We start from the raw sequence: 144,179 nt of genomic DNA, 5'->3' as shown, positions 1-144,179 counted from the left end.
AACCAGGGTTTAGATTTAGCTGTTTAGTGTTGTTCAAATGTATACGTTGTGTATCTTTATTCTTTGTCTTTGTGTCTCCTCTCTTCCCTCACTTGACCAGAGCCTCACTCATCCGCAGCTACAACAACAATACCCTTCCTGCCCCATCTCTGGCTCACCAGAACTCCAAGTCTTCCGAGAGTGATCTGTCCAGTGGTGCCCTGCCTCTGCCGCAGCCCGAGGTAGGAGGTGCACCAGCGCCACCGGGTGCCCCCAGTGCCCAACGCCCAATTGTGCCCCCAACTGAGCTACCACCCTGTGGCTTCAATGGCTGCCCGGCCAGCAACCCCCCTCGGCCTGCCCCAGGCAACCTGGGATCGCCTGGGGCTGGCACAGGAGGTGAGCTTGTGCCTGTGGCCCTGGGGAGAAGCGAGGGAGGGGGCATGGGCTTCAGCGTGACAGCAGGCGGGCAGGGCGGGCAGTTGGCGCTGATCAAACGGGTGTGGGACCGGCGCCAGTGCCCGTCCCTGCAGCCGGGCGATGCCATCATTAAGATCAATGGCGCTGATGTACAGAGCCTCAGCTTCGCACAGGTAACTTGAGCCACGTGTTCAATTACAGTACATTTTTATTGTCATTGCATCACCATACACATGCCTTCATATATAATACTGAGGTGGACAATTATTTTATTTATTTGTTTGTTTGTTTACATCCACAGGTACAGAGAGTGCTGCAGGAGCATACTAGACAGGGTGAGGTGGTCTTACTGGTTTACAGAGGAGGTAAGCATGCAATATGTCTTATAATATAGAATATTTTGTACTGTATAGTGTACATATTCTACACATATGTTAAATTGCTACACTTACTCATGTTATCTTTAAAAGTGATATTACATGGATTGTATTCTTTATAATATAATACAACATAAAGGGAAGAGAGACAAGAACAAAAGTAGGAAATATTGACCTTATAATAGCACTCATTTAATGCTCTTTCTGAATAAACGTGCATGCTGTTAAATAATCAGTTTATTTTTATTTATTTACACTATTGGTGCACATTGTTATGCACTTAAAGAGTGTGTGGCACACTTACCTGTCCAGTCCAGCGTATGCATGAATAGAGTTGTTTTGTGCATTTATATATGACTAGATTTGTTTTGTGCCTCAGGATTATATCTTATTCAAATAAAAATGCAGGTATGAATCTGCCTGAAAGGCATTCAAATCTGATTTTAGTCTTATTACCCAAACCTCTTCAGAAGGTCTGACATGCCTTTTATCTGGATATTATACAATTAACAAGCCTTCATCTCTCTCTCTCCAAACCACATCTGACAAACAAAACCCCCAGTGACTGAAGTTGGAGTGTTTAAGGAAATTGAAAACGAAATGCTAAATCTTATTCTTTTTCTTTTCCGTTTTCTTTTTCAAAACAACGGCCAAAGAAGACCATCACAGGAAATTGGTGGTGAACTGCAATGAGTTGATTGTACATTATACGTTTGACTGTGGGTGTGAATGCTTGTTTGAATCATGGCATAAAACAATCCAGATACATAGCTTATATACATATATTACCATATGTAGGCAGGCTAAATACAGAATGTAGGTAGGTGCAGGGACTGTTCTAACAGAACTTTTGCTAGCATAATCAAATCGCTAATTAGCATTTCATGTTCTCATCTGTACTCTTCTATAGGAAACATCCCTTCTCCTGTCACCCCAAACTCGTACAACAGTGTTCCTCCACCACAGGGCCCTCCAGATTTGATGTCTCCATCCTCAGATGGCCCCACAAACAGCCAAAGCACCCTATCTCCCCAGTCGCCCTCCAGCGAGCTCCCTCCTTTGGTCCAGAGCACCAGCTTTCTGGACTCTGTGCCTGTTACGCTGACCATGGAGCCACGGGACTGGATGGGGGTTGAGGACATGGCCGTCCAGGGTCCCCGTCTGCCCTCCTCTAATGCTCTAGGAGCCGTGTCCAAAATGCAGCCCGAAGGGAGAGGAGCAGTGCCTAGCAAATCTTTGGAAGTGGAGCTGAGGAGAAGGCCTGGAGAGGGTTTTGGCTTTGTCATCGCCACACAGGACATGACAAATGGCTGTAAGTGCTGCCGGCTTTTATTACTGACTCATATTCACTTCCAGCTTCATGGATCATGTTTCTGTTTTACACTGCTTGCTGGGAGTTAATGTGGCAGTATAGCAGTGATTTTTACACAATACAAAAGCCAATGGCAAAACAAGGCAATACAAGTACAAGATTTCACATATAGTGAAAGTGTGAATTTGCATAAGTGTGTGTTTTTCAGCTTCACTGTGATGGCACCCTATCCAGGCATGTGTTGTGTGTTTTAATAGAAGCTGTCATGTCTAAAATGTGTGCGATTTTACACTGTCATGGGGTGGAACCACATACGGGGTATCCCTCAAGTTGTTCCCATGAGTCCCCTAAAATAGACTCACCACAACCCTGTAGGATAAGTGGAACAGAAAATGGATAAATGCATGAATTGGAATTGAAAAATCAGAATGATTTCTAATAACTGATTACATCTATATCTGTGTTATGGGTTATAGAAGTTCTCGTAGGTGCTAAAATTCCAAGAACACTTTGATTCATTTGTTTTAAGCTTAATACGTTTTGTTCATGTTCATCCTCTAAATCTTTTATCAGAACTCCAAATAGCAATCACAAAGGAATTTGCTGGATAGATTAGCCTAACATATTTTGAATAGAAATCTAGACAAGCCAGTGAGAAAATAGTCTTGTTTGAAGTTGTACCAGTTTAGTGCAGCACCACCCTAATCCTGCTTTATTTCACTCATGCAGTACAGGAGAAACCAACAAGCCAAACAAACAGTAAATCCACTCCTTTTACATTCTTTTGTTTTTAATAAAACACAGCTTATTATTTATTATTTTTTTCCAAACCTGCGAGTGTTATGATTCATAAATTAGTGCTATATGCATGCACCGAAATAGCTTAATTAGGGAACTAATCATGATTCATTCTGATTTGAAGCTTATGCATGTGAAGGGAGGACGTAGAGGAATCCTTGAGCGTTTTACCATGTTGTGCAAGCTGAGGTCATGTTTCGCAATGATTTAATAAAGTGCACCATCATGAGGAGGCATCAGCATATCTCTGGGGTTTTTGACAACATTTGGTTTGACCTCATTCCTGGAAAAGGTGAAGTTGTTATGAAGGTTATGCAGGGTGGTGCTCCAAGATATGTGCTGTGTATGTTGCAGAGGAATTATGTGTTTAATTTGTTACTTTGCTGTACAAAAGGTTCTGGGTTCAGAGCTCACTGCAACTGTAGGGCCTTCAAGAGTGGCATTTAATTCTCACCTGCTGATCTGTGTGTGTGTGTCAGTACAGTTGTATCATGTTCACATCACACATCTGAATTGGAAAAAGGTGTGATCTCTGGCATGGTTGTTACCATGGTACCAGGTAGGCTGGTTGAGTATTTTAGAAACTGTTGATCTCCTAGGATTCTCACACAGCAACACTCTCTAGAGTTTACACAGAATGGTGTGGAAAAAAACATCCTGTGTGCAAAGGCTAAAACACCTTGTGGTGAGAAAGATCAGAGGAGAAATTCTATAATAAGTAAAGTAATAACTCTTTGCAACAATGGAGAGCAGAAAAGCAGCTCAGAACACACTAAACCTTGATGTGGATGGGCAGCAACAGCAGAAGACCACACAACCACTTCTTCCTGCCAGCCAAGAACAGGAATCTGGGCACAAATTCACTGGTCATTTTCTTCTGACATCTCTTATCGACAAGGTGTTTCCACCTACATACCTGTTTTTTCGTTTTGTGCACCATTCTGTTTAAACTCTAGAGACAGTGGAAGTCCCCGGAGATCAGCACTTTCTAAATTTCTCAATCCCGCCCGTCTGGCACCAGCATCCATGCCACGTTAGTAATGTTTGATGTGAACATTAACTGAAGCTCTTGACCTGTATCTGCATGATTTTATATATCGTTCTGCTGCCACATTATATATAAGATTAGATTCTGCCTCAATCAATGTAGTTAAAAGCAGCTGTCTATTTTATTACAAATAGTAATAAAATTGCATAGATGAATTGGCATCTCCTTTAGGAATTTACCCGCATTATAGGCAATAGCAATTTATCTTGATTAGGTCATTATTTTTGTGCCAGATGGGCAGAACGCTCTGATATTATGACAGATGTGAAAGCAGATATGCGGTAAGAGGCATGGCTGCATTACTGTATCACTCCTATATCCTCATATATCATTTTATTTTACTTAGCGTGCTGTCACATTACTGTACCTGTTTTCTGCATTCTGTCACGCTCGATCTCTCTCCCTTCACCACACACTCGTACATACATAGACAGATATACAAACACACACTTCACTGTATCATTGCTTTTCTCTTTAAGTCCATCTTTTCTGGACAAGCCTGCTTATTGTTAAATCTCGCTCTCCTTTTTAAACCAAACACATAAATACCCCAAACTGTGCCTCTCCCTGCTGTCTACCTCTGTTCCTCCCACCCCTCGTCTCTCTCTCTCTCTCTCTCTCTCTCTCTCTCTCTCGCTCTTTCACTCCCTCCCTCCTTTCTCCCCCCTCCACACAGTTTGCACACTTTTACCCATTCCCCATCTCTCAGTTGCACTCGCACAGTGCAGGAGTGTGTACCGCCTCTGTCTCTGTCCGAAAAGAAATAGCCCTAGACGTTTCATTCTGCATTCTCCTTCTTGAACTTTAGGTAGCTTTAAACCTGAGTGGTTAGGACTCTTTGGATTTGAACTCTTTAATCATCTCATCAAAACACCATGTTGGAGCGACTGCAGTCTGCTATGAAATCTGTCAAGGACTCCAAACGTAAATACTCCACTAATGAATTCATCATTTTCTGACTAGGTTTTTATAGATGCATTTTATATAGAACTATAGATTTATAGATTTTTCTGACAAATCTTTACTCTGTGTTTTCTTGTACTTTTGCTCGTTTGTTCGTTGCTCCTGATTCAACATGCTGTGCATACATGTTGGCATGGGAACTTTCAGGATGTGCACACAACATAGATTTGCTTGTTGTGTGTGTGTGTGTGTGTGTGTGTGTGTAGAGAGAGAGAGAGAGAGAAAGCATTGTGCTGTACAAGTTGTGAGCCACCACCATTGTTACAGTGATCCGTGTCCCTTTGATTTCAGCCCAACTCTAATTGTGCAGCTTTGCTGAACCAGAACTGAATACCTGAAATATTTCCAGCTGCCTCTTATAGTCATGAATGGCCTAATTCTTTGCCTCTGCATTAGAGAGGGATTTAAGCTCTTTCATTAAACCATGCTGATTCCAGAATTTCTCGAAAACAGCCGGCCAGAGTTTCACGCGTAGGTCACTTTAATAGTTACCTCTTGACCAGGCTTCATGTAAAACTTGGCAGCGTACAAGCTTGTATGTCTCGTGTGTGTTTCGAAAGGTGAATCATTAACAGAAAAAGGTAAGAGTCTTATGATCCATTAGACATTTTAGCAGTCACGTTAACTTTAAATGGATTGATTTATGATGTTTAAGAATGGGTTCACCACTAATGGTTCACAGAGTTTTCACAGTGAACAATTCTCGAGCTCTTTTTCATGTCTTAAATTACAGTATCCACACATTTTTCAAGAGATGAGAGTTTCATGTAATACATACAGTACAAGATAGAAGTTTGAACAACTTATCATGTGCGTGCTCATGTGCTCATGATCTCATTTAAAGAGAATGTTCCCATGAACAGAACCCATGAAAAGAACATCTAATTTGGCTCTACCTGACATTGCATAAGCAGGGGAGTACTCTATTCACCTTAGTGTAATGGGCAGAACAGTTGCTGTATATCTTCATACACAAGAATCAGATGAGTCAGATGTTCACAGGTCAGAGACGTGTAGTATTTCATGTCTTAGGCTCTGTACTTGGAAGTGGAATTGTTGCATTTGGTGAAATATTATTCAGATAATTAAGTTTTCTGCCTCTGTTTCCCCAGGGGAAAGAAAGAAAGAGAGAGAATGTGTGTGTGTGTGTGTGGGAGAGAGAGAGAGAGAAAGAGAGAGAGAGAGAGCACTACTAGACCTAAACTAGACTGAATAATTAGGTTACACAGACAGGTATCCTCTTGAATAATTGTGTTATTCAGTTGCTTCTGTAATATACTCTAATATTCTGTAGCTTTATTTGTTGTGTTTGCAGTGAAGCTTGAGATGTTATCATGCTAAATATATTTACCATCTTTGAAAAGCAAAATTATTGTCTTATAGTTTGTTATATTGTCCAATAATTAAATCAATTACAGTGTTGGGGTCTTCAGAAAAAGATTTATATATATATATAAGATATATAATATTTATATGATTGAAAATTGTGGCCCACCAACATCTAATTCTACTTCTCTTTCACAAGCATTCAGACATTCTAGCCCAAGAAGCAGTGGTTTAGATTTAGAACATCTATTTAAAAGGTGTGATATTCTGAGTTTACCTGAGTTTACAGAATCACTGACTACACTTTAATGCAAATAAATAGACACACAGACAAGGAAGACCATCCCCTGTGCATTTAAATGCCCTGTGGCTCTGTAGTCACTCATTACAATTTGAGCATTTGACCACCGGATCTGCATTACACAGACATGGCCTCAGAACAGAGGATGAACTTATGGGGATTTATAGTGACTATCTATTATCAGTGAAGACCCAAGAATGTACATTACAGATCTGGTATAATGCAAACAGTACAGGGGAACGCATACTCAAACATACACATTTACACACACACATCTCCCTTTCATTTACATTCACATTTCTGGCATTTGGCAGACGCCCTTATCCAGAGTGACTTACAGATTATATAATTTTTATACAACTGAGCAATTGTGGCTTCAGGGCCTTGCTCCGGAGCCCAGCAGTGGCAGCTTGGTGGACCTGGAATTCGAACTCACAACCTTCCAATCACCTATCAATACACACTGAAAAACATTAAATGTAAGTCTCAGCCCGTATAAGTGCATGCCTCAGAACATATAAGTGCATGCCATCACTGGAAGAATATTAACACATAAAGGATGCACTACATCGATATTCCCATATTGCAGGTTCTGCAGTTTATACCTGCGTATGTGGGTCTACATCAATCACTGTTCATTATCCATGTCAGACAACAGCATAATGTTCATTCTGCTTTAAATGCCACCATGAGGAAACACTTCTTCACTGTACTTGTGTAACTTGTCTCCAGCACACACACAGGCACAAACTGATAACTCTGGAACTTTTGTAGCACGTGTAAAGCTATGCTACAACACACTTCTACACGGTTAGACTCTGTCAGCTCCGTCAGAGGAAACCTAGCCAAGCCTCCAGGCACATAAACAGGTTGAATGCCCCGAATAATAATAAAAAATCTTCACTGTAGACATGCAACAAATTTTAAGGCTGTTTGAGGAAATGCCAGGAAAAACATCAGAACACTGTTGCGGAAAAGCTTTGAAATTTCACTCTATTGTTTCTCAGATCTGCAGGAGTTTCTGATTGTTTAGTTTTGCTGATATTTTAGGCTTCGGAAGTTTGTTTGAACTTTTGTTTGAGCTGGAGCATGTGGGTGTGCTTATTAGGAGTCCTAGAAGATCGTAGTGTTTAAGAATATTTTATGAAAAGTATTCGTTTCTTATGGTAAACTGGTGAGAAAATTTTACTGGTTGTAAAATAAAGGAGATTTGGCACATTGCCTACCCAAAAGTAAAGAGGTTTTTCTTGTACCATGCACCAGCGACACCCATCTTGTAAAAAGAAGGCTGAAACACAACTCCACATATGTACAAATACTCCTTCCACTTTACACCATAGCAAGGTCTCTGACCTAAATCTCAGACCTGTAACTGTAATACCTCGGTAGATGTCTTTTGGGGTAAAGGGAGCAGTGCTTTATAAAGCTGCACAGCTCGGTACAAGCTGGGACAGGCTAATTTTAGACAATGGGTTCTTTTCGATACTCTAATTATTGCCTCCTCAATTTGTCCATCTTACATCCGGTCATACTTCTGTGCCTGATTGAGCTAGAGACGGAAATGTTATATGTAGTATAGAGCTGAATAACTGCTATGCTTGATTTAGATTACTTAAAGGTAAACTAGCTACTGTTACAATAAAGGGCAGTGATGTGGTTTTTAGGTACTTTGTGAAATAGCTAGCAAGCTGCATTTCACGCTTCTCTAAAACGGGCCAGCCTTCACTCCCCACGTGCATCAGTGAGCCTTGGTCACCCATAACCCTGTCACCGGTTCTCCACTGTTCCTTCCTTGGACCAGTTTTGATAGATACTGACCACTGCAGACCGGGAACAACCCACAAGAGCTACAGTTTTGGAAATGCTCTGATCCAGTCGTCTAGCCATCACAATTTGGTCCTTGTCAAACTCACTCAAATCCTTACGCTTGCCCATTTTTCCTGCTTCTAACACATCAACTTTGAGGACAAAATGTTCACTTGCTGCATAATATATCCCACCCACTAACAGGTGCCATGATGAGGAGATAATCAGTCTTATTCACTTCACCTCTCAGTGCTCATAATGTTATGGCTGATCGGTGTAACTAGATTGCTGAACTTTATGTGTTCCTAAAAAGGCTTTTTGATGTGGCCCACCACAATCACAACCAATAAATATCGTCTTTGAGCTAACTCCTCAAAAATTATTTCCATATTATTAGTTTTAAATGCATTTTTGGCTGTTTGTAATAATGAATGTAAATCTGTACACCTCATTCAAAGTAAGCCAAACCTTTGAGTGGTACTGTACAAGCCCTTAATGAATAATGAACTCAACATAGGAATTTAACATAAATAATATATGAATATTATCAATAATAGACAGCATGATGAATAATGTAGATTTTGGTCAGAGTGTAGATAGAAGCATGCGACTTTCCCAACTTTTTTAAATGATCAAGCTCTTTCTTATGTCATGACAAGCCTCTGATTGTCAATACCTAAATAAACACGCTATTTCTTATATCTTTGCAATCACAAATAAGGAGATGTAGCTGCTTCTTCAGCAGGAGTTAGTAGGTGTCATGTAACACTACTATGTTTTAGTCCATGAAATGATCACCATCTGGCAGTTTCATTAGGTTGCATATATGCAATGTATAATAGAACAAAGACAGATGGCTTTTTATACGTGGGATTTTTTACATAGTGTCCAGTCCTAGCATGCAAGTGCTTACATTTAATGAGTTTCAATTTATTACTTCCCAAAATAGATAGTTAAATCCGACTAGGGCTATTTTTGTTAACGTAATGCTCTATAGCTGTAATAAAGTAAGGCACCCATCTGTGCTTGTATTTTTTATTTGGGAGAGATGTGTTTCTTCTGTAGAGCATGCCTTTCTTTAACGTCATGCTATTTATTGGCAGCATGCATGGACTTCTCTGGAGCATAAGCATGCCTGCAGTTTGAGTATTGTTTGGAGCTGTTCAACACGAATGATTGAAAAGGCTGTGATCTAGCTTACTGTAAGCAATAAGTTATGTTATAGCATTTTGGAATTTGGGGCAATTCTCACGGTATATTGCAGGTGATGGTATAATAAATAAATAATAAATCTGAACATGAGCTTTTGCTGTTAGAAATCAGAGGCACAACAATTGATGTGTCTGATAATTAAAAATAAAATTAACATTTTCCACTTCCAAAATTCCACTTCTAAAATAATAATCCGTATCAATAAATACCACACTGTGAAATCAGTGATATTGTCTAGTGCTATGAAGCACTAATTATTATGCTTAAACTAAAGGTCTTTAGTGATGTAATACTACTTAGTTATATCTGCTGAGAAGCCACATAACACAAACTGTCCTGTATTGCTGTTGTGTTGTGTTGTGTCGGTTAACGTAGTGCGTACAGCATATGTAAAAACACTGTCCACATTATTGTTATTGTGCATTTAAATTTGGACATTTATTCTTGTGTTCAACAGCCAGCTCTTGTGTGAACCACGTGAACTGCTTAACATGTTAGTTAGAGCAATATCAATATTTTTTACTGGGTTACATACATTTAATTTAAACATAGGAAAATTGTTGTCATACTTTCATCTCTTTTAGTCCCATGCACTGACCACTGTAGACAGGGTAACATGCCATTTGTGCAAAAACTTCTTTGCTAAAATTTCAAATAGCACTGATTCCTAATTAAATCAGTTGAAGGTTGTGGTCTCTCTTGGCCTCACTTGGCTGCAGGCAGGAATTGTCTATGCACAAGCAGGTCAATCAAACCAAATCAATTAATCATTCAGCCTTGCAGCCGGGACTCATTCTGCTGGTTATGGGATACAACATATGCCACATGAGATTCAAGATGTATTCAAGATTCAAGATTCAAGAAGCTTTTATTGTCATTTCAACCACATACAGCTGGCGCAGTACATAGTGAAATGAAACAACGTTTCTCCAGGACCTGGTGCTACATAAACATACAACAACAAGTTCAACACAAAACAACAAACAACACCACAGAGCTAGGACAGAAGTTTGTCTTAGCCACGTAAAGTGCACAGTGTGCAGCTAGGTGCAAACAGAGCATAGACAAGACAGTGCAAAAAGACAATAAATACAATAAAGACAACACAAAAGTACACAGGACACTTAGCGCTGAAAAGAAATAAAAGAACGTGTACTGGAATGTAAGTGAAATAAAATAGATAAAGTGAAATGATGTAAAAGAAAAGTATTGTGCAAAAATATTGTGCAAAAATACACAGCAGCGGTTGAGGTAGTGCAAATAGAATAAACATAAATATAACTTTAGCAGCGGATGACAGGTAGAGGTAGTGCAGTAAGTAATGAACAGTATAAATTGTGTGTGTGTGAGAGCACTGGGACAAAATAAGTACCTGAGTTTTTTTGCAGATGGCAGCAGTGAAAGAAAATCATTATATTTGTTTGAGTCCTCGCTGTTTGGTCATATTCTTATATTCTATAATGATCCGCTTCTTGGGATTTGGACCCTTGCAGTTTTGTGCTTGTGGTAACCAAGGTGTCAGTTTTAACTATCAAAGTGTGTTGCTGGTTCTTTGTAACCTTTGAGTGATTAGTGGCAATGAAGGTTAGCAGGTCAGGACAAAGATTAGAGAGAGCATAGCTCTTCGTTGAAGGGCATTAGTCATGATGCTTTTTAGATAGTGGATGTAATGGGCTAGGGAGCATGGGTAAATTTAAATCACATTAACATAGAATATGAATATTTTTAGGGAGTTCATGTTCATCCCTGAGTACATCATTAAGAATGGCCTGGAAGGCAGAGAGAGTATCGGTCTCTCTTTAGGTACTGTATTTTGGTTCAGGCCTCAATAATCTATGCAGAGACAAAGGCTCCCTTACATCTTGTGTATAAAGACGAACCTTACAGATGCAGCAAGGTGCTGTAGCCTTACTAAAAGCCAGAGCGATATATTGTTCCATGGCTTTGTGTAGTGGGCAGAGAGATTCGTGATCAGAATGCTATGGGGCAGTGGAGGTGGGATGCATTCCATCCTGGGATTGTCATTTCTTGGATATTTTCTAGACTCTATAGAGGTGTGGTACCTAAATGAATTGATTGTTGTAGGACACTAGCAGTTCTCAGTAAGGGGACCAGTCTGTTATTTCTTATTCAGTCCAAAAGATTCTTGGGTTGTGATACTGAGACTAGGCTAAATCAAAGCACTCTAGGTTTATAAAGGGGATACTGTGACCAATGGACCATGTTGCAAAACATATGAAGCAGACAGACAGACTCAAGTGGAGGTGTTTGGTTTGTCTGACACTTTGCTTTTAGCAAAACCAGAACTGCTAGACAATACTCAAAAATGTAAGCCAGACACATAGTCAGACGAACAGCAAGAAGGTGTAAACTAAACCTGACCAAATCAGCAGTATGGAATCAGGTTATGGTTACATACACAGCGCTGGAGCAATGAGAGTCCTGGTTATTTAAAGGGAGTAGTGTGATTGCAAGTATTTGAGTTCAATTCGTAATCGGGTGACTTTATAGTGCAAGAGAAACTTAACTGGAGGTCATATGTAGATTTTGTAGCCCCGGGAGCACAGGAGCTTAAACTTCAGGAGTTAACTTTAGTTAAATAATTGCCGTTTTGAATCCGGGGATATGATTACTTGCTGGATTTGTTATTTAGGGTCTTGTTTTAAAATGGATTTAATGATATGTACATGCACACTGGTGTCTGAAAGTCTGAGTCTATAACCAAGAACTGATAAATATATCAAAAAAAACAATTTTAAATTACTAACTCATTAACATTTGGGTGATTACTAACTCATTAAAATTACTAAATTTGGGTGCTTTAAATTTGGGGACATTTCTTTGTACTGGACTTTTGGGCTCCTTCTGTATGTCTTCAGACTAAACAGAGTTGTTAATGTTTGTTTGTGGGAATGCTTGTGTTTCTATTTTATTTTCATACAGCTTTTCACTGGCAGCTTGCATTTGTTGGACTCAAACAGGAAAAGTGAGAACTGATTGAACGATACACTGCATTGTGCCAACACCTGTCTGAAATACTGTATTTCAGACAGGTGTATACACTATCACACCTATCACTTGTTCCTTCTCAAAAGGAGGATTGAATGGCTTATTCGGATCAAGTTCTCACCACCTTCACATTCTCACTGCAGTGACACCAACTTACAAATTTGGCAAAAATACAACCTACAGGACAACAGACTCTTTATGCACATCATCCATAATAAATTTGTGTCTGAAGAAGTTAAATATCCAGTTGTGTTGTGTTCCGGTTCAAGCTTCACTTCATGACATTATCAGACACGCAGCCTGCATTCTATTATTAAATCTTTCATCAATTATTAGCGGTGCTGTCACTGTGTGTGGCCTCTTTGGTGGTTGATGAAAGTATTTTGGACCACCCTTGCCGAATATTGATTATGTATGCATGTCCTCATAGAAGGAAAGAAGCAGACTGCAGATCCTTTAACCCTTATGTTCCAGACTCTGATTAGTGGTGCATGTCCCACTGAGCCAGGTCAAGAGTGCAGACAATGTCAACTTTTTGTTTGAGCTTGTTACACTCAGGCTAAAATAAACTGAACCCTTGTACTAACAATACAAGTTTATGTGTATATAACGTTTCATAGTGCAAAAATTAGTTATTATATTAACCTTTTTTAGCACTCACTGGTAAAAATAAAAAAATGGGTTAGTTTGACCCCAACAGAATATACTAGTTTATACCTGAGCACAGGTTTGTATTGAAGAATTTTCTTTTGCCATTTAATTATTGGCAGTCATCATGGTGGAATACATGACTGGAATACGTGAATAACACTGTATATCTCCTCATCATGGCACCTGTTAGTGAACATTTTGTCCTCAAAGTTGTTAGAAGCAGGAAAAATGGCCAAGCGTAAGGATTTCAGTGAGTTTGACAAGGACCAAATTGTGATGGCTAGACGACTGGATCAGAGAGCATCTCCTAAACTGCAGCTCTTGTGGGGTGTTCCCGGTCTGCAGTGGTCAGTATCTATCAAAAGAGGCCCAAGGAAGGAACAGTGGTGAACCGGCGACAGGGTCATGGGCGGCCAAGGCTCACTGATGCACGTCAATGAAGGGAGTGAAGGCTGGCCCGTGTGATGCGATCCAACAGATGAGCTACTGTTGATCTGAATTGCTGAAGAAGTTAATGCTGGTTCTGATAGAAAGGTGACAGAATACACAGTGCAGCACAATTTGTTGTCTTTTGGCAGCAAAAGGGGGACCAACACAATATTGGGCAGGAGGTCATAATGTTATGCCTGGTTGGGGTATGTAATGTGTGTGTGTGTGCGTGTGTATTTATTGCAGATTTGTTAAAGTGCAATAATACATTTACAGATGCTCTAAAAAGAAAACAACACAAAATTCTGTTAAATGTTTAATAGCATGAGGTCAATGACTTTTTGTCAGTTTATCTCTTATTTAAAGGGCTTTTAGAATTCCCACTGATTACAGTTTCCTTTAAAAGCATGTTAAAAGTGGCATTTCATGGAAGTCAAGGTATATATACTGAGCAGTTTGACGCATGAACACTAATTAAGGATTCTCTCTCTCTCTCTCTCTCTGTCTCTCCCCAGCATCGTCACTGTTCTCTCACAGGTTTGTGACCGTGCGGAGGGGCAGTCCAGCAGCACGCAGCGGTCAGATCCAGCAGGGTGATCATCTGGAGGCAGTGGAGGGCCGCTCTGTGCTCACACTGCCTCATAGAGACCTGGCGCAGATCCTGCGGCGAGCAGGAAACACACTCCGCCTCACCATCATCCCACGTGCCAACAACAGTATGCTTATACTTCTTGTCCAGTTCGATACTCGATCAATACTGTACAGTGCTCTCGGAAACAGGGTCTCTTCTGATTAGCAGCGAACTTATCGGTTTAACAGCTTATCTTTGTTTGGTGGAAGTTTAAGCTTGATTTATTTTGAAGTAGATACACAAAGAGTGGGATTAGAATCGCTTTCTGTATTTACAAAAAGTCTGTTCTTTTTAATATTTGCATTCCATTGTGGCTTTCAGGGAAAAACAACCCAATTGGTGAAAAATATATTTAAACATGTTCATTAGGGAAATTATAGAGTACCTCCTGTGTCTGGAAACAGTTCTTCCCGCTGTGCTTTGTGTCGAATTTGAACTTTAAAATGGGTCATCTTGTCCCAAAAAGAACAGAAGAGAAACCCTGAACAACAACTAATGGTTTCTCAGTGGCAAAGTTTGCCCTGTTACAGCTAATATTTGTACTCCAGTTTACCTTTTTTATCATTTCTATGACTCAGGGCAGCTTTTTGTAGAACAGTGTGTCCTCCAGAGGGCACCAGTGCGTCATTTGTTAATGGATTTTTTTTTTCTTGTGACATTTCTCTTTTTCTTTCTCTCTTAGATGCCTCCAACCTGACAGAGTACACAGACTTTGATGCAGAAAGCAAGTTAAGAAAAGGGCACATAACCAGACAAAAGGTGACTTTCATATGAGCTTAATATAAACCATGGTATCATAAATAAATTCTTTCATAACAGTGGGTGAATGTCATTTCAGTCAGCGAGCTACCTAGCAACCATTATTTCTCAGAGACCAGAGAGGGAAAAAAAACTGTAATCACATTTTTTAGATTTTAGAACACATATTGGGGTTAGAGGCTATATATGACAGATTAATTAACAAGAGGCCTGCCTTTTATAACATGCAGATATCTCGTCAGTATAATCAACTACACCTAACGCCAACCCCCAGCAAATTACATGACCTGGTCACATGCCTCACTGATTACTCACATGTTTTGTGTTTCATTATTTAGTAACACTGTTAAAGTTCCTCTTTCTGTGTTTAGTGTCAAGCTTTTATCATGTATCACCTTTATTGTGCCAAATATCCTGTATGTTTTGTATCCCATTGCTCATGCCCTTGTTTTTGCTTTTGTTTGTTTCCATGACAGGATTCTTGTTGCTATTTTTGTTTGTGGTATTTGTATTTTCTTTAATAAATAGACCCTACGCTTGCATCTGCCTCCTGTCTCGGACAGCAGATATCTAGAACGACTGCTGAAGATTGCAACTACCTTGTTGTAGTGAAGCTGTTTTGCTAATTCCTGTTTGCTTTTATATTAGCTTTGGTAAAATATATAAAATGGGTTAGTTTGACCCCAACAGAATATACTAGTTTATACCTGAGCACAGGGTGTGTATCGAATCATTTTCTTTTGGCATTTAATTATTGGCATTAATCATGGTGGAATACATCGATCAGGCATAACATTATGAGCACTGAGAGGTGAAGTGAATAACATTGATTATCTCCTCATCATGGCACCTGTTAGTGGGAGGGAAGCAAGTGAACATTTTGTCCTCAAAGTTGATGTGTTAGAAGCAGGAAAAATGGGCAAGCGTAAGGATTTGAGTGAGTTTGACAAAGGGCCAAATTGTGATGGCTGGACGACTGGATCAGAGCATCTCCAAAACTGCAGCTCTTGTGGGGTGTTCCCGGTCTGCAGTGGTCAGTATCTATCAAAAGTGGTCCAAGGGAGAAACAGTGGTGAACCGGCGACAGGGTCATGGGAGGCCAAGGCTCACTGATGCACAGGTGGGAGCAAAGGCTGGCCCTTGTGATCCGATCCAACAGACGAGCTACTGTTGCTCAAATTGCTGAAGAAGTTAATGCTGGTTCTGATAGAAAGGTGTCAGAATACACAGTGCATGACAGTTTGTTGTGTTTTGGCAGCAAAAGGGGGTTAATAAGTTATGTTAATATAGAATGCTGTTTTGACTCCATGCACAATTATGGACAAAAGTTTGTAAACACCTGAACATCACACCTATATAGGAGTCTTCCCCCAAAATGTTATATTCTGTGTCATTACAATTTCCTCTCACTGGGACTTAGAGACCTGAACCTCTTCCGGAATGACAATGTCACTGTTCACTAAGAGAGGCCCATAAAGAATGGTTAGAGTCAAGGGTCCGGCACAGAGCACTGACCTCAACCCCACTGAAAACCGTTGGGAGCTGGAACGTAGATTACACCCCAGGCAATCTACACCTGGCATCAGTGTCTGACCTCACTAATGCTCTTGTCACTGAATGAGCAAATCCCCACAGCCACACTAAAATATATCTAATGGACGATTAGAGGAGAGGAGGTTATTATAACAGCAATGAGGGCAGTATCTGGAATGGAATTTAAAAAAAAAAAACACTGTTATCTTGTTCACATTTTCTTTCCAACTCTCTCTCGCTCTCTCACTCTCTCCCCATTTCTTTCAGCAGGACCCTCGCTATTACAGTGTGGATCTGGAGAGAGGCCCGACTGGTTTTGGCTTCAGTTTGAGAGGGGGCAGTGAGTACAACATGGGATTGTATGTGTTGGGGCTGATGGAAGGAGGACCAGCATCTCGCAGCCAAAAAATACAGGTATACATGCACACACATGACACGTACTGTACGCATCATTATATACCTCATCCTTAACACAACCTGGAACACTTCTAATTACAGTAAATTCTCCCAGTATAATTCAGCACAGTATAGCATGGGTTACCTTCTTGGTAGGTGGCGTTTGCTCTCTAATTTGCTCAGTAAATTGTTCAGTAAGGCCTGTCTTATTGTTTTAGGTGAGTGATCAGCTGGTGGAGATTAACGGGGACAGCACAGCAGGCATGACGCATAGCCAAGCCGTGGAACAGATCCGCAAAGGAGGACACCGCATCCACCTGGTCCTGAAGAGAGGAAATGGATATGTACCAGACTACGGTAAGGAGAAAGGGACATGTAGGCATTGCCCTTGGTATTTCAGTACTCTTCTTTTGGTCTTAGCTTGTGTGGAGGGAATCTCTCTGTTCACTTCCAGCACGATGGGCAACTTTCTGTTCACCTTTTCCTAACTATGCTTTGGGTTTTTTCTTCTTTGTCTTGTCTGTTTTTCCCCCCCTTATTTTTTTCTATCGGTCTTCCATGCGGCTGTCATCCCCCCTCCCCTTTCTCTCTCCCTCTTTTTCTTTCTCTCTCTATCCCTCAGTGGAGCTTTCCAGCTTATCGCTCTGCATGACCAACTCCAAACAGGGCGAGCCTTGCTTCTATGTCATCGGCCGGACAGAAAACACACGGTTGGTAGCTGTTCCTATTAGCTTTGCCTGTTTGTTTTTTTTTTTAGGTTCCCTTAGTTTCACACCGGGGTTTTTGGCTTTCTTTTCATTTTCTCCCTGCTTATTGTCTATAAGTGACTGCTAGAGATGACCTGTCACCTTCATCTTGTCCATTCTGTACACTCCTTGACACCACTCACTTAACAGTAGACAGATTTGGGTTGTTTTTACTTAAATCCATCATTGCTTTCTAATGAAGTTAATGTTAGTCCAGTGAAAGTGCAATCTGCATATACAGGGTTCGAATACTGTACCTTCATTTCAAGTGGGTTTTTATTGTCATTCCTCTATATAGTTTGTATACATTGGAACAAAATGCCATTTTTTCAAGCCCATGGGGAATAATGTGGCATAAACTGTGAAATACTGCAGTGTAACAGCAACGAGTATAACGAGTTAACAGCAACGAGTTAAAGTTAAAGGAGGTTAATCCAGTTTGACAGTTCAATTCATAGCATTTCTTTTTACTCATTTGTCTGTTCACCTCACATTCATTCCAGTCTACTATGCCAGTTTGTTATAGCATGAGCTCTCATATGGGTAACTGAGTGTGTCTTATCAAATACACCTCTCTATCTCTCTCAGGCCATGAAGGTGGAGCAGCCTCCCCCTCCTCCTTCCGCTCTGAGGAACCGGGTGAGTGTGGAGTGGCTTTCTCCCTGCCGAGGAGCATTGAGAAAGGCGTGGACAAAGAGGAAGAGAGACGAAAGGGGCGGAAGAAAGGAGGCAGCAGCCGAGGAGGAGCAGAGGAGGAGAGGAGAGGCACTCCTGAGATTGAGCGGGCTTTGGGCGACTTGGTTAGCAACACAGCGAGCTCCCACTCAGGGAGGAAGAGAGAGAGAGAGAAACCAAGGCAGAGTACAACCAAAAAGTCTCCAAGAAGTACAGAGGGGGTGGAAGAGGACATGCAGCGAACAGAGAGGAGGGAGAGGGAGAAGGAGAAGAGGAGGAGTTCTGGAGGCAGGAGGAGCAGAGTGAAAACTGGAACTCAAGAGATAGAAGAGAGAGAACAGGAAGAGGAAAGGGAGCGGTCAGATTCAAGAGGGAGGCGGAGGAAAGATGAAAAGAAGGAGGGAAAAAAGCAAGGAAATATAGAAAACAACAACAATGATGTCTCTGAGGGCACAGAAGAGGTCACTGGGGTCACACAGAAAGCACCCTTCTCCTTCCTCATGTCTTTGGATGACGAAGGCAATCTTTCTGACGCTGACTCTGCACTCAGCATTTCGGAAGTCAGTGTGTCTGCAGCTAGCATCTCGTTCGCAGGGGCGCACTGGCCCCTTGACCCCAGAGACCTCAGCAACCCCCAGGAGATCTCCACTTCCCCAAACCTTACCCCGGGCCCATGGCTAGTCCCCAGTCCCTATAAACTCTCTCAGGTCTTAGAAGGTAACAGGTTGAGCCAGCATTCAGGAGGCCTGTGGTTCTGAAAAGCTTACTCTCTCTGAACTCTCTCTCTCTCATACACACACAGACACACACACACGCATGTCATTTGGAGACCAGCACACCACCGTCATCCCACCAGCCCTCCTCCATCTCAAAAAAACAAACAGCATCTGCGTTCACATTTTTAAGACGAGCCGCTTAAATTGCAACCAGCGCCCGTGTCTGCGGTCCAGGCGAACTGAAATGACCATCACCTAAAGGCCAGTGAAACAAAAGGAGAGAGCATGCTGCCATCATGGGATGGTTCTGATTGGTTGCTACACTGCAAGGCAAATCCATATGCGTGTATGTATTCATAATGTTCATAGCATGTACAAGTTCTTTTTTCTTTTTTTTTAAATCTTATGTCATTTTGACATTTTTTTTTTAATTTTGATATTTTTATTTTCTTATGAATGCATTAAGATTCTATTACCGAAAAAAAAGAGGAAGATTTATTTAAGATCTGTATTAGCTGCTTGCTTTTCCGTGACCAGACTGTAACCCTCTCCCCCACCGAGTGTGTCAATCTAGCTGTCCGTGCTGGGGAAAGGACGGGGAAAGAACTGTTTTATTATGAGGCTAGCGAGCCATCTCAGACTTCTCCAGGTGCCTTCTGCTTCTTTAGCTGGTGTTTACCAAAAAAAAAAAAAAAGAAGAAGAATCTATATAATATAATAAAAAAAATTTATCAGATAAAAAAAAAAAGATTAAATGAAGTAGCAAAGTAGAGAGTGTGCAATTAAGCATTCTTCTGCCTCTTGAACTATAAACCTTTGCAAGACTCAGTACACAAGACAGAGGAAAAAAAAAATATAAAAAATACTGCACACATTCTGCAACCGGTCAGCGAGTCATTACAAGTGCCTCATGTGATATTCCTTTACGTGAAACACTAGACTTCTGTTTTAGACGTCTGTGTTGAATTCAGGATCCCGGAGCTTTCGTTTCTCATGTTTCTCATGTTGTGTTAAGAATCGGCGTTTCAGAGCCGTTCCAGATTCCCCAGCGCATTTCAGAATCACAGAAAAAGAAACCAACCCGAAGGCCAATAAGATCCCCTTTGCTCAGCCCTCCTCCAGTCTGCATCAAGACTGCTGTTGCCACATCTGCCACTCACTCTCTTAGCTTCACGCGTCCATCCCTCGTTTCAGGAGATAAAAAAAGGGCATTTTGATACTGGTCTTCTATGCATTTTGTAAGACTTACTGATCAAAATGGCGGAGGCGTTTTTTTCGTTTTTCTACTGAGGCCTAGATTGGGAATATTGTGTACTATCGAAGCGCAGGTAGTTTGCTGGGATGTGACTGGTATGGAACATAAGGGAAGACTTTCTGAGGTCATCTAGTGTCAGACGTACTGCAGCACCAGCTTATATGCATCTCTCTCTTTACCTCTGACTGTCTAAGCAATAAGAGGCCATCTCCCTGTATCCTGTTTCAGAATACACGCCGTAACTTTACACCCACCCCCCCACCCCCAACAAAATTCACTACACCGCAGTATTCAAATAAGTCGATTAAAAAAAAAAAAAAAAAAAAGGACAAGTATTTCTTATTTAAGATTTATAACACAGGTAGATGCGTATGCGGGATATGTCACGTTATTCATGCTGTATGTAATAGCATGTCATGAGCATTTCCAAGGAGTCCAAATGTATTCTAAGAGTATAAGTGAAGTTTGATGAGCTATTTAAGTTCACTGATCTAATGGAGACTTCAACCAGCCTAAGTGTTCACTTTGTATTTGATTCCTAAAAAAAGGGCAAAACTGCATCGTCGTGTTTGTATTGAATTGGGATGACGTTTGGTAACTTTTTTTCACGTCAGAGAGACAGTACTGTAGCATATGCTTCTTGTAAAGCAAGACTATTGTACATAAAGACAAATCCCAGAAAACTTATAGGCTTTACACCAGAACAATATTATCAACCCTAGTCTGATTTATCAGCTACAAACATATCAGAAATACTATATGTAGCACAGATTATAATATCCTTCAAGCTATGTTTACAATAACTTATTATACCCTGGCACAGGAAAACAGGCAAAACGTGCCATCTTCTTCCATGATGTAACATGATGTTCGAAACCTATTGAAAATATTTCAAAGTTGCATGACTGTTAGATGTACTCTACGAGCATCACCCTATAGAAATATTTGTTTTTGTTGTCCTGACCCCCTCTTTTGACACTTTGTCCTAATGTAACGTGGTGAAATGTGCAATGCTTTTTAGTGAACCCCCTTGAAAAGAAATCTTAGCATGGTCAGACCCTAGTGCTTATTTTTTGTAACAAACAATTAAACAGGCTCCTTGCTTTAGATCCCTCCTTCACTTTAAAAACTAAGGCAAATAGTCACCCACAGTGCCAGTGTATAAGTATGCGGTTATAAACAGCATGCCCAATAATCACCACGTCGAAGGCGTCTCGTCCACCCATCGATTTACTTACAGCTAGTAGCCCCTTAGACGGTCAAGTGTAGGTTGAAAACAAAAAAATACCCTGAGGTTGTCTTACAAGAAGGAGCCATAATATGAGCCAATCATTGTATTTAACAAACGGTGCCATGTTTTGATACTATAACTTCTGAGGTCAATCTACTCGGCAGTGCTACTGCGCTAGTGAAATGCTAATTAACGATGTCATCCTCGTTCCCTTTGCAGAAAGGAATAAGGCCTTTGTTCTTGTATGTTTTTTGTAAGTGTCGACAGTCGAAAATGTCAAAATGTGAAAGTTAAGGTTCAGCTTTGAATTTCAACTTGAATTTATTACATTAGCCTTGTTAAGGAATCAGCCATTGTACAGAACAAATGAAAAAACATTGCTTTTCGCCCACTAGACTCTATATTCTGTAGACAGTAGTTAGAGAAGTAGCAGGAGCAGCTGGACAGCTAGGAGAAAGATGACTGAAGGAGAGGGCACAGCCGGCAAAGCAGCACATTTCTGCAACACTTTTGTTTAGTTTTGTTTTTTACACACTGGAAAACCGTTGCAGGAGTGTACATGCTTTTGTACATGCTTCAGTGGCATGCTGCTTGCAGCCAAATTAGACATATATTGCGCCCTGATGTGCGCATGACTGCTGCCGCGCCGCTTGCCGTGTGTAGCTGGTTTAAAAACGCTACAATGATTAATGCTTCTGGCTTGAAATAAGGATGTAACCACACTATCATGGGTTGTATGGTAAGAAACAAATTTGTCAGTGTAAACGAGCTTTCGGGGTTACAAACATACCATCGCAAAGTAGGGATGCACCGAGATTTCCACCACCACCTGTAAATGAATGGTGCTGACAATTTTTGACTGAAAGAAAAAAAAAATCCTCACTTTTAAGACTGAATACAACAGATTATTTACCAAAAAAAAAAAACTATTGTAGCTAATGTCAAGAATCTAATAATACACCACTGACATTCATGTAGTGAATTGCCAGATTAAGCTGGATCCCCCACATGGGGATTTTTTTTTTGGACTCAATTCAGTGGATCCAGTCTGGAAACCCTGTATCTGTTTTACATCATTTGCGTGCACCATGACACACACACACACTCTGTTCCGTTTTCTAGCACTACCCGTACTGCACATGCCAATGATGGACACTTATTTGTATTTGCATGTGTTTTTTGCAGTGCTGGATTTTTTTTTTAAATGCTACCTGCTATGCAAATGATCAGTGATGTTATTTCATCACCATGTACTGCTTGGGTTAATTATTTGAACTTATTCCAAAGCATAAATAAAAAGGTGAATTCTTTAAAGCAGTTCCTACAATGGTTTAAGAAAGTAAACGGATTTTTTTAAAGAAAAAAAAAACATATATCTATATCTGACTTGTTCAGTCCAATGTGTCCTAAATTCTGGTCTCAGACTGGACATTTTTTTTCGGTGCATCACTACCTCTAAGATGTAAAAGGCTTGATTAGACTAAAATACTTGCATGCTTGATATAGCACACTGCTCCTGGTTATATCCTAAACCACAGTCATTACTTTTAAACCTAGCCAGAAATATATTAATATTATTCCTCCACAACTACTGCCCTCTCCTTTGTTTTCTTTCTTCTGCTTCAGTTATACAGGAAGAAGATGTAGGCAGATTTCTTTTCTTATTTTATTTGTTAACCAGGTCTCGGATTCCCTCCTCCTGACTTGAAGCTGAACAAGTAGCCACTGTTCCCGAGCTGCGGGTTGTGCAGCAGGAACTTTGACTATTACCTGAGGGTGTGTACATAGCAGTCCACACGACACTTAATAGTACAGATGTACAGGTTTTTATTCGTTGCTCTTGATATGTATGAAGATAATTGTATTGTTTTTGAATGCATCAACAGGGAGTTTTGAATTATGAACAATGAAATAATGACATGCAGTTACCACAATAAAGTGATTAAACTGAATGGTGTGCTCGTGTTCACTGATTCATCCTGGCGTGTTTGCTGAACACGATTGTTTTTGCTAAACTACTTCCGAAAGAACGGCTCTGAATAATGCAGTGCCGCTTTTGCATAGACGTGTGAGGATTTACTCCGTTCAGTCTGTTTTTTATTTTGATCTGGCATGCAGTTATATTTCAACTCAAAAATGAATTATCAATCACGTTATCCTTAGTACATTCCTACGTGTTTTATATGGTAATATTAGAAGAAAATGTCTCGGGAAGCAAACCCAGCACCAGATTTTATATAAACATTATCATGAACATGAGTAGTGTGTGCTTTCTCAATTTCACCACTCTGTAATTTCATTCATAGGTTGAATCTGTTTAATTTCATACTCGTACACACAAACAGACAGCTTGGGAGATGTTTAACTCCCACACAAAGTAATATACAGTCTCCCTCCTACACATCAGTCGTGTTACTGCAGGGAGATATCAGATTCTTCTCTTTCGCAAGGAATGCTTGTGAGTCCTTTTTTTTTCCACACACACTTAATGATAGGAACAATCGTGAATGTGTTTGCACTATATGACACGTTTCATTAATTCTATCGCAATAAAGGATCACATAAGACAAGTTTTATATTTTTTTACACACATACATACAATTATCACAATATGAGCTCATAGTAATTAGTTATTGTTATTTAAGTAAGCCATATTTTGGTTGCCAGAAATTTCCTGGACCAGGCTAAAAAATGCTAGCTTTTTTAATAAATATGCTAGCTAGGTAAGCTAGTTAACTAAAGTGCATTAAGAAGACACAAATGAGTAATTTCTGCATAGAGATTGACTTCTACATAGTTATCCTTATGCTAATAAAGTGTCTGAAATAGCACTTTTTGTCTCCGCCCTTGACAAAATATCTGCATGTTGTTGGCCGAAGTTGTTGGTGGCTGCATGCAGTAAGCAGGAACGCTATTATTTTGCTCAATTTTAACAGTAATTGTTCATACATACATTTATACACCGGTGTTTCCAATTCTGGAAAGGTTGTATGCCATCTACATACCCTGATTTATCCACTGAGTAACGCTGCTGTGTGTCGAGCAGCACACTCTATAGTTCCATCAGTAAGGAGCATCACACTACTGTGAATCACTTTGTGTGTAAATATACACTACATACCAGATTAAAACTTTAACACTAAACAGAGTTTTGGGAGTTTTTTTTCCCTCTGGTTGTTGAACAGAATCATTTGTGAGTCATTTATCACTTTAACCAGTGTTTAGTATTCAGTACTGTGATGAAAATCCTAAATCCTGACTAAAAGATAAGTATTCTGATGTAAGTATGAACAAGGCTCTTGGAGATTAAAGGGAGATTTGATATTGGTCTTTAGTTAGGCAACAGGGGTGAGGGCCTCCATGGATCGGACTTGTTTGTCCAGCTCATCCCAAAGACGCTCGATTGGATTGAGATCTGAGCAAGGCCGAGTCAACACCTCAAACTCATTGGTGTGTTTATCAAACAATGTCTGAACCATTTTTGTTTTGTGCCACGGCGCATTATCCTGTCGAAAGAGGCTACAGCTGTAAGGGAATAACGTTTCCATGAAAGTGTGTACATGGTCTGCAACAATGCATTGGTGGGAGGTGTCAAAGTAACATCTTCATGGATGGCAGGACCCAAGGTTTCCCAGCAGAACATTACCCAAACCATGCTGGCTTACCTTCTTCCCATAGTGCATCCTGATGCCATGTGCTCCCCAGGTAAGCAACACACATGCACCCGGCCATACACGTGATGTAAAAGAAAATGCCACTCACCAGGCCACCTTCTTTCATTGCCCCAATGTCCAGTTCTGATGCTCACATGCCCATTGTTGGTGCTTTTGGCATTGCACAGGGGTCAGCATGAGCACCCTGACTGGTCTGAGGCTATGCAGCCCCAAACTGTGATGCACTGTGTATGCTTGGATCGGATCACACGGGCCAGCTTTCGCTCTCAATGTGCAAAAGAGAGCTTCGGCTGCCCATGACCCTGTTGCTGGTCCATTACTGTTCCTTCCTTGGACCATTTTTGATAGATACTGACCACTGCAGACTGGGAACACCCCACAAGAGCTGCAGTTTTGGAGATGCTCTGATCCAGTCGTCTAGCCATCACAATTTGGGCCCTTGTCAAACTCGCTCAAATCCTTACGCTTGCCCATTTTTCCTGCTTCTAACACATCAACTTTGAGGACAAAATGTTCACTTGCTGCCTAATATATCCCACCCACTAACAGGTGCCATGAGGAGATAATCAGTGTTATTCACTTCACCTGGCACTGCTCATAATGTTATGCCTGATCTGTATATACACCCTATGTATACATATATGCCCCTTCTAACAAACCCCTTCCTTTTTTACTCTTGGGAATAGCACTGACAGTGTAATGGCTTGTGCAACCCAGTGGTTGGGTTGGTTCCCTGCCCTGGAATAGAACCCAGGCCATGGCAGTAAGAACGCAGGATAAATGCAATTCATTTAATTTGCTTCTGAGCAAATGGAGTGAAACACGAGTGAATTGCCTGTAACACACACACACAAAAACAACTTCTGCGAATTGTTCTAATACACTCAAACTCTGCCCAGGACACATCAGCATTTTTGGGAGATGATGAAGGGCCTTTATTATATTATATTATATTATATTATATTATATTATATTATATTATATTATATTATATTATATTATATTATATTATATTATATTATATTATATTATATTATATTATATTATATTAAAATCAATGCATTCCTTTTGTTTAATTTTTTTGGATACAAGCTGATGAGAAATGGAATTTGTTTCTGTTTGAAAGCTCCTATGCAGATGGCTATATATTATAAGCACAGATACATGGAAGTGAAAGCTGGTAAAGTAGCTGCTGGTGTTTACTACAGTAGAAAGCTCAGGATTTATAACACAATGTGTAATTTTCACCTATTATTCATGTTATTTGAATCGTTTCCAGTGGAAGCTAAAGGTATTTTATGGCAATATGTAAAGATTGTTTTTGATAAACCGTCCTTTAATGACTAAATAATAAATTCATATAAATTACAAATGACCTTCAGATATTTTGAAAAGCTGAAAAAAGGCAACCGCTCATTAGAATTAGTTAAGCATGTACAGCACAGTATAATAGCAGTCGCTAAACCCTACATCTGATATTCTGGATTGTGTGAAAAAATTGAACAGGAGTTGTTGTGATTGACACGTCCTAATATCTTTCTGTCATTTTTATTCAACACAATTTTCATACAACTTTGGCTTTGTTTCTGTTTGCTATTCAATGTAAGCAAATGCATGCACAACATTAAATAAAGCTAGAATCAGTGAAGTTAACATGAGATATATAGGATTTCACTATACTTCTTTTTTAAGGCTCAGAATACAACTGACAAGTCATTTTTTTTGTTGCAATCTCTGTGTTCTATAATAAGGTATGCCGGAAGCTCATTTCTACAACTCTTAAAAACAAACACTTAATTACTTCATTTAAAAAATAAATAAATAAAACCGTCATTACAAAATTCAGAATGCTGAATGAAATACGTCCCTGTGCTCTAATGTTGGCTTATTCCTATAAGCCTCTTAATAACTCTTTGTCTCTCTGTAAACTTTAGAATGCTCGCTTCCCACACACACACTCCCAACAGCCCTTCCAGCATCACATCCCTAAGCACAGACATTAGCATACATCAAAACACATTTGTACCACTGATGATCACACTTAAGCTACACATTGTCAGCTGTGTCTGTGGGCTCCTCTGGGGAATCGTGAACAGTCTCTTAATTGCGCTCGCTAATTACACTCTCCATGCTCTGCTATGCTAACTCTGAAATAAGGGGGCGGACAAAATGGACGGGGAGTGTTCTGGAAAATTTCACCCTTGTCTGCGGCCTCTCAGAACCTGATTAGAAGGAATTGAGAGCTGAAAATCTGCATTGGCAAATTTGTGAGGTTTTAAGGTTAAGCTTATTGAGATGCTAAATTCTTTTTAACCAAAACCTTTTACATTTTAAGTGATCTCCATCCATGGATCTTTCCCCATTTTCCCCACCAGTTTGGACAGCCAGCTCTCCCATATCACATGCCGACTACCAGTTGGGGAACATGACAGCTAACATGTACTTCAATCGAAACATGTGACACCTACAGCAATACCATATTTTCAAACTGCTGCTCTTGCTGCACCACATGGCAGTGTAACATGTGCAGAAAACTATTATCTGCCCTCTGTGGCTAACGTTAATTTGATCGGTTACAGTAATTGTACATACCTCCATTAATACAGTGTTCCAATTTCTAGAAAGTTTGTTTTAAATCAACGCAGTGTAACATGCAGAGAAACATTATCTATCTGCCCTCGTCACGCATAGACACACATGATTCACTAGTTTTGCTTCCATAGCTCCCAGCCATGTATGTCTCTGGCGTTATCAGGATTAGTTCAGCTGTTTTAAACATCTGGTTGAGAGGAAAACACATCGATCTTTACAATAGTCTCAGTGTCACTAACCACAAACCAGCCTCAAAGTATCAATGGTCCTCCACCATATATTATAATGGGTATGAGATACATCTCCTTTTATGCTATCCTTACTTATTTGACAAATAATGTGATGATGTCCATGGCCAAAAGGTTGATTGATTTTGGTTTCATCTGACCGCAACACATGGCTCCAGTTATAGATCCATTGGAGCTTAACATTCTCCTTCATTAGCCTTACAATGGATTATATTCAGGTTTACAAAGCATGCAGGAAACATTCCTCCGGTTCAGAGTAAAAGTTGATTTCTGGGACATGCTGTTCAGCTGTGTGGTTTACACCTTCAACATGGCCAGATTTTACTTGATTTTAAATCATCTGAGATTAGTTTTCAGTATGTTAGAGCCACCAACTTTAATCACTTGCCTTTAAGCCTGAAAAAATTAAAGCTGTCGTATTGAATATGAAGAAGCAGATTTCTCTGATATCGACTGCAACAAGCTAAGCAAAAGTAAACAAATAAAAAGGATGCCTAATAATATGATATATGAATGGGTAAAATATAATAGGAGTCTTGTATATTGGCAATTTTCTTTATTGCTGCATGAATAATCTTAGTAGTACTTATCGTATTAATCACTGGAAATTTCATTTAACAATATGGCTTCCACACTTATTATTATTCAGCAACTTAAAAATAGCACCTCATTACACTGCCCTGTACTGCAGCATGAGCAGCAGTGAAAAGATGCACCCTTACTGCCGTATCATAGGGGAGAACTGGATGTTGGGTAGAAATTTCCATGTAACCAAGTTGAATCTTAATTTCAGGTTTCTAACCTGCCCCTGAATGTGAAATAGTGTGCATAGTGTGGAATACCATTTGTGTATTCCTGTCACACACCCAGTGTTCCTGGGATAGTCTCTGGAACCAGTGACCCGGAAATCCTGCAAGTCGTTAATGAATGAATGAATATATTAACATTTCTGTTCCAACAATCTTTCAGACAATGGCACTGGACTGCTGAAGCCCATATGAAGAGTCATAATTCTTTATGACCACTCTGTTTTTCAGAAAACTCCCCCTAGGCATGCAAGTGCATAAGTCTGTAGTTACAGGTCTAAGTATGCACATGATGTGCACAATTTCAGTATTAAGTTGTCACTACAAATTGAGTTGTGGTTGTGTTAACTCAAAGGTTTTGCTTGTGATTTTCATCATGGTCATAAGTGTATGTTGATGAATACCAGTAGCATGTAAATGTGCTCACAGCTGATCTGCATTTCCTCACAGCCACCAAATGCCATAAAAGTGAACAGACTCTACACATTAATGCCAAAATGACAGAAAAGCTGCAAAAGAGCTCTGTCCTAGTGCACTGTGTGCTAAATCATTCAGTAATGTTGCTCAGACATTGCAAAGCATCTGTTAACACAGACACACTCTTCCGCCTGTTATAAACCAGCATTTCTCTTGTCCTAATTGAATAAACGGTCTTGTTTTTCTTAATTTATGGATTGCTTATTGAGTTTCACAAAACTTGTGTGTGTAACTGAAATAAACTAAGCATTATAAAATTGATGTAGAGGTTAATAAGTATACAACCAATATGGTATAATTGATTCTAGTATGATAATACTATTAGCAAACTGTAATATTCATGCTCCCTGTGTGCCCTGGTCTTCATATTCACATCTCACGGATGCTGAGCAATTTGGTATCCTTAAATGTAGGTCCTGTTCTAAAGTCTGCAATGTAATTATCTTCTTTAATTATCTCATTTAAGCGTAGCATTCGGCCCATTGTAGGTGTGCTCACTTTCCTGTCGAATATTGGCAAGGTACGCAGTGGGAGTCAAGCAGTAGGGAAATGTCATGTTGACCTTTTGATTCACAGCACTGGTGGATGCTCAAGACAAAATAAGGAGGGCCCGTGTCACTCAATCACACTGTAATCAGCTCCAGGCTATGCCACTGCCACCATTATGTATTATTATAACATCTGTAATCCTTTCGTATGATAGAAGTGTGCTCTCTGTGGCCACATACCAAGGTCACATAATCATGTTTTTTACAGGTTCATAATGTTTTTTTGTGTCACCATGTACTTGCCTTTAATCAGGTACTGCAAAAGTATTGGAATGACAAGGCCACTTCTTTTGATTTACACTAAAGACATTTGGGTTTGAGGTATTAAAAAAAAAAAAAAAAGCGAGATCAGAATTTTAGCTTTCATTTATCAATATTTATATCTAGATGTATTTAAACGCAAACTGGTGATCAAAACTATTGGAACATGTGACTGCTGGGTGATTCTTTTTGCCTGGTCTGGCAAGTACTCTAGGTTGGAGCTCTGGGTTTCCCCCAGATTAAGATAAATAAAGACCAGAGACCTGTCTATTGGAGAAAAGCAAGCCATTTTATAGCTTTATAATCTATCAGAGCCATTGTACAAGCAATGGACATAACTAATTTTGAAGGTCCGAAAAAAAAAAAAACACTAGTGTATTAACAACCAGACATGGAACAGGTCAACCAAAAAACCCACAACAGCACTTGATGACAGAAACATTGTGAAACCTGTGAAGAAACAACAGTGACATCACCAGTTATCTCCACAAGCGCAGTGTGAAGGTATCACAATCCAACATTTAAAGAGGACCCGAAGAGCAGACATATAGAGCTCATACCACATAACCCCTATCAAAGTGATGGAAATGCCAAACTGTGGACAAAGAGAGCTACAAGCTCGACAGTTAAGCATAGTGGAGGCAGTGGCACTGATTTGAGCTTGCATGCCTGCTTCTTCAATGGGATCACTAGTAATCATATAACCTCCTTATGGGAGCAGCACAATGAATTCAGAAGTCTACAGAAATTTTAACACATCTGATAAAATATATAAAGTAAATACCAAGAAATAATTTTTGTGTATGAGATCTATTGTCTCATATACATCTTTTTATCTCAAAGCCAAAAACAAAAGAATTCACCTCGCTGTTCAGAGGGGACTGTGTGTATGCAAGCACACAAATCCTGGGATTTTAGAGGATTAATTCTGTTGTCCATCCCACAACTTAAAACCAAAGATCTTTTTAAAGTCTAATCTTATTTAATTGATTGCAGCTATTCACATACTGGACTCAGTTGTTCAATTTAACAGCTACTAATAGATTCCTCTTCTTCTCTCCTTTGATTTTTTTTCTCTACATACACAAGACACATTAAAAAACCAAATGACTGACTGTACAATGTTAAGCAAATGTGGAGCGCTTGAAGAATTTGAGAATGATATCAAATGTTAATATATCTCCTTATGAATTTATACATAAAGGCATGGAAGTCGGATACATAAAAGCTAGGAAGGCGCATAGAAGTGATAGAACAATCGAGGGGTGCTGGTTAAATATTGGAGTAAAGATTTTAACAGTGACCCTTGATGTAGAGAAAGACAGGCTGACTGCCAGAAGGACAGACAGATGAACAAACACAGGAAAAGCACATTAAAGCGAATGATCGAAATTCCTCTTTTGCTGCAGCTGAATAATTAAGGCCATTGTGTGGGTGTATCAGAAATGTATTGCTCTCTTCATCACTCTCTCGTTCTCACTCTCACCATTCTGTCCGTATTCACACTGTTACATAAACACACATTGGATATCATTATTCTCAGTGTAACGGCAAACGAAACACAATTTGTTTCTTCATTTGAATGCACAAACACTTATTTGTCATTAGTTTTGAGGAAAGGGAAAGCAGGCAGTTCTGCCCAGAGACAGAAAACGGTGAAGATTAATACGAGCTGTTCGTCCTAAATGATATAATCACACAGTAAACCTTAACGTAAGCCAATGCAGACACAAGATGTGATGCAGGAGCAGCTTAACTTAGTATATCTCAGCACTTATCCTTAGGTCCTTATATATGTCAATGTAGTTACGTAGTAATTAATGAATTTAAGTCTTCAAGGAGGTATTCAGACTCACATCACATCACACACGGCTTCTTTGCAGAATAAGAAAGAGATGGTTTGAAAGGTTTTTTTAATAACACCATGACTATGTAACTTTGTTTAAAGTAGATTTTACACAAAATGAATACCAAGCTGTTGTGTGTGAGGAAATAATCCTGTCTCTTCACACCAACCACATTGCACGGTGTAATTTCCAAACTTTTACAGTATTCCCAGAGAACCCAAGAGAAAAAAAATAAACCTTAAGGAACTTAGGGAAACTTAAGGAACAAAAATTGGCCAGGATAAAACTTGTGACCTGGTGAATTGACCCATAATTTAGAAATAAAACTAGTTCACTAGTGTGTTTAGGAATAGGAGGACAAAGCTGCAGCTCACACTGCTTCACTTCAAACCACTGCCTTCTCTTTCTGCAGAATCAATGCACCACACATCTCGCATCTTGAGTAGTGTGTGTGTGTGTGTGTGTGTGTGTGTGAGTAAGTGTGTGTGTCACTGTGTTCATTGCGGCTCTGCCCGAGGAGAAATTTCACCGCCGAGTCAAACGGCTTTTTGGATCCAAGATGGCCGTCTCAGCGCACCCAGTTTCCCTCAGTATGTATCGCTAGCTTTACACACATAACGAACGCCTGAACCTCAGCTCAAGAGAAATGTATATCTACTTCGGAAGTGGCACTTTGAATTTGAAATTGTTCCCGGTTGGGAAGAGGCAATGAGGTAAGAAAAGGTAGGTTGGGAGGGGAGACATTGGCGTTGACGCATGTGGACAGCGTGGACACTGCGGTGGTGGAGGCTGAATGGCGGAAAGAGGCGGCAGGTGCAGCACAGAGCATCACAGGGAAGCAAGCCACACTACACAAGGACTGCTCAGCCGAAGCTAATGTGAATGTGCTACTAATTCGCTGGCTCTCTAAGAAGCTGCTGAAATGAATCGTGTCCAGCTCGCTGTGTACGTGTGTGTGTGAGTGTGTGTGTGTGTGTGTGTGTAAGACATGGGCAGCTGCGCGCTGCTTGCCAATTAGGGAGCGAGTCATAAATACACACGAAGGCGAAGGCGAAGTTGGTTAAATGCTGCCGTATAGCCTGGTGCTAGCTGTCTGAAATGAACAGGCGAATATGTTAACAGCTGATGGAGGAATATAAAGCTTTACACCTTCGTAAAGCAACCTGCTGCAGTAGAAAATGACTGGAAATCAATGGAAAAGCAATGTAACCATTCGGCAAAGGCGAAGGAGCTTCGGGGATGACTAACGACAAAACGGAGAAAGAAAAGCAGCGGATCTGGACACTGCATCTTCCTCTGCCGTTTTGAGGAATAAACGAGCAAACCTCAGGCGAATGAAGATCAACCTGGAGTAGTCAGAATCAGCAGAGAACCAGGCTTCAGTCATGTGTAGTGACAGGTAGGTTATAGTGCATGCGAGGTGAGGAACAGAGTGTGTATGTGGTCAGTCTGCCACTGCAATGCATGAACGTGGGACGTGGACACTGAGATGATTGTTCCGAGCAGGATTCCATGTTTACAAGGCACAGCAGATATTAAAGCGGAAGACTTGAAAGATATGGAGAGCCATGAGGTTGAGAAGAAGCGAGAGAAGATCAGAGCTGGCTTGGTCCCATTAAGACATGCGCACATCAACCAATTTTGCACTGCGGTGTAAAAGGTTCAACTTTTGTAACCCCCCCTCCTTTCCTCAGAATCTCTGGGGGAATGGCTCAGCGAGAAAATGTCTCCCAGCCTCTTCTCCACGCTATGAGTCATGAAGGCTCTGTGGCGAGCAAGCATCTGCACTGCTGCGACATTTGACATTCAGCTCCATGCTGGAGAAGGAAAGGAGACGCCAGTATGTGCTGGAGACGCAGATGAAAGCAAGACGGTTTCACTTTCTTCATTACGTCTCAGCTACAGGAATCGGACATGTTGGTAAGATGCTGACTCGTTGAATGGCAGAGGGGAAATGCATTTATCTCAACAGATGTCTTGTTTAAGTTGTTGCATGGTGAACCCTATGAAAGGTTGAGAATCTGCTGACTCAGACATTCCCATCCATTCTCTTCTATCTTTATGCAAATCTGAAACTCGGATCGTCAAATGATTCAAACACTTTGACTCAGAATATTCTTTCTGTCCTTAACGGAAATCAGCAGGAGAGTAAAAACAGTGTGTATGTGTTCAATTCCTCTCCGACAGCCAGCATTTAGTTTGCTTTCTCTCCCCCCCCACTAGCATCACGTGGGGGGGAGAGCTGTCATATTTGGGGTGATTCTAATCCCACAGCTCCATCTGTGCTCCAGCACTGAACAGCTGTTCCAGGGTACAAGGTTGCTTAAGCATGGACACGGGCCAGGGCAGCCCGGAGAGCCCCAACCGGGCTGTGGAGTACCTGTTGGAGCTCAACAACATCATCGAAAGCCAGCAGAAGTTGTTGGAGACACAGCGGCGGCGCATCGAGGAGCTGGAGGTGCAGCTGGACCGCCTCAACCAGGAGAACAAGGACCTCCGACTGGACAGGCAACCATGTCCACCCCCACCACCGCCGCCACTAGGGGCCTCCAATCAGACCCATGGGCACTCTTCACACGTGCAGAACTCGGCCACTGTGTACCCCATTCAGAGCCACAACAACGTGCCAGGCCCTAACCCCACATCTGCCCCGGCCCCTCCTCCCCCTCCTCCGCCCGTGCCTCCACGAGACCGGCGCGTTGTCAATGCGCATACGCGCCTCAGCCGTGGCCTGTCCACTGGGTCCAACCCGACAGAAAATGAGAGGGACAGAGAAAGACACAGAGAGACTGTCAGCACCGGCACGGCCACCACTCTGCAGAGACAGTGAGTATAATCATGCAAGCTCTTCTGCTGCATACCTGTGGATACTCTGACTTTAAACACTGTTTTGGTGGCTAGCAGATAGATTAGGAACTTTCGCAGCCCTCAATAGAGTATAAGTGTGTGTTTATGCAGCTGGGATTTTGTTTCAGCCAAGCTTAGAGTTATGTAACGTTTTCAAGCAACTGGGCTCTGCGAGCCTGTAACGTAGAGTGTATTTAGGTGGACACTCGATTGTCATGGCAACCAGAAAGCTGAATTTCATACCCACATTTGGTGAAAGCATTGCGCATCACAGATTTTGATTTTGCACTGCTTTTAGACTCGAAGCCAAACGTGACTCCGATCACAATCACATTGAATTGCTGCCACTTGATTTCACTCGTAAAAGCATCTAATGTGGTACATAATCAGATGCCATGCTGACTAATCTGATGACTGCATAAGTCAAAGTTCACCTAAATCCGAACAAGCAGGCTAGATATAAAAACAGTGGTGTTGGGGTTAAAATCTCTGATGAGATTATTTCAGATAGGTTGTGGGCAGATGATATACCACATCTTTTATTACGGGGGGGGGGATTCTCAGTTTGGGATGTATTTCTTTTCACAGCAAATATATCACCCTTTCTGTCTAGTTCTCTGGTTTTGTCTCGCCTCCCAAAAAACCATGCTGCTTGCTAGATTGGCTACTTTAAATTCCCCCTAGGTGTGATTGCGTGTACAGTATCCTGCAGTGGACTGGCATCCTATTCAGGGTGTATTCCCACTTCACTCCCTCTGTTTCTGGGTTAGGCTCTGTGCCACTGTGACTCTGACAAGAAGTTTGCTGTAGGTGAGCGAATGAATGGATGAATGACAGCAGGTACGCAGTCTTTCAGAAGACAGCCCTAAAACCGTCTACGAAGCTGTTCACCAGACAAGAAATTAAAATTTTATTTGTCACATAAACAAGCATACGCAGCACACACAACAATGCTTTTTCGACTGTCTGTGGCATAAAAACAGAATCAAAATAGAATAAATATAACTATACAGGAAGGAAAAGGATAATTGAGACAAAACAGTATGACTTATGGATAAAGTGCCAATTTTTAGTCTAGATAAATCTTACACGTTGTTTTTGCGTATGGATTCATGGAAGCTAATGATTCTGTCATATTTGTTGGTAAAAAAAAATAAATCGAAAAATAACTAGATAATGTAGCAGAAACTTGCAGGAGACACATATAACTTGCTAGCTAGCCTTAAATTCAGCAATATTACAAGTTCTTGTATGTATACTCAGCCTAGTTGTAGTTTTTTCTCAGACTAGAAGATTCAACACTCCCAACTACTGTGAACGTCCACCATCATCTTACAGTTTCCTCCCTTTAATTTACATGTCCACGAGTTAAATAGGTAACTGTCTAACACAGTAGTGTCCGGTCTTATCTGGAAAGGGCCAGTATGGGTGAAGGCTTTTCTTCCAACCAAGCAGAAGCCACACCTGAGTCTATTCAAAGCCAAGATCAAATGATTAAACAGGTGGAATCAGCACACAACCCTGTGCGGATAAGATCGGACACGCCTGATCCAACAAGCCAAAACAGGATCAGTTTGTGTGATAGCATTGCTGATGCTCAATCAATCAGGAGAACGACAGCAGACAGAGGAGACACCAACAGACATCTGAGCTTTCCTATTTCTTTAAATAAATCGTTTAAATCACAAAAGTTTCTGTCAGTCAAATTCCTTACAAAACATTGTAAGAATTCTTTCTATAGAGAAGGCAGAGAGTCGCCCTGGTCAATCCGGGTCTTTTCGCCTTGCTTTCGAGCCTTAAACCCCCAAGCTGTTTTTCAGTTTGTCTCCAGCACTACAGCTTGTAGTTCAAGACCTTTTTAGTGTATTTTGGGCACAGCGCATAGTTGAGTCTGTAGGAAGAAGCTGAGGCGTTGCTCTTCAAGAGGACTGTGGGGCCATTTTGTGGATTCGCATGAAGCACAGCGCTGGTTGTGTAGGAGAGTTTGTGATTAATATTCACTGCAGTGTCAGATTGTGGACTGTGCTTGTGTGGGAGCACAGAGGGAAAGAGAGAATGCTAGTGAGCGTTTGTTTGTAAGAGAATGCCAGGAAGGTCAAGAGAAAGATATTTCTTTTCAATCTGAGCTCCCTTTGTTTTTTCCCTCCACACACTCCACTGCTTTTCTCTGTCTCTTTTTCTCACTGGGAGTTGGCTTAAACATATACTATTTTCTACCTCTCTGATGGGAGCGTAGCATAGTAAGTAGTAAGTTGAATACTGTATACCGGTGTCTCGTTACTTGAGCCAGCAGACACAAAGACGGTCCAGGACTGACTCAGTCTGTGTGCTGGTGTGTCCATCTGTTCCTTCAGCTGTAGTGCTGCTAGCATTAGCATTACCTGAACACACAGAATGGTAAATGGTAAATCCTAGGCTGTCTTAATTGCTTAATGGAAATGATTTGTGCAGAGGTTTGACCTCTTTAATTGACGAAAAATGCTGTTTTTTTTCTAACATCGTTTCTCGATATTCAGTTCTTTTCCTTTCTCCATCCTTTTTCCCTCCCTCTGTACTGAGCAGATGGTAGATCATGTGATCCTTTTCTCTGATTTGCATTACACTCATAGGGGACTTGGGCATCATCCCTTCTTTTTCTTTCTTTCTTTCTTTCTTTCTTTCTTTCTTTCTTTCTTTCTTTCTTTCTTTCTTTCTTTCTTTCTTTCTTTCTTTCTTTCTTTCTTTCTTTCTTTCTTTCTTTCTTTCTTTCTTTCTTTCTTTCTCTCTCTCTCTCTCTCTCTCTCTCTCTCTCTCTCTCTCATGACACATATTATATAAACTAGAGGATCTTTCTTGAGCCATTGTTGGTCACAGTAATATGAAAACGTCTATTGTCCATTACAATGTGACACTTAACAAGCCTAAGCTGCTTGTTAAGACTCTCATATTCCAAGAATGATCTTCAGAAAACTGTTGCTGAGCCAAGATACAGGCAACAAGCCAAGCCAGAGCACTATCATATTATCAAAGCACTGAAATATTCCTTGCTCTTGGAGAAAAAAAAGGGGGCTTTTAACAGCAGCTAAATCGAGATGGGGTTAAATAACCAGAAGCTCTCAGCAGTTCTGTGGCAGAATAAAACGAATGAGTAAACATGAACCTGCCATGTAAGTCAAATATTTGGCATAATGTAACAAGGCTAGAAACGGTAAAACCTTACAGTGTTATCTTTTAAAAAAATCGTGCACAGAACGTGATGACTAGCTAAGATCACTTAGCAAAAAGTCTATTTTTGTCCTAAGAGTTCCAATTCATATAAATAGAGAAGAAAGACCCAGGGTGACACCGCTATCAGTACAACAAGCTAACAATGCAGTTGTGATCCCCAGGAACTACCTTACAGAATATGATCATTTTTACATGAAAGATTTAATACTGCTCTATTTTCTGCAATGGACTGAGTAATATTCACATTTTGTGTCTTTAGGAAAGCCTTTGCATCTAATGAAGTTGATCATTTTCCAATAACAGCAAGCTGCCTGAAGGGGTTTCCTTCCTCATATACCATAGCAGTTTGTGCACGATTACTATTACAATTTTTTTTAAAGACACATCTTACTCCACATTGTCTGGATTATTAACACTTCTGGTAGCTAAAAACAGTTATCCCCTCACCAGCACATTTTTTCCCAGGAATCTTCTGGGCATTGATAAGCACTGGAACTGGAGATTCCTTACAGGAAAGGCATCAACAATTATTATATGATTGCTTTGTTGCATAAATAACAGCACAATTTTTTTGATCTATGTATTATCAGACTTGGATTAGATAGAGTGTCAGCAGTGGTATTTAATGTGAATGAGTTGTAGAAGAAATAAGATTATAATTTGCATAATAATAAAAATCAGTTATTTAAAACAATTAAATTACTTACTGCTGTCAGTGTTTACCTTTCAGAGCAGCCAGATTTGAGAACTGTGGTATATACGGTATTTGTAATTGTTATATCAAGGCTAATATATTTTATCCTATATATATATATATATTTTATAACTAGTCGAATGCTTGGTTTTAGATCATGTGTTTCGACATAAACTAGCCATTTTGCCTCAAGCAGATTTTTCTTCACTAGTCAATAGAGGCAAAAGTGAGAACAGTGAGTTATGTGCTGTACAGATCTCTTATTAATTAACTGCATTCGATGCTGAAATAAGCTCTAAATAATTCATCACAATCTCCACTACCATTAAAGGTCTAGTCTAGTTCAGGTATAGTGAGCAACAGTCTAGTTATTGTTCTAAATCTAGCACAGTCTCAGGTTTTTTGTAACGGTGGTGGTTTTGGCGCAATAACAGGTTTATAGCTATTAATAGATGAAAAGTCAGTTCTTTGTTACTTCCTAAAAAATCTTTGTTTTGTCTGCACATGTCTAAAAAATGTGTTTGGTCAGGGGTGAGCATGATACTAAGTCCGCCTAATTATACACCGTTAAGCCTGCTTAAGCTGATCACCCGATTAGCCGATCAAACGAAGTCGATTTTGAATACCGTTGATTCAACAACAAACTACACTACGCACCTATAGAAGTGCGCTACTGTATGTTAATACCTTGAGTGGGAGAATAATTAGCGTGTCTGTGTTAATTACATTTGTCCAATTGATAGGTGGCAATTAGTGTCATGAATAGGAGTGAGTAATATCTGGGGTGAGGTTTGAGCGTCGGAGGTATTGTCATATTAAGACCCTAATGGAGCATATAAATCAGGTGTCCAGATTCAACACCCGATGTACTCGAGCCAGTTCAGCATTGAAACAAGTGTGATGGTAACTAAGCTGCCAGAACAGTTTTACAGAGTGTTTGTGTAAGCAAGTTAAATCTAGTAGCTGTGAGACAATGAGACAATGAGTACATGACGGAAGATGATTACAAATACCAAAATGATTCAGTCTGAACATCCCATACCAGTACACATATGAATAGGAGGTGCACTATTCATCGTTTTTTTTTTGTTTTAGGAAAGCAGGCCAGGAAGATTTCCAGGGCATCCACTAGCGGTGTGCATCAAGACTGCGATTCCCACATAATGCAGTGAAAATTTTGCATGTCTTGCAGGCACAAATGCCCAGATATCAGGCTTCTGGATAAGCAGAGACCATGTTCATTCACATTAACATTAGGATGTGTAAGATGGATTGAATTTCCTCCAGGATCAATAAAGTATCTATCTATCTCTATCGCTCTATCTACATTATTCATTCCTTCATTCTTTGTAACTGCCTGGTCAGGGTCAAGCTGGTGTTATATATATGTTATATTTTGTGAACCTTTGTTAGAAACTGCTGCAGGCAGGTACAAAAAAGTAATAACTGAACAAACAGGATCAGTTGAGTTCAGTGTATTAGTGGGCACAGTGGTAGGGTTCATACTTAATTTTATTTTTTGTAAATAAAAGAAGGATATTTATAGCATTAAACAGATACATATGCTGATAGTGGCACTATGTTACCCCTTTGTTATAAGCCGTATAGTATTTCAAAATGTTAGTATTTCGGTCAGTTAGTGTCTAACATGCATGATCACACATATTGATGCCTATGCAGTGAGGTAACTCTTGTGTTCTATACAATCATATGTGCTCAGAATGTTTATTCCTGTCATGTTTGTGTTTGATGATTGACCCCTTTCCCTGCATTTACCTCTGCATGTTTTGTGTCTTCCTCTCTCTGTCTCTCCCTCTCTGCTTTCTTTTTCTCTCTCCTGTCTCTCTCACCACCCTTCACCCTGCTGGATCTGTAGGCCAGATGGAGACTACAACAAACACAGGTCTGTAACGACCCTTTCAGTTCTCTCCTTCCTCATTTCCTCCTCTCGTCCTGCGCGGACGAGATTGTAGACCGTAGCCTTCATGCTGCTGGCAGACATCTATTTAGACTCGTGTTAATCCGCAGGAAGATGGAATGCGCTATTACTCCTGGCAATGTTGCAGTAGCTAATCCTAAGTCATAATGAGTCATTGATTATAATGACTGATTAACTTTTATGCTGGAACACCTTCATCTAGGCTGGAGTAATGAGCTGTGGCCCTGAAGGTCACAGTCATATTGACACATTCCAAGAATTTAGTGCCAGAAGCTTGAAAGACTAAGAATTGCATAACCTAGCAATGCATCATCTAAGCTCGTGTGTCGGTTTCGAGAGACCCTATTAGCTGTAGCGACGCCTAGTAAAAATATGCATATATATTCATCCAGCTGAACCTGCGCCGCCTCTTGCAGATTCAGTATGACACATTGGTTATTATACAGCTGTTGTGTGTGTGTGTGTGTTGGTGGGGGGGGGCTGTTGGGGGTGAAATGTCTGGTGGAATGTAATAGGTTTAGTAGCTACATGTTTTTTTAATTCTCTGTATAATTAAAGCATCACTGATTCTCCACAGAGTTCTGGTAAAACCATTGCATTATAGCTATGACTCTTCACATTGCTCTGATGAAGCTGGAGTGTAATATGGTTAGCTCTGGGTAACTTTGCTCTGTAATAGGTTTAGGACAGCTCACTTGGATGAAAATGAACCATGCATCTGAAGGATAAGTGATGGGTTGTCATAGCAACAACTCTAGATGAACTGCATTGCTTAAAAAAAAAGGGAAAAAAGTTGCACGCATACCTTGCTTTTTTCTCTTTATTTTTCCATGTGAGAGAGAGAGAGACAGAGAGAGATAGAGAGAGAGAGAGCATGCACGTGCATGCGCGTCTGAGTCTTCCATCCCCAGGACATCTTATTTGTGCAGCACACACTATCGCCATACATGGTAGTAGGACAAGGACATTCACTTAAGGACAAGGACAAATGATGTCAGTTTTCGAAATAATTAGGCCCCATCCAGTGGTTGTCCTTGCATTCCTGTTCATATGGGCTCGTATTGATATGCAAATCGAACTGTACTTTTCAGGGACAGTGTTTTATAATAATTTGGCACGTCGTCAGTTTTGTCTTTTATGCTCCGCCGTGACACTTAAGAACAAAAGGAACGTAACAGAGGGCCGGCAGTGATTAACGAAATTGCCGGAGTGATCTTATCCTGCCGTTCCATACTTAACTGGATGTGACCGTATATGAGAATGCCTGCTCTCCACTGGCTATCGGGGCGAAAAATAGCTCAGAGAGGGAGGCTTCGTGTGAGCCTACCATCAGCTTCCTTCGCATTGCAACACAGAGGCAACTGCAGTCATCCCACAACAATACATCATTCTGTCCAAGCCAGGGCAGTGAAGAAAGATTGTGTGTGTGTGTGTGTGTGTGTGTGTGAATGAGACACAGAGCTCTAGATGCCACTCAGTAGCTGCAGACTGTAGATATGATGAATGGTTTAATCTTATGACATCCTGAAATGAATACATGTGCAGTATGACTAGAACTGTGCAGAATTTATTTCTAACTCAAATATATTAAATTTTATGTGTTATGATACCTACACACACCTGCCAAGCGAGTTACGATGTCTACATAGCATAATAATCGTAAATATTCAGCATGACAAGAGGTCAGATGTCTATTGAGTTAAATATAAAGCCTTTTTTTTCCTGGAAAATTTAAATGACAATAAAACTGATATAAAATGTGCTGCAGTAGGTTTCTTCTGACTGTGATTGAATTTCAATTTAAGAATATTTTCTCTCCCAGTGCGACGTATTGTGTTCTAAAGCAATACAGACGTTTGTTCAAAGCCTGGGATTATTTTTGGGCCAATTTTTTCATCGACAAAAAAAATCACACAATGTAAGAGAATTCATCAGTTGTGAGTTCAGCGGATCAGCGGATGATTTATTGTAGTATAAATTTCTGGTCGTGTGAGGATTCAAATTTTGCTGCAGATCAGTGCCAGTAGTATTTTGCATGGGTTTTTTTGTGATTGCTTTTTGAATTGGTGAAATTGCAAGCATTCTCATTTTAACCTCCTAGCAGTGAAGATGGAGAAAGAAATAAAGTAAATGCAGATAATCTGTTCCAGCTACCCAAAAATATTACCAGTTTTACCAAAATGAAGCGTATGTACTGTATGGCTGCTTACAAAGAACTGACCCAAGCCAAGCATTCCATGTCACAGGGAGTCGTGCCACCAAGCTTGGGCTAAAAATAGAACAAGAGCACCCACTCCACCAGTCTATCAACAAAAATCACGTAGCTTTTGAACGCATGCCGAAGGCAACGTTGGTATCATGGGTTGACTCTTGAAACAGCTTTCGCTGACTGATAAAAAAATCGCAAAATATGTAAACTCGCTTCTGTCGGCTTTCTACTGACGCAAACAAGGTTTGAACGGCTCCCGGACATGCGCACAACTTCGGTTCGACTCGATCACATGCCGAAAATGCTTCGTATGCTGATTTCAAATTTCTTGCATAATTTCAATTCTTAAGGTGAAAATTCATAAGGAAGGGCATTCGTATGCCAAGGTTCTATCACTCTATGATAGATTCACACAAGTGAATCGAGAAGGCTTGGTAGAAATAGAAATAGCCTTTAAATGTCACATATAAATTACTGCACAGTGAAATTCTTTCTTCACATATCCCATCCTTGGAGGTTGGGGTCAGAGCGCAGGGTCAGCCATGATACAGCACCCCTGGAGCAGAGAGGGTTAAGGGCCTTGCTCAAGAGCCCAACTGTGGCAACTTGGCGATGCTGGGGCTTGAACCCCCGATCTTCTGGTCAACGACCCAGAGCCTACATATGTTGTGATGTCACTTGGCCCAAATCTGCAGAAAATCAGCGTTCATTTAAAAACAATTCAAGTGCTCCAGAATAAAGTCACAAAATCCTGGAGGGACTGACAGAGTGATGATGGGATGTAAATGAAAGCTACTAATAGACATAGAATTCTAACCTCATGAAACATTTTCTAGATCACGTAGTTTGATGACGTAAAGCAGAAGGTAGTCATTTTGTTCATGATATAATCTGACGTGGAGAACGTGTGATCTGTCTGTTAGAGGAGATTTTACTGGGATCTTGTGCAGTGTGACAATTACTCATCTTCAGAGACACAAAACTGGCTGAAGGGTGGTTTCTTGTTTGCTTCTTATCTGTCCCTACCTTTGTAAATCTGACAGATCCAATCATGAAGGATCATAGCACTTCCTAGTTTAGCGCTTGTTGCTCAAACTCAGCTGATTTGATGAAGATATCGATGGTTATCTGCTGAGAAAGGTACGGGAAGCTGTCGCACCATCTGGGAGTGACAGGATTTACTCTTTCTAGCAAACTTGCCTACTGGTTTACACAATATAATCGCTAGCCTAAGGTAAGCTAGTTTCCTAGCATCCTTTTCTGCTAGTAGATGCTATACGTGTTAGCCTGATGTGAGGTATAAGGTGAATATAAAAAGTTGACGTACCCCTGTTAAAATTGCAGAATTTTGTGAATGAAATCACAATGAATCATGCGAAGTCTTTTCCCATTAACAACAAAAAGAGAAATTTTTAAAAATTGCTATAGCCTGGTTGCATTCGTCTGTAAACCCCTAAACATGCTAGAACACCTCTTGTATATGATACAGCACTCATCCCTTTTTGGGTTAAAGTCTACCAACAGCGCACATCTTGATTCTGCAATTTAATTCGGCTCTTCCTTCCGACAAAGCTCCAGATGATCTGTCAAATTGAGCAGTAATTGCCTGTGCACATCCCTCTTCATGTCATCCCACAGGTTTTTGAAAGGATTTTGATCTGGGTTTTCACCGGGACTTTCCAAAACTTTGATCTACTTTGATCTCTTGGATCCATTTTCTGTTTGGATTTGTGTTTTGAATCGTTATAAAGCTGGAAGCGGATTTTGAAAAAATCTTCAGCTGTCTAACAGCGGGTTTTGCACCAAAATAGATTAATATTGGGATTTGTTTTGAGCTTCAATCCCAGCTGGAGAGGGATCTCCATAGCTTGATGCCGCCACCACCATGCTTCTTCTTCAGATAATAAGCTTTCTTGTTTGTTTTTGTGTCAAATATATCTTTTAGAATTATGCACAAAAACTTCTCCCTTGTTCTCATTAGACCATGACACCTTTTGCCACATGGTTTGAAGTGATTCATGTCAGCTTGGATGTTTTATTTGAGTTTTTCTCTAGAGAAAGATCTTCCATCTAGCCATCCTACCTCATACCCCAGGCACACGCAGGGAGTGACCAGGCCTTGCCAGATATTCCTGCAGCTCCTTTAATGTTGCTGTAGGGCTCTTGGCAGCCTTCCTAGATAAGTTTCTGTCTTGTCCTTTTGAAGTGACATCCTGTTCTTACAGCCTCATTTTCTCTGCTTGTTGATGACAGCCTTCACAGTGCTCTTTGCTGCATCTTATATATTGAAAAAATGATTTTGTACCTCCCTTCTGATCGAGACCTTTGGACACTGACATTTTATATCCATATTAGTAATATCGTTTAAGCATGTAGCATGAGTGCAGCATTGTGTTCGGGTAACTGACAAGATCATTTTTTTCTAAATCAGGACATGACTTGGTAAAGCAGGTGCACATCTGACGATTTTTTTCTCCAACAAAAATAGGGCTATTTTTACCCAGGCTTGTGTTTCATAATATATTGTATCAAAATACATCAGTAAGTATTCTGTAAATAAATGACGTGCACATGTGCAATATGAATACGAAACAAAGAAGATGAGAAGAACAGCCAGCGCTAAAATGGTGGGTGAATTCTTCTATGTTCACCGGCTCAAGTGAAAGCCTAGTTACTGGAATGAAACTGACCGGTCAACTGAGCAGTGCTGCTGTTTTCCCACAGCATGGTCTGACATCCTGTCTGACCAGCAAAGGCGCTGCGGATCGAATTGAAATGTTTTTGATTAGACCCAGCTGATTTGAGAGGCGGGCTGGAGAGCTTTGCGTCACGCATTCTGGTACCGTACCAGCCTCAAACAGCAGCTCTTTTCAATTCCAGTGGTGATAACGGCTTCAGCACGGGCGAATCGGATCAATTTCACATTACCGTAACTGAATATTTCAGATCAGCATCGCTTTTCCCTTTTCCTGTCTTACTAGCTCTCCTTTGCCTCCCCTTTCTATTCTTCACCTTCTCCCTCCCTCTCTGGCGTCCTCTGCCTCTCGCTCTCTCCTGGGTTTCAGCTAGAGAATGGTTGCTGTGGGAACGTGGAGAGTTATCACAAGTGCGTTTACGTGAAGAAGCGAGTGGGCGATGGAGAGAGTGAGAGGGAGAGAACGAAGAGAAGGAAGGGAACAGTAGTGAGTGATGAGCGAAAAATAGGCAAGGAATTCTGCATGTGGAATGGCAGGGAATAATGAGAATTCAGAAGGATAACCATAACTTGACAGATCAGGTGAAAAGAAAGAGAACACACATGTATACACAGCAGCTAGACTTTTATACACAACATCTATACACAGGTATCGTCACATCATCACCTGGCTTTTCAGACTGAAAGCGCCGTGTGAGCGTCTGTGTGTGTTTGTAAGGAGATACACCTGTTGCCATCAAAACCAGCCTTCAAAAGGCAGCACTTGTAGAAAAGGCTGCGTTTTTTTTCTTTTTTCTTTTCTGAAAGCAGTGAAGCCTTTTCAAATCACGTTTGATTAATAGTAACGTGTGACATCTGGCGGTCTCTCATGGATAACTCTCTTCTGAAGAACATTTTCAGAAGGGCCATTATTTCTGATCTGTGCATCAAATGATGAAGAGTTTTTATGCTTGAGCACTGCAGTAGTCTGAACTCCAGATTTCTCATTTTGCGAGGTCAGGAGGAGAACTCCCTGTGGTTGGTGGACAGATTTGTGTGTGTGTGTGTGTGTGTGTGTGTGAGAGAGTAGTTGGTCAGAGGGTTGGTTAGCCGTTATGTAAAAGCAGATTTTGCTAATTATGAAAAGACCGCTATAAACCCTCCTCCTAAGTTCACTTTGTTCAAGTAGTGACGAGATTTATTATCCTCTAATGTAACCCCATTGTCCAGAGACAGTGTCTTTAATTGTACTGAGAACGGCTTAAAGGCCAGGGCGGTATTGTAGTTGTTTGAGGAAGTATTGTGTTTGTTTTCTTACTTGCTCCCTAATTCGAAAACGCTTCCATGAAACGGGCAGTTAGTTTCCTGTAGATCCCTTTGTTTATTCACCTGACACCTCCTGCCTGTTCTCTCCACACGCCGAACCAAGGATGTCCCACTTCAACAACCCGAAAACACTCGAACTCTCATTTCCTGCATCTCTCTATCTCTCCCCTCTGCCCACCCAGTCATCACTCCTTCCCGTAACACACATCCATTCACACCTCCATTCCTGCTAGTCCTTTCTCTCTCTCCCTCTCTCTTTCTCTCTCCTCACTCTTCTTCCCCACAGTGCTCTCTCTTATTAGTTTATATTTCTGTTGCTTATGTCCCAGGTTTAAGTTGGCATCCCTTTCTCTCCCTCTCCCCCTCCTGTGCTGTGTGTCTCTGTGTCTGCTTTAGCTATTGATGCTGCTGTCGCTGTATTTGATGTGTTCTTGTTCAGTGTGAACCTAATAGGTCAGATTAACCCTGACCACTCGGATTCTTCGAAGAAGATGAAGAAACGGATCCGAGTACTTTTGGTCAAGAGGTGTTTTTTTTAACATGGTAGCTTTGACAGGCAAATTGTCACCTTTATTAGAAAGGTATACACAGTGGCTGTGGATAATGGTCAAATTTTACACCAGCAAACAAAATAGCTGGTCAAAATAAACCCACACACTGGTCAGCTACTAGAGGTCTGATTGCCCCAGGTAGAGGTTTTTCATCATAATCCTACCAAAAAGACATTTTTTAAAAAAATGATTATTTAATAAAGTAATAAGGTTTTAGCTATAATTTAAGTAAATAATTTCTCCACTCTTTATAGATGCTTTATGTGAGAAATAGGTTATCGAGATGAGAAATATATTATTTAATATTCCTGTAGGCCGCTCTGCGTATATATCTAACAGAGCTCATGCATAATTGCATGGAGGTGTGGGTGCATGCGTCTGAATGTAATTACTGTGCACCTTAAATAAACATGTAATTACGTTGCTCAACCTGAGCCTTGGTTAACACTTTATACCCTACTTTCCTTCATGATTGATTAATACCAAGTTTATTTTTATTTCCCTTATTGCAGTCATGAATGCTGTCTTCTTCTTTTTCTTTTTTTTTAATTTGCTTTTATATTTGTTTGTGCCTTTCAGTGTAAGCTCTCTGACATGTGCCTTACAATTCCTAGAAGTGTTTCTGGAGCAATAGATCATTAGTTTGCTCAGTGAATTGATTCATGATTGGATTATTGCTTATTCCACACTACACCTCCATCCATTGTTTACTATCTTAATGCACGATTTGATGATAATTTGAACAGTTGTAGAGTTTTGTTAACTTGCTCTCTTGTGGTCACTAGTGGCAAATGTAAGTATATAAAGTAAGTATGTATATATATATATATACATATAAAGTGCAGTAATTACATCGAAAATGACATCCAGGTCAAAATCCTACATAATCATACATAACTACTTCTTCATAACTGTGACTTTGCGTCTGTTAACTCCATTAAAACATTAGACATAACCTAATACTACATAACTCTACATAATGCTGCCTAACTGTGCTTCTACTGCTGCTGCTAAAGTGTTTGTATTGTATGCATGTGGCTGTCTTTGTTGTCTGTTTCTTTTTGTTTCTTTCTTGACTTTTTTCTCTCTCTTTTTTTCTCTCTCTCTTCTCCGGTGTCTATCTCTATCATCTCTTCTGTACTCCCCCCCCTCAATCTTTCTCTCTCTCTCTCGCTCTCTCTCTCTCTCTCTCTCTCTGTCAGGTCACCACCCTATTCCACCTGTACTACTAGTTGTTCCAATCCTACCACCACCACTCCTGCTACTTCTCCTCCTGCTACTACTACTACCTCTCTCCACACCAGTCTGAGCGCAAACAGCCACTCGAGCCAGCACCAGTACTGCTGCCCCGCGCGGCTTCTGCTGCCCAAGCCGCCATGCCATGCCCTCCCCCCTGCCCGGCATCCGGAGCAGGCAAGGTAAGGGCCAGAGCCCCCGAAACTCAACCCCTCTGTCCCCCTACACCCTGCATCTTTCTCTCCACCTGCCCACACACTCACTCCTCATCTTCCTCCTCTGCTCATGCAAAACACTCTTACCAGTCACTTATCCCCATACAATTCCCATAGTGACTTTCTGCTCAGCCCAGAGCACTGTATAACACCCAAAATAAATGAATCAAATCATTAGATTTTATTAGGTATTATGATGAGTATTAAGATGTTAGGTTTCACCTAGTTCACCCTGGACAAGCAATAGTATTATAAACCTAACATCATAGCACATTTTAACCCTTTAGTTAAGTTGAGGCACTGCATTTTATCTTAGTAGTACAATAATCTCCACCCCAAAATATACAGCGCTAATGTTAAAATTGTAAAATCCACCTTGAACAACTTTATAATTAACTCGTGAGCTTCAGTTAAGTTCAGGATGTAATCTATAATAAAAGCCTTTTTGACTTAAACCTGTTACTTCACTTAGCAGTTTCATACATTACCCCATTTGGGTCTCTGCTGGAAGCGACGCCAGTGAGATCTAGCCTTCGCTTAATCCAGGGCTGTCCAGTCTTATCCACAAAGGGCTGGTGTGGGTGCAGGTCTTCACTCCAGTCAAGCAGAAGTCACACCTGAATCCATATGATTGATCAACTGATGTTGGCATACAATAGACTCGGGTGTGGCTTCTGCTCGGTTGGAAAGAAAACCTTTGCGGATCAGATTGGACACCCCTGGCTTTATCTAAAGAGTTTGATGCAGCAGCACTTTAGTCCTGTAGTTCTTTGTCTTCCTCAACTGTACAAGCAGGTAATGTTCCAAAGCTTTGTGCATACATCGGTGTTAATAGCACAGTAGATCACTGTCTAGCCGAGTCGCTCAGCACAACTGGGTCTTTATAGCTGCATTGCGTCCTGGATTTTTCAGTCCAACGTTTGCTGTCTCTACTAATCCTACATTATATTTCTCATTATATTATTATGGCACTGAATGTTTTGGAAAATAGTGAGTAAGAAAAGAAGTGCTGCCTCCTTCTTTTTGACTGACCGTTATCCGTTATGGCTGAGGCCACTGAATTTCTTTCTTGTCTTAAACACTGGTGTAACCATGCTCGTAATTTTTCTCTGTACACAACCACTAAGTTCTCAGAGGAATAATGGAAATACAGCACCGGCCAGCAAATTAGCACCCGATTTGCAGGACACGTCACAGTAATTTCATTATAAACACATTTAATGTTTTTCAGGGTGGAGTTTTCCCTCACACGGAGGCAGGTTTAGTTATATAATATCCAGATTGACCTCGAGTTCTTGTTCTCTTCCTCTGATTTCATGAAGATGTTGAGGTGAGCCTCTCTGTTAACGAGCGCTTCAGTGTTTTACTTCAGTGTCTCCGGTCCCCAGCGTGCAATTACTGCATCCGCACACAAATAACACCGGACCAAATTAGTTTGCAAAACAAGGCCCACACTCGAGCACACATGCCTACATCCTGATAGCAGCTACTTGAACACGGTTCCTCGCACCGCTTCAGGCATGAATCACGCACAGTAACAGATCACAGACTTGATACTCCCTGCTCCCACACACACACACACACACACACACACACACACACACACACTCCAGCCCACTCTGAATTCTCCCACATGCTGTCACTGCATGACCCATCCAGTCATAAATCCCCTCTCTGTCTCTATCATCTAATCATTTCCACACTAAACATCTCTATTTGGCCTATTATAATATCAGTCATTTATAAATATTAATTTGATAAGAGTGTGGCTTGATCTATTTTAGAAATTTGCCTTAAAAATGTTTCAGATGGAGACGGTGTTTAAATATTAAAAACAGATGAAACATTTTGCAAATAATTTTAATTAGAGAATCTTTTTAGTTGCTCGGGGTTCAGATTCGAGCAGCTGTAGGAGGACGTAGGGGAGCGCGGCGGCGTTCAAGTGGCTAATGATGTAAGACTGCCACCTGCTGGATGTGACGCTTAACACAGCTTTGTGCTGCCAAAAAAAAAAAAACATGCAATGGAACACATTAGCATCTTCTAACAGTGATTTACAATCCAGCCTAAGGGATCCCTAATGATCCATGTCTTTTTTTTTCTATTCCACCTTCCAAAAAATTCCAACAAAGCAATCGAGAACAACATTCGTGCGTCATTAATGCTTACAACACAATCATCCACGTGTACTTACCCGGCCGCCCTCAGGGAAAATCCAGAGGTCATCTTACAGGAAGTCACAGGACGAGCTCCTTTTTAAGAGAACTGATGCTTAAAATTATAAGTAGCAATGAAATATTAACATCTGTCAAATGTACCACTAGCTAGGTTGAATTTTTAATTTAGCAAACTATCTGTACATCATGTATATTGTGATGTTGCATGCACGCTGTAACAGACAGTGCTGTGAAAAAATATTCACCCCTGAAAACTCAAATCTGGAACTAAAATGGACTTATTCATGAATAAAAGCTGAAGTTGTTATTGCTTAAGCATTCTCCCTCATTGCTGTGAAACCCCTAAAATATTTCCAGTGCAACCAGTTATAATGGGAAGACTTATAATTAGTTGGGTGGAGTTTACTTTGTAATAGGGCATGTGGTAGCTTAGTGGTTGAGGTGTCAGGCTACCAATCGGAAGGTTGTGAGGCTGAATCCCAGGTCCACCAAGCTGCCACTGCTGGGCACCTGAGCAAGACCCTCAATTGCTCAGTTGTATAAAATGAGATAAAACAGAAGTCGCCCTGGATAAGGACGTCTGCCAAATGCCGTAAATGTAATCTTTGAAATGTTTATCCTCTCAGAAATAAATATACCTGAAACTCCAGAGCATATCTAAACTCCTTGATCTAAATGACGATGGAGTTATCCAAACAAGTCAAGGAGAAAGTTCTGGAAAAATAGCAGTCAGGGTTTGGCTTGAAACAATCCTGAACTTTGAATGTACTGCAACTATGTGAGCTAATGAGGTGAAAGTAAGTGAGAAGGTAAGAGAAGTTGGTGATATTTCAGGCTAGATTTGTTACAAAAACAGATTTGTTGTTTTTTTTGTTTTGTTTTTTTGCACTAAATTATGAGCCTTTTAAGAAAAGGCACATCTTGACTTGAACACACCAGAAGTAGTAATTACGGCTTCCCAACTTGTAAATACGAACTTTGCAGGAAGTCTTTAACACACAGTCATCATCACTTATGCGATCAAATGTGAGGAAAAAAATGAATACAGGAAATATGTACAACACACACACTCACACACACATATTCACACACTTCATTTGTGTCTTTTCTGATTTAAAAGAAAATATTTTTCCAGCACATTAAAATATGTGCTTTCTTGTGGTCCCTGAGCTCTGGATTGGGAAATACTGTGCATTGTTCTGCATAATCCGATGACGTTTTTGTGCGTTTAGTGTCCTCTGACCATGGCAAAATCACAGTAAATCCTCACAGAAGAAACCAGGCTGCTTTAGGCCAAATCAGAGTCACTGACCATTCTGCTGTCATTATCTCTCATACATTCATTCCTGGGCCATATTTCATCTCCCTTTCCTCATATTACTCCACTCATCCATTTTATATGTCTGAATCTCTGTCTCTCTCTCTCTCTCTCTCTCTCTCTGCCTTTCTCTGCTCATCCTCCTGTCGGTTGGTAGAGAAGAGGATGATGATGACATCGCCCATCAGTTCTGTTGCCCTGCCTCTGAATGCAGTAGCCCTTCCTCTAGGTAACCAGCAGCACCTCGGTCTGCAGTTTGTTCTCTCAGCATCTCCTTCAACCAGGAAACGGTGGATAAACTCTCATCAGCAGGATGTTGAATCTCAGACTTAGCAGGTCGACTCAAAAACCTGCTTTGACTGGACCGGAAGCATAAACTAATGAAACAAATATAAAAAAAGAAACAAAAACACTTCCTTTCTTTGCACTAGCATGCCACCTGCATCCTATCACCTCTCTGACATGGACAGATACCTTTCTTCGTGCTGATGAAAAGGAAATAAGAGTGAGGAGAGAAAGACTGTTATGAGCTGGATGAACAAGCTGGAGTGATAGAGTTGAAGAAACAAGGGATGAAAAAGCAACAAAAGGGACATTAGAGCCCTTATCCTCCACGTCCCATTCATGTATTTTCTGCTTTATTTTTTATTTTATTTAATTCTGCTCTCTAGAAACTCTTGCTTTGTCCACCAAGCCACTGTGATGCTACAGTGTCATCTGTGTCGTGCTGTCCTGTGCTCCTCACATTATTCGTTCAAATATACGTGCGTATGTGTGTTACTTTTCTTCTTTTTCTCAGTAGGAAAAATGTGTCAGCCATCCACTTCACTGTCAAAGAAACTGCAAATGTTTGAAAGCGAAGAGAAGGGAGTCGATAATCTCATGCCGCCTACAGTGCAGTGTTTCAGGTCAACTTTAGGGTCAGGTGACATGGGGATTCTCCTAAAGCCATATTTGAATGTACGACTTCAGTATTTAGCATTGTTTATTCTCTCTACCTCCTTTTTCTCCCGTTTCTGGACATTCTCTTCTCTCTTTCGCTGTGCTGTTGATCTGCACCGGCTTGTATTTGCTGCCTGACCTCAGTCGAAATTCCTATGAGTTAGAACAAATGGAAATATTTTCCTCTGCGTTGCAAGAAGACCCATTATTCCTAACCCCACCCACTTGTTCACTTGTCCTGTGGAAATGTTTTGTAAGGGATTTGCAGTCAGGTGATCATGTTTGCATTTCCTGTTGGAAAATACACTGAAGGTGCACAGCAGGTAACTTTTCCACTTCACAGCTCCTGGTTTCCTACAGTTCAATCCTGAGCTCGGGTTACTGTCCGAATTTCTCTGCTTTGTGTGTTCTCTCTGAGTCTGGTGTCGTCTCACCAAAGACGTACCAGTATGTGAATTTGGCTAGTCAAAATTGCCCTTAGCTGCGAAGGTGTGTCCATCCGTGCTGCACTGTGATGGATTAGTTTCCCATTCGTAGTGTGTTCCTGCCTCTCTGAGTGCTCCTATGATAGGCTCCAGATCCACGTCCATGATCAGGATAGCGTTTACTGACCTGGTTACTGAAGATGAATGATTGAAACACGCCTTATATCTGAGCAGGCCAAACTGGTGGCTTTCCCAATTCTCATTACCATACCATTCAAGCTAATGTAATAACATGTATGGTACTTTCCATAGTATGATGTGGATACATAAATAGTATACAGTGCAGGACACTATATGCTGATGACTGAGAGGAGTGAAGTAATAACACATGATTAGATTAAACGTTAGACCTAGTTATAAACAAATTAATTTTACCACATGATCCAGAAATTCGATCTTACGTTTTTTTTGCACACATTTGGATCAAAGTAAGGATGTAATATTAATATCTAAAGTTTTATAATGCCTACCACACCTCAGGTATACGAACCAAGCATCAATCAAGTGCTTAGTGCTTACATTCTTGAAAATCAAACATAAGATTTTAAAGCTAGGGATTCTCTCTAATTAACCCTAACGGGTCTGTGTACGTCAATATGGATGCTGATGTCAGTTAGTAGGCGGCGTGACAGCTGGCCTGATGTCATACAGCAAGGATGTCACTGTAATGGAAATCAGTTATCTCTCTGCAAAATTACTCATCTCTCATTAAAATGAACGAAGCTCGCTCTTTTTCAGTTTCTCTTGCTATGTCGCCGTGTCTCCGTCTCTAAATGTTTGTCTCTCAGTCGCACGTTCACTGACTCTGTGTTCAGTACAGAAGAGCTCTCCAGAATAACCCTGACCTTACCATTAACGTGCACAAAATGTGTAGCAGAGCATCAGGTGAACTGTACAAAAATATTGTCTTTCACGCAAATTCATTGCTATAGAGTTTTTCATCTTTGTGATATTTTGATTATTTTCCTTTTCACAGTCCAACATCTCATTTGGTGTTTTTAATGTTATTGTAGAAGTCAAGCAGAATCAACACGAATGCATCCGGCTCTTGCCTTGTTTCTCAGTAAGCTTTATTTTACTCCGCCTGAAGGTTTAAGTCCTATTTCTGAGTAAGCATTTTTGGTTCGCATTTGTTCCAGTCTTTTTTTTTTTTCCTCTCAGTTGTTTGGAGACAGCTGTCTGTATCTGTTTGTTACCTGCAGTCAGTTAAAGCTGCTGAACAGTGCAGGAACAGACGTATAGATCTGATGGCTGTGGCACAGAAATGACATTTGTTTGCTGTGATTTGGACAACTTCACATGAATTCTTTAATTGCATTTCTTAATTATGCAAAAAGAGAATATTAACTTATTAACCGAATATTAATTCCGCTTGTTAAGTGTCAGGCATTGCTGGTACGACGCAGATTTTTAAGACGTTCGAATGGATTTAGAATTGGATTTGGAATTGCTCCAGGCTGGAATCCTAGGCTTTTCTTCACATCCACTTCAAAATCCTGCCCATGATGCTGGAATCCTTAGTCAGTGCTGAGAACAGTGTTGGGGTTATGTTATGAACCTTTCTTGAATAACAAATTAAGAGCTCTTTTACAAATGCAAATGAGGTTTTGTAAGAACAAATTTGCAAATACAAATCGAGGTTAAAAAACAAATATACTGTATGCACATTAATGACAAAGCAGTTTTTTACCAAGACACTGCTTTTTTTTCCCATTCTCCAACCCAGCAGCCCAACTGCTGTGCTCCATCTGGCCATTTAACCTTTCTGTTTGAATCAGGAATAAGGATTTCATGGTTCAGTTAAGGCTTTTTTTGTGATGCAAAAGTAATAACAGTAATAAATGAAATTAGCCGAATTTGAGAAGAATGACGGATTCCCATGTCGATGCTTCAGATACAAGAAATGTTTCCAAATTTAAGTCATAGATTATCCTTTTGGGAATATTAAACACTTTAATTCCAGCATTCTGGGTATTTATATACAAGATTTAAACCAAGAAGAAATGCAATTTTGTTTTTAGCACTTCTCGAAACTTTTCGCTCGAAGGAAGGCCATATCTAGGTGACTAAACTAAGACCAAACACCATCATCGTGAAACTGTTTCTCCTCTACTGAACACATCACTGCTAGCAGTTGAGCTTCATGGAGCGGGCTGTGATAATAAAAATCGGAAAAATATGGCATTTGACCCGAGGAGATAACAGAAGACAACCGGGACCCTACGGGGAGAATTGGGAAGCGTGGCCTGGACTGCAGCCAGCGCAGGGTTGCCATATTGTCTGTATTTAGCACATTCTTACCGAGGGAACGAATGATGAAAGAGTCCTTCTTTTACTATTTTTATTCCCCTTCCATCTGTCATTGCAGTGCTGTATATACAAATACGCTCTTACTCCTGCTACCTAAGGAGGTGGACCATTCATTGCTGTCTGTATATTTCATGAATGATAACAGCTATATAATACTGAACCATTAAAGAATATAATTTACTGAATTCTATAAGAATGTTAATGATGGTTATGATGTTGACAATGAATAAAAGCTCCAGTTATTCAGATAACGTAAGAGTGTTTACCAGTTTCTTTGTAGCCAAATCCCACATGTCAGATCAACACTGTGTAGAAAGCATGCGAGTACATTCATAAGGGAGATATTTGTGTGGTTCTAATGTGTAGTGACTGATAAGTGATATAGACTCCGGTATGTGAAGCTGTCTGCACATGTGACTACCAGTCACTCTACAAGACAAGGTCAAGGCAGGGATAATTTGATTAAAGTCTTTGTGACTGAGAGAGAGAGAGAGAGAGAGAGAGAGTAAAGCACCAGTGCAGAATGAGGACCGTAATAACAGTGCAGAAGATTGTTCCTCTTAGAAAGAGGAATGAAGATAAGAAGGACAAGAAGCATCAATACCATGACCTTAATCCAAGGTGCACTTTTCTCTCTCTTTCTCTATTGATATAAAGGGTTTTAAAAAATTTTGGTGGATGATAGTGATTATAATTTAAAATAATATAATAGATCATGATAGCTCTCATATATATATATATATATAGGGTCATGCCCATAAATGTTTGTATGTTGTATGTTAGCTGTCTACCATTTGATAACAGGAGTTATTAATTAAATAATGTATATAAGCTCAAAGTACAGACTTATTGAGGTTATTTACTTCCAAGGCAGGTAAACAGTGTAACCCTGGAACCCATAGACATCCCCAGATGCTGTTTTTTTTTTTTATTCCCTGGTGATGCTTTCCCTCTACTGCCTTCAGTTCCTGCTTGTTCTTAAGGCATTTTGGCTTCACTTTCAGCAAGTGAATTACATGTTCACATAGACTCAGGTCAGGTGAATGACTTGGCTGAGCCTGAGCTGATAATATAACCCTATACCCTTCAGAATTCATCCAGCTGCTTTTATCAGCAGTCACATCATCAATAAATACAAGAGAACCATTTCCACTGGCAGTTATACACGCCCACGCAGTAAGATGTGGTGGTACGCTTCAGATCAGTTCCTTCTCTTCTCTATATTCTTCTTCTTCTTACGTTCTAGTGCAAGATAATCTTTTTTCTCATTTGTATCAACTGCACAGGTTTTTTAGGTGTTTGTTGGCCAACATTAAGCTGTTCTTCCTGTTTTTGAGGCTTACCTGTGGTTTATATCTTGTTAGAAACTAGATTTAAGTTAAACTAGAATCAAGTTCAAGCTGAAACCTTAAAACACTAAGGCATCATATAATATCATTTCTGACTCCAGTGTACACTGATCAGGCATAACATTATGACCACCTGCCTAATAAAGTTTTGGTCAAAATAACCCTGACCCATCGAGGCATGGACTCCACTTAGATCCCTGAAGGTGTGCTGTGGTATCTGGCACCAAGATGTTAGCAGCAGTTCCTTTAAGTCCTGTAAGTTGCGAGGTGGGGCTCATACTTACAGGACTTACAGGACCTAAAGGACTTATAGGACTTAAGGGATACTTTTGATAGATACTGACCACTGCAGACCGGGAACACCCCACAAGAGCTGCAGTTTTGGAGATGCCCTGATCCAGTCGTCTAGCCATCACAATTTTGCCCTTGTCAAACTCGCTCAAATCCTTACACTTGCCCATTTTTCCTGCTTCTAACACATCAACTTTGAGGACAAAATGTTGACTTGCTGCATAATATATCCCACCCACTAACAGGTGCCATGATGAGGAGATAATCAGTGTTATTCACTTCACCTCTCACTGCTCATAATGTTATGCCTGATCGGTGTACAGTGATGGACAGTTAGAATAACAATAATTTTGTCTGTGTTCACATATTTATCAACCTGACTGTACTGATTTATTGATATATCTATGAGATATTTATTTGTCCATAATTAAAGCTCAAACTAAAAAAGAATGCATCAGTAAAGGACACATTCTAGGACAGACTGGTTTTTCTTGCCAGTTGTATGCATTAACTGTCTGCACCACTTGTCTTTCCTTGAGTGATTCTAAACTCAGATGCTCTGCCCTGGCCACATCAGCATTTTTGTGAACCTTTTAAGAGCCGTAATTCAACACTGTTCATTTTAAAACGTCTTCTTAATTATGAGTTGAAGCTGTTAACCTTGGCCCGAAAATAGGATAAGACATTTCTAGAAAAAAAGAATGGCTATTGTAAACTATGCAGATGTGTATTCCTGTAAGTTGAGTGTTCCCTGGATCAGACATCAGACATGCTCAGACAGAGCTGCTTGATCAGATTGAGATGGGGAATTTAGAGAACAAGTCAATACCTTAGAATCTTTGTCATTTTACTCAAGCCATTTCTGAACAGGTTTTGCAGTATAGCAGGAAGCACTGACCTGCTGAAAGATTAGATAATACCTTTGGCATATAAAGGGGTACTTGTTCAAGTAGGTGGTAGTTAGGTGGCAAGAATACCAGCACCCAAAGTACTCCAGTAGAACATTGCCCGGAGCGTCATACCGCCTCTGCCAACTTTCCTTCTTCCCATAGTGCATCCTGGTGCTGTCTCTTCCCCAAGGTAAACGACGCACACGCACCCGGCCATCCACATGATGTAAAAGCACTTGTCAATGTCACTCAGATCCTTACGCCTGCCCATGTCTCCTGCTTCCAACACTTCCATCAACTTGGTGAACTGACTGTTCACTTGCTGACTAATATATCCCAGCCTGTGACAGGTGCCACTGTAACGAGATACTCACATCACCTGTTAGTGGTTTTAATGTTATGGCTGAACTGTGTGTATATGTTATTTTTAATATTCGAACTATATAATGTTAGGAATGAGAGTTGAGAAGAATTAGCTCTCATACATCTATCTTGTCTTTAAATTTTCATCAACATATTTATAGATCTCTCCACTAGCTGATACTTTTCTGGTTTTGGAATCAATCAATGAATCACGTTGAAGGCCAGGACCCAGAGGCTCAGCAGAAGAAGTAGGGATTTTGGGTTTTGAATCAAATTGAAATATTTTATAAATGCATATTCATTATCATTTTATTTTTATCATTTCCAGTGGAATTGTGGGACAGGTTATTAATATGGCAAGACTGGATGACTGCAGATTGTGACTTAAATGACTAAATAATTAAATGTTTGCCATCACTGCTTTTATTACTGTCTAGCTTCCACCCAAAATGCACATCTCACATTTCACTGTACAGATCATAAAAAGCAGCATTACTTTATTTAGAATATTTTCTTACCCCATTGAACCCTCACGATCGTATCTCTGCGGCTCTACGAGTAATGAGAAGATGTTGAGTTGAGAAAAAGTTTGCGTGAGCCAAAACGAAATAATAAAGAGAGCTAATTTGGGACGGACCTTGAGTCTGAGGCATGTAATTTAAAATAACAACCAGGCTTTCAGCTCAAGCATCATAAAGCAGACAGAGAGTGTGTGTGTGTGATGGACAACAAGTACCGAAAAAGGGCCTTGACAGTTGTTTTGGGCACGCCTCATTCATTCACAGCCTGCAGCGTGTTGACAGGACTGAGTAGTTTGGAATAATAGTGTCAACATGTCAGCAAGTGGCTGTGGCTATAGAGAGAAGAGAAAGAGGGGGCTTAGTGTATAATGTTTTGTTGTGGCCTGCATGTATTCAGACTTTGCATTTTTTTTATTGCTGCATTCAGATAGAGCCTGTCACAGGCAGGTTAAAAGAGCTGCCATTAACCAAAAAACAGACTTTGCAGCAGAAACTGTTCTGATTTTTTATACTTGTAAATTTTGGCAACGCATAAATATAAGTGGCTGCATTGCAGCAGGAAAATACTCAAGGCATGCAGGCAATCATGTGGGTTTGAATACAAAATCAAGTAATGAGACATTAGACACTGATATTTTAGACACTATATGGCCTGATTCCTTGCTCTCTGCGTTGCTTGTTGTAACAGACTCTATTCTTCTGGGAATCTTTCCATTATAAACTATATTGGCAAAAGTTTTGGGATGTCTGCCTTTACATGCACATGAAATTTAATGACATCCCGTTCTTAATCCATAGGGTTTAATATGGAGTTAGCGCACCCTTTGCAGCAATAACAGCTTCAAATCTTCTGGGAAGGCTTTCCACAAGGATTAGAAGTGTGTTTATGGGAATTTTTGACCATTCCTCTAGAAGCACATTTGTGAGGTCAACACTGATGTTGGACGAGAAGGTCTGGCTCACAGGCTCCACTCTAATTCATCCCGAAGGTGTTCTATCGGTTTGAGGTTAGGATTCTGTGCAGGCCAGTCGAACTCGCTTATTCATGTCTTTATGGACCTTGCTTTGTGCACTGGTGTGCAGTCATGTTGCAACAGGAAGATCCCAACATCCCAAAACTGTTCCCTCCAAGTTAGATGGGGGGATTATGGTGTGGGGTTGTTTTTCGGGGGTTGGGCTCGGAACCCCTTCAGGGGTGAAAGGAACTCTTAATGGTTCAGCATACCAAGACATTCTGAACAATTTCATACTTTGTGGGAACAGTTTGGGGATGGCCCTTTACCTATTCCAATCTGTGAACCAAGGCCTTCTCGGAGACTGCAAGCCAGGTCTTCTCATCTACCATCAGTGCCTGATCTCACAAATGTGTTTCTAGAGGAATGGTCAAAATTTCCCATTAACACACTCCTAAACCTTGTGGAAAGCCTTCCCTGAAGAGTTAAAGCTGTTATAGCAGCAAACAGCAGGCCAACTCCATATTACATTCATGTGCATGTAAAGTCAGACATCCCAGTTTTGGAATGTCACAGTCTCCACTCTAATTCATCCCAAAGGTGTTCTATCAGGTTGAGGTCAGGCCAGTCGAAATTCCTCCACATCAAACTCACTCATCCATGTCTTTATGGACCTTGCTTTGTGCACTGTTGTGCAGTCATGTTGGAACAGGAAGGGGTCATCTCCAAACTATTCCCACAAAGTTGGGAGCATTTAATTGTCCAAAATGTCTTGGTATGCTGAAGTATTAAGAGATTTCACTGGAACTAAGGGGCCGAGCCAAACTCCTGAAAAACAACACCTGAATTTAATGATTGGAGGGGTGTCCCAAAACTTTTAGCAAAATATTGTGCATCTTGCATATAGTCGCTATTATTACTTATGTGTACAATAAATCACATATAAAATTGTTAACACAGTGTCTAAACAGTTATGGTACTAATGCGTTAATGCTTTATTAAACTAGAAGATATTTTAAGTTTTAAACTAGTAATAAATGTCCAGAGAAAGGTTTAATAATCTTAGATATGGTGTATTGGGCTCTTATATTTGGTTTATTATAGAGTGCTGCAGGAATGAGTCCTAAAACCTGGGAATTAGTTAGGGGTCAAGCACTCCCTGTTCCATAGTCAATGTTTTTAATGGGTGTTTGGTTAAATGCATGAAATAAGGTCCATGGTTAAGATAAGCTCATAATATTGTCATTTTATAATTCCACAGTATAAAATATATTAGCTTTTCCTGTGTCTTGTAAAAGGGAGTTGCTAATGACCGGCTAATTTGGGACTACAGAGGGACATTAAACAGTATCATGCTGAACAAGAAAAGTCTTCTACCACAACCTTGTTGTGTTTATAGCTTGTTGTGTTGTGTCTCTTCCAAACTATTTTCATTTATTCGAATTCATCCACAAAAAGAGCACAGTGGATCTTTATCAAGAACATGTTTTTTTAAATAAGGATTGACTGAGGTGTTGTAGGCTTAGTGGTGGTGATGATAAAGTCATGTGATCGTAGTATTTTATATTTTATTATCAAATATTTTATTTGTAGTCTTTAGCATTTTGCTTCTGGGAAAAATTCCTGTTGCCTTTTTTGAGGGCAAAATGCTCATTTCTGGGCTGGCCTAGACAAATTTGTCATCCTTGCAGCGCTATATACTCTTATAGGAACTACTAGATCAATCTGACAATATTCCAGACATTTTCCCTTGCTAAGATAAGGTCATTTTGCATTGCTCTTATCCTCATGTCTATGACAGTCTGTGACAACAAACATTTTCACTGAGAGCAATAACTAAGCCTGTGTAGCATGTCGAATGCATTGATTCCTGTGGCCAGTGCATTCCTAATAGTGTTAGATTTTTTAATATCAGCTTATCACATTAAGATATTCTTTTCCCTGTCCCTGTTAATGCTTGCTGAGACTCTGCTGAGCTAATGAAGCCAAGCTTATCTCGATCCATCAGCCTCTAAGCAATCCCGATCCCGCGCTGCTGCCAGAGAGAAATCATAGCATGTGAGTTCATTCTAAATATAATCCAACAGTGCAATAACAGTTTATTTTACACGTAAAACCATAACAAATACACAATAATAAAGTTTGCAGCCCTAGACGGACAAGTCTGCAAATGTGGTATGTGGGTATCGTTTATTTTTACTGATGTATTGATTGTACATTATATTGATTACACTTTTACGTTGATTGAACTGAACCAGTGGGCAGCTTTGTGCTGTGGTGCAGGGAAACTGTTCTCTGACATCCTGTGCTCTGACATGCTGAGAAATATTAGTTTTGTGTGTGTTTATAAATCTGCTTAGTCTTGTCTGTAGATTTAGTCATCCGTTGAAGGAGCTGGGGTAAAATGTGACATTGCTGTGTGTGTGTGTTTGTGTGTGTGTGTCATCTGCACCTGTGTATTATCATAAACCTGTAAATAGAGCCATTGTAGCTGGTTCTATTGTCCTAGAAAATTCATCAACGCCTTTCTGACCATTCAGAATTCATAATGTAGTACAGTCATATAAACACTACTAAGGCATTGTTAATTAAAAAACGTTTATTAAAAATAAATATCTATAAATGAAAAAAGAGTGTTATGACATTGTGGTTTTATTTCACCGCTCATAACCATGAATAACTTCTTGTATTCACGTGCTGAGACATTTAAAAAAAAAAAAATTATGATGCAATATTTCATATTACTGTCATTATACAGCTATCATTTTCCCTTCATCTTTATGCATCTCTATACCAGACCTCATTTGCATCATTTAGCTATCTGTTTAACAGCAGTTTGAGTGTATCTTATACCTTCTGGAGTCAACTTCGAACTCTAGCTACTAACTTCAGTTGGATTCCCTAGCTGGCTTGCAAGTTTTTCTTTATTTTTTATTTTTTTGCTTTTCATGAGTTAGCTATGAAATATTCTCTCAGCCTTTTTTTTTCTACTCAGCGCTCTGAGTTTTTTTTTCCAGCTGTCTCCAGCGCTGCAGGATGGAGAGCGCATGATTGAGTGGTCCTCCCTCATCATACCGTATTGCAGCGTGCAGTAGAATGCTCGTTACATAGAACTGCACCAACCCTGTCATTGGAAACCAGTGCTGATTCGGGGAATCTCCTTGAACAGTTTCCAGGGAAACAATGGCTGTATGACAACAGTATTTATATCAGTTACTAATGTATGTCATACATCCACTTTGTGACTTTGTTAAAGATTGTAATCATACAAAAGAAGGATCCTTGTGATTTGCACCACCCCTGCCAATGTATTGGTGTTAACAGAACTACAGTTACATACTGTATTCAGAAAAGAGCTTGAGAAGTAATTTACTTTCTAGATATTAAGCCAAGCACAAAATCAAACAGTGTAATCTTACAGTGGCTTTTTATTATTTTATTTTATTATTAGCTTTTATTGTATTTCCTCCAAATTTAGTCTCTAAGCAAGAGACTAAGTTTTGAGAGTGGAATGGTGAGGAACGTACACAAGCTGGGAAAAATGGAACTGTTTTGAAAGCATTCATATGCATTCTTTATGCATTTCCAGAAATCATGATCCACAATTCAGGCAGTAGGTTTGGTTGCCCAGTAAGGCACCTTTAAAGGAGAAGTTCACTTCCAGAACAAAAATCTACAAATAATTCACTCACCCCCTTGTCATCCAAGATTCATGTCTGTCTTTCTTCAGTCGTAAAGAAATGATGGGTTTTTTTTGAGGAAAACATATCAAGATTTTTCTCCATATAGTGGAGTTCAATGGTGCCTGCAAGCTTTAACTTCCAAAATGCAGTTTAAATGCAGCCTCAAAGAGCTCTAAACCATCCCAGCCGAGGAAGAAGGCTCTTATCTAGAGAAACGATCTGTCATTTTCTTAGAAAAATAAAAAATGAACCACAAAAGCTTGTCTAGCACTAGCTCTGGGATGTGCGTCCCTGACGCTACATACTACGTAATCATGTCGGAAGGTCACGCATGACATAGGCGGAACTACAGACTTATTGTGTAATAACAATATGTCATTCCACACGCAACAATTTCGGAACGGTTCTCCTTCTCCACACTAGTAAACACTGGGTCTGTAGGGTCTGTAGTTCCGCCTACAACATGATTACATAGTACGTAGTGTCACGGACGCGTATCCCAGCGCTAGTGCTAGACAAGCTTTTGTGGTTAATTTTTTATTGTTCTAAAAAAATGACCGATCATTTCGCTAGATAAGAGCTTACTTCCTTGGCTGGGATCATTTAGAGCTGCATTTAAACTGCATTAGACGTCCACTATATGGAGAAAAATCCTGAAATGTTGTCATCAAAAAACATCATTTTTTTGTGACTGAAGAAAGAAAGACATGAACATCTTGGATGACAAGGGGGTGAGGAAATTATTTGTAGATTTTTGTTCTTGAAGTGAACTTCTCCTTTAAGGCAATATTTTCAAAGAGATAATTAAAGGGCTTTTTGCAAGTATTTGTTATAGTGGTAGAGTCCAATTAGCAGGTGATCTTCTAAGAACATGCAAGCAAATGAGCACCATGTTGAGCACATTATCAACCCTATGTTTTGTTGAATTAGCCAGGAAACAAGCAAGCAGACATTCTTCCTAGTGACATTTTTATTAAGGTTTTAAATCACACACCACCCGAATATACGTGTACATGGTTATTTGTCTGGCTGGTGGATTTATCTGACTATGAGTTATATTTCTATACTTGAAAACCTCATGGGTGCTTTTTATTTCTTCTGACATATCCATATTTATGTGACTTATGTTCACTCTGTGGTTATAATCTGTTTAAAAACTCTTGCATTTAGAATCAAGCAGAACTTAATTACTCAAATCAAGGAATTTCTTGAACTGTTCCTTAAATCAAGGCTACACTGACTGAAGCAGACCTTGACTTCTTTTCTTCCTTTTTTTTTAATCTTTGCAACCATGAATTTTTCGCCGCATATGTGCCAAAAAAATAACACCAGCTTTTTATCACTGTTAAATGAGCAGTTTTTAATTTGCAGTGTCCTCTGCTACCTACAAAGTAAATCACACATGTAATGAAAACACTGATGAACACTTCAGCTAACCCAGTCCATCTGTTGAAATCCTGTACGCCTGTTACAAGAAAAGGGTCATGACAGATCGCCTTTGGCTTCAGTTTGTTGAAGAGCCAATTTTCAGGCTTGAAGAATGAAACAAAGGAATAAACAAAATAAGTTGCATTGCAACTGAATCAATCTTCAAGTATTTATCACAACGCAAAATAGGTCTGTAAAAAAATCCACGTTGTTACAGTTCTTATAATCATTATGAGGTATATGCAGCATCTATGTGGCACAACATCTGCTTTTCCTTTTCTATGACCGATGTTTAGATTTTACATATAGCTTAGAGCAAAACTTTTCGATTTTAAATATGCCTACACATTTAGTCAAATACATGTGCACGCTATGGCTAAAAGTTTGTGGACATCTGACCATCACACACACATGCTCTTGTTCATGTCCTATGGACATTAAAATAGTCGCTTTGTCGTTATAATAACTGCCACTCTGCTGGAATAGATTTATCCACTCAGCCACAAGAGCATTAGTGAGGTCAGGCACTGATGTTGGGTGAAAAAGCCTGGGGCGCTGCCGGTATTCCGATTCATCCAAAACACAAGTGTTCAGTGGGGTTGAGTTCACAGCTCTGTGAGGACTATTCAAGTTCTTTTACAACAAGCTTTTTCTTTTTTTTTTATGGACCTCATTTTGACCAACAGTGGTATTGTTATGATGAAACAGGTTTGGGTCCCTTAATTGTTGTAAAGGGAAATCTTCACTAGAAAAGCTACAGCAAACAAAGACATTCAAGACTATTGTGTGCTGCCAACATTGTGCTTTCAACAATTTGGTGAAGAACCATATATGAGTGTCCACAATTTCTTTGGCCATGTAGTGAATATACTAGTGCGGTCAAAATTGCAATAAATTTGAAATATTGAATGTGTTACTTCCTGTGTCAGCTGATCTCTGCCTTCGGGTACGCCACAAACCGAATCATCCTGGCTAAAGAACTAACTAAAGAACTTGTCCTGACTAAAGTACATGGAAGGAATTTTAGGTGAAAAGTTTCACTTTTCTTGCTCTTTTCTCAACATATTTTGGATAAACTGCACACCTTGCAAAGCTGAATTTAATTTCCACAGAAGAAGTTTGTGTTTGACATCTAACCTCAAAGCAAAATTCCCTACTGAATTTATCTCTGCAGAGCCTCAGCAATCTCCATTACAGGAGTGTGGTAGCCTTGGACAAATAACTAAACCTGTAAGGGAGAATCTAAGTACTGTTTTGACTAATTGAATAGTTAAAAAATGCCATTCATTTAACATATCCAAAGAGGGTGTTGATGGTTTTATTGGATCTCCTGTTTACAGGAGAGTCTCTGTGCTCCAAGATTACAAAAAAAGATGCTAATCTTTTAGTAACGATGCTTGCAGAGCCAGAGCGCCAGAGGGAGCCATCACCCGAATATTGACATTTGCGAACTCACTTCCTGTCTTACTCGGGTATTTAAGCAGCACGCTGCCTATTGTTCACTGCGAAGTATTGTTCTCTCTAGTGGATTACGTACCAAGCCTTGTTTATTGTTCCTGATTGCCTGCTACGTGTATGATCTTTGCCTGTTACTGTTTTCTACGAGTCTCGGTTTTGCGGTTTTGGTTTCTGTTCGCTAGTTCTTGCTTTTCCGGTTTTTGATCCTTTCGCTTAGCCATATCGATTCCGATTCTTGCCTGCCGTTTTATGAATAAAGATCTGCATATGGATTCTACTACGCCTGCCTCGAGTGCGTCCTTACAGAATACTTCGCCATCAGAGAATCCAGCGGATCCTCATGCAACCTTAGTTCGCCAAAGGCTGGAATGAGGCGGCATTAATAGCGGTGTTTCGGGAAGGACTTACTAGAGAGCTGAAGACGGAAATGGCGTGCAGAGACACTGATGTTACTCTCTCCCAGTACATATCCACTGCTATTCGCCTTGACAACCTGCGGCGCCAGCATCGTACTCGCACCCCCACACCTCGTTCCTCACCACGTGGCACTATGGAATACCACAGCCAGAAGGAGGAAGCCACCGAGCCTATGCAACTGGGGAGGTCTCGTGTTTCTGAGGTTGAGCGCGAACGCCGTGTGCAGCTGCAGCTGTGCTTCTACTGTGGACAACCAGGTCACAGAGTCTTTCAATGCCCAGAGAAGCCTGCCACATCCCAGAGAGAAGTCGTGAAGCTGGTTTCTAAGGTTTCTCTTCCTGCCTACGTCCTTCACAATGACTCTCGATTTTTCGTCACAGCGCTGGTTGACTCCGGATCAGCAGTGAACCTGATAGACAGCAACCTGGTCCGTGAGCTCGGCCTATCTACTATCCCATGCACTCCACCGTTAAAAGTCACTGCCATAAATGATCAGCCCATTGGGGAGGGCCTTCTTACTCACCACACACCTCTCATGGAGGTTCAGATTGGATTATTTCACAGAGAAAGACTGAGATTTTTCATTATTTCCTCACCATCAAACCCTGTCATCCTAGGCCTTCCCTGGCTTCAACTTCATGTTCCGGACATTTCATGGAAGGAGGGGGAATTAAAAAAGTGGTCTCCCTTTTGCCTAGAGAACTGTTTTTACAACCTGATAACCCGTCCATGCCTTTCCACGTCTATCGAAAGCCCCGAATCATCGCTCCAAGTCGCACTCCCTAAAGAATACCAAGATTTCCAAGAGGTCTTCAGTAAAGAAAAGGCCGCCAGATTACCCACACATCAACCCTGGGACTGTGCCATTGACCTTCTTCCGAACACCATGCCACCTAAGAATCGTATTTACCCCCTGTCACTTCCTGAAAAGCTTGCTATGGAGGAATATATTGAGGAAGCCCTTGCAGCTGGATACATCCGCCCGTCTACCTCACCAGCGGCGGCAGGGTTCTTCTTCGTAGAAAAGAAGGACGGCGGCCTTCGACCCTGCATTGACTTCCGAGGCCTGAACGCAATCACAGTCCCGTATCCTTACCCTCTTCCCCTGGTTCCCGCAGCCCTCGAACAATTACAAGGAGCCAAAATCTTCACCAAGCTTGACCTGCGCAGCGCCTACAATCTCATCTGGATAAAGGAGGGCGACGAATGGAAGACAGCGTTTCACACAACACATGGACATGCTAAACAAATTCGTCATTGCTTACATAGATGACATCCTCATATATTCTGCCAGCCTAGATCAACACGTTTCTCATGTTCGTGCTGTCCTCCAACGCCTCACCAACCACAATCTCTATGTGAAACTGGAGAAATGTGAGTTTCACCGTTCCACAGTAACATTTCTAGGATATGTAATCTCGCATGAAGGAGTAGAAATGGATCAATCGAAAGTGTCCGCCATTACATCCTGGCCCGAACCTACCTCCATCAAGGATTTGCAACGCTTCCTTGTATTTGCGAACTTTTACAGGAGATTCATCAGGAACTACAGTACCATTGCTAGCCCAATGACTTCACTGCTGAAAGACAAGCCCAAGAAATTAAAGTGGACTGATCATGCCAGAGCTGCTTTTCAGAAACTTAAGAAAAGTTTTTCTTCCGCTCCGATACTCCGTCATCCTAACCCTGAGCTGCCGTTCGTAGTGGAGGTGGACGCTTCGAGCTGTGGGATAGGGGCTGTGCTTTCTCAACGTCAACCTGAGTCCGGAAAACTGCATCCTTGTGCCTTTTTCTCCCGAAAGCTCACACCGGCCGAAATTAATTATGACGTAGGGAACCGGGAACTACTATCGATAAAGGCTGCCCTGGAAGAATGGAGGCATTGGCTCGAAGGGGCCCGCCACCCGTTCCTGGTCCTTACCGATCACAGAAATCTGGCCTATCTTCGGGAAGCCAAGCGTCTCAACCCACGGCAAGCTAGGTGGGCGCTATTCTTTACACGATTCAAGTTTTCAGTCTCCTACCGCCCTGGGTCTAAGAATGGGAAAGCAGATGCCCTGTCGCGAATCCACGAAATCCTGGAGCCACCATCCAGCCCAGAGCCTATCCTTCCACCATCTGTCCAAGTAGCTCCTGTGCAGTGGGACCTGATGAGTGAAATCGAACGGGCTCAATTGACAGAGGCTCTTCCCCCAACATGTCCACCGACCAAAGTTTATGTACCCACAGGTTTCCGCCAACAAGTGTTACGATGGACCCATGAGAGCCTGAGTTCAGGACACCCTGGCACCCGTAGAACCATTCAGCTGGTATGACAAAGATTCTGGTGGCCATCGCTCAACCACGATGTCGAGGAATTTATCCGTTCCTGCTCGGTCTGCGCACAGTCCCAAACGAGCCGTCAGCTACCAGAAGGTCTACTTCAACCACTGCCAGTTCCACGCCGACCCTGGTCTCACATCTCAGTGGACTTTCTCACAGACCTCCCTGTCTCTCAAGGTTTCACCACAGTCATGGTTGTAATTGACCGCTTTTCCAAGTCCTGCAAGTTAATCCCCATGAAAGGTCTGCCTACTGCCATGGAAACAGCCACAGCCATTTTCCAAAACATCTTCCGTCACTATGGTTTACCCGAGGACATTGTTTCTGATCGCGGCCCACAGTTCACATCTCGTGTGTGGTCGGAGTTTTGCAAACAACTCGGGATCAATGTCAGCCTCAGCTCTGGGTATCACCCCCAGTCCAATGGCCAAGCGGAGCGGCTTAATCAAGAAATTGGGAGGTTCCTAAGAACATACTGCAGCCGTGAGCAACACCGTTGGAGTGAGTTTCTCCCCTGGGCTGAGTATGCCTGAAACTCGTTGCGCCACTCCTCGACCGGCTTAACTCCCTTCCAATGTGTACTGGGCTATCAACCTCCGCTCTTTCCTTGGTCCGGGGAACCCTCGGATGTGCCTACAATTGAAGACTGGTCAAGACGTAGTCAGGAGGTCTGGGAAAGAGCCCATGTTCGTCTCCAGAGAGCGATCCGACGACAAGAGCTCCAAGCTAACCGGCATCGGCGTCCCCACCCAGCTTACCAAGTGGGTCAGAAGGTGTGGCTTTCTACTAGGAATATAAAACTAAAACTTCCTTGTCATAAGTTAAGCCCCAAGTTTGTTGGCCCGTTTAAAATTCTACGCCAAGTTAATCCAGTTTCTTTCCGCCTTGAGCTTCCAGCATCGTATCGTATCTCGCCTACCTTCCATGTGTCTTTACTCAAGCCCTTCCACGAGCCTCGAACCACCGGCCCCGCTATCACTGAACCTCCCCCACCACTGGACATTGATGGCTCCCTTGCCTACCAGGTGCGCACCATCCTGAACTCCCGTCGTCGAGGTGGCCGCCTTCAGTATCTGGTGGATTGGGAGGGTTACGGCCCAGAGGAGCGTTGTTGGGTTAATGCACAGGACATTCTCGACCCCTCGCTCACTGAGGAATTCCATCTGAGCTTCCCGAATCGACCTGCTCCTCGTCCACGGGGGCGCCCGCGTCGACGAACACCTGGAGGTGTTCCTAGAGGGGGGGGTTCTGTAACGATGCTTGCAGAGCCAGAGCGCCAGAGGGAGCCATCACCCGAATATTGACATTTGCGAACTCACTTCCTGTCTTACTCAGGTATTTAAGCAGCACGCTGCCTATTGTTCACTGCGAAGTATTGTTCTCTCTAGTGGATTACGTACCAAGCCTTGTTTATTGTTCCTGATTGCCTGCTACGTGTATGATCTTTGCCTGTTACTGTTTTCTACGAGTCTCGGTTTTGCGGTTTTGGTTTCTGTTCGCTAGTTCTTGCTTTTCCGGTTTTTGACCCTTTCGCTTAGCCATATCGATTCCGATTCTTGCCTGCCGTTTTGTGAATAAAGATCTGCATATGGATTCTACTACACCTGCCTCGAGTGCGTCCTTACACTTTTCCTGTAAAAGATTATTCCTATTCCTGAAAACCGCACAATGTTTTAAAGTGTGATGAAGTGGGTTATGTGCTTTTTATTTCTTCCGACACGTTCATATTAATGTGACTCGTGTTCACTCTTTGGTTCCAGAAGTCATTGAATGTAAGTTATAATCTGTTTAAAAACTCTTGCATTTTGCATCAAGCAGAAATTGATCACTCAAATCCAGAAATTCTTTGAGTCAAGGATGCGTTGACTCAAGCAGACCTTGAAAAAAAAAGATGCTATTAAACAATGGTATTCAAATATCAAGTATTAAATGTACTTCCTATGTTTTGACTCTACATTAATTCTACGATTTGATTACAAGCTAATATGGGCATCTTAAGGAGAAAAAAGTGATTAGTCGTGGCTAATCATAAATGATGTGATTAGCAGCCCTAGTATATACACATCTATTTAACATGCAGCTCGTTGAAAGTACCTAAAATAGGACTCCTCTTCGTTTGCCTGAGCTAGCAAATATTTTGGATTCAGTCATATGGAGACAATACCTGTAGGTGTTTAACAGTGACATTATTTGCTGTATCTCTTTAGTGTTCCAACTATCCATATCTGTGTCTGCATTATATTTAAACCCAAAGTGGTGTGTCTGAACTGGAAGCTACAGAAACGTGTTATTTTTGTTTGTACCTGCCTGCAATATTTACCGAAATATCAGCAGTGGCTCAAGCGATTAAGGCTCTGAATATGCTGATCGAGGTTACTAATACACTGAACCTCTGCAAACCTGAATAGGCAGTTACTAAGGATACTGTACATGCACTGAATCAGGTAAACATGTAACATACATCACATCACACCTTTAAATCTGACTCTGCATTTGGATCAGCATGAAACTAAAACTTTTTTGGTTGTGTCCCACAGGATCCCAGTCTTTATATATATATGGTATATAGAACCATACACCAATCAGGCATAACATTATGAGCACTGAGAGGTGAAGTGAATAAAACTGATTATCTCCTCATCATGGCACCTGTTAGTGGGTGGGATATATTAGACAGCATGTCAACATTTTCTCCTCAAAGTTGATGTGTTAGAAGCAGGAAAAATGGGCAAGGATTTTGGGCGAGTTTGACAAGGGCCAAATTGTGATGGCTAGACAACTGGATCAGAGTATCTCCAAAACTGCAGCTATTGTGGGTGGTCCGAAGAAGGAACAGTGGTGAACCAGTGACAGGGTCATGGGCGGCCAAGGCTCAGTGATGCACATGAATGAAGGGGAATGAAGGCTGGCCCGTGTGATCCGATCCAAACAGATGAGTTACTGTTGCTCAGTTTGCTGAAGAAGTTAATGCTGGTTCTGATAGAAAGGTCTCAGAATCCACAGTGCATGATGGGTCAGGCCTGTCTTGGCAGTAAAAGGGGGACCAACACAATATTAGACAGTTGGTCATAATGTTATGTCTGGTCGATGTATGTGTGACCCCTGTGTACAGCTATAGTCTGAACCATATTCTCTATGAAAATCTTTGATGTATTAAATGAAATGTGCAGTGCAAACTGAAATGAATAGTGCCTCTCCAATTCATAACTTTATTGCTATCTGTTTAGAACACATTATCAATTCAATTGCGAATAACGTAGTCACATCCCTAATAGAGACACATGCAGCAAATCTTTTTTGAAAAACAACAATTATGGATTTGGCTCAGTACTGAATTACTGGATTACACTAGTGAATAATTATATAAATTGCATGCACACTTTTAGAGAAATATGCAGTCTATCCAGATTCATGTGCACTGTGCCTGTACACCTGATTTGTGGCATGACAGCATGTTCATCTCATTTCTGCAGTTCCTCCACATGCAGTGCACAGCTCACAGCTCATTCACACATCTGTGTGTGTGTGTGCGTGTGTGTGTGTGTGTGTGTGTGTGTGTGTGCAGAAGAGTGAAAAGGAATGCAGTCATGCATTTCGCCAGAGAGAGTGAGAGTGTCAGAGCAGGAATGAATGAGGTAGAGAGAGAAAGACAGAGAAAGGGAAGGAGTGGGTTAAGGGGATCGAGAGAGGAATTGCTTGTTCTCCAATACACTGATATATATAAGATTAAATTCTTTGGTGGGACATCTCTCTGAACGGTAAGCTCCTGTTCATTCATTATCTAACTGCATGCTTTTCTCTTCTCTTACACCCAGTTTATGTTTGCTAGAATCTCTGTACTGTAATGTTTACAGTAAGCATGCATGTATAAGTGCAGTGTAAAGTAATATTTCTGGTTATATGCTTATACAGTATATATATATCTTCTGATCTTCTGATATATAGATCTTCTGTACTGATCCTCTGTAGCATTTTGTCTGGAATAAATATATTTTTGTCCATTGGATATTTCAGTGTCCATGTGTGGGACAGTTCCAAGCAGAGATTGCTGCTTTGTAGCAATAGCACAGATGTAAGCAGGCCTTTAGCATTACATTGCTTTTTTTTTATCATAGCATGAGTGTCACCACTCTCATGCTATGATAAAAAAAAATATCTATCTATCTATCTATCTATCTATCTATCTATCTATCTATCTATCTATCTATCTATCTATCTATCTATCTATCTATCTATCTATCTGTCTATCTTTCTGTCTGTCTGTCTGTCTATCTATCTATCTATCTATCTATCTGTCTGTCCATCTGTCTGTCTGTCTGTCTGTCTGTCTATCTGTCTGTCTATCAACAAAATGACTTTTGTTTATAATTAGATTGTATGTGAGTTTATTGAGTAGTTTATTTCAGTACGAGTTATTTATGGCGAGCTTTATGTAAATGTTGCTGGAAAATAAACCCTGAACCCATCAGGGCCTGAATGAAGTGAAGTGTAATGTACCAGAGTGAAGCAACTCTCAATAATTTACCACTCTGGACTAGCACTGTGCAGCTGCACGCCTGCTTTGGTGCTTGCTGTGGGGGTAGATAGGAAACAGAAAGAGTAGGATGTTTTCCCTTTTCTTACTTTGCTTATTTTCTTTCACTGACTCCTCAGTGCTGTGATTCTGAGGGAAACCGTGGGCAGAACGCAGAAAAGAGGTCACACGTCATTACATTACCCTTAAACAAAAGAGGTTCATCTCCTTGATAATGAAACTTGTTATTGCTGACTCTTTGACAGAATGTGTGGGCTTTACAAGAAGGAGGACAAAAACAGCAGTAATGGCTTTTATGCACTGTTGGTTTTATTTCCTTCTTTTGTTTGGGGGAAGATAGTGATGAAATGACACCTGGAGGAATATAGTGACAGCCTGAGAATTCAGCACCAACCTTTTATACCTGCTTTTGTTGCATCTTGCATCTTGCATTGTGTCCTGATAAGATTTTAAGCTTACACTTGCAGTGCATTACTGCTCGGGCAGACTGGAATCTGAGAGCTGTACTGGACATTAATATGCAAATAATCTCATCCCCTTTAAACGTCAGCTTTCACCAGTGTTCATCGTTTTTATTTTGAGTGGCAGCAACTAAAATAGTTATTCTTTATGACCATTCTTTTCATCTCGCTGTAGTTTTGGCTGTCAAATGATGATTATTTTATTTACACTCATGTTGCTAAACCTCCTGAAACCATTAGATTTAAATCTTTTTGCATTTAAATCTTTAAAAATCTCAAAGGAAATGGCTATGTGTGAACTGTTCTTTCAGGAAATGAAAGGGGGGTGGGGGGTGAGAGAGGAAACATAATATATGGTTAAATAATCTGTATTAACAACAGTATAGTAGTTAGTATGAATTAGACTCTTATTATCTGCTAGAGGAAGTAAAGATGAACAGATTAAGTGTGCTGTGACTCAGTTAGCTCCCTAGTTCAAGTCACACATCACCTGCAAAAATGTTCATAGCATAAAATAATCCCAGAATGCACCACAAAAACCAGGGAGCATTGATGCTCACTCTGTTCCTTTACTGGAAATGATGTCAGATTTTCCGACACCTCTTAGATGGAAAAAAATGGAGGACAAACTCTCAGCTAACTTTGTTAACACATGTAAGTAGCTTGTTATTGTTTTTCTAGCTCTCAAATGTTTACTTATAATAGCGATTGTTCTGTATGTTCGATGATTTTTAAAAATTCACTAGCTAGAAATGGTGCAAGGATATGCAACAAAACAATGTATTTTTCATAATGCATTTTAAACCACATTAAAAGTAATGGAAGATATTGCTCCTGCCTGGTGCTGATAAATGCCAGTGGTGAGGTTTTACAGTGCAAGTATCTAGTAATGTCGTCGTAAATCGAGTCATCAAGTGTGCCAGTATGTAGCAAACCAGCCTGCTAACCAGTGCCTGAGCTCATAGGGAGCTCTGGAGATGATTGAGACACACCCATCATCAGTTTCAAATGACAGAAGGGCTAGAAAGTCCTAAGAGTGTGAGAGGGAGAGAAAGAGAGAGAGAAGAGGAGAGAGACAGAATGGGAGAGCAAGAGAACAGGAGAGAGAGAAGGGGAGAGAGGGAGAACAGGAGAGAGAGAAGGGGAGAGAGAGAGAGAAGTGGAGAGAGAGAGAAGGGGAAAGAAAGACAGAGAGAAGGGGAGAGAGAGAGAACAGGAGAGAGAGAAGGGGAGAGAGAGAGAGAGAGAGAGAGAGAAGTGGAGAGAGAGAGAAGGGGAAAGAAAGACAGAGAGAAGGGGTGAGAGAGCAAGAAGTGGAGAGTGAGAGAAATGGAGAGAGAAGAGGAGATAGAGAGAAGGGGAAAGAGAGAGAAGGGGAGAGCGAGAAAGAGAGAGAGAGAAGTGGAGAGAGAGAGAGAGAGAAGTGGAGAGAGAGAGAAAAGGAGAGAGATGTGGTCTTTACCCCACAGTTCCCTCCAAGCCCCACTCAAATATATTTCTTTAAATCAGACCAGCTGAGTCTGCATAGATATTATCAAAAGTATAATTACATCTAACATCCATATATAAGTTTTTAACAAAAAACTGGAACTTTTTAATGTTCCACAATCATTCGAGTGCCTTTTTGGCAGCACATATAGCTTCTAGTTCTTCGTTAGACTACACAGAAGCAGTCAGTAATTGTAATAATCAGTGATAGCGACATTATACGGTTCTCTTTCTCCTAAAGTGTATAGGAACTTTTTGTAGGATTGAAACACCATGCTGTGCACAGAATTTGTGAAGTGTTAATTTGTTAATACATTTTGGAGGGAGTGAGTACATGGAAGGATAATCCGGCTGGTTAAGCCTTGGCCGTCAGGTACTCATGAAAGGGAATGAAGCAGCAGATTAGGGAGCAGACATCAAAGCCACTAAGGCTGTCGGTGCAGCATGCACTATTTTGGAAACTTTTTATTCTAGTCTTCAGTCCAAGAAGTTTATTCTAGTTGAAGGAAATACTGTAGTTTATTTCTGCTGCCAGTAAAAAAAAAAAAGAGAGAAAAAACATTTCTGAATGATCACTACTAATGCGACATCGAAAATGTAACAGAAAATTGCACTGAGATAAAAAAAAAAAATCTCTTTTAAAAGTGTGACCTGGCCAAGAAGGCAGCAAGAGGCACAATGACCATTAAAGACACAACAGCAGTTAACATATTATTTAAAATATGGCACTGGTCTGTTCATATATGTCACAATACTTGGGTAAAAATGCTGCAGACACAAAATTCTTTCTGGCAATGATAAGCAAACATATATTTCTAAAATAATAAAGTCATTTTATTTCATTTGTATGTTTAAAAACAGTATTTTCAAAATGTGGCTTGAATGCCAAATGGTTATCAAGGACAATTAAGAGGTACATAGAATTTGTAATGATGTAAAGTTGGTGCATTGAAAAGTTAGAATATCAGTAAGGTTTGATGACGGAACTTTTGTTTTGGTTAAAACATTAATTTGGTTTTATCCGCATTTAAAACTAGTATAAATTTAATGTAATAGTTACAGGACTAGGTTAAAAGCAGACTGGAAATGTAGTAGTGCCTGTGAGGCAGAGGGGTGCAGTAGATTAAATAATTGTATAAGTAGCATACTGACAATTTGGTATCAATAAAATAAAATCTGACCTAAAAGTGACCCCTGAGGACCTCCCTTGACTTAACTAACACAGATGACTTCTTTCTGTACACACTGGGTCCTGATAATCAGTTTAATAACGTAATTAGGAAGCTGGAAAATAACTTAACATCTGGCAGAGTGTCTTGGATCTGTGCTTTTGCAGCTGGGAGCTGGTCAGACACAGCTGGATTGTTTCAGCATGGTGTATAAACTCAAATGGAAATATTCCCAGTATATATAATTCTGCTAACTAATGGCTAAAAAAAAGGTTCGACTGAGACAGAAGAGTGCTCAGCTACCTTAAATAGAGTTACCATGGCAACTTTCCACCATGACAATCAGATTCAATTGACCTGTGTCAAAAAAAAAAAAACGCTAAATGCTAACTACTGAACTGATTTGTGCAAACCATTCACATCATGACATCATGCAGTGGCCTCCAGGATTACTGAAATTATTCAAATTAAAATCAAACTTGATTAAAATGACATAAAAAAATATGTATCTACTTTAGTATAGTCATCCAAACCGCAGAGTCTAATAACATTATAAAATTATCTTGGAAGCACGGAGACAGAGCTCGGAATTATATCATTTTCAACCTCTGTTTGCCAGCTAACTGTACAGAGTGATGTATATTTTCTTCAGAATGGTAAACTGTACAGTCTGTTATTGATTTAAAAAGTCAGTGTGTTGTTTGATCTAAAACAAATACTTGTATATACAGTGTAACACATGTAAAGGTAAGATGTGATACTGTGTGTACCGCTGACGCAAGCAGCCATGTTGCTGAGTTTTTCCTAGCTGCAGGTCAGAAATGTTGAGTTACAGGTCAGATGCTTGTCTGCAGAGGCTTTTCTAAAAAAAACTATAAAAAATAGAGTGTGTGTATATATATATATATATATATATATATATATATATATATATATATATATATATATATATATATATATATATACCTACCTAAGCACTGTTGAAACGGTATTCCCTGATGACAAAGCAAAAATGGTTCAGGAATGGTTTGATGAGCACAACAACGAACATCTATGGGATGTGCTGGACAAACAAGTCTGATCCATGGGGGCCCCACCTCGCAACTTACAGGAATTAAAGGATCTACTGCTAACATCTTGGTGCCAGATACCACGGCACACCTTCAGGGATCTAGTGGAGTTCATGCCTTGATGGGTCGGGGGACACAATATTAGTCATAATGTTATGCCTGATCGGTGTGTATATATATATATATATATATATATATATATATATATATAAATATATATATATAATATATATATATATATATATTACCTTGAAATACCTTGTAATTTCCACTCATGGACTTAAATAAAAAAATCACAGGCCTCTGGGGGTCCCACAACTCCTCTCTGAGAACCATTCCTTCTAAAAAAATCTAATAAAAAGAACCGTTGCTTTGGGGCAGCAGACCTCCAGAGACTGCTTTGCTGTTCTAGCACACCAAAGCCAGTTAATGAAAGTCTGATAAATTGAGTCAGCCATGTTTGACCTTCCAGTACTGCAGTTTGACACCCTGCTGTAGCTGGTCACACAGTCCACATGATGCATACAAGCCTCATTATGATCTCAAATCAAATCCATGCTGGAGCATATATAACAGCTTTGTTTTGCTTTGGTACAATAATCAAGCCTTCAAACACATTGATTAACAGTCAACAAAAACGAGAACCTCACCAAGGACACTCATAATTATCAGCTGGATTTAGGGCCGTGCAGAAACCCAGCGATTACTGTGAATCAAATATTCTGTAAGAGCAATAAACACTCCACTGTGCGAAGCGGCAAGGACATGCATAATGAGGAACCCAAGGGGGAAAAAAAGAGGTAAAAGCTGCACATTCTAAGCACAGGCCTAGTTAAGAGTTTCATTTCCTGGCATAGTATTAACTGGAATAATAAACCGAACCTGAAAATATAAAGATATGTTATAAAAAGTCAGGAAATGAAAAGATTTTAACTGGATTGCTGGAGAAAATTAATGTAAGGGGAACTACATTATATGGCCTGGACACCTGACTATAAAACTTGCATGCTTTTTAAACATCTAATTCAATATTTCCCCCTCTGCTGTTATAATAACCTCCATGCTTTTAGGAAGTCTTTCTTTATATATTTATTTTAGCTAGATAATATGTAGTTTACTCCAGCGTCCTGGGTTCAAGTCTCACTCCTGCTTACTGTGTGTGTGGAGTTTGCATGTTCTCCTTGTGCTTGGTGGGTTTCCTCCGGGGCTACGGTTTCCTCCCACAGTCCAAAGACATGCTTCTAGGCTGATTGGAGTCTCTAAATTGCATGTAGTGTATTATTTCGTGAGTGAATGAGTGTGTGTGTGTGCCCTGCGATGGGTTGGCACTCCGTCCAGGGTGTATCCTGCCTTGATGCCCGATGACACCTGAGGCTCCCCGTGACCCAAGGATAGACCAGATAAGCGGTACAGACAATGAAATGAAATGAAAAAATATGTAGTTTATATATGAACACAAACTTAATGCCTTTCCAGTGTCTTTTCCTCATTTTGTCCAGGTTTAGGCAATGAAAACAATGAATCTGTATGCTCGCTTACTGCTGGAGAGACTAACTTTTCTCACAGACAGATGTGATGTTAGGAATAAAACATTGTTCCCTCACAATCACAGTGTTGTGTTTAACGTGAAATGTCGAGACAAGAGATATGAGGTATGATAAACTAGTGAAAAGAAAATGTAAGAAAATAGTGACACACTACAGAATACAGTAAATATTGACAAACTATACTGTGTATTAGACACAACACATTAAACAAACAATGCATACAGTACAATACAATTGAATCTCCAGGGTTGTGGGTTACCTAAGGGTACTCCAGTTCCTTTCCCCAGTCTAAAAGGTGCCCCGAGTACCCTGGAATGTATATCTCAGAAGGTTATTCATAGACAATGTTTTACAGTCTAGATCCTTGCGACCCTTTTTAACATGTCCCGCAGTAATCTCTGCACAGCCCTGTTTTTGAGCCACAGCTTTTTCTCTGATTTGGCTCTTTTCCAGATGTACTCTTATCCCTTTTCTGAATAAGCTAAATGTACTAATTAATTTCAAAAGCTCTTTATTGACCCTGATTTGGTGTTCACGCTGCACTTTTTTTTTTACAGCAATAGTGCTATAATGTCTATGGTCAGCTCTGTGTGATGTCAGCCTTCCAGGCACTGTGAACAATTTAACGGTTATTAAACGCTTAATCCTTGAATTCAGGCAAAATAAGAATTGATGGTATGAACTACAGAAAAAAAAAGGTTTGGATCTGGAACAAAATTAAAAGTGCTTTGGTCAGAAAAATGTAGACAAACTGAAATGTGTGAAAACAAGCGCCTCTTGTAAGGGCAAGGATGGCTTGAAGATAATTTACTGAAATAACTCTTATGCTGCGAGAACTGGCCTCCTCGAATTGCAGATACTCAGAAGGGCTGCTTACACAGCATCTGCTGTTAGAACCGTCATGCTTACTGTAAAAAAAATATTCAGTCATGTAAATATTGGGAAATAAAAAATAACATCAAGGCTAGTTAACTATGAAAAGTGTAGGAATTCCTTTGGTATTTTATTCTGCTGCCTGTTTCAGGTCATTTATCTGCTAAAATAGAAAGCACAGTTTCCAGCCACCCACTTCTGTGCTTACTGGTCTCCCTTCATTAGCGACCACAGAAAGTAGTGTTCAACCCTTGTTAGCAAGAAAAGATCTTGTGATTAACCCCTTAAACTCTCAGCTTCATATTTAGCTCTCGATCCTAGAGCATATTATTAAGTGATTGCTATTTTCTTTGCATTGATGCACTATATTTGCAAAAGTTTTGGGACACCCCTCCAAATCGTTGAATTCAGGTGTTGTTTTTCAGGGGTTGGGCTTGGCAAATGCATGCAGAGTCAAACTCTATCCCAGAATGCACCACAAACTACATGGTGCTGTATTCCAATTCATTTTACTGGATACGATGCACTGAAAGTATGAACTCTTTTTGTGAAGATGTTTGAGTGTGTAGAGATAAGTATTAAGACAATACTAAGACATACTAACATGAGTTTCATATGCTTTCGCCATGAACAAACTTTCCTTTATTCATTATTCCTAATAAAATCTATACATTATAAGTGAAATCAATATTTCCGCAATTTCTTTCTTCACATTTTATTCAAACCTCTCGAAAATTCAGTGAAGCAAACCATCACAAAACTCCTTCCTCCCCTGAGGAGTTGTGGGCAATATTAGCTAAAAAAGTGTCTACAGAGTCACACTTCAAAAAGCTACTGGAAATAGTAGACCAAACCAGTACCTTTGGGATGCTCATTTCAGCATACTGCGATTTGAGGCAGACTAATTCAGATCTCAGACTGCAACAGCTACACATCGCACTCAATGTCACATTCACATACAGAGTCACCTGATTACTGATTGCACAAACCCAGACTCATTATCACACACTTCTATATACGCTCATTCCAAACATACCCTCAAACATACCCTGAGGGATCCACTCAGCTCTTTTTCACAGCTGATGTACCAAGCCTTCATTCTGATTAATGCTTTGAATTGTTTACCTCATTTGTGATTTTTATCTTGATTTCTGATATCCTGATTGTTAACCACCTGACTTTGTGTCTCCAGCCTCAGCTGTCTGATGCCCGTCTTCTTCTTAAGTCATTCTGCTGTACTTTCAGAGCAGAGGGTATCATGGTTAATCAACAGAATAGACAGCAATATAATTCAATTAATATGAATTTTTAATGTACATTGATCAGGCATAAGATTATGAGCAGTGACAGGTGAAGTGAATAACACTGATGATCTCCTCATCATGGCACCTGTTAGTGGGTGGGATATATTAGGCAGCAAGTGAACATTTTGTCCTCAAAGTTGATGTGTTAGAAGCAGGAAAAATGGGCAAATGTAAGGATTTGAGTGAGTTTGACAAGGGCCACATTGTGATGGCTAGATGACTGGATCAGAGCATCTTCAAAACTGCAGCTCTTGTGGGGTGTTCTCGGTCTGCAGTGGTCAGTATCTATCAAAAGTAGTCCAAGGAAGGAACAGTGGAGAACCAGTGACAGGGTCATGGGCGGCCAAGGCTCAATGATGCACATAGGGAGCGAAGGCCGGCCCGTGTGATCCGATCCAACAGACGAGCTACCGTTGCTCACATTGCTGAAGAAGTTAATGCTGGTTCTGATAGAAAGGTGTCAGAATACACTGTGCATGATGGGTCATGGCATTTTTCACAGCGAAAGGGGGATCAACATATATTAGCCAGGTGGTCATAATGCTATGCCTGATCGGTGTAAGTTATGAATAACTTTTGTTTAGATCACTTAAAAGCCCTGGGCAGAATTTGAGGTTGACTCTCCTAGCTCTAATAGCAGGGAAAGAGAAGCTTCATCCTGTCTCTTAGATTTTTCTTTATGCTTGTAGGTTTCTGTAAATGTTCTTTCACATACACAAAATGATCTGATACTATATGAGTAAAGTCTCAGTCAAAAATTTGCCATTACAAAAAATGTTCTAATCTAGATGTTTATATAATTATCTACTCACTTATTGAGTGCTGATTCAATAAGTGTTCTCTGACTGTTCTCCATGCACGGGTGATTAGTGAGAATATGGCACACACACTCAGTAAAGATTTGTTTACCTTTCTGTGTGCTTACACATTAATAATGTACTCATTCAGAAGCAAGCCTTTTGACTCCACACTGTGCTTTATGTCAATAATTGCACTGATGGCAATACAGACCAAAAATAAACAGTATTGTTGTCTTAGGCTTTTTAATGTTTTGGCTTTCATTCTATCGTTATACTTTTAGGCAGTATTGTACAGCTTCTCAAATACATTCAGTGACATGTAATTAATATTTATAACATGACAAATTTTGCCAGATTTTACTTTATACATAGAATCTTGGCCTTTAACCATAAAAGTAGCTTTCATTTAATATTTGCAATGGTAACATATTATTGGATATTCTTTTACATTCTTATTAAAAACATTGCCAAGATCTTAATGAGACCCAGCCTCATTTTTCACATTTGCATGTTTTCTGACAAAATAAACTCACCATGCACATTATTAGGAACAACTGTACATGAGGTTCTGTCCATGGTGCTGAAGAAATCCAAGGTGAAAATGAGATCATATATATCAATATATAACATTTCACCTTGGATTTCTTCATTCACACACACACACACACACACACATCCCTGCTCATTTATGCAGATATCCTATCAGCTCATCATGTGGCAGCAGGATAATGCATTAAATCATACCGATACAGCTGTGCGCCTTTGTGATGATGATTGGATAACTGCATAAATGAGCAGGTGTGTGTGTGCGTGTGTGTGTGTGAGTGTGTGTGTGTATGTGAATGAAGAAATCCAAGGTGAAATATTATATGTTGATATATATATATATATATATATATATATATATATATATATATATATATATATATATATATATATATATATATATATATGATCTTATATATATATATATTTCTTCAGCACCATGGACGGATCTACATAAGCATGTTAAAAAAAAATTTTAGATTAAGGTTGGGTAAGGCCTTAGCATGATGTTAACTCTTTATTTAACATAAATGATTTCCTTCTACAGAAACTACACATTTACTGTTGATATATTATGCCGCTAATATTTATGTTTGTGTGTATGTACTGTATACACGATATAGACAAAAGTATTGGACACCTGACCATTACATATTGGATTCTAAATACATAGCCATTTATATGGTATTAGTTCCCTCTTTGTAATGGTCCCCTGGCTTACAATCTCTGTTCCAGTTCATCCCAAAGGTATGTAATGGGGTTGAGGTTAGGGCTCTGTGAGGGCCAATCAAGTTCTTTCACACCAAACCCATCCAACCATGCCTTTATGGGCCTTGATCTGTGCTGAAGGGATGCTGAAATCGAAAAGGGCCTGCCCCAAACTGTTCCCACAAAGTTCAAAGCATAGAATTATCCAAAATGTTTTGGTAAGCTGTAGCATTAACATTTCTCCTTGCTGGAAGTCAGGGCCCTGGCCCAACCATTGAAAACCAGCCCCATAGCATTATCTCTCCTCTACTTCTGCCAAACCCAGACTCGCCCACTAGACTGCCAATTTAGAGAAGCATGACTCCACAAAACATGTTTCTATTGCTTCCATTAAGTCCAGAGGCAGTGGGCTTTACACCACTCCATCTGATGCTTGGCATTGTACTTGGTGTTGTGTGGCTTGTATGCGGCTGCTCGGCCACAGAAACCCATTCCATGAACCTCATGGTTTTTGTGAGTGGAACTTTGGAACTCTTCAGCTGTGGGATCAGCAGTGCATTGGTGAATTTTACACACCATGCACGTCAGCACTTGGTGACCTCGCTCTGTGATATTAGATGTGTCTTCCACTTTGTGGCTGAGTTTCTGCTGTTCTTAAACATTACCACTTTTCAATTATATCACTTACAGTTCAATTTCCTGAGCTTTTCAGAACAAGCCATTTCTGTCACCAATGTGTTAGAAAATTCAGACTTCATAACTAGGTGTTTGATATTTGAGGTGATATTCCACAACCTGTGACAATGATTAAAAAATCATGGTCTGATTAAAATTAAATTAAAAAAAAATATATATATATATATATATATATATATATATATATATATATATATATATATATATATATATATATATATATTAAATGCATATATAATATATATATATATATTTATATATATATATATATATATATATATATATATACAAAGATGCAGATGATATATAGATATATATATATATATATCATTTGCATTTTTGTATAGGGTGGAGGGGGTTTAGCAAATTTGTGCATGCGTGGATGTGTATCCCTGTGTGTGTGTCTGTGTCTCTGTCTGTGAGCATATGTGTATGTGCATGGTCATAATCTGCACTTTGAGCCCTCCTATCTTGCGACAAATTCAATAAGACAGTGTGAAACCTTGGTTGCCACGGCAACACCACTCTCGACTCCGGTTCGCTGCACCCTCCCACATCCGTTACTCGGTAACCGTTACCAAGCAACCCTCCCCTCTCTTGCTCTCTTCCATTTCTCTGTCTCTTCCTCCAGTCTGAAATGATTAGGAGAGATTGACAGCATAGGGACGAGAGAGGAGGGCCGGATAGAGTAACAGAAGGAGAGGTAAAAAAGTAGAAACAGAAGAAGGTGGGAGGAAGGGTGTGAGAAAAAAATTAGCACAGGTAATTATAGTCAATGGTTGCAAACTCAAGAAATATGGATGATGGAAATGTAGAGAGATGAATTGTAAATGTTTGGAAATAAATAGGAAGGGACAAGAGAAAGTGTAGAAACCAAAGCCCTTGTATTTTTATGTTGTATTAGTATTCTACAGTAACATTTGACATGATATTAATTAAATCTAGGGGTTTAATATGCTGTTTTGAGAAACCTAGCTCTATAAATAATATGCTGTTAATCTGTGGTGTGAAATAACATTTTTCATGTAAACTTTGTAAAGGGGAACTTTAACTAGAAGCCAACTAGACAGGTGAAGACTGAAAAAGACTGGGGATTTTTTTTTTTGGTCTAATCTTTACCTGTCCAGTTTCTGTCCAGAGCCTGTACCCATGATAGATAGCCTGAGATACCTGTTCTTGGCTGATGTTGTCTTCTGCAGGTGTAGCTCATCCACACAAGGTTTGATGTGTTGGGCATGCTAATATACCTTTCTGGCCGTTTTCCTTTGACCTCTATCATCAGCAAGGTGTTTCCACCCACAGAACTGTCACTCACAGGATGTTTTTGGTTTTTTGGCACCATTCTCTTGATTGTTGAGTATGAAAATCACAGGAGATCAGCAGTTCCCAACTGGAACCAATATCCATGCCATGGTTTAATTTATAGAGATCACAGTTTTTCTTCATTCTGATGTAAGATCAGTGAACATTAACTGAAGCTATTGACTGCAGTACTTTATTCATTATGCCTCTGGTGCATGATTGGGTGATTTGATAACTTCATAAATCAGCAGGTGTAAAGCTAGATTAAAGTGGACATTTTATAGTAACCTCATAAGAATTAAACATGAATAGAAATTGAATTAGATTAGATGATGAATCGTTTTTGAACGATATTTTTGAACGATGTTTTTGAACGATGTTTTTGAACGTTTTGGAATTTTAAGAATGTATTTTTGGCTAAAAACCTCATCTTTACAACTCCTAAAATTTCTTGAAATGGACAGATGTGATGTCAGTAAAAGAAAATCACAAGATCATGAACATCCGAGCAAAAAATCAGACAACAAAAGATCCAAAGCAGGAAGTGTTCTGTATTTAAAGTGCATGGGTGGCAGCAAGGCCAAAACCCTGTGTGACCCAGTGTGATATGTTTGGAGCAACATAAAAACACAGTAAGTCAGTGTTCTTAAAAAGCATTAGAAAACAAGCCATGAAAACCTGGACGCAAAACTGAGTCAAATGTTTCAAGAGGGGGTTGCAAAGCAAAGCAAAATTTTACTTGAAGTTAATGTTCTTGACATCTCAGTGGGTATGTGAGGCAAATCATTTATACTGAAAGATTTGGCGGAAAAAATGGTTGGGAGCCCCTCTGGCCCTTCTTCTTCTTCTTCTTCTTCTTCTTCTTCTTCTTCTACTTCTTCTTCTTCTTCTTCTTCTTCTTTTCTCCATGGAGAGAGAAGTTGCTACATCAGCACAACCTTTTCATTTTAAGGGCATCTATATTTTTCTTGTATGATAAAGGAGAGGTAAATTTGTATTGCTGTAGGGTTTAAAACCCTTGAAAGACAGTCTGTTATTTCTTGGGTAAGTACTTCATTACAGATTGTGAGTGCTCCCATAGACTATTGCATAAAATGCTAATCCATTAGATACACTGTATATCAGGATTGATTATACATCATGTCCATCATTAATATGAAAAAAGAAGTCATTTTGGAAAAGGGGATCTGACAAATTAATAAATGTAAATGTTGTTCATTTGTATATATATATATACAATAATAAACTAAGCAAATAACCAAAAAGGTGGTTCATGCAGAATATAATGAATTATACAGTTCACCCAGAACAAGGATGAAAGATGGAGGTTGGCGCGTCCTCTCCACCATTGTTATAATGAGAAAGCGAGTGTGAGGAGGAGAGCCAGTGATTTTGCTTGTGTCCCTGCTGGGAGGGATATGCGGTCTGAGTGTGCTTCATTGGTTTAAGTGCACTGGCACAAGGCCACTGAAAATGGATTAATTAATTTGTGTATGTGGCTTTTTTTTGGGAGTAGCATTGGAAAAAGAAAGTGCTCAGACTAGCATGTGGTTCAACTATGACTCCGGGTGACTCAGATGATGACTGATCTTCCCTACAAGGTAAGGATTATAATAAGCTGGACCACTGGGAGCTTTTCAGACTTACTGTTAATTATGTGAGTGAGCAAACCATTCTGAAAGGACTTTTTAAAGGGTGCAAACCGTAAACATTTATTGCCCAAATTTGCAAAAGGAAAATGTTGTCATTCCTGAACTTTGGGGTAGGTAGATAGATGGATGGATGGATGGATGGATGGATGGATGGATGGATGGATGGATGGATGGATGGATGGATGGATGGATGGATGGATGGATGGATGGATAGATAAGGGCATGATAGCTTAGTGGGTTGTGGGTTGAATTATAACCTCTACTCTATGTGCATGCAGGTCGCATGTTCTCTCTGTGCTTCAGGGGTTGTTGGGTACCTCTGGGTACTCCAGTTTCTTTCCCCAGTCTAAAGCGTGCCCCAGGTACACTGGGATGTATAGCTGAGGGTAAAATGTAGATCCCTTTTGTAGAATGTATGACCCTTTTAACTTGTCCCTCTGTAACTCTCTGCACAGCCCTGTTTTTGAGCCACAGCTTTTTTCTCCCATAGATAGATAGATAGATAGATAGATAGATAGATAGATAGATAGATAGATAGATAGATAGATAGATAGAACCTTCATAAAAAGGAAACAGTCTTTAAATCATAGGTACTATACAATTACAGACTGTAACTTAATCACAAAACACATTATTATTATGCTTTACTGCTTTATACTTCTGACCTCATAACCGCTTTCCTGCTGTTGTATTTTATAAGGAACAAGAAAAACAGTAAAGAGTTTTATAGTAAAAGGGGTGTGTGATTTGTGGCAAGATGAAAAATGCCGAGGTCACACAGGACTGGCGTGGTTCATAAAACTAAAGGAGTATAAAAGGACTAGCATGAGCATATGGAGGGGATTCAGAGCCGTAGTGAAACGCACCATCATTAGTAAAATGAGACGTAATGCAATACATAGACTATACTGCTTGTCATTAGTTACATGCAGAAAGTGTAACAAGGTAAGAAAAATGAATAACATAACTAAAATAAAATAACATAACTAGAGTGAAATGTTTTTTAAGTCACCTTAACACGTTTTTGTAGTAATTCTGAAATCTTGATGAGTACAGATTTACCAGTCAGTGCGGTAATATGACAAAAAAAGAAAAGGTCATCCCTTTATATAGAAGCTGACGTAAATGCAGTGCAGTTAGGAATTATATTCACTTCTCGCACAAGGTCAGTGTTTCATTCATGACAGGAAATGCAGTGATGCTTTTGCTTCTTTTAGTATATAATGTTTTCTGTAGGCCACCATTAAAAAACAATATAGTTTAGGTATTTTCTTCACTTTTGAGTGTGCCTATGCATTTTGCACCGGCATGAAATCCTGTATAAGAAAATGCATGAAAGTAATTGTCAGAAAAGAAAATATATGGCCAAAGGTAGGTGGACGCCTGACCATCACAATCATATGTGTATCTTCTTCAATCTGTTGTCACATACTTGTCTTCAGCGTCTTTTTATGCATTAAGATTTCCCTTCACTGGAGCTAAAAGGCCCAAACATGTTTCATCATGACAATGACCCTGTGTGAAGTGCGATCAATAAAGACATGGTTCGTCAAGGTCGATGTTGGAGAACTCGAGCGGCCTGCACGGAGCCCTGTCCTCAACCTCACTGTACACCTTTGAGATGAACCGGAGCACTGACCTCCTCTTCGGACATCAGTGCCTTACTAATGTTCTCATGGCTAAAGAAAAAAATGACCACAGCCACTGTGGAAAGGCTTTCTTTCCAGCACAGCAGAGGATAGTGTAACAGCAAAATGGAGACCATACTCTGGGTTTTGGGGGGAATGGGTACAAATAGGTGTGACAATTAGGTGTCCACATACTCTTTTTACACTTAAAAATTGTAGAATATGCAGCAAATGCGAAAGGCTTCTAGACTTTAACACACAGTCATTTTTGACGGGTTTAACAGAACGAATCAATGAGTCGAATCATTTTACTGAACTCACTTAGTGATTCATAAAAAGAATCATTTTGCACATCACTATTGATATGAGTGCTGTGTCACGCCGAACGCGCGCGAGCCACATTTATTTATTTATTTTTTAACGCGTCGAGGATTTAAAGGCGGGAGCGCGCGCGCTGGAGAGAGAGAGAGAGAGAGAGAGAGACGAGCCAGAAATGGAGAGAGAGGCGCTTTGACGTTTCCCCTCAGCTCTCTGGCAGGAGTTCAGCTCACAAACCCTGCCTTTTATTCCCGCGCTGTAATGGACGCCGGAGACAAATGAATGCATTATAGCGGTTTAAGTCGGCTAAGCGATTTTTAGCAGCAATGTGGTGCATCAACTGCGCGTCGGATAAGACTCCCGCTATCCTCAATAACAAGCTTGTTTACTGGTAAGATCCCTATGTTGTTACAGCTGTTTATTTTTGGTTAATTCTGTTTATTTTGGAATTTGGCTCGAGGTCCAAGGTTCTAATTGTAATCCTACGGTTTGGCATCAGCTGAAGTGGTGTAATAGCAGCTGGAGGAAAAAATAAAAGGACACAGCGTCACGGTGATGTTAGTGCACACACTGCAAAACAAGTGCGCGTGAGTCTGTTGTTTTCTCTTCCAGTGTTACCGACACCACAGGAGAGGATGACCAGCATTTCAGCGTTGATGTGAGATGCGTGTTCTACTGCGTTGTATATGTTAGTCTGATGGAGTATGGTCTGTGCTGTCACTCAGACTCAAACTGTGGAAGCGGCTCGCGCACAGATGTGCACTGGAAGAGCTGCACGCTGTCAACATATCACTCGAGCATGAGGAATCCGTGCAACATGACATTTCAATCCCACTGTAAAACCCTTTTGCGCAGTGAACAGAATGCACTAAGGCAACTGTGGCATGGGGGGGGGCTCGGACAGGTGTGAAAACATCAGTGCCATGTTAGATGTTAGGTTAGTACAGAAATGATGTGGTCAGAATGATAATACGCATAATCATGATTTACTAGTGCTCCATATTGACCAGTTGGATTGAACGCACAGGCGTCTAATTTAATGCTGTGGTATATATGGTGGTGCAGGGGGTAGTTTCGCCGTCTTAGAGGTCCAGGATCCCCGGTTCCATCCTGAGCTCGGGTTAATGTCAGGGTTCTGCACATTCTTCCTGTGTCTGTGTGGAGTCTCTGGTTTCCTTCAAAAAACAACCGTGCATGCAGATGTGCAAAGCCCTTGAGTATGAACGAGTGTCTGAATGTGACACACGGGTCCAATCACCCTGCCTCTCGCCCCGAGTCCACTGCGATCCTGGCTAGGATAAAGCCATGATCATGAATTTCAAATTGAAGATTTTCAGTCTTCATTCAGGTCTGTGTGCACAAAAGCATCTGGTTTCTTTCTTTATTCAGCAGTAACAGCAATGCTTGAACTAGCACTGTAATAGTGACATGCTGTAAAAAACTTGAATTACAGTATAATCCTTCTAGGCTGTGAAGTGGTGATGTGTCTATCAGTGCATGTGAGACACCCATGTGTCCACGTGCTGGACTGTTATATGTTATATACTGCTCCTTTTTTGTGGACTGTCTCTCTGGTCCATCTGGATTTACATAAACACAGTAGGTGTTAAATTAGCACTGTTGGTGTTAATCCAACGCTGTAGGTGTTAATCCAGCATGTTATTTCAAGTGCTGCAGATTTGGCAGGGTGTATTTTAATCTCAACATAATTGCAGCTCTGCAATGTGCACAAACACTGTTTTGTAAATATACTTGACATCACTGACAATGTACAGTCTAAATTCTGATATGCTGTCAAAATATTGGGTTTGTAGCCGTGTTCAGAAAACAGGATCTTTACACTGGACGATGAAGCAATGCCACTCGGTGCACACTGCGAAGAATGACGTAGCACAGGTATGGAATATACTGGAATATAGTCAGATTTATCTAGTCTTCCTGTTATATATGATTAGACTTAACAAACTGTATGATTTTGCCTTTGAAATAGTCACAGTAGACAAATTATTCTCATATCAAGATTTCTTGCATGAAAGAAGCAAAATTATTAACCAGTAGAATCAGCTAAAACAAGCTGAATATTATACTTGACTTATAACAATCTCATAATAAGAAATATTACCTTTGACCACATTTGAAATATTTACACTTGCTAAAATATCATTTTTACAGTGTTTTATTCCCATTCTATCTGAAACACCAGAGTTGCTGTTTATTTTATATTAAGTTTGATAACAGTGCCAGCAGTCATCGTACAAAAAAAAAAGAATGAAAAATTTTTCATTTTCCGTAGCACTTATCTTACACTGGGTTGCATGGAACCTGGAGCCTGTACCAGGGGACTCGGACCACAAGGTGCGATTAGCTCTGAGCAGCAATGGATTAGTCCAGTGATGTATAACAGTATTGAAATCAGTAATATCTCAGAAATGTGTACTTTGATGTAATTTAACTGTGTGGTTTTGCCATAAGCCATGTAACTTATGAAATTCTAAAAGTATTGTAATATTCCCCAAAAACCAAAATCTCATGAAGGCGATCACATCCTGCAGTCACGGCATGTTTGAGGAGTCTCTAAAGAGTGTAGATGGCCTGAGTGTTATCCCATCATTTCCTTTACGGTCTTCACCGTGAGCTCATTAGAAGGAAAATCAAGTTCATCGAAGAAGATCTTGCAAGCTGATTAAATGCTCTGTTACGATGACAGCTGGTTATTAAATCTCACTTTATATTCATGTATGCTGGAATATCATGCACTTTGTAGTGTTCTGCAGTCTGGTAGAAAATGTAGAATTCTTTAATGTTGTCTTTTAAACAGTTTTAAATCAGTTAAGAGTACACTTACATATCCAACACACCCTTAAAGCACCTTTAAAGAACTTTTTTTTATGTGTATAAATGATGATATTAACCTAGAATTAAATGAAATGTTCTACAGACGTTGGGTTTATTAGGGGGAAAAAAGTGGAAGCCCAATCATACAGTACTTTCTAGATGTGAGGGAGTCCTGCAGATATAATATTACACACACCCTGTGAAACTAAATCCTATTCAATTAGGGTTTTTTCCCCCACTCACGTATGACTTCACCTCTCGACAGTTTATAGTGGTGGAGAACATGTCTGCTGCCTGTTACAGTGTAGACGAGACGTGTCATTTTCCTAATATTTGTATGCAGATGCTGTGCTGTTGTGCAGTGTTTTTGTAACATTGTTGTCTGTTTTATAACTTCGCAGTTGAAGCACGCTGTGTTGGAATGCAAATGCTATAGCACTGCCTGCACTAAGGACGAATAAGGAGGGATGAGCACTGAGCATACCCATACTGGAGTGTTTCTCCCTCTCCCTCTCTCGTCTTCCTAGCAGGGGGCCGTCGGATTCCGAAAGACTTTTCCGTGTGATCAAACAGCAGATGACGTTCCGTTTCTCTTTTACAGGCCGTACTGAATTAGCGAGCTTGTCAGGCAGAGTGGGCTGTAGGGATTGAAGGTTATGTTTCAGGCTTTTGCAGACATTGTTCACTTGAGAGGTGTATCCTGCAACTTTAGAAGCAATTTATGAGCTAGCGTGTCATATTTATAACGCACCCTGCTTTACCGAAGTGATTTGTTGACGGTAAAAACATAAGATTGTATGATGGCACCTTATCCATGGATGATGCAAAGGGATTTCATGACTTTCATGCTGGATTTGTGATAATTAATTAAATCAAGTGTCACTCCCCACTCTGTATAAACCTGATCAGAAATGATTTTAGTGAATGATCCTGTTAAGACAGCTAATTAACCGATGGACTGAGCGCCTTCTTTTCCTGGTCACTGCTTAGCAACTGTTACTATCTGCTATTACATCATCTGTGCTTTTAGCACTTAGGCCAGCATTTTCCATGGAGTTATATTGGATTTTCAATATAATTCCATTAAAACGTGTGACGGGAGAACCCATAAAAGCAACCCCTTATACTCTGATAGAGTATATCTGCCCACTGCCTATATGTAACAAAAGGCCTATACTGTAAATGTGATGTCTGTGATTCCCCTCATCATCAGCTGAACACTGACACTATAACAGAAGACACTTCTATACCTGTATGTTCCATTTACATCAATAATCACAGTGTAATATGGTTTGCTTGGCGGAGACTAGCCTTTAATACTGCCCTCTACGCATTATCTGTGCACTAATTCAATCACCTAGATGTAGGAAGTAATCTAGAGCAGCTCAGGCTAGGAACAGTTTAGCTATCATCCTTCTGAAGTCATTTATGTTGTAGTTGGCGGAGGCATTTATTAAACAGTATCTTGCAAATCAGAGAGTATATCATACCATGCAAACAGCTGAGGGATGAGGCTCTTGCTTAATGACAGCAGTAGTTTGGTGGTGCGGGGGTTTAGCCTTCCTCATGATTTACTATTTAAAAAAAAAAAAAGTAATCCTCCTGAATCATCCAGATGGAAAATAAGCATTTCCACCATTTCAGGTTTAAGGGGAGGGGGGGGTACTAATTTTATCAGCTGTGCAGTGAGGATCGTGAAACCTATGCTGGATGGTGGATTTTTAGATGAAAGTGCTTGTATGTGCAGTAAGCATACTTAATACCTACGTAATGTATGCAGGGGAAGTGGTGGCTCAGTGGTTAAGGAGCTGGGTCGCTGATTACAAGATCAAGGTTCAAGCCTCTGAAGTGTCAAGCTACTGTTTCTGGGCCCCTGAGCAAGCCCTTTAACCACACCTGCTCCAGGGACGCTGCATGATGGCTGAGCCTGTGTTCTGACCACAGCTTCCTAATAAGCTGGGATATGCAGAAGCTCTTTTAAGGCTCTGGGTTGTTAACCGGAAGGTCGGGGTTCAAGCCACAATACATATATCTGCCTTTGTTGGACCCCTGAGCAAAGCACAAGACTTTTTTAGAAGCTTGACACCAAGTAACCAAGCCTGGGTGGAGAATTGGTCAGGTGGAGTTTAAAATCATGATGATCTGGATGATCAGAGTCCACTTAAGGGTGTAACTGTGAAATATTCAGAATCTTTACTAAACTTCATGTTTTCTGGGTAATAGTGTGAAACAGCATGAGAAAGAAAGCCTGTGATTAAGCTCAATGAAGTTAGTGTTCAAGCTCAAAAAAGCCAGAGCCAGTGACGTCTTTACTTCGGTCTACCAAACAGCAGATTTGGTATAATCCTTTTTTAAGATTCAGATTTGAAGAGTGGTGAGTGGCTGAGATCATTAAAACAAAAAAGAAGTATTTTATGGTAGCTTAACTAGATTGCATAGAGCATCTATTTCTTTCTGTCACTCGCTCTTTTCCTTTCCCTCATGTTCTCGCTCTTTCTGGTCCAGATGTGGGCAGCAGGACTGTGGACACACTGCCAAGTCTGTCTGCATGCTCTCAGTGTTGGTTGTAGTCCAATGTCAGACTATCTCTCCGCACAGGACAATGTGGTGATTCAGTGTGCTGCGAAATTTTCAGAGCAGAGCTCCTTGCTGTAATAAAATGTTGCATTTATTTTTATATATATATATATATATATATATATATATATATATATATATATATATATATATATATATTTTTATTTATTTCTTTTTTTTTTGCGTTGTTTGTTTCAGTTGTTTGTTTCAGTAGTTCAGTACTGGAAATTTAATCGTGTGTGTTTTAGCGCCACCATATTGCGTATTACTTCTCTTCATTAAAATGACAAGCAGGAAATAGGCTTTAGTTTCCTCATTTGCATAATGTTAAATGTAATGGACATGCTCTGATGCTCTCACTGCTGCTGTGTAAATACTGAAATGATCTCAGGCATGTGTTTTGCTCTCCCTCTGTCTCTCTCACTCTCTCTCTTTCTCTCTCTCTTTCTCTCTCCCTTTCTCTTTCTCTCTCTTTCTCTCTCTCGCTGCATGAGGCATCCTCCGCTCATTCTGCCTTGGCCACCTGTCTGCTCGTCCTGTGCTCCAGCCAATAACAGCGGTTGACTGGTCCTTGTGTACTTCTATGAGATCACACCCATGTCTCTCCTCCTCATCTTCCTCCTACTTTTCATCATCATATCATATTCATCTGCTCATGTTGCTTTATTTATTCTCCCTTTCTCAATCTTTTTCTCTTTTTTTCCATTTCTGTCTTTGCATATAGACACATTTTTGAAGATTCCTTCCATGGTGAAATGAAGTTTCCTTGCTATTTTTACTGGTCTCTGAGAACCACTGGTGAACTCTTGGGGAAAGTCTGACAGTAGAAAAGTTAAATTTTTACACCTATGCTCTCGTTTATTTACTCTTGTATACTGTATATACCTTCTCACAATAATGCCATTTACATGCAGTTCAACAATCCAGTTAACAAAATAAGGACTCTAGGCTATATTAGGTTTGGGACATGCCGATTAATTACAGCTATTGCCCTGGCTATCTAGTTGGATGAGTTGAATATCTGTCAGTGTCTGCAGCTTTATGAGATACAAAAAGAACTTAACTCTCTATTATACTGTGAATCTTAATATGCTCTCCGACACCCGAGCAGAGCAACGAAACATCTGTGACGTATCTCATCCTCCCTTGTCTGTGATGCAGAACAGATGAAGCCCTCACAAAACGATTGCTTAAATTAAGAAAATAAAACAGCATGTGGTTTATCAGGGCTACTTCGCAATACAAGAATTTAATAGTACTGCTGTTACATAGAGCACATTTGTGTGTAGTATATTATTTAATAACATTAATAATTAGCTTAATTACAGCTGCTAACTTGTAACATTTATTTTTGATTTTGCAGGCTTTCCTGAACTATTTAACAGGTATTGTGGTTGCAGCTACAGCTGACTCATATCCAGCTTCCAAGTGTTTTCTCTGCTATAATGAAGTTACATGTACATGACATGTTTTGGGTGTCTGGCCAAGCCTCCTTCTTTTTCGCCTTAAAGCCACATTCAGAGCTGTTGTCAGTCTGTGATAGTTTGGGGACAGGACAGGACGATGGCATATTCCACACCACATTCACATTCAGCAGGCTGTCTATAGGTGTAGCTGTTTATACAGTAGTTATTCTGTTCATATGTGTGCCTGCTCAGTGGAATACTGGTTACTGAACATCTGTATCCTTTTACATATTTCAAGCTGGTGGTGCGTCACACTGCCAATAAGAAACTGTTTTAAATAGATGACAAAGACTGGATTGAAGGCCTTGACCTAAAATACACAATCCACCTACTCCACTAATGCTCTCTTCATTCCTCAGCTTGTATATTCATATGCTTATTTGTGCCATAAAATGCTGTACTGTACAGAAAAAAGATCCATACCTGCTTTTCGAGAGGGTGTAGACATTACGAAATGGTGAACCGATTGCTCGTCCGCTTTAAGATAAGAGCAATCGACACGTCTGTGTGTCGTCTCTCACTTCTACCTGCAATACATTACGCAGTGTGCAACACCCAGCTTTCTCACTTGGGATAATGTGATTTCACACACACAAGCACATACATACACACACACTTCACACACATAGAAATTCAGCCTCAGATTTAAACACTCTGATGATTCAGACATGTTACAGTACTATTTTAGGAATTAATTAAAAGCATATGATACTCAGCATGATTAAGGAGTTATAATTAAGCATCTCTCTCTCTCTCTCTCTCTCTCTCTCTCTCCATTTCACACACACAATACACATGTAGGCACAAATAGTGCTTTATAATATCCAGTCTAAGGGCAGTAGTTGCATTGATCTGAGGCAAACCTCGCCAACTAACACACATACACAAACCCTTGAGGGTCTCCATTTGTTGCCAGGGTTCCAAGCCCGGCCTCGGAGCACCGTACACTCTCACAAACAAGAAGTAGGTCTGGAAACCTCCACAATCCTGCAATCATCCCAGAGATCACATTCGGTTGCAAGCTTGACCTAGAGTTATTATTATACCATAGTGGATTTTACTATTTTGTATGTATTTTTTTGCAGTTGTTTCTGGGAGCGTAAGCTAAGCTAAGTTACATAACGACAGCATAATTGATTTATCCGTCTGAATCCAGATTAACATTAGTGTGGTTCTATTATAGTGAGTGCAGAAATGTTATGAAATCTAGTATTTAGATGTTAATTCAGGAAGGATCCTCAGGAAGTTATGCCCAAATCTGAGTTTATGATTTAGTTTATGGGTTCACACGGCAGGCTTCATGACCACATGTGCACTCTTTTGATTTACAGGTGGACTTGTAAAAGAACCTTTTTTGTTCACCTAATTTTACAAATGAATACTGGGAATCACAGTTACACAAGCCACATTTTACATTTTATATAACGGTGCATGTGCAATTTTAGTCTTTTTTATAAACCTGACTAAGCACACTTAACACAATAAATGTAAACAAATGTCTCCATTCATCTACCTCCACTTCTTCTTCAACAGCATTAAGTCTGACTCAGTGGAACAGATGCCAAGAAAACAAACTGTGGCAATCTGCAGGGAACAAGCAAATAGTTCCCTCAAGTGTCCATTTTTTTGGCAAGTAATAAAGAACATAAAGAGGCTATAGAGCAGGGCTTCCCAAACAACTCCAAGTGGGGTCACTTGATTTAGCAATGGGGTTGTGAGAAAAAATCACTGTTCTTGTTTCATTTGTTTCATTTTACAAATTAATATTCCAAATATCGGAGACTGAGTTTGTAATATTATTTGAAAATGTTACTGGGAGTCACATTTCATTTAATAGGGTACATGATATTTTAGTCTTTTTTTATGGCAGTAGAAATGCAGCAATAGAAACTGACCGAATTTCCCCATCTGTCTAACTCCACTAAGCAATCTAGTGTTGTATTTCAAATTTGCTATAAAAATTAAAAAAGATCAAATCATTTTGGATATATGAAAATGCAATTCATTCAAATGAAGATGTTTGTCTCAGGTCAGTAAAGCTATCTGAAATATGTCAAAGTACATTAGTCTTCTGAGCTTGTCTCAGTCCGTGTGTGCCATGGTCCCTCTTCAGTAAACTTACGGTCACTCTAAAATCAACATGTTTCTTTTTCTTCGTCCTACTTCCTACCTACTCTTATAAACATGTCACTAGACTCAGCCATTACGCTTCAGCATGCACTGTCTGCTTCTGCTCTCCAGGCTGGTATGCCATTTTTACCCTTGTCTGTAAGTTTGAAGAGGATGAGCTAGCAGATCATCATGCTGTCCAGATATCCTGGCTGTATCAGATAGATACAAGTACAGTCATATCCGTGGTTGCCTTTCCAGCTTGAAATGTATCGAATGAAAAAACAAGTGTGATTTGTTTCTAGTGTCCTGGCATGACACAGCATGCTGCTATTAAAGGCATACCTGACAGGTTCTCTCTTAAAAACACAAAAACAGTCCAATAACCTTTTACGATATAGAATTAACCTCTAATGTAGCATGCATATAAGTTTTTGCCCCCCCCTTCTCTCTCTCTCTCTCTCTCTCTCTCTCTCTCACACACACACACACAGGATTGTTTTTGAAACAGAAGGGATTGATTAAAATATGTGAGCTAAAGTTAGACTCTAGTGAGACAAACACATGCTTTAAGGCTTTCTGGTGGGAAAAGGTATTTATTTGTTATTTCCCTTTATAAGCCAACATTTTTAGAGTTCTCAGAGTCTATTTTTTCTTCAGTAGACCACAGGACATGATCACGGTCTGCTAAATGAGCCAGCAGGGATGTGGGCTAATGATGGTAAAATGAAATGGAAAGAAAAGCACCTGCTGAAGCACTGGAAACAATATTTTCCATGTTGTTGCTAATGAGATTTATTGATTATTTATTGATCCAAATTTAAAGTAATCCACAGATAGTGGTGTTTCGTTCATGAATGAATTCATTCTTTGAATGAATCTTTTAAGTGAATAAATCGTTCTCATTCATTTTCATGTACTGACTCATATTTTTGTGGAAAATGCATGACTACTTTGGCAGATTTATAAAGGCTTCAGTAGGGTGCAGGCTGTGAAGGAGCATGTTATTGGTTAGACCTGTTGAAAGAATACTGAAAAGAAGATTTGATGTTGCGTCTGAAGGAGAGCTGTACTGATTCTCTACAAACATGTGGTTCAGTAAGTAGTCCAGGAAGTAGTTTTTGAACGATGCGATCAAACTGGGGCTTGTTGGTCATGGATGAACTGAACGAAGGAGACACGTAATTTGTTTAATCCAGATGTGTCTTTACTGGATCAACAAGAGCAGACCTTTCAGTAACCATGCTGTAGGACTTCAGCACAAAGCATAATTCTAATTGATGAATATGTAATGATTGATGAGAAGCTTGAACAATGAACTTGACCTCAGCTAAATGATGATTAATGCATATGTCATACTTTCGGGTTTTTGGGGGGTTTTTTTCACTCAGCATTTGACAAAATGACCTGCTGTCCTTTGAAGTGAAAATGGTTATTAAACACCATTTATCAAATCTCATGACGTTTGTAGACATGCAACAGCAACAAGGGTCACTGAACAAATCAGCGAACAAATCTGAATGAAATGTGAACAGAATCAAAAGATTTTAGTGCCTGAGATGAATTGAAATGAGCAGCACTAAACCACAGTGTAAGCTAATAGTGTAACGAATTGCTGAATTGATTAGTCATTATCAAGTTCCCTTTTCGAACCTCGGTATACCTCACTGCACAAACACCCAGCTTAGCACATCAGTTCATTTCATGACCAGAAAAAAAACACGTCTCAAAATAAACGCTTTAATCAAAAGACAGACTCTACTTTTCTTCAACCAAAAAAACTTTCAGACAAAACTCTCAAAGATTTGATTAGTGTCATTACAATAGGTCTGTACTTTATACAGTACATGCTGTCCTAATTTCTCCTGCTTGGTGGAAAAACACTTCTCTACATTTGACTACAGAAAAAAAAGTTCTCTACATTTTACTGTAGAGGGTACACCATAAACAAAATGGTAAACCGGAAAACCGTAGCAGAAACAATAGCTGGTCATACGCTTTCTACCTCTTCTGTGTGATTCATTAGCAGTAAATAATATAGGAGGAAAAGTCACTGCTTATTTGAATGGACTGGAAACTAGTGTGTGTGTGTGTGTGTGTGTGTGTGTGAGTGCAAGCGGGTGGTGAAATAAATGCCTTGTTGTCCTATGCAAATGAGCTGCATGTTTTTCTTCTATGGAGGTCATCCAAAAATGAAATGAGGCACTTTATATTGTATGAGCCAATTCAGGATTTGTGGTCTAATATTCGTGCACACACACTGTGCTGTACTGTGCACAGCGCTCTGACTCCGAGGATTCACTCGGCCTTACAGGCTTTTGAGTTAGTTCAATATACTATTTATTATTTAGCTAACTTCTATCAATTTGGCATCTAATCGCTTATCCATTTGATTTTGTCATCATCTGATATTATTGGATATTGGATATATTAATGGATAGTAACATTAGGAAAACTTTACTAATTATTGTTTTCAATATGAATGTTGTTTTTATTTTATAATAAAGATAGTGTGAATAGTGCAATGATGTTGTGGCTTGTAACACTATATTTGATGAATTTGTTGTCTATTTTTAAAATGTTTAAGTAATGGTGGAGTGGCTGTAAATTACCCCAAATGTCAGGTTTCAGCAATGTCTCCTAGACATACTGATGTGGTATGGAAATAGTGCAAATAACCCTAGTCTACACATTAGGGAAAATTCACATTGTAGTAACATCTTAAGCAGATTCTAAAGCTGTAAAGGGGAATTATTTTTTGGGAAGCTGGAATTCGGATTAGGATATGACTCCATGTCACGTCCGGACACCCCCGCCCTGTGTGGGGCTCGAACCTGGACCTCCGTGGTGGTGCATGAGCCGGCACGCCATGGAGACAGACCCATACACAGGATTCTAAGAAGCACAGCTTTTATTCATGACTTTAACCAGGACAGCGTACATGAAACACTGAACAATAAACAATGACAGGTACACAAGGATCCCTATTTAAAGGGCTACACATTATGGTTAATTGGGAACCGGTGACACAATAGGGTAGGAGAACAATGCTAAAGGCGTGGCACAAAATACACACAAAGAAGCAGGCTTCCAATGTTCACCTGCCAGCGCCCTCTCCAGGCCTGGGAGGGAACTGTCCAGCTGTTCCTGACACTCCACTTGATGTACCTGCTATTTGGGCAGGTATTATGATACTGTAAAATTTTGTGAGTAGATTTTTTTTTTGGGAAATTCAGATGTTAGTTATATCCCACTCATAAACTGACTGTAAAAAAAAGGATTTGAACAAATATATCTTTATTACATTAAAGAGGATCTTTACTACTGCTAATAGTAGTAGTAGTAGTAATAATAATAATAATAATAATAATGTGATTGTTTTTCTAATTACTAAAGTGATCCAGTTCATATTCATTCCTATTTTTTTAAAACAGGAAAAACAGTGAAAAAATTATTTGTAGTATTTTGTAATGGATTCATTTGTATCAGCAAGTGTAACCCACTTATAACAAGATTTATGTAAATAACTTTCCTGATAAAGGTTTCTATACATTATAGGTCGAGTAGTGGGTTAACAACCTGTGTGGTTTCGGCCAGGCTCTCTGGACAGAAACCTCAGCAGCAGTCTGAGCAGCATGTTTAATTAACAGCCGTTCCATTAATCACACAGGATTGTTAATTATAGCTAGCACTGACCGCCTGTGACCTTGTAATATGTTAACTCTCTCTGTCTTTCCCTCCATCTTTACTTGCCTCTACACATATTCTTTTACCCAGTTATGGATTAAGATTAAACAACTGACCAACTGATCAACTGGTAACTGACCTCCTCAGCGCTCTCTCAGTGTAGCCCAAGGCTGCCCTCTCACTGTCTGTCTAAGTCCTTCTTTACTGTTTCACATCTAAGTGAAACTGGGAATAATTCCACGCCTCTGCATTGCAGACCCAGGTTCTGCAGTGAGAATTCCAGCTGAGGTATTTGAGCTGAGATTCGGTGTTTGAGTTAAATTGCGTTGTTGCTGCTGTAGTTTCTGAGCGTGAGGCTCAGTGGGGAAGCACAAAAATGTCCTATTAGAGAACAGCATGAATGAGGGAACCAGAAACACGGCTCTTGGCGTTACTGATGGATATTGTGCTCACTGAAGGTTTGAGATATCTGCATGTTTCTTTAAGTGGGTTTGGTGGGAATTTTGAGTAGTTTAGAGAATTTTTATCTTTTGAGTCTTGTATGAATTTGTAGCGGTCAGACGACGGGTTAATTGAGCTCTTTCATGCACTTACATAATGAATAGTAATTATAAGGGCAACTATTGATTGTTTTGGGTTTCGAATATTCTACTGAATACTGTCCTGAATATTTGAATATTCTATAAAGATGTGTAAGTTATAAAACATGGCAGGGAGCTGTGTTATATGAAAATAATAAATATCAGCCTGGTGTTATGCAGCCCAGTTTACAACTGTTTTATGTGTTTTATGGCTCAATATGGCAATAGGTACACTTTTTAATTTATTAATAAATTATAAGACAAAAATGCCGCTGGTTATGATACCAAGAAACTAAAACATACATAGTACAAAGTGCTGACATCTGAGACATGTTCCAAAAAAATGTTAAATAAACTTCTTACAGAAAGTTTGACTACATCGTATTTTCTTTAAATAAGATGTTACTGGAGACATGATAATGTATTAGAATGAGCAGATTAATATGAACCTGCAGATTGTATAATAGCTGACGCTACATTCAGATTTAAGAAGTCAAAGCCAAGAAAGTCAAGATTTTAATGGCTCATTACATGAAAATCAATTGTAGACTTTAAATCATGTTAAAGACTCTTCTGTTGACCATCATCCCATTACATCTAAATACTTTACTTACACTTATAAAGCATCATTTACAGCACACTGTATATTTAATGTACAGAAATATACACTATATAGAATTTTTATTTGTTACATTCTCACTTAATACATGACCACGTAGTATATTAATAGTAGTTATTAACAGTCATTTACCTAGATTAAAAATATTATTTGCACTTGATATTTTAGCTGCCCAATCGTGTAGGTTGTGCTGGTGGGCCAGGCTAAGTCATGTTTGTATAGACTGCACTAAAAGTTAAATGTCTCCCTAAAACTTTGTATGTGGATTTGTTTCACATTTTTAGGTGGACTGACCTTTAGTGGTATATAAAAACTTGGCAGCTCTGAGAAAATAGACTTTACAGGCACCACATGCATTATGAAGTTGTAGTCTATTGGAAGTCTGAGGATGTTAGAGTTTTAATATATGCATTTGTAACTAGTTTAATTATCTAATTGAAGTTCATTACTTAATTATTTTCATGTCTGTTGTTGGGAGGCATTTGACGTCTGAGCTGGAGTAAGACGTACCCTTAGATATTTCCTGCCAATTCCGACTCCTGACACAGCACTGACTGTGAATCACCATTACCGGATTGACACTGAAGACTGCCAGAACCTCAAAAACATCTTGTTCTAAAATGTTTGTCTCCTGACTTAACAAAAATTCCAAGGCACTGTAGGCTGCTTTTAGACCTGAATAATGCACATGCATATATGGCACACATAATAAAGATTAGGATGTGCTGGCTCCATTGCTATTGAATAAGTTGCCAAATAACGAATGTGAAAGCCATGTTGTTACAATAAACCAGATTTGCCCCTAGACATCACCAGACCCTAGATTTCTTCCTTGCAGATGCTTTGGCTTTATTAAGTTTTTTTTAAGCTTTTAGTTTCAGCAAGTGATATACATGTTCATTTGGTCAGGTGATTGATTGGTTACTGCAGAAAAATCCATGTTTTTCCATTAAAACTCTTGTGTTGCTTTCTACGTATATTGTGGGGAATTTTCCAATACATTTTGAAGCATTTGGCTGAATGTGAGCCGATAATATAGCCCTACACTTTAGAATTCATCCTACTGCTTTTGTCACATCATCAAAAAATACAAGGGAACCAGTTCCACCAGCAGCCATGAATGCCCACGCTATAACATGAGGTGGTACGCTTCAGATCATGAGCAGTTCCTTCCCTCCTCCATACTCTTCTCTACTCATTCTGGTACAAGTTTAACTTTTTCTCATTTGTCCATAGGATGTTGTTTCCGAACTATACAGACTTTTCTAAATGTCTTATCTGGTCTTCCTGTTTTTTAGGCTCACGAGTGGATTACATCTTGTGATAAACCCTCTGCATTAACTCTGGTGAAGTCTTCTCTTTATTGTTGCTTTGACCGAAATACACCAGCCTCTTGTAGGGTGTTTCATGATCTGATCAACTGTTGTGAAGTGGGTTTTATTCACCACATCACCACAGCATTTTCTTCATCCATCACATTGTTTTCAGTGATGTCTTCTGGGCCTGTTGGTGTTCCTGAGCTCACCAGTTTCCTTTTTTTTTTTTTTAGAATGTAATAAATAATTGTACCTAATATTTTGCCTCTATCTTGGTTGGGTTTATTTTGATTCACTAGGTTTATTTTGATTCAGCTGCATCACTAGCAGTGAAATAACAGCTCTAGAGCTTTAATCTGCTTACTAAGTGAAATAATGAGGGAATAACACACATCTGAACCATCAATACTCTCGTATAAAAGCTGAAGGTCTGTGCTTTGAGGTCATTGTTTAATTAGTTGAAGCTCATATAACATAATAAAACTTGGCCACTGTCCAAATATTTATGCACCTCATAGTATGTTCAAATGCCAAAATGTACATTATCATTTGTCACATTAACATAACATTTGTTTGCTGCAGCCCCACCTATTTTTTTTTTTTTTTTGTTTTATTGAATTGTATTTAACTTATTTTTTAATGTGTTACTGTTCTTTTAAATCTATTCTTTGTAGCGGTTTTCTCTACCCATTACAGCACATCATTGTGTTAGATGACAGGATCGGGCTATTTGAAACGAGAAATAGATTGTGCACTGGAGATGACCTAGGTCTTATCTTGGTGTGTGCTGCCCTGAGGGACACACACACACACAAGCCATGTGATTGGTTGCTGCAGCTGCTCGGGTGTCATTGGCGTGCATGCATGTAAATACATTCTCGTTTGTGTGTGTGTGTGCCTGTGTGTGTGTGAGAGAGAGAGAGAAAGAGAGAGAGAGAGAATGGAATTACAGACGAATTTCGTATAACTCAGAATGTAATTTGTTAGACATTTAATTGGAGAAAAAAGGTCAAATGTACTAGGAAGGTTCATCAGTTGTAGAGATTTTTTGGACTTTCCATTTAAATGGGCTGGGTGTATTAACGTATTGTTTGTTGTTGCTGTCTGAAGCTTTTAGCGGTTGCTAATGCTGTGCTGCTATGTTGGTGGTAACCAGTCGCTTGCTGTGCAGAGAGATTTGCACTTCTGTAAGAAGGCTGTAGAAAGAGGAAGAGAATCAGATAGAATAGACAGGTTGAGAACTGTGTGCTGCTATTTTTGAGTGCACTGCTTGTGCTGTTTAATAGTCAGGAAGTGATGAAGCTTAAGGTAAAACACATTAGTCATTGCTGATTAACAAATCATCAGGAGTTTTTATCCAGCATGATCCTGTATCCAGCACAGCTCAAGGATTTAAGTCCTACGATTTCCACCATGCTGTATACATCCGTATTTAACCTGCATGCCAGGCCACAGAGGTAGCTGGGACTGGGACTGCATTTGTGTGTGTGTGTGTGTCCTGAGCCATGTGGTTCCATCGGAAGAAGAAACTCCCACGTAGGGCGAAAGCCTACATGTGAGTATGAAGGAGAAAGAGATGTGATGGATTGGGACGATAATGCAATTCTAACAAAATATTCATCTGTTAAATTGTCTGAATTAAAGATTAAGGAAACCCAATTATTGCAAATTAGATCTGATTGTTGTTGATGCTTATTATGTTGATAGCCGTTTTCATGATGGTGATGTAATTACATTCTGGACTAGTTTCTAATATCAGTTTCTAACAAATTCTAATATCTAATATCTTATGAAGATGACTATAATTAAATCATGATCAGAATATAAAGGAGCTGAAATGTTTTTGCATGGAGTAGAACAAGAACCTCTATCAGCTTCTCCAACCTTGTTCGATATTACAGGAAGAGACTCAGTGCTGCTGTTATTTCCAGGGCCAGTGTCACAAAAATCGCACTACTTATAAAACCTTGCAAAAGCACGTGTATAAATAAAACCATCCAGTGTTGCTATATGCTTGAGATGAAAATATCAGTTATTGATTATGTTGTTCTTCTTATTCTTTTTAGATTTTACATGTTCTTGAAGGGTGGCAATAATTCTGAAGGGCATTGTATAGAAATATTAATGGTCTAAAAAGTGAAACAGGTTAAGGTTAAATATGATTAAACAGCATTTCTGTGTAAGCAGTGATCTGCATGCTCATCTTATATTCGGTTTTATAATGTTGTATTTGGTTTATTGTCATTCTAGGACAGTAAATACTACATAACTCTGACTATATTTTTAGCTGCTGTCATTTTTTGCAGTCTTTCTCCACCCCATGGATTAGCCTCATGGCTGCGAGTGCCAAGTCAATAAACATTCAATGAGAATTCAGGGCTGTGTTCCAAAATAGCATACTGCACACTACAACTGTGTCCTATTTAGTATGGTAGTATGCACTTTGGGATGCTTTCTAAGTATTTGTGACTCTGAGGGTATAATTATCTGCTGCCATTTCCTCAAAATTATAGAAGCGTTAAGAGCTTGATTATATCGGACTCATCATTCTGCACCTGCCTGTCACTGTGGAGGCTTTTTTTTTTCATGCCTGAAGGGGAGGCTTTTTTTGGCATCTGAGCTTGAATATGACGTACAGATTTCCTGCCATTTCTGACCTGACACCCTTGACTGTGAATTAATAGTACAGGATTGTCAAGGAGACTCACAGCAGCTCAGAAACATCTCCAGTGTTGTGTCGGCTGATTGAAATGCTATAGGCCATATTCAGAGTGGAGTCTATTTGCATAGTGCACATTTAATTTAATACTAAAACCGTGCATGTTGATAATCAGCACACAATATTCAAAATAATTGTAAACCATTGGTAAATTGCAAAATAATAGGATGTGCTGGATTGAGTGCTTTTTTTGCTTTAAACCACTGAAGTAATTATTTTGATCGGTACAGTAAAGACTTTTTTTTTTTTTTTTTTGCAATAATATGATGATTATTTCAATGCTTGTCATGTTCATATTCAACTTGCATAACCCGTCTCTGAATAAAAGGAGCTTTCCCTGTCTAAGTATAAGATAACCTTTAGATTTAAGTCACAGACTCGGATATAGATTTAACTCACTGAAAGGCACAATAATATTAATTATTGACCTGACATTAGAGGGAGGACATTAGAGGGTTAAAACCAGCTACCCATTTCACCTGTATGTGTACATACGTTGTATGCAGTGTGATGTATGTAATGTGATGTGGTCATTGTGAACATGTGTGCGGATTTGATGTGTTTATGTAATGGATTTGTAACGAAAGTGGGAGCTGCTGAGCAGGACCAGTGTTCAGTAATGAATCATTCATGCTGTACTGTTTTAGCTAATACAGAGAGCAGAGTGGGTGCAGGTACAGTGGAATGGCTCTTCACGCTGTCTTTGTACTCTGTCCAGTATTTCTCTCACTCTCCTCTCTCCTACTCACACTTTCTCTGACTCATCGCCGAGTGACTCAGAGCTGCAAAGCTGTCGCTACCCATGGTGCCTGACTTCTCTCACATGACAGAGTGGCACACATGGTGCCCTGTTTTTTTTTTGTTTTTTTTCCTGCCTTCTTCTCTCCTCTTTGTCTCAGTTTCTCGCTTGCTCTTCACCATGTCCTCCCTGCATTCCTGTTCCATGCTCCCTCATCTTCTCTGGTTTCTCTGGTTTTTCTTCTGCCAGATGGCTGAGCTCTGGGTGTTTGTGGGGCTAATGTTGTGTTAGCATGCTAATATGGCTGTTTACACACTGTGTATCATCAATGGTCTTGTTTTGTTGGCAACATGGTGCAATAATTGACACTTATTGTCAGTCTGTTTCTGTTTTTGTTTCGATTTGATTACGCATTTTAAAATGTTATTTATACCCTTCTCATCTTCTTTTTCTTTCTCTCTCTCTTTATATGTTTATTTCAGTGTGGAAGGGGATCCTCACTGTGGGGACACAAGCAGTTTTTCAGAGAGCTCCTGCAGTCAGGGCCCATACCTGGCCCTTTCAGACCGATACGGGAAGGTTACAGGAGAGCCTCTGGGCTCCCAGGGGCCTCCTGTGGCCCCTCCCAGCCCGGCAAGTCTGGCCTGGGCCCAGCGCACGCGCCTTCAGCCTGCCAGCCTGGCTCTGCGTAAGCAGGAAGAAGAGGAGAACAAACGCTGCAAAGCACTCTCAGACAGCTATGAGCTCTCCACAGACCTGCAGGATAAGAAGGTGTTTTATTTCTATGAGAGAACTTTTAGAGCCTCTTTAATTCAGAGTGATCTTTAATCCAAGCAGTTCACATGAAGCCTGTCAGTGAAGTTTTTATCTAATGTTATTAAATACTGTTTAATGCACTTAATTTACTGACAGTTGTTATGTCACACCTTCACATAATCAGTGTTAACAAATGTTTCTTTACATTGTTTTAGCATAAATTAATGGGTAGTTTTCAATCAATCAATAAAGTCCTAATAGCCCATTTCCAATTAATAAACAATTTTTAATATTAATTAGTAGTAGTGCACCTGAGAGATGCTCGAATACAAACAGAAAATAGTCTGTGGCTTTAACTGCAAACCTTGCCAGATTAGTCTACAATTTTTTTTTATTTTTTTTAAAGTTTTGGCTTTGAAAATTCACAGTTTTGACCAGTTTTTCAGTCCATCACTAAACTCAGGCAGTTCATGTATACTTTCTCTGTCACTCTTCAACAAAGAGCAAAGCATTCATAATTTGAAAACACGACAAACCAATCACTGAGTGGAGTTTCAGTTCCTCTCGGTCCTGCACATGTGCTTTGGTCCTCTGTAATATGAGTATCAAAACTTGATTATGAGAAAAACAAAACAATGGAACAAGGAATTATGGAAAAATCGATACAGTTAGTGTTCACAGTTATATAGTCTGAGCTTTCCCAGAATGTCTTAAAGAAACTTCCTTCTACAATGATTTTTTTTAAAACACACATTGGTTAACAGATGAAGTTAACATGCATGTTTAGATGTAGGGAGGACAGGAAATGTCATTTGGAAAAAGTCTTTCTGATTCCGTTCTCTATCTGGCAGGTGGAGATGTTGGAGAAGAAATATGGTGGTTCGTTCCTGAGTAGACGAGCAGCCCGCACCATCCAGACGGCTTTCCGGCAGTACCGCATGAATAAGAACTTCCAGCGACTGCGTAGCTCAGCCTCAGAAAACCGCATGACGCGTCGTATTATCCTCTCGAATATGCGCATGCAGTACTCATTTGACGAGCGTCAGCCGCAGGTACCTCATCCTGGCCAATCTTTTATGCACCATGGTCAGGAGATTAATTTTAGCCCAACAGTAATTCCCCTACTTAAAGAGCACCAAATCCAAGTGTATATTAATTCTAAAATGCCTTACATTTTTCAAGACAGACCTGACCTTCCTTTAATAATTGTTCTTCATTATCTCTTAACATCCCTTAACTAGTGGTGTAACACAGGGTTCTAAATTAGAAACGATGCAAGATGGGGTCTCGATACGATACAGATGATACAGCTATGATACAGAAATAACTATTTCTCCAGTTTTAGCCTTTTAATTGATTAAAAAAGTCAGCATAATAGAAACACAATAATTATATAAAAGAACAAAATTTATGTATTAGAATACATAATGAAACAGGGATTAGCTTTCACTGGTGTGACAGTAAAGGTCTTGCATTAAAGATATGGGTGAATCTTGCTTACTCCTTATCCATAGCCATAGCTGCTTTATTGAACAATACAATAATCACCTTATCATCATCTCACTCTACTTTCATTGCATCATTTAAGAGGGATGAAACGATAGCACTCGATACATGTTGTTAAAAATACAATATTATTTATGCTGGTATCACAGGTGCAGCCTCAAACCCCGCAACAACAGCAGCAGCTCTACCCTCCTCGTCATCCCTCTTCCCTGGCCATGGCTGGCCAGCAGAGTTCAGCTGACACAGAGCAGGAGACAGAATCACCTTCACACTGCCCTTCTGACCGGGAGGATTACTCGCACACGGACGATGCCTTTACCAAACAAGTGAGAACTCTGTGTGTCGTGGGTTAAAACACAGAATTTAAACCAGTCATACAGTCTAGTGGAGAGTAGTTTCTGATATAAGACTAATCTTTAACAACATTGTGATAGAATCTCACCAGTGGTAGAAGAATGTTAAGTGGCTGATGGTACCTCTAACATTGCCTTTGTTGGTGTAGCATAAGCAGATAGATGCAAAAGGCAAAACATAATGGAAACTGGCTGTTTTCAAACCAGCACAGACAGAATGATGGAGCAGTGTTATAAAAAGAAAAATGAACATGTTTAAATGTGTAATGAGTTGCTACAAAGGACATGCACACAAGCTTTCTTCAGACTAGGCCAGAAAATTTATAGTCGAGCACACAACCAGGCAAGGTTAAGACATGCATGCAAATTAGAAATACGTAGATGAGGAAGTGGTAGCTCAGTGGTTAAGATGCTAGACTACTGACTGTCTTTGTGTTCACTGCTGGGCTCATGAGCAAAGTCCTAAACCCTCAACTACTCAAGATTTATAAATGAGAAAAATGTATGTTGCTCTGGATAAAATTATCTGCCAAATGCCTTAAATGTAAGTGTAAATAATAATCAGGAGGAGCCAGGGTCCATAATGAGTTTTTGTGGACCTCACCTCCAGACAGGAAGAATTGGTATAGACAGATTTTAGTAAAGCCCATGAAATACTGGATAAATGCAAATCACAAGCTGTTTCCTCCACCTTGAATATTACATGCGTGTACATTTGTATGTGTGTCTCAGGTGACATCACTGGCAGACTCAATGGATAACACTCTGACTTGTCAGTCTGGGCGTGTCGACTCCCAGGAGGGTGATGGTGGAGTCGAAAGTGAGGATTTCAGTGAGTGTGTCTGGAGCAGCAAGGTCCCATCTCGGCGTGGGATACCGACAAGTGAGCGAGAGAGGACAGCGGGGACACTCGGGGGCATGCATGAGGACAGCACAGCTACATCCTACAGTGATGTAACTCTGTACATGGAAGACGGCGTGCCTTCATCACCACTTTCCATGGAACGTGCACCCAGTAGCACTGATACCGAGTACTGGGGGCTCGGCGGCACAACAGGTGGACGAGAGGACAGTCGAGATGCAGAGGGTGGAGGCAGCAGCAACAGCCGGCGCAGCACACCGTGCACCGAGTGCCGTGACCATCGGCTTCGTGGTGCCCACCTTCCTGTTCTGACTATCGAGCCACCCAGTGACAGCTCCGTGGACATGAGTGACCGCTCTGACCGCGGCTCCCTCAGCAGGCAGCTACTGTATGATCAGGAACCAACAGGAGGTGGAGGAGGAGGAGGTGGAGGTTCACCCCAGGGAACTCTCAAACACAATCCAGCCCAGGGCCAGACTCGGCCTATGGGTCGCCCAATTCCCTCACCCCTCCCCACACACATACCTCCACACCACGCAATCCTGCTGCACCAGCAGCACCACCCCCACCTCCATCACCCGCTGCAGCACCATCACCACCACCATCCACTAGCTCATCTTCACCACCCCTACCAAGATTCCTCTGTATCATCTACCCAGCCCCCGCTTACGCCGCTCTCTTCCACCTCGTCAGCACCACTACCCTCAACTGGCCTGGAGCCATCTGATGGGGACAACGACTCTCTTAACTCCACCACCAACTCCAATGAGACAATTAATTGCAGCTCGGGCTCATCCTCCAGGGACAGCTTGAGGGAACCTCTACCTGCACTCACCAAGCAGACCTACCAGAGAGAGAGCCGCCATAGCTGGGACTCACCCGCATTTAACAATGATGTGGTGCAGAGAAGGCAGTACCGTATTGGTCTCAACCTTTTTAACAAGTAAGGGCCGTGGAGCATGGATGAAATCATATTCGTTTATTCAGAGACATTGGTGTAGCATATTTTTGTCAAATAGTATTACATTTCAATAATATTTTAGGTATGTTGTATCCTTACTTTACAGTTTATAGCTCTGCATTCCTGATCCTTTGTGATCTTATGATCACTTAACTCTTCAGCAAAAGAACCTCTACTGATGTATTATGATTACATATTTAGTTTTTATAAGAAAACCAAATTGCTAGGCACATAGTAATAATATTGTCAAAACATTTAAAGATGAAATACCTTGTTGTAATTTAAAAAACAGACCGTTTGAAGTTAGGCAAAGAGATAGGAATGGGATAAAGATGGGAAACACATAAAACAAACAAAAATTTAACCTGTGTCTTTGTTTTAAGGCATTCACGCTGAAGTGTTTTCATGCCTCCTATTACATGCCTCTCCTCCATCACTAACTTCCCCTCTTTCTACATCTCTGTCTATCTCTGTTTAATTCTCTCTCTATATCAGGAAGCCAGAGAAAGGTATCCAGTACCTGATAGAGAGGGGCTTTATGTCTGACACCCCAGTGGGCATTGCACGCTTTATCCTGGAGAGGAAAGGCTTGAGTCGTCAGATGATTGGGGAGTTCCTGGGCAACCGACAGAAGCAGTTCAACAAGGATGTGCTAGAGTGAGTCCTGCCATGTTCACACCATGAGTTATTGGAGCCCCAACAATTCAGACAGGGTCATGCTGAGTCTGATGACTTAAGCAGCATTAGCTGTGCTGCACACAGGGCAGGCACGTAGCAGCTAGCATTGTGGGTTCAATCCTATAGATGGAGAGACAGCAGATGGTGGATTAGGCTGGAACATTCATAGAGAGTCATAAGTATGTAGCCTCATCTGCCTTTGAAATATAATTCAGTTACACAGTTATAAAAAGGGGTCAGAAAAAATATGAAATGTATGAAAATATGAAATGCTGTATGAAGGACCAAGATTAATAGGTGGTCTATCTTCCTCAGTTGTGTGCTGGATGAGATGGATTTCTCTGGAATGGATCTGGATGATGCTCTCCGCAAGTTCCAGGCTCAGATTAAGGTCCAAGGAGAAGCACAGAAAGTGGAGAGGCTGGTGGAAGCCTTCAGGTACCTTCAGATCAGCCTTTATAAACCGTATAGTGCTACATACAACTTTAAATGCCTGTTATTAATGGTTTCAGACGGGCGTATTTATTCTGTTCTTCTTTTTACTTTCTTTCGATCTCTCAGTCAGAGGTACTGTGTGTGTAACCCTGCGTTGGTGAGACAATTCCAGAACCCTGACACCATCTTCATCTTGGCCTTCGCAATCATCCTTCTTAACACAGACATGTACAGCCCTAATGTCAAACCAGAGAGGAAGATGAAACTGGATGACTTTATTAAGAACTTAAGAGGTACCATTACCTCAAAATGTTTACTGTATTGCACTATTACTCTTTTACTATTTGAAGTTCAGCTGAAGTTGATTTTATTCTTCGACTGACTTAATTTATATATACAGGGGTTGGACAATGAAACTGAAACGCCTGGTTTTAGACGACAATAATTCATTAGTATGGTGTAGGGCGTCCTTTTGCGGCCAATACAGCATCAATTCGTCTTGGGAATGACAGATACAAGTCCTGCACAGTGGCCAGAGGGATTTTGAGCCATTCTTCTTGCAGAATAGTGGCAAGGTCACTACGTGATGCAGGTGGAGGAAAACGTTTCCTGACTCGCTCCTCCAAAACACCCCAAAGTGGCTCAATAATATTTAGATCTGGTGACTGTGCAGGCCATGGGAGATGTTCAGCTTCACTTTCATGTTCATCAAACCACTCTGTCACCAGTTTTGCTGTGTGTATTGGTGCATTATCATCCTGATACACCGCCTTCAGGATACAATGTTTGAACCATTGGGTGCACATGGTCCACCAGAATGGTTCGGTAGTCCTTGGTAGTGACGCGCCCATCTAGCACAAGTATTGGGCCTAGGGAATGCCATGATATTGCAGCCCAAACCATCACTGATCCACCCCCATGCTTCACTCTGGGCATGCAACAGTCTGGGTGGTACGCTTCTTTGGGGCTTCTCCACACCGTAACTCTCCCGGATGTGGGAAAGACAGTGAAGGTGGACTCATCAGAGAACAATACATGTTTCACATTGTCCACAGCCCAAGATTTTCGCTGCTGGCATCAATGAAACCGACGTTTGGCAATGGCACGAGTGACCAAAGGTTTGGCTATAGCAGCCCGGCCATGTACATTGACCCTGTGGAGCTCCCGACGGACAGTTTTGGTGGAAACAGGAGAGTTGAGGTGCACATTTAATTCTGCAGTGAGTTGGGCAGCTGTGGTTTTATGTTTTTTGGATACAATCCGGGTTAGCACCCGGACATCCCTTTCAGACAGCTTCCTCTTGCGTCCACAGTTACTCCTGTTGGATGTGGTTCGTCCTTCTTGGTGGTATGCTGACATTACCCTGGATACTGTGGCTCTTGATACATCACAAAGACTTGCTGTCTTAGTCACGGATGCGCCAGCGAGATATGCACCAACAATTTGTCCTCTTTTGAACTCTGATATGTCACCCATAATGTTTTGTGCATTGCAATATTTTAAGCAAAACTGTGCTATTAATCTGCTAATTAAACCTTCACACTCTGCTCTTACTGGTGGAATGTGCAATCAATGAAGATTGGCCACCAGGCTGGTCAAATTTAGCCATGAAACCTCCAACACTAAATTGGCCAGTGTTTCAGTTTCACTGTCCAACACCTGTATATATATATATATATATATATATATATATATATATATTTATATATATATATATATATATATATTTATATATATATATTTATATATATATAGTAAGCAGAAAAGCTAAAAAATCAGTCAGAACAGGAATGTGAGGCTACAGTGGACACACAGTCACTGAAACTAGACAGTTGAAGACTAGAAAATGTCGCCTGGTCCTATAATTTTCAGCTCACCATTTTGAGTGAGCCTGAATCCAGTGTATCTTCTCAAATTCCTGTTCTTGGCTGACAGGAGTGAAACATGATATGGTCTTCTGCTGTTGTATCCCATCTGCCTTGAGGTTTATTTTGCACTCTGACATGCTTTTATGCTCACTCTGGTTGTAAAGAGTTACCACAGCTTTCCTGTCAATTGGATCAAGGTGTTTCCACCCACAGAATGGTTTTTGCAGCATTCTGTGTAAAAACTAGAGACGGTTATGCATGAATATCCCAGGAGATCAAAGTTTCTGAAATGCTCAAACTGTAGTAACTGAAGCTCCTGACCTCTCTGCATAATTTTATGCATTGCGCTGCTGCCACGTGATTGAATGTTTGGATAATTGCATGAATTTTATTTGACCCAAAGATTACATATTTGGCCCAAACACATGAAGGTGTAGAATGGAGGCATTATATATATTTATATATTGGAATCAGGGTAGGTGGCAATATAGTAAAATGTCCAATGATGATAAGCACTGTTAGGTTGGAGTTAAAGTAGAAGTGCCTCCCCTAACTTTTTCTCTATTTTGTGTGCTCTCAATTTCTTTCTTTCTGTTTCTGCATGCCAGGAGTGGATAATGGGCAGGACATCCCGAGGGACCTGTTAGTAGGAATCTATCACCGTATTCAGAAGTGGGAGTTGAGGACCAATGATGATCATGTGTCTCAAGTGCAGGCAGTGGAGAGAGTGATTGTAGGCAAAAAACCAGTGAGTTCAGAAATCTTGCTTGTGTGAATAAGTGCACAATTGTGTTTGAATTTGTTTTGGATGTTTTCATTGATTATGTTTATTGGTATTTATACAGTAGTTTCCCATTTTCCTGTGGATGTGTTTGTGTTTTATGTGGTCAGGTGCTCTCTCTACCCCACCGCAGACTTGTGTGCTGCTGCCAGCTTTATGAGGTTCCTGATCCTAACAGACCACAGCGGAGTGGGGTTCATCAGAGAGAAGTCTTTCTCTTTAATGACCTATTGGTGGTAAGAATATTTTTCTAGCTCTCTGAAAATCAACAAGTACAGTGACTGTGTATTTTCTTATAGCTTACAGCTGCTGAAAAACGCTATACATAAATGTGCACATATGACATCTGACATGTCGCTCAGAGAAAGGAAACTTTCATTAACATGGAAGCATGATGGAGGAGGGCTGGTGCTCTAATGCTCTCAAGATGCTACATGACATCTTTACCACATCTACCATAAATTGGACTTACCTCTAACCAAGCTCATCAAGGTGCATGTACAAAAAGATATCTTCAGGACAGGTCAGAAGTAAAAAAAAATAGGATTGATAAATAAACAGCCCCACAATGGCATTTCAGACATAGCCCAGATCTGCATAAAACCTGCACCTGGCAACACTGACTACATTCACTCTAAGCAACATGCATAGCACTGATATAGAGCCAGCTTTGGGAGGTGTACAAAATCAATCACAAAATTCGTTGGCGCTTATATTTTAGCACAAGAAATGGAAAATGTAATCACTTTCTTCAAATTCTTTGCACTGATTTGCCACTATTTTGCAAAATCCTTCTTCAAATGCATATGTATGAAGGGGGAAAGCACAGTTGCACATGGTGATTAAACTAGCCGTTCAGGCTTGATTGGCACCTTTGTACATTTCAAGGTTTTGAACAAAGAATGCAGTCTGAAACAAAAATCTTTTGGTAGTTGCCTGCTTAGATAGCTGCCCTGATTATTCCAAACACCATATTCTCCAACACTCAATTTACATATTGCTTCAAAAAGCTCAGTGATTAAAGCTAAACCTTATCGCTTTATTAGATTTAACCTACATGTCTCCATCTGTAGGTCACAAAGATCTTCCAGAAGAAGAAGACATCAGTGACATACAGTTTCAGACAGTCTTTTCCTTTAGTGGAGATGCAGGTTCACATGTTCCAAAACTCCTGTAAGTATATTCATTCCTCCATCTGTCTCTCCATCTGTCCCTCCTTCTTTATTTATGTTATCACTTCGTTCTGGCTCCGTGCTTCAGTGTGACATTTAGCCACTCTCTCTTGGCCCTTGTGCATTTGCCTTGTGCATTTGCAGATAAGTGAAAAAGAGACCCAGTTCATTGTGGCTTGTTATTGTTTATATATTAGTTCACTGTGCTGTGCAGTTTGTTTAATAGGAAAACATTTATTTGTGACTTTTTGCATTTGTACAGAATTTGTGGTGTATTATGGTGTAGTCTCTTGAAATACAGTCAAAAGCTCATCAAGAATTTACGTTTTTTTCCAAATTCACTGTATATTTATTATGATCATTCATGCTATCTCATCAAATGAGCTTTAAAATGTAATAATAATACTCATGATTTATCATCTTTCACACTCAATACTTCCTCTCTCTCTCTCTCTCTCTCTCTCTCTCTGTCTGTCTCTCAGATTATCCTCATGGTATTCGGTTAACTTCAGCCATCCCTGGAGGGGAGCGTAAGGTCCTGATTGTCTTCACAGCACCGAGTCAGCAAGATCGGACACGTTTTGTCAGTGACCTGAGAGAGAGCATTGCTGAAGTGCAAGATATGGAAAAATATCGAGTAGAATGTGAGCCATTCTATTCTGCTTCTCTGATAATAGCTCTTATGTACCCATGTTTTCGCTGTCATTCTCACAAAAGACTGATTAAATTTACATTTGTTAAATATTGGGCAATACAACTGTGCAAATTACAACAGTTTACAACAGTAATGAGACTGTATGGAGTTTACCTATTCTGACTTCCTCTATCTCTACCAAGTTGCTTAGCTCTGAATTTTTTTTGTAATGTATAAGATTGAAAATCTTATACATTTGCTTTCCTTAACAATAAACAGTGAAAAACTAAGCAAAACTGAATTGGAGTTTCTTGATCATATGAATAGAATTGCAGGATAATTACTCCCTCGTCTCTCTCTCGTTCACTCTGTCTGTGCAGCGGAGCTGGAGAAGCAGAAAGGCGTTATGCGGCCTGGACTCATGAGTGGAGATGTGAGCAATGCGGTAGATGGAATAAAGACTGAGGCAGTGAATGGTACTCTGGGTAGGCCCAGCCTCGATGACACATATGCCACAGGGGATGGGCTTAAGCGCACAGCACTCAGCTCATCACTCAGAGATCTCTCAGACACAGGTATAGCTCACAGTAGCACAAAAACACATGCATTAAATAAATAGTGATATTACATAAATAGTGATTTTTCAAGCAGACAGACACACAGTCTCTTTATCATACACAGACATGGAATTACAATGAATTGAGTGGATCTAGCACTCCGCATTTCAGAAGGTGTTTGAAAAGGTGTTTCAGTCTGTTTTTAGGGGTGAAAATTAGAATGTGAAAAATGCTGTGTTATCAGGAATAAATAGAGAGACTGTGATGAGTACACAGTGATCAAGTGACTGGAGAGAAAAGTCAAATAGTGAAAAGACAAATACTGGTCTATTGTGAAAATCTTGTCAGTGGTAGCTCAGCAGTTAAGATTGGATTACTGATTAGAAGGTCATGAGTTCAAATACCAGCGCTGCCACTGCTGGGTCCCTGAATTAGGCCCTTAACCACCAACTGCTTAGTTGTATAAACAGGATAAATGTAAGCCGCTCCCAGAGCGGCTCCCAAATGATGTAAATGTAAAGCCTATGGTACAATTTAAAAAAGCAGGCTATAATTGTGACACACAACTTTACTCTTCTTGACTGGGCACAGGAAAGCGGGGTCGCAGAAACAGTGTGGGCTCTTTGGATAGTACCATTGAAGTAAGTTTTTGATGGTGTTATTGTCTAGTTATTGTCTTCCACCTGTTATTATATTTAAATGTTATTATTCCCTGCATGGCTTCTAAAACAGCACCGCCTGAGTTTTTTGTGTACATTGTCCTGTGCTACATTTCCCTTAATGTTGCTTGATGTCTGTCCTGGTCTCTGTGCTTGAGTTAAACACAAGGATCTGTCTTCATTGTGTCTTCTGTTTGTAAAACCAAGAACTTGTAGTGGCATGTGCAACTTCCTAAATCCATTTCAATCCGTTTTCATAATGCAGTGTCCCCACTGAGGTTCTCAGCAATATTAGTTGTTGAATTGTTTCCATCTGAAAACTGTATGTGTACAATATTTAAGTATGACTGCATGTATTAGAAGAAACACTATATTTATTGTATATAATAAACTTTATTGACTATTTATTTCTGGTCTGCCACCCATGTTTATAGGGCTCCATCATTAACAGCCCACGGCCTCATCAGCGTCTGCCTATGGGGGGCGCTCTTCCCAGCTGCTATGGGCTGGAAGACTACCGGCCTCACCGCCCCATCCTGAGCCCCGGAATAGGGGTGGGGGGTGGGCCGGGGCAGTTACACAACGCCGTAGGGAACGCTGGGGCAGGAGCGCTTCCCAACACTGGCGACCAAGGTTCCGGAGGGGGCAGCTCCGGTTCCTTCCTAGGTTCTCTGTTTGGCAGCAAGCGTGCCAAACCCCCGGCGCCACTTATTCCCCCCGGGCCACCCTATCCTGCTCCCGTGGCACCACCTACTACCGGGGGCCCGCCTCCTCCCTCACCTTCCTCCCTCAGCCAGTCCGACCTTGGCGGGCCCTCCAAAATCCAGGCGCTGCACGCACAGTACTGCCACAACAATATCGGCCCGCCACCACCTCCATACCACCACCATCAGCACCACCGTTACCACATACAGCTCTCAGCCGCCGGCCATCCACACACTATGCATCACACTCTGCAGCGCAGCTCACTTCCCCGCCGTGGTTCACCCATACCCTCACACGCTCCTCTTCAGCAACAGCACTCCCATCATGTCGTGCATCAGCATGGCCGCCACTCCAGCATGGGCTGCACCCCTCCCCCATTGTCTCCTCACTCGCCACATTCACCCATCAGCCCATTCAGCTTCTTCCACACTCATGCCCCACCGCCACATCCCGCCAAGCTGCCACTGACACTGTCTCACTCCCAACCTCACCCCCATTCTCACGTCCACTCCCACGTTCTCTCTCATACCCACAGTCACGTCGGCCACATCCACAGTCCCCATCCGCTACTGCATCATTCCGCCCATCAACCTCACTTTGTGTTCGCCCCACCTCCACAGGCCCCCTCCGCCATCACAGCACGTCACGTGCCACAGGCTCCCGCACACTACCTGCCTCAGTACCCACCCCTGTCCTCCATCCCGCCTCCTCCGCCGCACTCGCCTTTACCCCCTCCTACCTCCCCCCTCACCCCTCTTACACCGCTTACACCTCTCTCGCCGCTGCCACAACAAGTGCTCAACCAGGGGCCGGGAGCAGGAAGCACAGTGGGCAGCGCCAGCACAAGCGGCAGCTGCAAGTCAAAGCCCATCAGTCGCATCAGTACAGTAGTGTGAGACGCAGCAGAGCTCGCAGGGCAAGATTTCACCGGAGGAGGAGCCGAAGCCCACGCAAGCGGAAACACACTGTTGTCCGACTTTGCTACTTCCACATCCGCTTCCCACATGTGTAAAGTGAGGGTGATGGAGGGAAACCTATAGCCGGGCTACTAAATGCCTATGCCATTTGCTGTCGTTTCATGGTGGCACTCATAACATCCAAAATTATTCATCACTGCAAAATCAGGAGGCTGATAGAGGCAAGCCTTGAAAGAAGAGCTGATTCTGTTGTTCCTCAGAATTTGACAGATTGGAAAGTGAGATGGAAGTGCAGTCTTGCCAAAGGTGGAAATTGTGAGAGGTTGCTGCCAACATACAATGCAATTAACCAAGACTCAAAAGTTTTAGGGATCCAACTGTCTGCTACGGAGGAGGTTAGGATGCGAGTTTTACTTAGCCAGCCTAATGAGAGTACAGAACACAAAAGAAGCAAGTTTTCATGAACAGCACTGAAAAAGCATGGACATTAAAGCAACTGAGGTTTCATGGAAATCCTGTTTGCTCCATTTTAACACTTAATATTTATGTCAAATGACAATCATTCCGGGTTGAAGCTAAATTTTTTTATTTCGTTTATTGTTTTGTTTTTTTAACAGAATTGAGTGATACATTCCACATTCCTTCCCCTGGACTAAATTGCTGTCAATGTTGGACAACAGCTTCACAGCTTTAAAAGACTCAGCCACACACTTTTTGAACCATAAAACATCCTGATTATGTTAAAAGTATTTTTTTTGTAATAAAACATTATTTTGTGGAAAGTGACCATTATAGGAGAGAGAGCCATTCGGGAGGCAGCGTTCCAGTATTTCATTCTATGTTTGGAGTCTAAAAGAGAAGATATTTGAATATAGAAGATTATACGTAAATGTAATTGTGTTCTGAAATCTGCAAAAACTAGGCATAGCCCACTAAAAACCAAAAAAAATAGTCTTAAATCCTTAAAGATATTTTAGTTCTTTCCTCTCAGTTTGCTTTGCTTTTGTTTGTTTTTTTTGGATGAAATGGAATTGTGTCTACAAGTAGGTGAAGAATTTAATATTTTTATTATATTATATTTAAATTCTATTTATTTTTTCCCAGAATGAAATAATAAGTTAATAGTGATTTAATGTCAAAATGACTTGATAAGTCTGACTTGTCTGGTAATTCTGTTCTAATGACTTTTTTCTCTTTCTTTCAACACACTTTCGAGTCAGTATGTACTTAAACAGGCTCACATGACTTGCTAATTACTTGTATTTGGCAACTTATTGCATAGCCTTAGTGCCTAATGTAAGGTTTTAGGATCAGATGATCCTAAATGTGCAGCACCCGAAGTTCCCAAAAAAAGAAAAAAGAATATATTTACAGTGCTCGCAAGGCGAGCGCTGTATTGTTATTTCATTTAAATTTTGAAAAATTCATTGTATAAATACTTATTTTTTACTCGACGGTCGGTTGAACTGAATTATAAACATAAATAGACAAAGACATTCTCTCAAGCATCGATTGTACAGTACAATTTACAAGAATGATATGATTCAAGTGTGTTTTTCGTTATTAATATTATGATGTCAAATATTACTGATATTATCCTTGATATTTTGATGTAACACTTACTACTAATATGGATATTGTTTCTGTGCTGGTTCGTTTTCTATTAGCCTTTTTTCAATCTAACGCAGTGGTATTTCATGTGTACAAACGGAACTTTTGAGAATTTACCTGGGCTCTACCTATTTCAGGAACTTGTTTTGCTTGGAGAAAAAAACAATTCGGTATTTTACACCAAACCCATTGCCAGAAGCCATACACTTGTACTTAAGCCAGTCACTCTTTTAAAGAATGTGAATTTACATCAAGTAACATATCTTTGCCCTTCTTGTTTCTATATGAAAGCATGCTAATATGATTGGTGCATCTGTGCACACCAGCTAATACATTTCGCACTCGGTTGTCAGTGCATCTCTTTGTATGCTGCTTTTACGTTTCTGCGGATAGTGTTCGCTCTAAGTGCAAGAGCTTTTAGTTTGTGCGCACAATGAGTCAAGGCCTACAAGTGCAGTGCCTTGTTAGCAGATCATCTCCTGTCTCCAGCACCCCAGTATATGCACACACTCGCATCAAACCCACACAGAAGGGTACACCTCCCCAATCCTCTCTGACGTTCTGTCACTGTACAGACACTTTATTTTATACTTTTTAGGCCATATTCAGAGTTGAGTTAGTTTGATACAGAAATTGAGCACAGCTGTATTCAAACTTTAGAATTATCAAGACAAAAGGACAGGTTTTTTGTTCTTACTTTTTGGATGCAACCATTCCCCATACCCCTGGTATATTATTATTATTATTATTATTATTATTATTATTATTATTATTATTATTATTATTATTATTATTATTATTATTATTATTATTATTATTATTATTATTATTATTATTATTATTATTATTATTATTAAATTATATAATTTTTTTAAGCTTAGAGGGAATAGGTGTTTTTAAGAGCATGACCTGGACACAACTGAGGAACTTCCCAGGCATTAAACAGCTTATTTCAACTGTACTCAAAAATCTGATGATTTTTTTTTTTTTTTTTTTTAATTTCATTTAACTCTGAATATGGCTCTAGACGTTTTTGAAAAAAACATTTAACCAGGGCAAACCCACCTTCTGATGATTTTTAATATGTTCTTTTGTTTTTTTCATAGTCTATTACGTATCACTATGTGGAATCTAAACATTAGACTGTCGTCTAATCCGGGACACGATAGTTAGTCTATAGGGCTGTTTAGCAAAGGACATATGTTCAGCAAGGTAGGATGTCACGTCTAAATTTTGAGCACAAACCTGAACATTGTCCCATCGCTCTCGAGGCTCCTGTGAGCTAGATCGTATCACTCTTGTGCTTGCATTAAGTGTTATGAGGCCTGAAGGACGACAGGTTCCAAAACAAACCACAGATGACTAACAGACTTCTTAAAGTAGATTCAGTAGTTTTGGAAAGCGTCTTTACTCCTGATTGGATATGCTGATGTCTTGCGCCAGTGTGCCAATGTGTTGCATGTTCTACTGCACTTAACTGAATGACGCTGTATAAAAACTTGAATGTACATATAAGCTATAACTATAAATACTCTGTATTTACTCTGGAATGGGCTGTGTTATAATGTCTATAACTGGCTGGGAGCAGGGAGATGAGCTATTGTTTACACTGGGGGAACAAAATGTAACTGTAAAGTTGTATCAGTATGTGATTCAGAGCAGTAACTATATTTAAAGAGATGACATTGTATGAAGTTTTATTTGTATATATGTACGACGTTTCCATCACAACCTAATTCAGAGAAATTGTATGTGATTATTTATTGCTCTTATTCTATAAAAATATGTTCTTGCTGTTGGAAATGGCTTGGTCATCTGTATGGATCTGTTACTTTGGCACTTACTGAGCGTGTGGGTGTGTGGGTGTGTGAATGGGTTGATTTCTGTCGCATCAAATCCAAATTGCGAAATGACCAAAATAATCTGAGTGACAAATTGCATTTATACTAAGCAATACAAAATGGTTTTATTTCCCTAAAATGGCATAGATTAAGACCATGTAGATGTAAGCACACTGAAATGACCATTCAAGATCGAATGCATGTTACAGCTCGTGTAAATAGGACCACTGATATGAATCTCAACAGATAGCAACTGCGCTAACAATAGAATGGAAATCTACTTGGAACTAACATACCGACAAATCAATAGAAACTGAAGTAAGAAACACTGGTCACATAAATACTATACTGAGCAATGGATATACATCGATAGAATCCATAGAATAGTTCTGTTAATGTGTGCTAAACGTTTCATTTAAAATCATGCAAAAATGTTTCACAGTCGAAAAGTTGGAAAAGATAACTTTGTAAGCATAGAGTGGATAGGGTGAGAGTGGTCAGAGTAAGATGCAAAGCTGTTTTTCTGTTTGTTCACACAATTATTTACAAATTTAAACCTAACCCTTACTGTAGTCCAGAGTTCAAGGGGTCACTTCGCTGGGTAGATACAGATTTTTTGGTCTTGTGCTTTAGCTGTTGCAGCATGCCATGTTTGCCCTAGGAATTAGATAACATGGCTGTACACCCATTCTCTTCCATTTAGAGCTGCACTATATACACTCAGTGGGCACTTTGTTAGGAACACCTGCTCATTCTTGCGTTTATTCAATCAGCCAATTGTGAGGCCGAAGCACAATGCATAAATTACCCAGATAGAGGTCAAGTGCTTCAATCAATGTTCACATCAATCATAAGAGGATCTCATTGATTCAAATAATGAATCTTCAAAACCATGATGAGTAGAAAAGTATCTCAGAATGCACAACACATTGAACTCTGAGGCGGTTGGGATACAACAACCGAAGACCATGCCAAAGAGAAGAATGTGAGGGCACAAACCAACCCAGAATGGACACTGGTCTTTTTCCAGTCTTCAGATGTACAATTTCTATGAACTTATACCCACAGTAGCCTCAGATTCCTGACATTGGTGAAACCTGATGTGATTCTGTGTACTGAGATGCTTTTCTGCTCACCAGGTTTGTAAAGAACGTTTATATCTGTTACATGTCGGCTTTCGCAAGTCTGGTTGTTGGTTCTGTTCTGACCTCTTTCATCAACCAATCATTTTCACCCAAAATACATACCCTTAGTAGGTTTTACACCATTCTCTGTAAACTCTAGAGACTGTTGAGAGTATAAATCCCAGGAGATTTTCCTCATTCTCACATTCACTGTGAACAAACTAACGCTCTTGTCTTGTATTTGCATTATTTCATGCATTTATGCTCCACTGCTACACAATTAGCTGAATGGATAATTCCATAAATGAGCAGTTGTACCGGTTGTCCTAATAAAGTGGCCAGTAAGTGTATCACTCACAGTGTATCACATTGTTACTATTTACCTTTACCTTTTCTATACTGATATAACAGAAGATATCATTTAAATGATCCCTATATTTACTATTATATTTTATTTTATTTGCGTGCTGTGATTATCTTAACCAATATCACCATTCTGCTGGAGTATGAAGAATCATAGCAACCAATATCATAAATCATGAATTATTCACACATTAATGGCTGATCAGTGTTGCTAGGTTTACCAAAGTCAGAATATGTAGCAGTATAATCACGGTGGAATATTGTGTCCATACCATGTGATCTCACAATGAGCAAACAAGGCATCGTTCCATTGTGTAAATGTTACGCTGGTCCTAGTGTTTTCATGCACATTCACCTCGTCAACGTTTATAGGGTATAGGCTGTATTTTTCTAACATGCACCATGTCCATTTAGCACCATATTGTCTCTCCAATCTCACTGGTTCTACAATGTAGTCTCTGGCTAGAATGGGAATTTACATCCTCCTTTTTTTATGGATTTTGAGGTGAGAACTGTGCTTAAAATGAGTCATTATTATGATTGTATCAGCACTGTGTAGTTAAATAACCATTAAGGTTCACAGTTACAGTATTACAGAGACCCATTTTGTAATGGTTTGGCTAATGAGATGAAACATGGAGTTCATTTAGATCTTTCTTGTTGTGCTTTCTTCTGCTTCTCTACCGTTTTCTGTTGCAGCGGTCTCTTGATGGAATCCAGAGATATTTGTCTAGTAACAGAAATTTATTTGACTTAGCAGGAAGTGTATATAGGATATATACACGGATCAGGCATAACATTATGAGCAGTGAGAGGTGAAGTGAATAACACTGATGATCTCCTCATCATGGCACCTGTTAGTGGGTGGGATATATTAGGCAGCAAGTGAACATTTTGTCCTCAAAGTTGATGTGTTAGAAGCAGGAAAAATGGGCAAGCGTAAGGATTTGAGTGAGTTTGACAAGGACCAAATTGTGATGGCTAGACGACTGGATCAGAGCATCTCCAAAACTGCAGCTCTTGTGGGCTGTTCCCGGTCTGCAGTGGTCAGTATCTGTCAAAAGTATTCTTTAAGTCCTGTAAGTATCCTTTATGGCCTGTAAGTTACAGGGTGGGGACCATAAAGGCTAACATCTGGGTGCCAGATACCATAGCACACCTTCAGGGATCTAGTGGAGTCCATGCTTTGATGGGTCAGGGCTGTTTTGGCAGCCAAAGGGGGACCAACACAATATTATACAGGTGGTCCTAATGTTATGCCTGAGCGGTGTATATAGACAGCTACTGGTTCTGTGCCTGGGTAGTCATTGTGCTGGAGTAAAATTTGTGCTGAAGTAACCTTAGGGGGGAAAAAAGCTTGATAAAAGTGCTTTTAGTATTACCTGATGAGACTTTCTTTAGCTGACTAATGTGCCTAGATTGCTGATTCCCTCATACCATTAGATATAATATGACTAAATAAACAATTTTTTAGTTGCTAAATCATTTCATATAATTGAAGACCTCCTGGGCAATTAAACTGGCTAGATTTCAAGCATATCTATATGTTTGTAGATGCTACTACATGTTTTAGCACTTTGCAGTATTGTCTTTAACATGCGTACTTTAATAAAGCTTATTTTGATTCATGTTTGCTAAATAAAAGCATATAGCAGTTTTTTTTATGGTTCTAACTATTGGTGATCATCAGTGCTTACCAGCTCTTGGTTTTGGCAAAACATAAGGCTTTATATTTGAGATTAAGTAAGTAAGTAAATATATAAAATAGCCAGGCAGCTAGATGTAAAACCAGTTTCCACATGTTAGGAAAATAAGCACATTTACCCCAAATCTATTTTTTTGAGCTTGGTTGAGAGAAACACTGGCAGAGCACCAGAGGTGCAAAGTAAAAATTGTGCTTGTTATTTTGATGCTGCTTTTATATAACGGTGATGTGCTACAGAGCAGGGTGTGAAATTGTTCAAAGCTTTTTCTGTACTTTTCTTTTAGACTGTAGTGACAGACAGAAGAGGGTTGTAGACTCTTGTCCCATCTGGAGAGCGAGAACCATGGGCCAGCAGCTCTTGGATGGTGATCCAGTTGTCCAAGATGCGACGGTTGCGCTTTTTTGAACTCTTCTTTTGGCTTATCTCTAGAATGGAGGTAGGAGCCTGACCTGACTCCTGTTGGCCATCCTTCCCTGGGTCTTGGCCCCGATTACGGAGATAATCTAGTCGACACTGCATCATAAACTCACGTCGTCTGCGTTGCTCGCGGGCCCTCAGCAACTGCTGCTTGCGCTCCTCTTTGCTCCAGTACCGCCCCATTTTCATTTCACTTACAGCATCATCATCAGTGGTCATGCCACTACGCTCCTCGCAGATCTTCATGGCACGGGCCTTCAGTAGGCGATCACGGACAGGTCGCTTTACTACATAGCGTGTGCCATCACTACGGATCTTTACCTTCCACTCCATGCGTGGTGAAGCAGGTGGAAGGGGCAGAGGCAAATCCAAGGAGTGTTTAGCTGGGCTTGTGTGAAGCATGGGGCTAAGAGTGCTGTTTGCTAAACTCATAGGGCTTGCCCGGCCACTACTGCCCACTGGAGCCTCACTCTCTCCTTCCACAGTTCTATCCATAGTGGTTTCTGTAAATGAGGAGCCTAGCTGCATGCAGCTCTGATAGCGCTCAGGCTTAGGTCGGTTAGAGTGATGTCGTCGGGTAAAGTAAGGACTAGATTCAGCACTATGGCCACCAGTTCTTTCATGAATGCTGTTGGCTCTGGAGCTCCTGCCCTGTGTACCACCATCTGCTAATGAGCGAGTGGTCCCCTCCCGAGACAGAGAGTGGAATTTCTGGTTGATATTGGTGTTCATATGGAACTTCTTGTAGCTACTGGGTGAATAATTGAGAGTGCCACGGCCCCTCTCACTCCAGCTGGGTCGTTCTCTGTGCCTTACCTGCACAGGAGAACCTGACTCGTCTATCTGAGTGACAGGAGAAAGGTGATCACTCACCAAAGGTGTGCTCCTGCAGCTTTCGCCTCCAGTGTTGTAAGCACTGCTGGTGTCCTTGTCTGATCTCTCTCTCTCGGGGAGTTCTTTGATATCTGACAACTCATGATGTGGAGATCCCTGTAGGTCAGTAGGTACCCTCACTGAAGCCTCCTCCTCCAACAGCCATGCCTTCAGGCAGCGCTCTCGTAGCTGCTGCATCTTCTGTGCCCGTAGAATGTTCCGACACTTGAATTCAAGGTGCCGTAGCTCCTCCTCCAAGAGCGCCATCTCATGTGGAGTCAGGCTCTCATTAGAGTTTTCATCCAGAGACACCTCTTTCCCATCTTCCTCTTCCTCCTCGCCTTCTCCTTCCATCTCTTTTTCTTCCTCAGCGCTTTTCCCTGCATTACCATTCTTCATATTTCTTTCATAACGACATTTAATCTCTAGCAGCTCTCTGTACCTCTCGCACTCCTCTTCAGTCAGGCCGGGCATCATCATTGCACTCACCGGATCATGGATGTATCCGGCTCCTGCACCACCACAATCCAGAGAGTCTGTGCTGAAGTGGAGCTCTCTGATATGGAGTAATGGTGATGGGGTATCCCCTCCACCTCCACTGCCTCTGCCAGGCCGGAACTTGCGGAGGCTGTGTGGTGTATTAGTGGTGTTGGTATTGGAGGCACTGGTCTGCTCATCACCAAGGAGTATATCATGCTCAGATGATTCTTCATTCTTAGTGCTCTCGTCTGTGCGGCCCACACCACTGTCCAGCTCCTGGCTGTTGTTGAGGGTGGCCAGGCTTAGCATGGGAGTTTCGCTGTGTAGCGGGACCTCATGAATGCCCATTTGGCCTCTTTGCTGCCGATGATGGTATAGATTGGATAAGTGCGAGCTGTTTAGAGTGTCCACACTCATGCCTACTGGCAACTCGAAATCCAGGTCCTCAGGGTCCATTTGAGTCTCCATCTTACATTTTTATTGTGTCACAGGAGTGTGAATGATAGAAGAATAACAGTGGTTCCATAATTTGTGCAAATGTTATAGATTTTGATGATGATGTTGGGTGAGGGAAAAAAAGAACAGAAGAAAATAGAACAAGGTTGTTACACCGGAACAGATGTAAAAAAAAAAAAAAAAAAAATTCAATATTATTAAAACTCACATGCAGTAACACATTTAAACACTAGATGGCAATATCAATATACAGTGCTACAGATGGTTGGATTCAATATCACAGAAATGTTGTGACTGAGACAATACAGTCCCATAAACAAACATTATTGTTCAAAAACCTGATTATATAAGGAACCATGTAGCTCAGAATCGATGAACTATTTCTGCCTGAGGTTTTCAAGTGTTAATCGATTGCACTGCTATCAGATTGGTACTCTCAGCTGCAAGAAAAGAGGCATTGATTATCTTCACTATCTGCCATGTCTCAAGCACGTACACCTTCTCTATCGTAATCTTTATTTATTAAGCCTTTAATCTCTTCCTGCTTTCTTTTCCACATGTTCTCCAATCTTTCAGTCTCTCTGTCTATCACCTCCTTACTGCGTTCCACTCCAAATTTGTTGAGTACCTTCCACACCCCAACACATCAATAATTACTTGTTCTTTTCTCTGGGTTGAGATGATAAAACAGTAGAAGATTGGTTTGCTGCTGAAATCTTGCCTCACTTGTCAACCAACCTTTCTGCTTTATAATATTAATCATTTGCCTTTTTTTTAATATCCCTTAAGTGTTAAAGAAAGATTCTTTATACAAACAGACACCTTTTATAGACAGCCTTACAATCATTTAAAAATATGTTTGGATTTCATACTGAAAAGTTCAATTAAAAAGGCTTGTGGAGGATAAAATCTATCCCACTGTGTGCCATCACTGTGTCTTTTGTTTTATATTCTACATCAATCTCATCTCCCTTTCCTCTTTGTCCTCTCCTCATGTCTTTTTAATGACTCTATCTGTAGTCTGTACAGAAAAAATCTGTATTTTTTCTCTCTCCTACCAGTTCTCTTCATCTTCTCCTTGTGGAATAGCGTTAATGGAACTGCATTAAAGCCTTGACAGACATCACTAAGTGTGATCACATGATTCAGTCATGACTGATGTGAGTGCTCCATTTTCATACCATCAGCAAAATAAGCCATTAATTTTGGGATCTGTTGTCAGTAGTCGATGGAGATGACGTATTAGCTGTGCATCTGTCATGGACGGTTTGAGTGTAATGCATGCATATATGCATACATGTGGAATACTGAGCCATCTCCATAGAAGAGTTTGTATTTACCTCCATCTCTGGTCTGGCCAGTAGCAGTGAAAAATTTGTGCTGTCTTCTCGGGTAAGGATGGCCACCGCCTCTTCTCTATTCTGGACATCAACTCCATTTATCTGGAACACAGATATCACTTAATAGAGTGTTCCTCAATTCATATGCAGCTTAGAATAACACTGAACATTGTAGCATGCTGTATTCCAGTTTTGTCAACTCCTTTGAAATGTTATGTTGTGTGGGCTCCAACAGTGCTCTGGACCCACAGAGGATCTTCTGATTGAAACTTGGCAGTTTGTGTCATGTATTCCACAAGTAATGATGAATTTTTAGTTATTTATCAATCATTCATCTCACAGTGGATCCAAACGCATTGCCAGGAGGATGATTTGGGAATACACTCTAAGATGGGATGCCAGCTCACTGTAATGTGCATAATGTACACTCTCATTCACACTCAGGGGCAAATTAGGATAAGTCAATACACATACTGGCATGTTCTTTGGAAGGTAGAATGAAACCAGAAAACCTGGAGGATATTCATGTAGACACAGGGAGAACATTTGAACATCAAAATTCAAAGGGGCCCTGAAGCAGTGATATATTTGGGGGTGATGTAGTCCAAATTCTTTACAAAATCTATCACCCAAGCAGATTCTTTGGTTTGTCCAGTGTTTTTCAATCTTATATGAGGCATGGCATATTTTTTTACATTAAAAATAATTTTTAAAAAAATAGTAAATATATATATATAAATATATATATATATATATATATATATATATATATATATATATATACATATAATGACACACAGGCATTCAACAATGGCAAATTATTTCTAGTAACTATAAAAAATTAAACATTTTTTGAACCGATTAAATGTAACTGGATAATTTCCCACAGCACACCTGACACAGTGGTTGAAAATCACTGGTTTAGAGCCAATACTTCACCAATCTATTTTGAACATCTAGTTCTTTGGTGCACATTTACCTGCAGTATTCTGTCACCCTTTCGGATGCGTCCATCTTTGGCAGCTATACTGTTGGGATTGACCTAGAAAAATCAAATGATCAGTAATATATAACTTGCATACCTGCAGTTCAGAGCTCGACGCATTACAAATGAGTTTTCATTTACCTCCCCTACGTAGATACCCTGGTCGTCCTCTTCATCAGTGCGGTAGCACACTGTTAATCCAAGCTTGTCCTGCTGACTGGATTTATAAAGCTCCACTTCCTAACAAAGAGAAATGAGAAGCTCACAGCAAGCCACAGATCAAACACACTGCCTCGTATACTGGTGTCTAAAGAAGCAATTAAATCTTATGCTGATAGAATATTAAGATGTAATTGAATATTTGGTTGCTGTGGTGTAGTATTTGGATCCTGCATTCGAACCTCATATTCCAGCTCTTCTTGTCGATCCACTTCATGGGTAGCGACATCAAGGTAGTCATTGGGATCGGCAGAGTCATGCTCCAGAGTGCTATAAAGAGAGTCATTTAATACCTGAATTTAACAATGATATGTTACTGTAGGCAGCACTTCCACATACTGCTTTTTCCTTTTTCTCTTTAATGAGGTATTTAGGACAGAATTTATGCAGGAGACAACTCACAGAAGGATCCTCGAAACAGCATTTTGTATATAACAGCCTTATTGCAAGTGTTTTATGGAATATTTGTGGAAACCACATTAGGGATATCTGATTTAACTACATATACAGCTGTTTGTTCATGGTAATTTGTTGACACTGTAGCTTTTGTATGCTGATAAAGAAAGACATTATGTTGTAGTTGCTCCTTTAATATTCATAAATGCAAAGCCGGTAGAGACAAAGGCATACTGTAAGTAGTTGCTAATGTGCTTTTTGCAGTTTTGTTTTTCTGCAGGATTAATACACTCTGTAATGTGTCTGTGATGCAGTGTTTCTACAGACTGTCTTTTTTTTTTCTATTGCATCATCCTATTTTTTCCAATTATGCAGATTCTTTTGCAGGATCACATCATGTTACAGTTGACGATGCAAGCAAGGGAAAGAACATGAGCCAGCGAAAGAAGTAATAAAACCGAGATTACTCCTGTGCCTCCTGAGAGCAGCATGAGCGGAGAATGAAAGTTTGTCTGCACACGCTGGGATAAAATCAGATTAAACCAAAATAAATTAAAATGGTCCAGTCTTAAATCAAGCCACTTAAAAGTATGGACAGGAAATCAGAACCCCTAACCAAGCTGGATCCATATTATTTGCTTATTTAGTCAGTATGTTATGCACAAGGTGGAATATATTGATGCTCACAATCGAATGGCAGGCTGGTATAAACCAGCTGTGCTTCCAGCTGTTCTGCATCCTCCAGACCCTGATTTGATCAACATGCCTATAGTTTACATTCCGTAAGGATAAAGGACATTTTAGAGGATATTGAAGTAATGCACTCACAGGTCATTCAGCAGGTATGACTCCACCATTGGGGGCAGTGGAGGAGATGGAGGAGGCTTCGGAGAGCTGCAGCCATTGTAGCTCCCTCGACTAGCACCCAGAAAATTCTGAAAGCTGATGTCTGTCTGCGTGGAGTTATCCACACAGTCTGTGATGGCCATAAGTCTAGCACTTCCTGTTGAAGCTCCCGCTTTCCTCCTGTGCCCCTTCCGGACCACTTGAAGTAACAGAGGATCATGGGAATGACCATCCTTATCTTGTGATAGATGAGATGTTCTTCTACCTTTAAGCTGACAAAGAAAGATGAAAAGGTATGAGTGATTACGAAGCTCTCTATATAATGATGAAGTGTTTGAGCTTACAATTTGCAAAGCAGCAAAAAATAAAAAAATAAAAAAATACACTCTTCTAGGTTTATGTTCCCCTTTACCGATCTCAAAATGTACACTCACCATCCACTTTAATAGAAACACCTGTACACTGGCACATTCAATAATGTGGCAGAAGCACAATGCATAAAGTCATACAGATAAGGACAAAGAGCTTCAGTTAATGTTCACATCAAACATCAGCATGGGAAAAATTGGGATCTCTGTGACTTATTGTGAGAATTACAGAAACTGCTGATCTGCTGGCATTTTCAGACACAAGAGTAAAAAACTCAGGATGGAAAAACCTTGTTGATAAGAGAGGTCAGAAGCGAATGACCAGATTCTCATGTTTAATGTGGACATTAAGTGAAGCTCTTGACCTGTATCTGCATGAATTTATTCACTTTGAGCTCTGATTGGCTGACTAGATAACTGTATGAATGACTAGATGTTTCTATTGAAGTGGATATATTACATTATATTATATTATATTATAATGTTCAAATGAGACTATAAATAAGTAAAACTATTACATATTACTATTACTCAGGACGTAACAAGGTCTGCCCTTACAGTGAATTGATGTGTAAAAGTATGTGGATTTATCAACTTTTTAAGCCACAAAAAATCCCATTAGGAGAAAACATGATAAACATAACATGTGTAACCAAAAGAGTACCAAAACACACAGACTTTCAGGACAAATCATTTTGCCATCCAAGGAAATGTCTGAGTGGAATATATAACTGTTTTGGAATCTAAATCTAAGTTATACAACAATATATGATTTAATATGAAGAGATTTAATAATGTTACATGTGTCTAGTTATTAATAGCCTCATAATAGGACTATTTAAAGATTATATTATTGTTTCTACATTAAAATACCTAAAACAATTAAAGACAAATAGTTTGTAATAATCCCTATTTTAAAAAAAATACAATTTTCTATTAGTAATATGAATCTTATACTTCAACCTTTATTTCAGCATCAATGGGACGCATCATGTTGCCCTTCTGTTGGAAAGAACAAATAAACTCATGTGAATGTTTCTGAATCAGGGAAAAAAAGATTCATTTATAGATTTCAATATTTTCTGTGGGATTGTAATTCCATGCTTATATTTAACATAGATTTCAAGTCGTTATTGAAAATGTGACCAAACAAATGTACAACATCATCACATACACACCGTCCAGACAAAATGCATCTTCAGCATTGTTTCAAACATCTTCACTCTCTCTACTGTCATATCATTTTCCCTTCAATTTTCCACTACATTGCCTCTTTGCCTAGTTGTTAGATTTGATGAGAAGAACCAAATGGAATATGCATTAACTAATTCAGTGATGCAAGCCTTCATCCCCAACACCCTCTCTCAGCCCTGATCAAAATATCTCGATTTATACTGCAGGAGTGTAGTCCTCAATCAATGCAGGCTTAATCCTGCTGACACTTTTGCCATGACCCCCGTCTCATTTCTCCGGTTCTGTTCACGCTCGCCATAACTGACCCCGGGAGACTGGACCTCATTCCAGTCCTTCGTAGTATTTGAGTCGATACTCTTGACTGTCCAAACGAGAGAGTAATCCATTTATTATCCCTGTGTGTATGTAGGATTATTGATCATGTTGCTGGGCTTGATTAAAAATAGCTGGTTTGCACACTGTTGCTGGAGCATGATGAAGTGGAAGATGACACTGATTGACATGGAATAGTTTCCTAATATATATTTACGCTTCTGACACTTTAATATGTATTTGGAGATTGATTTAATTACATTTTATAATTCTAGACATGTCCTTTTTTTGAAAAAAAGTACAGGTTTCTGAGTATAGCAGCCATTCTGCTGAGGTGTTTGGCCAAATCAGATATTTATCTTCAGATTGGCTGTGATGGAATTTATTCTGAATTATTATTAGGGACTCTAGGACAAGGCTGTTTGTCAAAACAAAGCCAAGAGACAGCAATTACCTCTCTTTATCGCCTAATACACTTTATTGACCTTCACCCGACTATATTTACCCCTGCGGAATAACTGCATTTCTAATGAAGCAGTCTGCCAAATACAGGCATTGGCATTCACATCAGCTTCCACCTAATTTTTTACTGTCTGTGTCAAAATCCCCATGTAAAGAGTTCCCTTGCTGACTGAATCCTGTTTAGACTTTTCTGTCTACAACACTGCAGATAAAAGATATTTTATCATTTCCAGTAGTAGGTGCTAAAAAATGAGCTTCTGGTTATTACAATGGAGGATGCTCAATTTTTCTTTTTAATTTTCACTCTCTTCACAGTGCTCTTGACCCAATTATATGATGTCAGGCATGTATTTTTATAAAGGTTAGACACATTATGGTTAAGTAGGTCATCTCTTTCTAATCACTATTTATTGTTCATCAAACCATGCTGCTCTCCCTCTCTCTCTCATCCTTGTAACCTTTCTTGCCTTGCCAATTCAGAGAAGATTCAAGTCTCTCCCGTTCCTTTTATCTCTCTCTATCTCTCTGTGTCTCGCTATCTCAAGCGTAGCATGAACCTTAACCTCCATTAATGGTGAGGTTCTGCTGATGTACTTTGAACCAGGCAGGTGTGAACCGAATGGTCATTTTGTCTGCATTTGTACAGAGCTAGGGGTTTGTGTTAGAAATAGGGAAGGGCTATAAACAAAGGTTACTGGTGGCTTAATATTATATATTTTCATTTAGATGTATTTAACCGTGCTAGGAATATAAGGTAAATATTGCTCTGCAGCATGGATGGAACGTGTTCATTTTTGTTATTGTGTGTGTGTGTGTGTGTGTGTAGCAGACTTGGATACGTGGTGCTGCGCCTCTGCCTGAACACTACGGTGAAAAAGCGTATAAGTCTTTCTTAATTACCCTAGTTGCTATGGCAACCGCATCCCATAGAGATGCATTTGACAGAACTTGTTGTTGGGGAGGGGAAGACAGAGAGAGAGAGAGAGAGAGAGAGAGAGAGAAACTGAGAGTGAAACCGACTAGACATGGAAGGTGGGGCTGCATAAAAGATTAGTAAAAGTAACAGCCTACTTGACGCATATTAGAGCAGCTCAGTATTCAGCATCAATTCAGTGTATTTCAATGGGGACACCTGCATTTAAACCTCATTACAAGCATGGAGTGTTGCAGCAATTTAGCCTGTTAGCACAAAAAAGGGAGCTGTTAAACCATTTGTTAAACCAGTGACACTGCTGGCTGCTAGAACCTGTGAGCTTTGCTAGAAGAACCAAATGGTCACATCTCATGATGATGACAGTAAAACATTACTTCAGTAGTATTGCTGGTCTTCTCTATTGCTACACTATGGGTCAGAGAGAAGAAGTGAATTGAGTGATGTCTGTAGAGTGTGAGCTGGTGTACGTGACTGATGGCTATCCTTGAAGGACATGAAAAGGTGCACAGCCCAAAGTCTCCTTGATCACTGAGGAGTGTCATGGTACCTGGAACCAGATAAGTGATGTATCCAAGGAATGATTAACAATGTGGCTGTCTAACCATGAATACAGAAAATCTGATTTATTGGAGCATTTAATGCATGAAAAAATGTTTGGATTTCAGGTTTTGGCATCACATTTGAATTCCATGCTTGATCAAGTCATTAAACTTGTATGTGACAAAGCGATGTAATGTACTCAGCCCAATGTGTTTTGTTTAAAATGCTTTCATCTGGAACGTAAATGTGAATAGAAACATTACACTAAAACACTGAAGAACACGATAAAGACAAACGTTGGCTCCTGGCTGGCTCGGCTAGTGATCATTTATCATTCTCCACCATACCTCAGAGAACACATATATCACATACATGCAGTATTTCATTAATTCTCTTGATTCAGAATGCCTCCAAGCGTTACTGCCGTCTGGATGGAAAGAGTTAAGGGGTCTCAAAGCACTTCCTCTCATCAGTGAGCATCATTTTTAAGGGGGATTACATGCTGAGGGCTCCATGTTTCATGCTGAAAAACTAGTTATGGAACGAAGCACATGAGCTACCTCAGGCAGTGCAAGAGAAGTAAAGGAAAGCTCTTGAAATTGTGCAGATATTGTTAAGATCAAGAATCAGAGCCATCTCAAATTATATACAGGACAATTCCACCAATACATCATGGGTTAAGGAGGGTGAAAATTGCTGTCAGGAAGTAAAAATCAACCGCCAAATTGTAATAACCCTGATCTAAATAAGAGTAATATATTCCAAAAAAGTCTGTTCTTCTTTATATAGAGTATGTTGCATTGTATTTGAACTTGTATTCGGCATTTTGGACTTGATAGGTGTTTAATTCACCCTACATCCTGATACCCTATTGAGAAAATACACATGCTCTCAGTTATATAGCGAGAAAGCAACAGACATTATTGTGGAGAGATAATGCATAGATATTTCACACATGAAGCTCATTTTCTGAAAGGAAGCAGGAAATGAAATGTAGTGTGTAGGATACATCAAGCCTGGAGCAGTGCTGAATGGTGGATGTGTTATCCACGGAAATATGAGATAAAGCCCATAAACCTTGTATTTACCAGCCAGCTTCACCTAATTATTCCCTGGAGAAGCTCAGCGAAGTGTGAATACGGCTGCAAAAGACAGTAGCGCTAATGAAGCACATGTATTCTTACCTGGAACATAATCCTGTACTGCTCCTCGGGCCGGTTTACTACACACATGTTACAGCCCATCTTGGTTCGAGTTGAGTTTTTTATTTTTTTTTATTTTTCCCCTCTCTGATTCTCTGCTGTGAAAACAGGTCTTAGCTGAGTTCTGGAGATCCCTCCCTACAGGTTAAGACTCTTTCCATGAAAAGCCTTTGAAGCTGTGTGTCTCAGTCTGTTCCTTTTCTTCAGTCAGAATAGCAAACTGTGAGGCAGGATTAGAGAATGCCTGCAGAAAAGTCCGGCAGTGAGAAACCCGAGTCTCTTGTAAAGCACTAGGCAGGAAGAATGGAAGCAACGGTTTGTATTGGTAAAATCCAGGCACTCCAGAACACTGTGGTTGTGTAGTATATTTGTGCTTTTGCCATTATATCATGATTTATTGTGTCTTTCTGTTAACATAGCAATGTCAGTGATGGAATACATGGAAATGAAATTATGTCCTTGAGGTAAACCCTTCTTATTGAACAATCCACTTCAGGCAACTCAGATCTTGGTTATGTATAAATATCTTGGTTTGTTTGCATCCGTAGCATGTCCCTTGTGTATTTACTTGCCCTTCATAATCTGTTTATTTAAAGAAGACATTAATTTTGTCTGTAATATATGCTGTGTTTACCAAACAGGTGTCTGAATTCCCAGCTGAAATAATAGCTCACGTGGATTCATTATGCTATTATCAGAAAGTACAGTCATGTGGAGTCCAGCATGCATACGACCCCTTTCACTAATTGACGTCCTGCACTTTTTCCGAGGGATAGCACTTGACCTGTTGAGTTTCTGTGCTTTACCTATCCTGTGCACATATACAGGCTGTTTTTCCAGACATTCCTCTTGAGATCAGAACACATATTAATGTTTCAGAAGCCTGTTTCATGAAGCATCTCTAATAATGTCAATCGAGCAATATAAAAAGTCTATCTAAGAATAAAGGATGCCTTTGTCCGTTCCACACTCTGACTCTCATCAACACGGATCCCTTGTCATTCAGCAATCACATTTGCTCTTTCTAACTGCAGAGTGTGCATGCCAGAGACTGGATGAGTGACTGCACCTGTCAGAGCACGTCTGAAGCAGTCCCCCACCGCGTCCCCACGACTCCCTCTTTCACACTCTTCCTCTCTATCTCTTTCACTCCCTGTCTCTGTAATGCTTTACAGAATGAGAATTGAGTCATTCAATGTGAACAGCATCGAACACACAGTCCATGTAACAGAGTTTGTTTTAACAGAGAGTCTTATGAAAAGCATGATATGATGCAATGGGTAAGAATAAATGATGGTGTTTATGCCAAGATTATTACTGAAGCCTGGTCATGGTTTACTAGTGAACAAGATGAAGATGTGTGAGATGTGTGAGACGTGCCCATATTCCATCAAACCCAGGTGCAGGGTGTATTCCTTTCTGTAGAAGAAAGCCGGTTGCCTTCAGGCAGTGAAAAGGCAACTGGTGATGAGCCACCACCTCTCTTTAGCTTTCTCGTCCTCCCTCCTTCCTTATGCAGATCCAAAATGTAATGTAATCCAGCATAGAGCAATGAGCTGAAGCGCTTCCACAGAGAAAATCGGGATCAAGTGTGCAGTCTATCAGCATAGAAGGCAGACGGTCCAGCAGTAATCCACAAGACGGATCCTCTTAGGCTGCGCTAGAGCAGTGCTGCCGACGTGCATGTGTGTGTGTGTGTCTGTATAGGGAGGAAGGCAGAGCTGCTCGGTGACAGAAAGTGTGCAGATCAGCACCGCTGCACGCGCCAGAGACCATTATGGCTTTCCAGCAGCTCTCTCTCTCTCTCTCTCTCTCTCTCTGCAGCACAGCCAATACTCAGCAGCCTGCTCTTTTCCCTCTCTCTCTCTCTCTCCCCCTCCCACCTCTTTTCTTCTCCTTACCCCCCTACCTACATTTCTCTACCATTCCCACATTTACTGCTCTCTCTCTCTCTATCCATCACCTGTGCTTCCGTTTGGCACTCCAACTCTTTGTTGCTTGCTGTTTGCCAGAGCAGGAGCTTGTGTGCTAGAAGAATATATTAAAGCACACACACACACACACATTTTATTACTGCATATACCAGACCTGCATGCTCATGAGGAATGGCTCTCTAACCAGAGGACAATTGGGTGCAGACTAAAACACTGCAGCTTCGGACCAGAAATTTGTGTATAAAGAATGAGTCCTGGTATAGCATGTGAGTGGGTAGAGGCTGCAGAACCGATGATATCTTGCACCTCCACCTTGCCAGTAAAGCAAAGCATTATTCACCGAGCTCCTTCTGCCTACAGCAATGCCACGGTAAATTAGATGTGATGGTGTCCCCCATGTGAATTGCAGATATCTTGTTATCTAGCTCCATCCCTATGCCACCCTTCTGCAACACTGCACATTGGCTAAAACCATTTTACCTGAGCCAACTCTGATCCCTGCAGCAGCTTAGTGCAGAACACAGATTATCAGGCGTAAACCAATAAAATGAAAACACCCCTGTTACCTTTCTCCCGGCTGCTCTCCTGCTCTCTCGCCGTCTCCCACTCGCTCACCTTTAACTCACAGTATTACTCGTATCATATCTTCAATCTTCTCACCACTGCTACATGCTTCGATATAAAGTATCACAGGGTATTGATTTCTCTGCTATTCCTTCAATTTGTGGTAATTTACTCGGGCCACAGAGCCCACGGCTGGGTTTATATTGGTGTTGGGTTACGGGTTAGTTGAATATCATTTCTGTTTTTGATTGCTATGGTTTTTGTTGTTATTGGTTGTGTGTGTTTTGATATCTGATATCCATTGTGCAAATAAAATCAGAGCGACATTTCTCTTGCCCTCTCAGTCGACACAGAAAATAAACACATCAGTTTAATACAAACGAAGCAGTGTCTTGTTACAGTTGCTGCTTTTTGTTTTAAGAAATATGTTTATAGTAGATATCATTTATATCGGGTTCATTTGTGGGGAGCATGGTGGCTTAGGGGTTAGCCTCACAACTCCTGATTTCTACCTCCATCCTGTGTGTGTGCAGAGATTGCATGTTCTCCCCGTGCGTTGTGGGATTCCTCTGGGTACTGCAGTTTCCTCCCTCAATCCAAACACATGCCATAGGCTGACTGACTTCTCTAAATTTTCTATAGTGTGTAAGTGTGTGTGACTGTGCCCTGTGATTGGCTGACACTGCGTCCAGGGTGTCCCCTTCCTTGTGCCTCGAGTTCCTAGGGATATGCTTGAAACAGTCATATCTTGTTTTTAATAACTCTTAATATAACACGGCTGGCAGTCTGGGAATCCATTCAGATATTCTTGTGGTTGAATTCTGACAAAAAAATTGTTTTCATGCCAATAATATACACTGACATATTTACTTCAGGAAAACATAAGTATATCTTCCCGAAACAGTACAGAAGTGGTTTCATTTAGATTCTTTTCTAACGTTGGCTTGGCAGTCTGCCTGTCTTAAGGATAAGGAGACAGTTTTCACAAACACAGTGCTAAGAACAGACAGTCTGTCTAACAATGTCAAAACACTCCCAATCTAAGTGTGATTTTCTCACAACTCCAGCAGGTTTTAGGATAGTTACTTGCAATATTCAAACAGACATATGCGTAATCAATTCAGATACGATATCTGTGGTACTCCTGGGCATTCACATCATGAAAAATGTGTTAAGATAATTGCAGACAATTTAAAAAAAAAAAAAACGAATCAAAAGACAATAATAACTGAGCAAAGAGATGTCATTTAAAAGAAAATACAGTGATGAGATTTGTGTGTAAATGCCAAGAGTGACTTTTACCTCAGCATCAACCTCATCAGGCTGATCACCTGATCATCAAAATGAGAATTAATTTCCTAATGACTCTTTTTTATTTCATTTGGCAGTCATGTTTCTCCACAAGTAGATGATTTTATATATGTAGATGTATGCATGGTGTCTTTCAAAGAGTGCAATCTTTACATTTTTAACAAGCGATCTGGCCTCTATTGCTATAGCAAGCTATATTTTCTTAACCCCTCAAACTTCCCACATATTATTTAACTATTCACTTAAGGCAATTTTTTTTAGTAATGTGAAATTAGCATGTAGTTATAGGAGTCAGGAATGTAGGGTTGATGTGTCTTGGAGGTTTAAAAGGAGTTAAAAAAGAAAAATGTCACATATCTGTGGAGAAAATGTCAAATACCTGTTTGTATAAATAGAATCTGTGTGAATAAATATAAGCAGAATTATTAAAATGTTAGAACAGCAATGTTTGAAGATGATTGAGATGAAAAGATTTTCAGAACTGCAACGATCAGGTGTAACATTATGACCACCTGCCTAATATTGTGTTGGTCTGCCTTTTGCTGCCAATACACAACAAACTGTGATGCAGTGTGCATTCTGACACCTTTCAATCAGAACCAGCATTAACTTCTTTTCAGCAATTTGAGCAACTGTAGCTTGTCTGTTGGATCGGATCACACGGGTCAGCCTTCGCTCCCCATGTGCATCAGTGAGCCTTGGCCGCCCATGACCCTATCATTGGTTCACCACTGTTCCTTCCTTGGACCACTTTTGATAGATACTGACCACTGCAGACGGGGAACACCCCACAAGAGCTGCAGTTTTGGAGACGCTCTGATCCAGTCGTCTAGCCATCACAATTTGGCCCCTAAGTCAAACTCACTCAAATCCTTACACTTGCCCATTTTTCCTGCTTCTAACACATCAACTTTGAGGAGAAAATGTTCACTTGCTGCCTAATATATCCCACCCACTAACAGGTGCCATGATGAGGAGATCATCAGTGTTATTCACTTCACCTCTCACTGCTCATAATGTTATGCCTGATCAGTGTATTTATAGTAGAAAATATCAAACTTTGACTATGTGAAGGTTTTTCCCCACACATACACAATATGTCTAAATCTGTCACAGTGAGAGTGACAGAAAAATGTGCAATGCCATGCTCACTCACACAGAGACTCGCAGCAACCACAAATCATTAATTTGCAATGAGAGCCTGCAACATAAACGTCAGCAGCAGTTGGAGGCTACATGTGGGTGCGTCCAGCAAAATTGAGAAAGGTTAACTTTATCCAAA

The 144,179-nt window shown here is 40.2% G+C and overlaps 3 protein-coding genes across 14 annotated transcripts in view; 2 read left to right on the top strand and 1 right to left on the bottom strand.

Annotated features, from left to right (window-relative positions):
- The window catches only part of magixa (MAGI family member, X-linked a), a 63,686-nt gene extending 40,161 nt beyond the window's left edge, over positions 1–23,525 (top strand). The window contains exons 10-17 of one of the 2 annotated variants that reach the window (XM_058389208.1): positions 101–572; positions 701–764; positions 1,687–2,088; positions 14,147–14,347; positions 14,945–15,021; positions 16,825–16,968; positions 17,169–17,307; positions 18,285–23,525. In XM_058389208.1, coding sequence (XP_058245191.1) covers positions 101–572; positions 701–764; positions 1,687–2,088; positions 14,147–14,347; positions 14,945–15,021; positions 16,825–16,968; positions 17,169–17,307; positions 18,285–19,129 — 2,344 coding nt within the window. In that variant the 3' untranslated portion in view covers positions 19,130–23,525. Of the gene's footprint in view, positions 1–100; positions 573–700; positions 765–1,686; positions 2,089–14,146; positions 14,348–14,944; positions 15,022–16,821; positions 16,969–17,168; positions 17,308–18,284 lie in introns of both variants that reach the window. The other variant, XM_058389207.1, reaches the window with a different exon arrangement.
- An 8,958-nt stretch (positions 23,526–32,483) lies between these two features.
- LOC131352864 (IQ motif and SEC7 domain-containing protein 2) lies at positions 32,484–124,836 on the top strand. Of its 10 annotated transcripts, none has more exons than XM_058389374.1 (17): positions 32,484–34,852; positions 40,615–40,677; positions 48,676–48,891; positions 109,058–109,346; positions 110,183–110,383; positions 110,987–111,163; positions 111,923–112,995; positions 113,509–113,670; positions 114,007–114,129; positions 114,253–114,419; positions 116,603–116,742; positions 116,886–117,011; positions 117,849–117,948; positions 118,430–118,591; positions 118,962–119,156; positions 119,730–119,779; positions 120,232–124,836. In XM_058389374.1, exons 1-17 carry the CDS (start codon positions 34,356–34,358, stop codon positions 121,396–121,398), a joined length of 4,908 nt encoding a protein of 1,635 aa, XP_058245357.1. In that variant the 5' UTR covers positions 32,484–34,355; the 3' UTR covers positions 121,399–124,836. The 10 variants fall into 10 exon arrangements, with proteins under 10 accessions (XP_058245357.1, XP_058245359.1, XP_058245358.1 ...); XM_058389376.1 differs by having other exon boundaries at positions 32,485–34,852; positions 40,651–40,677; XM_058389375.1 differs by having other exon boundaries at positions 32,485–34,853; positions 40,643–40,677.
- A 134-nt stretch (positions 124,837–124,970) lies between these two features.
- Positions 124,971–140,905, bottom strand: pdzd4 (PDZ domain containing 4). Of its 2 annotated transcripts, XM_058389385.1 has the most exons (8): positions 139,071–140,905; positions 135,408–135,446; positions 134,059–134,348; positions 133,017–133,104; positions 132,757–132,855; positions 132,610–132,672; positions 131,631–131,732; positions 124,971–130,302 (listed from the first exon to the last, which is right to left on the bottom strand). In XM_058389385.1, the coding sequence occupies exons 1-8, from the start codon at positions 139,128–139,130 to the stop codon at positions 128,344–128,346; spliced, it is 2,700 nt and encodes an 899-aa protein (XP_058245368.1). In that variant the 5' UTR covers positions 139,131–140,905; the 3' UTR covers positions 124,971–128,343. The 2 variants fall into 2 exon arrangements, with proteins under 2 accessions (XP_058245368.1, XP_058245369.1); XM_058389386.1 differs by lacking the exon at positions 135,408–135,446.
- Between the last annotated feature and the right edge of the window lie 3,274 nt (positions 140,906–144,179).

The sequence above is a fragment of the Hemibagrus wyckioides genome, linkage group LG05 (assembly GCF_019097595.1).
Source record: "Hemibagrus wyckioides isolate EC202008001 linkage group LG05, SWU_Hwy_1.0, whole genome shotgun sequence".
Lineage (NCBI taxonomy): Eukaryota > Metazoa > Chordata > Actinopteri > Siluriformes > Bagridae > Hemibagrus > Hemibagrus wyckioides.
This window is presented reverse-complemented; position numbering and strand designations above follow the sequence as displayed.

Excerpts from the sequence above, each read along its gene's own strand:
- LOC131352864 (XM_058389374.1), top strand. The coding sequence starts at position 34,356 with ATGGACACGGGCCAGGGCAGCCCGGAGAGCCCCAACCGGGCTGTGGAG. Across the intron at positions 114,420-116,602 it reads CTTTATTAAGAACTTAAGAG|GAGTGGATAATGGGCAGGAC; the intron begins GTACCATTACCT and ends TCTGCATGCCAG. Across the intron at positions 117,012-117,848 it reads TCTTTAATGACCTATTGGTG|GTCACAAAGATCTTCCAGAA; the intron begins GTAAGAATATTT and ends CTCCATCTGTAG.
- pdzd4 (XM_058389385.1), bottom strand. The coding sequence starts at position 139,130 with ATGGGCTGTAACATGTGTGTAGTAAACCGGCCCGAGGAGCAGTACAGG. Across the intron at positions 135,447-139,070 it reads AGTACAGGATTATGTTCCAG|AAGGGCAACATGATGCGTCC; the intron begins GTAAGAATACAT and ends TCTTTCCAACAG. Across the intron at positions 130,303-131,630 it reads TGGCCAGACCAGAGATGGAG|ATGGAGACTCAAATGGACCC; the intron begins GTAAATACAAAC and ends TAAAAATGTAAG.